This window comes from Bos javanicus, chromosome X (genome assembly GCF_032452875.1).
Source record: "Bos javanicus breed banteng chromosome X, ARS-OSU_banteng_1.0, whole genome shotgun sequence".
Classification (NCBI taxonomy): domain Eukaryota; kingdom Metazoa; phylum Chordata; class Mammalia; order Artiodactyla; family Bovidae; genus Bos; species Bos javanicus.
The window spans coordinates 136684536-136817115 of NC_083897.1; the positions used below are offsets into that span (position 1 = coordinate 136684536).

A 132580-nucleotide genomic window follows, 5' to 3' on the forward strand; every position below is an offset into this window, starting at 1 on the left:
CACTCAGGATTCATTACCACACAAAGAAGTTCTTGAATTTGGAAGAAAAGAGAAATAGACAAGAGAAAAAGACAAAATAGTCTTTTTTGCAACCTGGTTACTAGCATAATTTTTATTTTAGATAATTCTCCGAGACCGTCAATTCAATAACTTAAGCTAGTTAGCATCATAGTTATGAGGCCTCAGAAAGCAGTCGTGTGTTTCCATAATAGCAAGTAATTTTAAGAATTTTCAAGAATATAAGTTAAAAATAATATAAGTGTTTTCACAGAAAAAAGAATATAAAACACATTTTCTAGCAAAGCAAATAACCATACACATAATTAAACATACAATCAACAACATATTTTCTTACTTAGAAAAACTTAAACCATGACACAAGGTGATTATTTGGATATTATTATTACAAAGGACTTAAATATACAAACTTGGTTGTGAAAGATCTGGCTAAGCCAGTTACGTAAAAGTCTATCTGTGATGTTATAGTTTCCAAGAAGTGCCATAAAAGTCAAATAGTTAAACATTTCTCTGTGTTGCTTTTTTTTTTTTTTGTAATTCTAGAAATGTTACATAAAGTGGTTCACCAAATCATGTAGACACATCACATGTACTGGGGTGGGGAGGGCTGAACTGATACGTCCAAGTTTGATAGACTCAGAAATGAATGAGAAGACACAATGGTACTATATTTAAAGCAAATATCAGTATATCATATAAAGAAAGGCATCTTACAATAATGAGTCTGTTTGAACACCACAATTTTCAGTTTGTATTTCTAAAATGGGGGAGGGGATCTATGATATACTGTCAAAAAACAGAGAACTGACATAAAAGCCAAATATAAAGATATAAAAGATAACAGTAACATTCAACCATCCACGGGTAAAAGGCCATCTGGACATAAGTCTGAGACCAGCAAGACACTGTCCACTGCAATTTCTCCAGTCTTGCCCTCGCCACATTCAGCTTCAAAAATAATCTAATAAAGGAGAGGGAATAAAAAATTACTTGCAAATATTTAAATCAATGATAAAGTTCCACTATTTAGTTGCTATTAAACTGAACTCAATTCATATGTCCCTATTCCATAGAAACAGGCTTTGACACTGAATATATGGTAATGTATTTTCCAGATGCCTGGTATCTACACTGAGTGAATTACAATCAGAGAAAACAGGGCTCCTGCAACACTTAAAAGAATCTGGAAAGCCCTGGAAAGCTGAGAAGAGTAAAGTTTAAGAGGAAATTTTGGAATTCCTTCCTATTAAGAAAAAAAAAAAAAAAAGCAAAACTAAAGGAATAATACGATTTTCTTTTCAAAACCCAGGCTAGAAGAAATTTAATTATCGTCATGAACCCTCCTACTCCACTGGTGGGAATGCAAATTGGTACAGCCACTATGGAGATCTGTATGGTAGTTCCTTAAAAAACTAAACACACAGCTACTGTATGATAGGCCAATCCCACTCCTGGGTGCCGAGAAAACTGCAGTTCGAAAAGACAGATGCATCCCAATGTTCATTGCAGAGCTGTTTACAATAGCCAAGTTATGGAAGCAACCTAGATGTCCATCGACAGATGAAGGGAAAAGAAGGTGTGGTATAATGGAATATTCAGTTCAGTCCAGTTCAGTTCAGTCGCTCAGTCGTGTCCGACTCTTTGCGACCCCATGAATAGCAGCACGCCAGGCCTCCCTGCCCATCACCAAATCCCGGAGTTCACTCAAACTCACCTCCATCGACTCTGTGATGCCATCCAGCCATCTCATCCTCTGTCGTCCCCTTCTCCTCCTGCCCCCAATCCCTCCCAGAATCAGAGTCTTTTCCAATGAGTCAACTCTTCACATGAGGTGGCCAAAGTATTGGAGTTTCAGGTTGAGCATCATTCCTTCCAAAGAACACCCAGGACTGATCTCCTTTAGAATAGACTGATTGGATCTCCTTGCAGTCCAAGGGACTCTCAAGAGTCTTCTCCAACACCACAGTTCAAAAGCATCCATTCTTCAGCGCTCAGCTTTTTTCACAGTCCAACTCTCACATCCATACATGACTACTGGAAAAACCATAGCCTTGACTAGAAGGACCTTTGTAGGCAAAGTAATGTCTCTGCTTTTGAATATGCTATCTAGGTTGGACATAACTTTCCTTCCAAGGAGTAAGCGTCCTTTAATTTCATGGCTGCAGTCACCATCTGCAGTGATTTTGGAGCCCCAAAAAACAAAGTCTGACACTGATTCCACTGTTTCCCCATTTATTTCCCATGAAGTGATGGGACCAGATGCCATGATCGTAATTTTCTGAATGTTGAGCTTTAAGCTAACTTTTTCATTCTCCTTTTTCACTTTCATCAAGTGGCTTTTTAGTTCCTCTTCACTTCCTGCCATAAGAGTGGTGTCATCTGCATCTCTGAGGTTATTGATATTTCTCCTGGCAATCTTGATTCCAGCTTGTGCTTCTTCCAGCCCAGCGTTTCTCATGATGTACTCTGCATATAAGTTAAATAAGTAGGGTGACAATATACAGCCTTGATGTACTCCTTTTCCTATTTGGAACCAGTCTGTTGTTCCATGTCCAGTTCTATCTGTTGTTTCCTGACCTGCATATAGGTTCCTCAAGAGGCAGGTCAGGTGGTCTGGTATTCCCATCTCCTTCAGAATTTTCCACAGTTTATTGTGATCCACACAGTCAAAGGCTTTGGCATAGTCAATAAAGCAGAAATAGATGTTTTTCTGGAACTCTCTTGCTTTTTCCATGATCCAGCGGATGTTGGCAATTTGATCTCTGGTTCCTCTGCCTTTTCTAAAACCAGCTTGAACATCAGGAAGTTCACGGTTCACATATTGCTGAAGCCTGGCTTGGTGAATTTTGAGCATTACTTTACTAACCTGTGAGATGAGTGCAATTGTGCAGTAGTTTGAGCATTCTTTGGCATTGCCTTTCTTTGGGATTGGAATGAAAACTGACCTTTTCCAGTCCTGTGGCCACTGCTGAGTTCTCCAAATTTGCTGGCATATTGAGTGCAGCACTTTCACAGCATCATCTTTCAGGATTTGAAATAGCTCCACTGGAATTCCATCACCTCCACTAGCTTTGTTTGTAGTGATGCTTTCTAAGGCCCACTTGACTTCACATTCCAGGATATCTGCCTCTAGGTGAGTGATCACACCATCGTGATTATCTTGGTTGTGAAGATCTTTTTTGTACAGTTCTTCTGTGTATTCTTGCCATCTCTTCTTAATATCTTCTGCTTCTGTTAGGTCCATAACATTTCTGTCCCCTATTGAACCCATCTTTGCATGAAATATTCCCTTGGTATCTCTAATTTTCTTGAAGAGTCTTTCCCAATCTGTTGTTTTTCTGTATTTCTTTGCATTGATCACTGAGAAAGGCTTTCTTATCTCTTCTTGCTCTTCTTTGGAACTCTGCATTCAGATGCTTATATCTTTCCTTGTCTCCTTTGCTTTTCGCTTCTCTTCTTTTCATAGCTATTTGTAAGGCCTCCCCAGACATCCATTTTGCTTTTTTGCATTTCTTTTCTATGGGGATGGTCTTGATCCCTGTATCCAGTACAATGTCACGAACCTCTGTCCATAGTTCATCAGGCACTCTATCTATCAGATATAGTCCCTTAAATCTATTTCTCACTTCCACCGTATAATCATAAGGGATTTGATTTAGGTCATACCTGAATGGTCTAGTAGTTTTCCCTAGAGTCTTCTCTTGTGTTGTTGGAAGAGGGTGTTTGCTATGACCAGTGCGTTCTCTTGGCAAAACTCTATTAGCCTTTGCCCTGCTTCATTCTGTATTCCAAGGCCAAATTTACCTGTTACCCCAGGTGTTTCTTGACTTCCTAATTTTGCATTCCGGTCCCCTGTAATGAAAAGGATATCTTTTGTGGGTGTTAGTTCTAAAAGGTCTTGTAGGTCTTCAAAGAACCGTTCAACTTCAGCTTCTTCAGCGTTACTGGTTGGGGCATAGACTTGCATTACTGTGATATTGAATGGTTTGCCTTGGAAAGAACAGAGATCATTCTGTTGTTTTTTAGATTGCATCCAAGTACTGCATTTCGGACTCTTTTGTTGACCATGATGGCTACTCCATTTCTTCTAAGGGGTTCCTGCCCACAGTAGTAGATATAATGGTCATCTGAGTTAAATTCGCCGATTCCAGTCCATTTTAGTTCTCTGATTTGTAGAATGTCGATGCTCACTCTTGCCATCTCTTATTTGACCACTTCCAATTTGCCTTGATTCATAGAAGGCAATGGCACCCTACTCCAGTACTTTTGCCTGGAAAATCCCATGGATGGAGGAGCCTGGTAGGCTGCAGTCCATGGGGTCACTAAGAGTCGGACACAACTGAGCGACTTCACTTTCACTTTTCACTTTCATGCATTGGAGAAGGAAATGGCAACCCACTCCAGTGTTCTTGCCTGGAGAATCCCAGGGATGGGGGAGCCTGTTGGGCTGCCGTCTATGGGATCGCACAGAGTCGGACACGACTGAAGTGACTTAGTAGTAGTATGGATCTAACATTCCAAGTTCCTATGCAATATTGCTCTTTACAGCATCAGACCTTGCTTCTGTCACCAGTCCATCCACAACTGGGTATTGTTTTTGCCTTGACTCCATCCCTTCATTCTTTCTGGAGTTATTTCTCCACTGATCACCAGTAGCACCTACTGACTGGGAGTTCCTCTTTCAGTATCCAATCATTTTGCTTTTTCATACTGTTCATGAACTCCACGTTCAAGGTCAGGAGGGGCGGTGGTGAGGAGATACCCCTCATCCAAGATAAGGAGCAGTGGCTGCACTTTGCTGGAGCAGCCGTGAAGAGATACCACATGTTCAAGGTAAGAGAATCCCAAGTAAGACAGTAGGTGTTGCAAGAGGGCATCAGAGGGCAGACACACTAAAACCATAATCACAGAAAACTAGTCAATCTAATCACACAGACCACGGCCTTGTCTAACTCAATGAAACTAAGCCATGCTGTGTGGGGCCACCCAAGATGGGTGGGTCATGGTGGAGAGGTCTGACAGTATGTGGTCCATTGGAGAAGGGAATGGCAAACCACTTCAGTATTCTTGCCTTGAGAACCCCATGAACAGTATGAAAAGACAATGGAATATTACTCAGCCATAAAAAAGAATGAAATAATGCCATGTGCAACAATATGGATGGATCTAGTTGGTCCTACTGAATGAAGTAAGACATAGAAAGACAAATGTGATATGATTTATATATGGAATCCAAAAAAATAGTGGTAAAAATAGTACATATAAACTTATTTACAAAACACAGCCACAGACATAGAAAATAAACATGGTTACCAAAGGGGACAAGGGTAGGGAGGGATAAATTGGGAGATTGGGATTAATATATATACACTATAATATATAACCCTGATGGTCTTTTGGTTAGGACATGGAGCTTGCACTGTCAGGGCCCAGGTTCAATCCCTGGACCAGGAACTAACATGGATGGACCTAGAGAATATCACATTAAGTGAAGTAAGTCAGACAAAGAAAGACCAACACCGTATGATACCAGTCATATGTGGAATCTAAAATATGACACAAATGTGGACTTCCCTGGCAGTCTAGTGGTTAACACTCTGCACTCCCAATGCAGGGGGCATGGGTTTGATCCCTAGTCAGGGAACTAAGATCCTACATGTGGCACATTGGGGCCAAAACATAAATAAAATAAAATATGAGACAAGTGAACCTATCTACAAAACAGAAACAGACTCACAGACAGAGAGAACAGACTTGCGGTTACCAAGGTGGGGTGGGGGAGGGGTGGATTGGGAATTTGGGGTTAGGAGAAGGCAGCGGCAACCCACTCCAGTACTCTTGCCTGGAAAATCCCATGGACCGAGGAGCCTGGTAGGCTGCAATCCATGGGGTCTCGAAGAGTCAGACATGACTGAGCGACTTCACTTTCACTTTTCACTTTCACGCATTGGAGAAGGAAATGGCAACCCACTCCAGTGTTCTTGCCTGGAGAATCCCAAGACGAGGGAGCCTGGTGGGCTGCCGTCTGTGGGGTCGCACAGAGTCGGACACGACTGAAGCGATTTAGCAGCAGCAGCAGCAGCAGCAACTGCAGCAGATGCAAACTATTAGGGAATGGATAAACAGCAGGGTCCTACTGTAGGGCACGGGGAACTCTATTCAGTACCTTGTGATAAACCATAATGGAAAAGATTAGGAAGAAGAATTACAGTTAGATCCCCTACATATGAGCTTTCAAGTTTCTAGCTTTCAGAGATGCGAACCTACGTTCCATTCATGTCAGGCGTGAGTGACATTCCAGCTCGTCCTCTGTCTCCTATTGCTGATGATCCTTCAGCTCTACCATCTCCCACCTCCTCTCCCTCCTCCATCGGTAACTCTTCTTGCCTGTCCACTTGAAGCCAGCCCCTGTGTGCCAGCTGTTGTACTGCACTACTGTGCTTTTTGAGGTACTGTACTGTAAGATTTAAAATGTTTTCTTTATTTTCCGTGTTTTTTTTTTATGTATTATTTGTGTGAAAAGTATTATAAACCTATTACAGTACAGTACTATATAGCCAATTGATTTAGATGGGTACCTTGGCTAAATTTGTTGGACTTACAAATGTGTTCTAGGAACAGAACTCATTCATATGCAGGGGACTTACTGTATATAGAGGTAGAACTGAATCACCTGTACAGCAGAAATGAACACAACATTATAAATTAACTATACTTGAATAAAATAAATATTTTGGAAAATGACCTTTTAGTTTCCATTCATTGTGATAAGTGCTGGGCACAAAATCAATGAGCAGGATGTGCTTTTATGTAGTAAGGAATTTAGGGCCTGGTTTGGAAGGAAGTTGGTGGGAGGAGCCTGACACATGAGCAGTTCATTTCCACAGAATATGATATGCCTGCATCTGACAAGTATTATCATTAGTTGTGCTGTTAAATACCTTGCCTATTTCACTCCAGAATATAAGCTCTTAAGTGGAGGGGAAAGTCTTATTCATCTCTGTAGCCCCAAGGCCTAGGTACTTCAGTAAGTGTTTTGCTTTGTTAAATCACTGAAAAAGAATGTAAATAATCTCATTTTATACAGTTTTCCACTTACGCTTTTGGGAGTATCAATTCCGTGATACAGCTGAGTTTTCCCCATCCTCCACAGTTCATCGGTGCTCCAGGTTTTCTCCCAGGCCAGAGCATTGTTCCTATTTTTCACAAACACTCTAAGCTTCCCTACTTTGTTTCCAGCCAGCCGGTAATGAAAGAGCAAACAGAAGTTGCTGTGGGGTTGCAGGTTGGGGAGGAGAAGTTTCAAATGGCTTATGTCCTTCTTCTGACCCGTCAGGGCTGAAACAGCCATATAGTAGCCAACAGCTGGAAGAGAAGAAAAACCCCCAGTTAATGAGGCCATTGCAAAGGGTTGGCTACAGTGAATAAAATAGCTGTTAAAAAATGAACCCTAGGTGCCTACAGGGAAAGCTCAAGTCCTTTTCATTTCAAATATTTAGGAACAAAATTTTCATGCTAACATGAATTTTAGAATCCTAGGGCTGAAATTCTTTGTTCTGTAGAGAAGGAAACTGAGAGTTAGAGAAACTGAGGAATCTGCTCACATTCACAAAGCTTGGTAGTGGTAGGTATGGGGTAAGAATCTAATTTAATGGTCTTTGAGCACTGTAGATAATTTTCAGCTAACAGAAAACAATGGAGTATTACTCAGCCATTAAAAAGAATACATTTGAATCAGTTCTAATGAGGTGGATGAAACTGGAGCCTATTATACAGAGTGAAGTAAGCCAGAAAGAAAAACACCAATACAGTATACTAACACATATATATGGAATTTAGAAAGATGGTAACAATAACCCTGTTTACGAGACAGCAAAAGAGACACTGATGTATAGAACAGTCTTTTGGACTCTGTGGGAGAGGGAGAGGGTGGGATGATTTGGGAGAATGGCATTGAAACATGTATAATATCATATATGAAATGAGTCATCAGTCCAGGTTTGATGCACGATACTGGATGCTTGGGGCTGGTGCACTGGGACGACCCAGAGGGATGGTACAGGGAGGGAGGAGGGAGGAGGGTTCAGGATGGGGAACACGTGTATACCTGTGGAGGATTCATGTTGATGTAGGGCAAAACCAATACAATATTGTAAAGTTAAAAAATAAAATTAAATTAAAAAAAAAGAAACTAATTAAAAAAAAGAAGAAGAAAATTTGTGTTCCAGAACTTTCCACCTGCACTGAGTTGTATATAAGATGGCTAGCTGGTTAGGTGGGTCCACAGTGTGGTATTTAATTCACAACATACATGAATTTGTACTAACGGTATCATGGAGCTGAGCCACCATGTGCAATGTATCACTCCAAGTTCTGTTTGAAGATGGCAGGAACGCAGATCACCTTCTGTTTCTCAGGACCTTTTCCCAAGAATTTTGTAACCAGTGTAGTGGATGTTTGCTCATCTGCAGCCTTCTGGTCGTGGCTTTGATGGACTTGGACAAAAACTCTCTTAGGGTGGGGTTTGAAGAAGTTGACAGAAAGAAGATATTCCTCTAGAAGCCAGGAGAAAGACATGGTGGGTGGGTGGAGTTTTCTGGTAGTCCAACTCCTAGAGACATTCTCAGGGCCCAGATTGACATTGCTCTAGTTTTCATTGGACCCAGAGACTGCCTGGTCTTCTTTCCCAGTTAGTAAGTTTGCCAGATTCAGAGAATAAAAGTGCAGAATGCCCTGTGGAGTTTGCATTTCACATAAACAACATGTCTGAGATATACTAAAAAGCATGTGCTGATTATCTGAAATTGAGGCATCCTACATTTTATCTAGCAGCTCTACTAGCTACAGTCTTTTGTGACCCACTGTGGTAGGTTTCCCTTTTACTCCAGTTCAAGCCCACTTTGATCTGTCCTTGAGATTTCAGCCTTCTAAAAATGCTGATTCATCCCGTGTTGGGTGAACCTCAGGGTTATTTGCAAATCAGGTGTTTGTAAATAGGGAACTTCTATCCTCTCCCTTAATCCCATGTTCTAACAGGAATTTTTGTTAGGAGATACCCAGGTTTCCTGATTGCATGTAAGGGCTTGCAAGGAAGGCTCTCAGGGAGGAATCAGTGTCAAGGAAGGATCTAGAAGGATCTTTTACCTGAGGGCTGGGCATATACCTCTCCAAAGAAACACTTTGATGGGTAAAGAACCAGATTTCCTGAAAGTATAACAGTTATTTCTAATTACAGAGTCAGCTTTAAATGACCAAAATTCTATTTATGCTCCAAATGGGATCTGCCGTCCAAATGCTCTGCCTCAAAGGAAGTTAGAGCCCATCAATAGTAGACAGTGGAAAGTAGGCAACTCAGAGCTTCAGCAGAGAAAAATTCAAGGTTAATTGGAATGAAAGAAATCCTCCAGCGATAGGTGGGCAAGTCCAGTCCAGGAGTTCAGAGTGCTGATCTGCTGCTCATTATGATTTCAGTGCTCTGAGAGGTGACGCTCCTAAAACTCCAGGTTTAGGGAGAGGTCATATTAATATTTCCTTTCCAGATTCCTTTCCCCCTCCTCCTAAACTCAAAAGACAACCACAGAGCACCATAGCTGGTAAACTGGGGAAAAGAAACAACTTCCTTCTACCTTTTCCCAAATACTCTTTATCCTTATACAAAGTCCTACATCTGTGTTTCATGAGCAGGGGAGTGAATACAGAAGAGGTTTGCTGGAGAATCCTTTACGGGGTAGGCGGGTGAGAAATGGACTAAGTCAATCATTTATCAGGGGAGACTTGGGAAGGTCTAAAAGCTTCCAAACGTGACAAACAACCCTGACTTCACAAGCAATGAGAACAATTACCCTTGAATCATTGGATAGCTTTAATTCCAGGACCAGACCACGGGACATGGATCAGTAAAGACTACATACCACTATCTCCGTCCGCAGGATTCCAGTTGAAATCATCTCCTATATCCTGTTTCCAGCCACAGATGCCATGGTCAAAGGTGCAGTCAACTGAGATATTTAAATCTGCTAAGAAAGGGATCATTCAGCATCATTTAGCAGATTAGGAAATGTTTTAACATTGGGAGCTTTGGAAGGCGTGGCCATGTTTGCAGTTGCTGTCAAGAGTTTAGGGAATTTGGGACTAAAAGATGCAAACTATTATCTATAGGATGGGTAAACAACAAAGTCCTACTGCATAGCACAGGGAACTATACTCAATATCCTATGACAAGCCATAATGGGAAAGAATGCAAACATAAATATATACCTATAATGTATAACTGGATCACTCTGCTGTGCAGCAGAAACTAACACAACATTATCAATCAAATATATTTCAATTAAAAACAAGTTTAGCTAAGTATGGCCATCTTGGTATCCATTTTGTTTGGCCCTGCAGTCTGCGAGGGCCTTAAGCTGGCATTAGCCCTCACACAAGTGCAAGCCCTAGATAAGAGCCCACGGAGTCACTCGTAAAAGCGAGTTCCTTGTATGACTTTCCCAACGTCCCCTGTGACTGACACCCTCCCCTGCTTCCCAGGGCCTTGTGTCTGCCTTAGATAAGACCTCCCTGAAGCTTACTAACACCTCAATTGTTTTCATTGGAATCCATCAATGCAACCTTAGCCCAACAAGCCCAAAGCACTACACACACATGGACCCTCAGAGAGGCGTGTGCCCCACGTTCTGCCTGGACTTCCCTCTAGGGCCCCTGGAGGCCATGCCATGTCGTTTCCCATGACCTGGAGTAATAAACTTGTCTATTTAAATTTCTTTTGTGGTCTTTTGTTGAACCATCTGGCACCCAGGGGCTCCATCTAACAAATGTTCATTTAACAAATCCTAACAACTGCGTGGAGTACAGGGTCAGCTAGAACAACCTTTGACCCAGTGCCTCCAGTTACTTTTATGTAGATTGGGGTCAGCAAACTAACATCCTGGCCCACTGCTTGGTCTTGCAAATAAAGTTTTATTGAAACACAGCAAGCCTATTCATTTACATATTGACTGTGGCTGCTTTTGAGCTGCAGTGATAGAGCTGACAGATGCAACAGAGAGTGTATGGTTCACAAAGCCTGAAATATTCAGCCTCTGGCCCTTTACAGAAAAAAGTCCTGACCTCTGATGTAGGTGTCAGAAATTACCACTGGGAAAAAGAGGAAAGACTGAGAGGTTTCTGATTTGTAACGAATACCAGACTCTGGCTTGGAATGGGGGGCTTTTGCAGTTTATACTAAAGAATAAAGGAAGGGCAAAGAAAGGGGAAAAGCTAAAGAGATAAGGGGCAGCAACTGGTTGTTGACGCATTAATGATTTGCAAAGCATTTTCACGTACATTACATCATTTGATGTGGCTGCCACAAAAATTCTACAATCGTGCCCATTTTCAAGAAAGTAAAACTGAGAGTCATAAATGATTTGACCAAGTCCTCCAAACACTGAGGGCTGGAACTAGACCTGACTCCTAAACTAGATTGGAATCCAGGCTGTCCATCTACATATATCTTAAGCCAGTACAAACACACAGCCTCTTTTCTCACTTTCCTTTCTTCTTAACCTGTATTTTCCCCTATTCCAGAAAAGATGTTTCAGTCTAACTTCTAAAATTAAAAGATGCCAGGTAATGCTTGCTTCCATTCTTCAATATTCTTTATGAGTGCTATTACTCCTAAAATATACTCACTCCTAATATATGTTACTCACCTTTGTGTTTCAGATGGGATGATGTAGTTTTTCTTTGGACCAGAACCAGATCAACTTCACTTGCTTCATTCCCCTTAGGAGCTAATAATGAACACTTGATCAGTAAAAAGAAATCCCTAAAGCCCCACATACTAAGAAGGTATGAATCAATGAACAAAGATGGTTTATCATATATGGCTTATCATACATAGCTGGCTATTTATAACCATGGGCTCCACATTCACAGATTCAACCAATGACAGGTTGAAAATATTTTTTTAAAAAATCCAGAAAGTTCCAAAGAGGAAATCTTGAATTTGCCTTGCATACGAGGAAACCATTTACACAGCATTTACATTGTATTAGGTCTTTTAAGTAATCTAGAGACTACTTAAAGTATAGGGGAGGATGTGTTTAGATTATATATGAATACTGCACTGTTTTATATAAACCTTGAGCATCCATGGATTTTTGTGTCTGCGGGGGTTCCTGGGACCAATCCCCCAGGGATACCAAGGGACAGCTGTGTTCTACTTACAGAGTATGTTACAGCAGTGTTTCCCTAACATTTCCAAAGCATTCATATTGGTGCCAGTTTCTGCATCTAGAACATCTTTTTTGAAAGGTGCCCCCAGTGGACCTCATTAGGCATCACCTAACTAACCTAAACACAGCATATTAAAAAGCTGAAACATGACTTTGCTGACAAAGATCCATATGGTCAAAACTATGGTTTTTCCAGTAGTCATATATAGATGTAAGAGTTGGACCATAAAGAAGGCTGAGCACTGAAGAACGGATGCCTTCAAGCTGTGGTTTTGGAGAAGATTCTTGAGAGTCCCTTGGTCTGCAAGATCAAACAAGTCAATCCTAAAGGAAATCAATCCTGAATAGTCGGTGGAAGGATTGATGCTGAAGCTCCAATACTTGGGCCACCTGATGGGAAGAAGTGACTCCTTAGAAAAGACCTGGATGCTGGGAAAGATTGAAGGCAGGAGGAGAAGGGGACAACAGAGGATGAAACGGTTGGATGGTATCACTGAGTCAATGGACATGAGTTTGAGTAAGCTCCAGGAGATGGTGAAGGACAGGCAAGCCTGGCATGCTGCAGGCCATGGGGTCGCAAAGAGTTGGACACTACTGAGCGAGTGAACAACAATAACAACAACAATGGGGCGAGCACAGACAAGGCAAAATAGAGAGGGAGCAACAGATGCCTGGTGAGAATGGAAGGGAAAGTCCCAGGCTGGGTCAACATGGAAATCCCCCTTCAGGGGCCGAGGCTGACGATGGCTCTGCACAGTCACTGGTGACAATGGTGATTCTCTAGCTCATGTAGAAAACTGAAGCTTAAGCTCTATATAGAATGTTCCTCTATTTTACCTTTTAAAATTATAACCACACAACTCTGACATTCTCCTTTCACTGAGTGTGCCTGTAAAAAGTGCCTTCAAGAAGGAAAAAGGTAGAGCTTAGCAGATCTACCTGGGTGGGGGGTGGATCTCTCGGAGATTTAGGGGTGCGCTGCACCCAGAGCTGGGCAACCAGATGACCCAGCTGGCAGGACAAGCAGGCTTCCTTGGTCAGGAGCAGAAGGAGGGGCTGCATCAAATAGGACACCTCCTGGGTAAGTGGAAAGGGCTGACCTGTGCATCCCACAGCAGCAAATGTGATTTTGTATCTGCAGAAGATGTTAGTTTCCAGACCGTATAGAGAACCTTGCTTCTTAAGATTTAAAGCTGACCCCATCTTACATAGGCTTCCCTGGTGGCTCAGACAGTAAAGAATCTGCCTGCAATGTGGGAGACCAGGGTTCGATCCCTGGGTTGGGAAGATTCCCTGGAGTAGGGATTGGCTACTCATTCCATAGGCAGAGGAGCCTGGCGGACTGCAGTCCATGGGGTGGTAAAGAGCTGGACACGACTGAGCGACTAACTGTCACACTTCACTTCACCGTCTTAGTTATGGCATCTTCCTCTTTCCTGTCATTTGCCAGGGAAAACTACAATTCACTTTTCATAAGATGCATAAATTAACAAAAGTCATACTTGATACTCACAGAACACATCTCCATGAAGGCTTTGCTCCTGTTGCACATGGTTCTCATCTCTTTTCTCATCCTCCAGCCTCTCTTTCTTTCTGTTTTCATTCCTCTTCTTTTCTCCGTGAGGGTTCCCATCTCTGGAAATGCTCTCTTCAGAGCTGAAGGGCTCCGAGTCAACCTTTGTGGTGGGCGTCCCTCTGGGTTCTGCGATGTTTTTCATTTTTACCTTCTTTCTCATGCTATTCTTGTGAGCAAGCAACTTCTTAATTCTGTCCTTGATGGTACCAGGTGCTCTGAGGAGTTCTTTCACAGAATTTTCTGGGATAACTGAAACCAACAGTAAAAGAGAAGTTCCACATTGACCAATAATCAGATCTCTCACAAAAACGGAGCATTTAAAAAATGTCAAAGTGCAGTCAATGAATGCTTCCAGAATCAACACATATGAGGCTCAATCATCTGATATTTTAGAAAGAACTGCATTTGCATCTGTTTTAAGTGGTTCCAATGGTTACAGCAGGATCTTAACTACCTTAATCGTTCAAAGACAAACCTTCGTTTTGCTTCATAAACTATGATGATGAAATACCTGCTCCTACTAAGCTGGGTTACAGATCACAATGTGATGAATTTTCCAGAATCCTCTAATATTTCTGCTTTCACACTGGTATTTGTCAAAGCTACTCTTGCCCAGGGAGCCCTGTAATTTGTTTAAATGTGATGTTAAAAAATTATAGCTAGCATTATGTTGAACCATATGTACATTGCCAATAAGGAGCCATTTGTGACCTACAAAAATGGTGACTTTTGATTCAGTGTACACATATCTTTGAATTTCTTCACCTCAACCAACTAGTATCAAAAGCTAAATGATTTTCCTTATTGATTATTTATAGAGAGGCATCTATATTTAGTTTTACATTCATTTCGTATTTCTCACCACTAAATTAAATTCTTTTTTAAAATGCATCTTTGTAATAGACTGACAGACATAGAAAGCAAATATATGATTACTAAAGGGGAAAGGGAAGGAGAGATAAAATAGGAGTTTGGGATTAACAGATACACACTACTACTATATGTAAAATAATCAATAAGGACCCTAGTATATAGCACAAATCCCTGGTCGGGGAACTAAGATTCCCACATGCTATGGAGCAACTAAGCCCACGTGCCACAACTAGAGACTCCGTGTTCTGCAATGAAAGATTCTGTATGCTGCAACTAAGATCTGACACAGCCAAATAAATAAATAAATGACAAGTTGACTTTAAAAAAATGCTAGGATAAAAAGAGGGCATTTATAAGGTTAAAATGGGTGAATACATGTCAATTACTAAGATCAGTGGCCAACATATATTGGGCTTGTGTTTACTATTATTTTTAGAATTCGTCACCAGAATATCGAAAATCTTCTACTAAGTTAAATTCTTTTCCAGATCATACCTCTTCTGCTTGTGTTATTACTGAAGGAAAAAGTATGGGAATGGCCTCGTTGTACTCACACCTATATTCTTGAATATGCTCTGTAAAATGTGAACTTCTAATGATTAAAGCTTATGTTCAATGACTAAAGAAGCTGCTTTCCAATGGGAGCCATGATTGAATTTTGGTAAAGAAGCCACTGTCACTATTACTCCTCCTATGTGTGCATGGTTATAGAGCATTTAATACATTCTGGGTTGGAGTTATGCCCTACACATGGATGCTTATTTATTATGTATGGATTATTTCATGTAATAGCCAAAACAGTATTAAGGGTCAGATACTATTATGAGCTTCCCAGGAGACATAAAAGACACAAGTTCAATCCCTGGGCTGGGAAGATCCCCTGGAGAAGAGCATGACAACCCACTCCAGTTGCCTGGAGAATCCCATGGACAGAAGAGCCTGGCAGGCTATAGTCCATAGTGTTGCAAAGAGTCTGATATGACTGAAGCAACTTAGCATGCACGCACACACTATTTTGAAGAGAGAAACTGAGATCCTGAAAGGTTAGTTTGCTCTCAGACCATAGGCAGTAGGCTAGGGAGCCAGGAATCAAGCCAAGGCAATTTGATTCCAGAAGCCATGCTCTTGGTAACTAAATGACACAGTGTCCTTTCTTAAATTGACTGTTACTAACCAAGTTTGGTAGTACTAGAGTTTTGATTTCCTTAGAATGACGTATAGCTGCTGTCAAACTAAGACCACATTATCTAATGGTGCATTATTAATACCCACATATTCCCTGGTGGCTCAGATGGTAAAGAATCTGCCTGCAATGCAGGAGACCCGGGTTTGATCCCTGGGTTGGGAAGATCCCCTAGAGAAGAGAATGGCTACCCACTCCAGTATTCTTGTCTGGAGAATTCCATGGACACAGGAGCCTGGTGGGCTACCATCCATGGGGTTGCAAAGAGTCAGATATGACTGAGAGACTAATACAAACACACACGTATAAGAGCAGTAAAAGAATACACACATCCACATTTAGGTTGCATTGTTCTTTGGATACAGATGGTGCATAAGGATAATTGACTAACTCCTCTTCTGTACTGCCATCTAAGGTCTGGACTTTTTCAAAAACAATACACTCATAATAAAAGCTACTTTATTATTATATACAAGCAGTTCACACAGATACAAATGTATTTTACAACACAGCATTTTATAATGCTGAACACTAATTAGATGTGATTCTCTCATTTTTCTATGACTTTTCTTTGCACGTAAGGGTGGATTTTGGTCATCCTTTAAGCAATGTTTGTTAAGACGTTAAGATCAATTTTCAAAAGAGACATGGCTGTTTATTTTACAGAGAATCAATCAAAGCAGAATGGAAAGGACTGGGCAAATAACATAGTGAGTGACCCGAAGATAGTTTTCTTCTGTAAATAAACATTTTGGCAAAAGACTAGAGAAATGATTCTGCTGCAGAATGGACAGCAACAAAATTAATGATTTTTCAGATATCAAACAGAACATTGTGATAAGTTTGAGGTTTTGAAGAATCAAGAAAAATTTGTTTTAAACTGCTCCCCTAAATAAGCTTAGAGTTGGATGACCAAAGAAAAGAAAAGTTTTCTTAGCATAAGAAATGTTTAGGTTGACCAAAATAACAAACAGCTCATTAACAAACAGCTCATGCAACTCTATGTCAAAAAAAACAAAAACAAAAACAAGCCAATCAGAAAAATGGACATTTCTTAAAAGAAGACATGCAGATGGCCAAAAACCACATGAGAAGATGCTCAACATCACTAATTATCAGAGAAATGCAATCAAAACTACAACGAGGTATCACCTCATATCAGTCAGAATGTCCATCATCAAAAAGTCCACAAACAGTAAATGCTGGAGAGGGTGTGGAGGGAAGGGAAGCCTCCTATACTGTTGGTGGCAATGTAAATTGATACACCACTGTGGAGAACAGTATGGAGAGTACTTTAAGAACTACAAACAGAACTACCATATGATCCTGCAATCCCACTCCTGAGCATGTATCCAGAGAAAACTGTAATTCAAAAATATACATGCACTGCTAAGCTCATAGCACTATTTACAACAGCCAAGACATGAAAACAACCTAAATGCCCATCAACAGAGGGATGCATAAAGAAGAGGTGGCACATATATACAATGGAAAACTACTCAGCCACACAAAAGAACACAGCAATGCCATTGGCAGCAACATGGATGGACCAAGAGATGATCATACTAAGTGAAGTCAGTCAGGTAGGGGAAGACAAATTTCATATGATAGTACTTATATGTGGAATCTAATTTTAAAAAGTGATACAAATGACCTTATTTACAAAACAGAAACAGACTCACATATTTCAAAAACAAATCTATGGTTATCAAAGGGGAAAGGTGGAGGGGTGGATAAATTAGGAGGCTGAGATTAACATACACTCACTACTATATATATATATATATATATATATATATATATACACACACACACACACACACACACACATATATACCTGAGTCACTTTGCTGTACACCTGCAACTAACACAACATTGTACACAAACTATACTTCAGTAAAATTTAAAGACTGTTTGGGTTGATGGGGGATTTACAATCTCTAAACACTGGGCTACAATAACAAAAAACATGGGTTGCAAACAGCTACCCACTTGCTCGCTTAAAAACAGTGCCTTCATTTGGACGTTGGTGACACACTGTTGTTTCAAGAGGGAGCCAGTGATTAAGAAGGAAGCACTCCAGGTCTGTTTTGGCCAGTTCTTCCTAATCTCTGTGATTCTTTGGTCTGGGGACAGGGATGAGTACGTGGAGGTGAGTTGAGTTGCTCCCTTACTGACACAAGTGTTTTTCCAGTGAACCTTTTTTCTCTATGCACAGCATTTTTCTGCATTTACTTTTACAGGATTTCAGAGTCAGGAGGAGCTAGACCTTAATGAATATGATTGAAACTGTGCTAATAACAGTCTGAGCCAGAGCTAACTTTATTGAGCATCTACTATGTGCCTGGCCGAACTAAGCTCTCTGTCTATACTACCTCATTCAAGTCTCAATGAACCTATGAGAGAAGTATTGGGAGGAATGTGGGGGCCCCCAAACATAACCCAAGATAAGGATTTAGGTGCAGGTGGTTTACTTAACAGGTGATTCCAGGAGGCGGAAGAGGGGTAAGAGGGACAGTGAGACAGGAAGGGAGGAGAGTCAAAAATGGTGCCTCGATGGACAGGTAATCACTGTGGGTGTCGAGGGACATCTGGGAACCAGCACAGAACCCACCTCAGAGCTGTCCCGCTGCACAGGGGAGGCTGGGGGATTGACGTGTAGACCCCTGGTCCTCACGGCTTGAGGACTGACTATCCTTGGGGGTGAGAATTTGGGGCTTTAGCTCTGGGAGGAAGGCACAAGGCCACAATGCAGGCAGAGTCCACTGCACTGGGGCTTGGGACATGCACAGAACTGTCCCCCACCTCACTGGAGTCAGGGGTCTCTGAGGGACAGTGGCCTGGCCCCTTCTGAGGACTCGCTAAAGGGCCACCACGGGGCCCATTTCAGATAGAAAGACACTGAGTTTAGAGAGGTGGAGCACCTGGCCAAAGACCACAGGCAGTATGGGGTACAGCTTGGATTCAAATTCAGGCCTTCCTAGCCCTAAGCTGGGCTGTCGACCAGACGACCTGAGACCGGCGAGGCCAGAATGGACATGTGCAAAGTTGGTGGCGTGAGGGAGCCCTTGACCACTGATCCTGTGTGGAAGGTTTACTGATTCCATCCCTTCTCTGCAGGTCTTTCAAAATTATGGCATCTTTCCCGCCATCCCACCTACCCATGCACATCCCTGCACAGGAAGCCAGTCTCTCAGCCTTTCTTTGAATAAAGTTCCAGAAGGACACCATGGGCACGTCTACACAGAGGGATGGAAACCACAGAAACAAGCTACTGGAGACCGAGGAGTCGCTGAATCCCATCTCTAACCAAAGCGGGGGCCCTCCTGGAGGCCATGGTCCCCACTCCACAGGTTCTCTTCACTCTGAGATCCCTGATGGGGAAATTTGTCAGAGAGAATGCAGTCCCACCCTTGGCCTACTTCGGCTATGGGAAAGCACTTTTACTTTTGTTGTTGTTCAGTCGCTCAGTCATGTCCGACTCCTTGTGACCCCATGGACTGCAGCACACCAGGCCTCGCTTCCATCACCAACTCCTGGAGTTTGCTCAAACTCATGTCCATTGAGTCGGGGATGCCATCTATCCACCGCATTCTCTGTCGTCCCCTTCTCCTCCTGCCTCTAATCTTTCCCAGAATCAGAGTCTTTTCCAGTGAGTTGGCTTTTTTACTTTACATTCCTCAAAATATTTACAGGCACTGTGTCTGCTTTTCCACACCTTTTTTTTTTTCTTCCAGGTTAAATGCTGCCCAGTTCTTTTGGCAGTTCTTCACAGAATGTGATTTCTTCATTGCTTATACTTCATCTTCATTGCTTATACTCTTGTGTACATCATTTCATCCAGTGCTGCTGGGGTATGATGAATCTTTTATGAGTGTGGTGCTCAGAGTCCATCATGGTGTGTGGGCTGTTTATTTTTGCCATCACTGAGTTCAGCTCTGTCGTCATCAGGAGTATCAGCCAGGTGGGGGTACAGGATGCGATACAGCTCAAGGGATGACTTACAGCCATATTTATTGGAATATGTGGCTATGCTCCTAAGGCATCTATGAGAGAGTAGAGTCAGGGTGGCCAATAAGTCTTGGCACACAATGAGCCAATGCTAAAAGGGACATGATCAAAGGATAAGCCCAGGTGACTAAACAGAGTGGGACATGGTTGATCAGGCATGTGACTGACCTATGATCTTTGCTGGCTGGTCTTGGAAGATATTCCGGGTGCTCACCATGATTTCTAGTTTTCTTCTTTTTCAGGATGCGTGACAGGATTAGATATATTTTCTCCCCTGCTTCCAAGCTTAATCATGATCATCCACACTTCTTTAACTGCTGTGATGAACCCTCAGCCTCGGATTGACACCATGGTACCATAAGACAGTGGGACCTCTGTCAGCCTGCATTCCTAAGTGACAATGTGGACAAGAAACTCCCTGACAACTCTCTCTGGGTATAGCACAAGTGGCAAAAGAAACTGTGATTATTGGTGCAGCTTCTGACAGCAGTGATGTTTTCATTGACTGTTTCAGAGTTTACCAGCTGAGCATTAAAGAATTCATCAGCCAAAACCATGAGACTTGACTCTACTTTAAAAAAAAAAAAAGTGAATAGAGGCTTGAGGAGGATGACAAAGGGAGGTTCGCTTCATTGTACTTTTTTTTTTCAGTTATACATTCTGAAAAAAGTCCTGACTCACATGGTTAAAAACCTTCTCCGGTTCTAAGCCACTGACTCTTCAGGAATGTTTGGTATTGCCCCATAACCGAGCCTGTCCTGACTGATGCATTTGCTCAGTGTCATCGTCCTCAAATTTTATTTTCAGTATTTGAAAACATGTCGTGAGCAGAAGAACCTTCAGAATCCTTGAGGTCCTTTAAGTGCAGTGCCTACAACTTCTGTGAGAACTGGAGCTGTGGTCTGATTAGCTAAGAAGAACAGTCGGAGGCGGAGTTAAGTTCCCAAACACTGTATGCAGGCATCCTGCTCCCCTTCTGCTCCCAACACACCAGAGAGGAAGGAGCAGGGAGAAGGAAAGGGAGGAAGGAGACAAGGAGCAAATGCTTTATAGGGAAGAGCAAAGATGCGGTGACCAAGTGCACTTACGGGCACACTGCAGTCCGCTGCCTTTATACCCCTGCTTTCACTTGCACTTGAAGGATCCTTGGGTATTGAGGCAATTGGCATGGAGGCTGCACGTGTGGGTATTCTCAGCACATTCATTTATATCTGAAAATGTGAACAGTCGCAAGAATCATCTTGTGGTAACAGCACTTGCTGAAAGACTATCCCCTGAACTTGAGTAACTCCAGGGCCAACCACTCCACCCAGCCAGTGAACCCTGTGTGGCTGGGGAGCTCAGAAGAGCCGAGGATGCCTGGCACCTTGGCCCAAAGCCCTGGCTTTGCTTGCTGCCCGGTATGGAGGGAGGGTGTCTGCAGCTCACCTCCCCCACAGAAACCTCCTCTCCTGCTTATCAAGGCTCCTGACATCTCTTAGTTGTTCAGGCTTGATTGCATAACATTGTCATCGGCCAAACTTACCACTAAATAACAATATCAGAAAGTAAATTCTATACATAGAAGGGATTGGAACTCCTTGCCCACAAAGAACAAGACGGGCTTGGAAGCACTGACATCATTTGAAAAACGTGAACCTTTTGTTCACAGGCTGCCAGGAGCAGGGGTTAGGCCGGTCTGAGCTCATCTGTTGGGTTTAGACTCAGAAAGTTTACTGAATTCCACCCATGTGACAACTTCCTTGGCCTTCTTTTCCCTCCCGCTTTTTTGCTATACTTCTCGAGGGCTTCCCATGGGCACTTGTGGTGAACAACCCACCTGCCAATGCAGGAGACATGGGTTGGATTTTTGGGTCGGGAAGATCCCTGGAGAAGGAAGTGGCAACCTACTCCAGTATTCTTGCCTGGGGAATATGCGCACAAAACAGGCTATTGTTTGCTTGTTTAATTAATTAATTTCTTTATGGCCGTGCCATGTGGCATGTGGGATCCTAGCTACCTGACCAGGGATCAAATCTGTGCCACCCTGCACGTGAAGTGCAGAGTCTTAACCACAGGACCACCAGGACGTCCCCTAGGCTATTGTTTTTACCTCAGCCACAAGGGGGCTCAGGTGCTGATCTTAATCACTTGTTAAATCACAAAGATTTGCTTCCTTTGACAGCTCCCCGTGTGGACTCCCACCCTGTCCTGTAGCATCTCCCTCTAGGTCTCAGGAAATAGGCTCCAACTCTGTGACACAGTCTGGAGATGGACCCCAGAGATGGTGGGTTCTGGAGCATCTTGGAGGATCCCAGCTCACAAGAAGTGGGAATGTTACAAGCCAGATTAGGATGGCCTTTAGGCTTGAGGGAAGAGCTATGGAGGCTTCATACAATGTGTTCAAAACCCAGGAATGGATATTTCCCCAACACAATTACACAGGACACGTCCTGGTCAGCTCTGAGCTTAGGGTGGAAAGAAACCCTACTTTCCCCGCTGCTGTCAGCTTTCCGTGTTATGCACACATGTGTGTCATGGGCACGTTATGTAAACAGGAATCCCCAGGGGGCCGAGATGTCTGCAGGACCAGCCCCATTCATGCTCTATCAAGGGCAATGGGAAGCCGTGCAAGGGCTCCCCAAACACCCCACTTCACTTGCTCATTGAGACTTGGAATTCCTTCCCTAAGGGACAGGATTTCTGATTTCACCCGTATCGGGCCGAGAGCTGAGTGATACCTCAGTCTTATCATAGAGTCATCTTGATGACACCAGAAAGCGAACATCTTAGGGGACATAGAGCTGGAACCATGGAAGGGTTGAAGGAGGAGTGAGGAAAGAGAACACTGCACCTCCTTCATTCATTTTTCTAAAGCCATTCCTGAGGGAGACTTAGGCAAGGGCCACTGAGGTCAAGATTAAGCAGGACTTGTTATTCCTCCTTTTATCAAATATAAATATGCTTCACTGTCCTCATTTTCAGGGCTTCCCAGGTGGTGCTAGTGGTAAAGATGCCACCTGCCAATGCAGGAGATGTAAGAGATGCGGGTTCGATCCCTGGGTCTGGAAGATCCTCTGGAGGGGGAACTGGCGTCCCATGCCAGTATTTTTGCCTGGAGAATCCAATGGACAGAGGAGCCTGGAGGGCTACGGTCTATAGGGTCACAAAGAGTTGGACACAACTGAAGTAACAGCACTTTTAGCTATACCTGGAAATAGAACCAAAAATATAAACAAAACGAAACCAATCAATTTTTTTCAAAAAACCCACAAAAATCATCTCAAGCTATTTATCTCCATAATAGAGCTACAGAGACTGCGAATCTTTACATTAAACTTTGATGAACCTGGCTTCATGTAATTCATGTCATCAGAGTTCCCAAATGACAAAAATTTAGAAAAATATAGCTTTCTTTGTGTTGTTAAGCTGGTCAGTTCAGTAGATGGTTCAACTAATAGACTGAACTGATGTATAAATACCTGTAAAAAAGCCTATAGGTTTCTTACCTACACAGTCGTACCGGCCACTGATATATTTCAGTTTGAATCCAACATGACATTTGCAATAGTAGCTTCCAAATGTGTTCACACATCTTCGATTGTAGGGGCAGAAGGCTTTATCAGAGACACATTCATTGATGTCTAGGATGGAGAACCAGGACACGTCAGACACACCAAGAAAGCACCCTCCCTCCAGCACATTCTTGTGCCTGCACCCAGAGCACACAGCACGCACACACACGTGTGGTTTCTTCACTGGAAAACTGATTATTCTGCTACCAACGTCCTATCCTACGGGAAGAGTTCTAGATCCCCGAGGCACATTCACTGGATTTCTATCACTTTGTACAGCTTATTTTAGAGGTATTATCTTGCTGTAATGGCATTACTTCTATTCACATTTTCTCTTTCATTAAGCCCTGCCTTTTCTGGGGCAGGGAACATACGGCTGGCACTTGGTACACAGACACTCCATTTTGCTGAAGGAATTAATATTCTTCCAGCTATGGATATTGCATGGCAAACCTAATACACAAACATTCAAAGCTTGCATTTTACAAAAGAATTATTTCATTAGCAACAGCCTCCAAATCCTGTCATATTGTCCCAAATCAGAAACACGGTATCTAAAGAATGTACTGATACATAAATGGTGGGTCAAGTGGAATGAAGCCATGATGCAACTTAGGAGACAAGAGGCTTCCTTCCTTTGCTACCATGGAAAGTCACATCACAGAGGGGCTGACAGCTATGCTGACCAAACCATTAAGACTCAGACTTTGCCTTAACTTTCAGATGTCAAATCAAGTAAATTTGGAACCATCATTATTTTGAAACAGTGGTTAAACAAGAAATTTGGTGCTGGCTTATTGTTCTTTTTGCATTCTTGATATAATTAACGAGTAAGTATTGGATTGACCAAAATTATTTTTCAGGGATCACTTTCATGTACATCAAGTTTCTCCTCCAATGCAAATGGCACTCGACAAATCAAAGAGGTGGGTGAACACTTGGATTCATTTGGTCAAGAATTAGCCTTGACATAAATCTGATTTTACTGAAGAGCATTAAACCCTATGAACTGAAGTAAATATTTGCCTGCTCTCAAAGAGCAGAACCAAAATTTTAATTTATACAGACTTCTATTAAAGTGGTTAACTGATTTAGGATCTATTTGAGTGAGATTTCTAAATGTGGTTTATCAAGTTATGTATCAATACATTTACGGTAAATAAACACCAACAACTTCAACTGAAAAATATTTCTATTGTAGTCCAGAAGTTAGAATATCAAATCATAGTGCTATTTGCTTGCTTCCATCAAAAGAGATTAAGAACTCTTTCAACATTCTGTTTGGTTTGACATCCCATATTAATGCTATGTGTTAACTTGGTTATAATATTATCTATCTTTAGTGCAATATAGTTAAATACACTAAGAGTATATACAACTTGGTAGTTGAAGTAAAAAGTGCAGGGTAAATACACAAAAATAAAATTACTTGTATTTTTTTCCATTATGGCATCAGGCAACCCAACAAATTATAGAAAAGTGTTTCCTCTAGCACAGCAAAGTGCATCTAAAACATTCGTGCTATAAATGTCATGGAAATGGACATAAATCTGTCATTTCAGGAACTTTCGATGTCTAGTCAACAAGTAGGTTGTGACGGATGAAAAAGGAGGAATGGAGTAAAGGGAGAAGTCAGGGGAGCAGGTAACTCTGGATACTCTACCTAGACAAGCTCTTCCATTGGGGGCCAAGAGGAGGCCCGGAGATGGACACAGACAGCGTGGCCCCTCTTCCGTGTCTTTACAGCTGTACTGGCAGTTGGTCATGGCACACGTCCTAAAGTCTGTGAAAAGAGGCACGGGTTAGCCTTTTCCCCAGGAGATGATAAAAAAATGGTCACTAAGGAACGATCCCTGACCCCTGAGACATGAAATGTAACACGTGGAATGGTATCAGAGGATAAGCTTCATCATCTGAGTCCCAGATGGAGATCCAAATGGAATGTGCACAGGGGTGGTGTCTTGTTGGCCCCCCGGTTGATTCTGTTGGCCAGTGCATTGCACCTGACTGTCTTTAGGCAGAGCATGCACCCCTCAGTCACCAAAGACGGCATCTCTATCTCTTCCTATACAAGATCCTTTAAGTCACCTGGCTGGTCTCTACTATTGGCTGAAATGCAACCTCTGATAGAGATGATTCATTTGAATAAATAGGGTAAAAAAAATGCCAATTCTACCCATCTCTCCATTCATATCTAGCCTCCTTGAGAGTCACTCAAATCATTAAACCTTGTCTTTTAGGTGCATGTATTAAAACACGCAGCAGATAAGGCTGATCAGCTACCCAAAAGCCATTCCCATTACTGAGGCTGAAAAGCCAGTTACACATCTTTTTCCTAGCTTCCCATGCAGCAACAAGGGAGTGGCCATATGGTTCAGTTATAGCCAAAGAGATAATAAGATAAGTCTGCTGGAGTTTCTGGAAAAGATGCTGCTGCGTGACAAAAAGGATGGACACAAAAGAGGCATTTGTTTCCTGGCATCGCTCCTTTTCCCTTTGTCTTGCCTACCTTTGATGTGTGTGTGATATCTGGAGCTAGGGCAGCCATATTGTGACCACAAGGCCACAAGCATGAGGATGAAATCAATACCCTGAAGATGGCAGAGGCTGAGCCCTTGGTGACCTGTTCTGGAACTGCTTGCCTCCAGCTTTTAAAAGTAAAGAGAATTTAGTTCGATTTTTCTGTCACTCATTGCTAAATAGACCGTGTCTCACAAAAACACATATCCCGAGTAGGGTTCCAGTATATATGGATCAAAAGTGCCTATAACAGGGGAGCACAGTGAATATCCTCTCTTTATACACCCGCATCTATAACATGCCAGTCAACCAGCTGGACGAAAGAGACTGCAAAGGGCTGTGTAAGTAAAATCAGCATCCGAGAGAGACATTCAGGGCCACCTGGCCACTGGAAGCTATAAACAGGGAGGCAGAGGCAACCCTCACATGTATAGTAATAGACAAAGAGGGCACCAGGACAGACACCCAGGCCACAGTAATGTAGCAAACACTGACCAATGGTTATATTTCTAGTTTATTCCTTTTCTCTTTAGTTGTCTCCTTTCAAAATTAATCTTCAAAATTTACCTCATTTCATTCTTCCATTTGGAGAAAGATATCTTTTTTGGCACTAAAAAGGCTTTTGTGGAATGTTTCAGAAACATCCATTAGCATATATCTTTTTAAAAATGTTACGTGATGACTAGAAAACCCTGGACAGTTGTTCCCAAGGGGCTGGGGGGTGACGGGGGTAGTTCTGGCAAAGTTCTATTTGATAGGGGTTACATGGATGCTGGCTTTATAAGAATTCATTAAGCTACGTATTTGTTTCTTGGGGGTTTCTGTTTAATGTATAATAAATTTTTTTTTTTAAATACTCAAAAAAATTAAAAAAAAAAAAAAGACTCTCTGAATGCCTGCTTTATCTCTTAAACATGCTTGCTAATGGAGACTCTAGTGGTGTTGGGGCATTTTGCCAAGTGGAGCCAGCAGTTCAAGGGTGAGGCAGGGGTGGGGGAAGTGAGCTATGCAGGAGCCCGGATTTTACAACCAATGGAGGGAGAGTCCAGGATAGGCTGGGGAGTCAGAGGACCCTGCAACCATGGGAAGCTGGCAGAAGGCACAAGCTGCAGGCTTGTTGGGGGTGGGAGGGCAGATGGATTTGCTTTTCAGCTGTGACATAAAACCTGAAAAGCCTTCCTTCTCAATAAATGAACAGATATAGACATTTAGGCCCCACAGGACATGGGTTCTCTTTATCAGAGAAGGGCTTTTCTTTCCAGGAATGTGAACTGGAATGGACTTCCAACAAGAGTCACTAATCTTTGAGCATGGGGCAAGGGGCGTGAGAAAGATAGCTGGTGGGAAGAACTGATGTCCTGAGATGGAACTGAGATTTATCACCTTCCTCAAACAATATGCTTATATTTTCAGTATGCTTATTTTTTCATGAAGAATTCTAATTCATCTGTGCATATATAGAGAGACTCAATGTATCTTTCCCCTTAGTTAGTCTTTTTATTTAAAAACAACGAGGCCAGAACAGGCAAATCCAGAGAGATAGAATGCAGGGCTGGGGTGGAGGAGAAGATGAGTGGAAAGTGACTGCTAATGGGGACAGGGTTTCCTTTTGGGGTGATGGAGATATTCTGGAGAGCAGTGATGGTTTGCACAACACTGTGAATGTATAAAATGCCTGAAGTACACTTAAAATTATCAAAATGGTGAATTGCACAATATACGTATTTTACTACAATTAAAAATAAGTCCTAGAGGGAGGGCCTATATATATATGGCTGATTCATGTTGATGTTTGGCAGAAATCAATACAATTCTGTAAAGCAACTATCCTTCAATTAAAAAATAAATATATTGAAAAAAATAAGTGTGCAAAGATGTTTTAGTCTAGGGTGATGTGAGAGTCTTTGGGGTGGGTGTTTCCCCTCCAATAACTTAATTTAACTTTGTCCCAAGCATTAAATGCCAAAAGTCAAGCCTCTGGATTGACCAAGAGCAGGCCAGCTGCTGAAACTTACTGGAACATGAGGCGTTTGGCAGGAGCATGTGGCCGCTGAGGCAAAAGCACTTGTAGCTACCGTGTGTATTCACACATCTGTGTTGGCACGGCCGGGGTTTGAATCCACACTCAGTCACATCTGCAGGGGGCAGTCAGGAAATGGAGAAAGGTGAACTGAAGGAGGAAACACCCAGATGTGGAATGGGGTTGGCCTACCCTGGATGCCAGCTGTGGAGGTAGGTACAAAGGGTGGTGACTCACCTCTTCTCTGACCATCATTAAAGCGTTGGTGCAGGTGTGGAGCAAACTGAATCATCTTACACTGCTGAAGGGAATGCAAATATAGACACAACCACTCTGGAAAACTGTGTGGCAGCTAGATACAGACACTCGTGAGCCAGCCATTCCACTCCTGGGCAAATGTCCAACAGAAACATGGGTACATGCCCACCAGACTTCCACTGTGGCTCAGTCAGTAAAGAATCCGCCTGCAATGCAGGAGACCCGGTTTCAATCCCTGGGTCAGGAAGATCTCCTGGAGAAGGAATGGCAGCCCACTCCAGTATTCTTGCCTGGAGAATCCCATGGACAGGGGAGGCTGGAGGGCTATCGCAAAGAGTTGGACACGACTGAGCAACTAAACCACCAAAAATTCTCATGCTAAAATGATCACAGTAGCACTATTCTGAATTGCCTCAAACCAGGAAGAATCCAAATCTCTCCTCTGAAAAGCATGGATAAATGACTTGTACACTCACGCAATAGAATACTGTACAGCAGTGAGGCTGAGCAAACCACAAGTACAAACAACTGTGGATGAAACTCACAAACATGATCCTGACTGGGAGAAGCTGGACACAAATGCGCACACTGAAAACCAGGCATGAGTGAAAGAAACAAAACAATCCAGGCACAGTGACTCTGGTGTGAGAGACAAGGTACAGTCCCTTGTTGGGGGCTGGGGGCAAGTGATGGAGGGGAGCATGAGGGGTCTTCAGGGAGGCTAAGTTTCCATTTCTTGATCTGAATGCCAGCTACATGGGTGTTCTTGAGCATTCATGGAGTTGTACATTGTTGACAGGTGTACAATTTTGTGTTTCCTACTTGAATAAAAAGTTAAAACATAATCTAGATACTGCTGCCTTTAAAGCTCTTCCAGGTAGTCTGTGACAGATGCCAACAGCACTGTCTCCTTTCAATTATTATTTTGAGCGGCCTCATGATGGCCAAATGGCCTTGTCTCACACCTTTCCTGACGGAGCCCTGCTAGGCAGCTATTACTGGTGGTCAGGTCACAGGACAGTATTTAATCCCATATCAAGGTGCTCAGAGGACGCTGATACACAAAAAGGTTACAAAAATATGTATATAGATAACACATTTTTAAAATAAGCATAGGAAAAATTGCCTAGGGAAATTCCCTGGCATTCCAGTGGTTAAAACTCAGCATTTTCACAGCTGGGGTCTGCATTCTATCCCTGGTTGGGCAACTAAGATCCTGCAAGCAATGTGGCACAGGCAGGGGAAAAAAAAAAAACCTTGGGAGACCAGGCTCTACACGTTTATAATGGTTACCTCCTGGGAAGATTGAGAGGGGCTTTCTTCTCTGAGCTTTTCAGGGTTTAAAACATGAAACATTAAGAATGAATCATCTTACACTGCTGAAGGGAATGCAAATATAGACACAACCACTCTGGAAAACTGTGTGGCAGCTAGATACAGACACTCGTGAGCCAGCCACGAGATTTTATTAAAATAAAAAGTGATACATAAGGAAAAAACTTGTAAAGCCATCATGGGTTTTGTCTTTCGGCACGTGGTGATGTGGGTGCCACATGTCATAACTCTCCCAAGGCAGATATAGAAAGGAGAAAAGAACCAAATTCCATGTAAGACCAAAATTCAGCACAGTAACAGGCAAAGGCCATTCTGGAAACTAAGTAAGTGGCTGCTTTCACCTCTGAAAAGAACCTTACATGGAGATTTTTCCAGCACATTAGCTGGACACTTGAACCCCCTTCTCCACTGCCACTCCCCTGTACACTACCATCTCCTGTATGGATCCTAACTGCTTCAAATGCATGAATCAAATAATGCTGGTTGGACATAACAGGAAAGCCAGGGATAGTCCATCACTTGGCGCTTAGTCAGAGGCGTCTCTTGCAAGAAGCATTTTGGGGAAAGACATCAGTTGGGTTGAGGCCTGTGGCCATCAGTGGATATACATGGACTTTGATCAGGCGGCCCTGGGGCAGGGAGGCTGTGGGGAAAAGCCAGACAGCCCCACATCTGAGCCACTGGACACTCCTTCAAAGTGAATACTTTGCCGGGACTTGAAAAGCAGCATGAAAAAACACCTTTTCCATTCCAACTCTCTTGAGAAGGTATCTTGGTACAGAATCCAAGACATATGGAAAAGCAGGTGTTCTGGTGGGAAAAGCTCTGCTAAGGGACATGGTTGAATTATTACTTCTGAGAGCATGGCTCCTGCTGCACTTCCCTCAAGCCTTCTGGACACGGTTCTAAGGAGGCCCTTGGCGGTGCTGGCCCCCGTCCTGGGGTCGGGACAGGAGAGCTAGAGTCTCCTCCCTGAGCCTGCAGGTCTGCCAGCACAGAGAAAGGCTATGTGAGCATGTGGCCTTGGCAGTGAGCTGGGGGCTGGGGGACAGAGTGGGGCAGACCCCTGGCTTTCTCTGGAATTCTATTCACCCTTCTAGAACCCTGGCAGGGTTCTTTCCTAAGGGCAGCTGAACTGGATTTTCTGCTCTTTGCTTAACTGTGTTATAGAACTGGGGACCCTTTCTTAATTAGCACAGGTTTCTTGGTGCCTGGGCTCCTCCACACTGTGGACATCTGGGGCCAGATCACCCTTAGTGGGGGGCTGCCCTGTGCACTATAGATGTTCAGCTGGGCTCTACCCACCAGATGCCAGTAGTAACCCCTCCGAATGTCTCCAGGCACCGCCAGATAACCTCGGGGGTAAGACTTTCAGATTTATCAAATAAAAATACAGGATGCCCGGGTAAATGTTAATTTCGGAAAAATGACTAATATTTGTTCAGTGTACAAATGTCGCATACAATATTTGCCACATACATACACTATAAAATGTTTGTTGTTTATGTGAAATTGCATTTGAAAATAAGATTTAAATCTAACTAGGGATATGTATCGAAGAAGGCAATGGCATCCCACTCCAGTACTCTTGCCTGGAAAATCCCATCGACAGAGGAGCCTGGTAGGCTGCAGTCCATGGGGTCGCTAAGAGTTGGACATGACTGAGCAACTTCACTTTCACTTTTCACTTTCATGCACTGGAGAAGTAAATGGCAACGCACTCCAGTGTTCTTGCCTGGAGAATCCTAGGGACGGGGAGCCTGGTGGGCTGCCGTCTGTGGGGTCGCACAGAGTCAGACATGACTAAAGTGACTTAGCAGCAGTAACAGGGATATGTATTGTATCTGGCAAGTCTTCCTAGCGGACAAAACTGGCCACCTTAAGAACCACTTTTCTTAATATTATAACTGCTTTAATATATTTAGATAAACAGCTTATGACAAAAATCATAAATTGCCTTTTAAAATATATCAATTACAATAAAAATATGCATGCCGTTCAACCCAACAATTCCATTTTTAGATACTTACCCTATAAAAATACTCAAAGATGCAAGGATATGCATAGGATAATGACTGATATAGCGCTATTTGTAGTGGCAAAACATTGGGGACAACTTCTATAATAGTGGTTAAAGTATTTTTATGTAAATGACACAAGCATTTGATCTAGAGACTAGGATACAGCCTTAAAGAGTATGAGACAGCTCTCTACGTGCTGACATGCAAAAATGCCCATGAGAAATATCCATATTTGTAACTATAACAAAAAATAAACTGCAGAGATGGAGGTCAAACTCTTAGCTATGGGTGGAGGATGGACTGTGGGTGTTCACACTCACTTTTTAATTTATATCCTCTTGTTTTGTTGGATTTTCTTAAATAAAATATATGCATTGCTTCCTCAGCTTAAAAAAACAATAAACATTATTGTTCAGAGGGAAAATAATGTTTTTCATCTGACATCCTAACAAAAGCATCAGAATGACTTTGATGTTTTTCTAGAAGAGATTGATTGAAAAATCTCATTCTGAAACCACTTTCGTTTGAAGATCAGAATTACATACTACAGAATCCTGAGTGCTATACTGTGTCCCAAACACCACTGCACTGCCTGAGTTGATTCTGAAAGCCCTGGGGTAGGTCTGTATCACCACCGTGGTCTATAGTACTGACCTTGGCTGCAGGTTTCCCCCGTGAATCTTGGAAAGCATCTACATTTGTTTTGGTCCCACACACTCACCACACTTGCATCCAGGTTCACACATAGCTGTCGAAAGAAAAGGTATTTTGACAATTAAAGAATAGGAGCCAATAGGTATATGAGAAGATGTTCAACATGGCTAATGATCAGAGAAAGGCAAATCAAAACTACAATGAGATATCATCTCACACCAGGCAGAATGGCCACCATCAAAAAGTCTACAAATAATAAATGCTGGAAAGAGTATATACTAAAGGGAACCCTCCTACACTGTGGGTGGGAATGTAAATTGGTGCAGCCACTAGAGAGAACAGTATGGAAGTTCCTCAAAAAGCTAAAATAGAGTTGCAATCCCACTATTGGGCATTTATCTGAACAAAAGTTTAATTTGGAAGGATACATACAGGCACTATCAACAATGGCCAAGACATGGAAATAACCAAAATATCCACTGAAAGGTAAAAGGTGAAAAAGACATGATAGATATATACAATGGACTATTACTCAGCCATGAAAAAGAATACAATAATACCATTTGTAGCAACATGGATGGACCTAGAGAGATTATCATACTAATTAAAGTAAGTCAGGAAGAGAAAGACAAACACCTTATGATGCCACTTACATGTGGAATCTGAAATATGAGACATATAAACTTATCTGCAAAACAGAAATGGATTCACACACATAGACAACAGACTTGTGGTTGCCAGCGGTAAGGGAGGATGAGAGAGGGCAGGACTGGGTGTTTGGGAGTAGCAGCTGCAAGCTAGTATATATAGGATGAATAAACAATAAGGTCCTACAGTAGAGCACAGGGAACTATATTCAATATTCTGTGATAAACCATAATAGAAAAGAATATTAAAAAGGAATACAAATATATATATAACTGAATCACTTTGCTGTGGAGCAGAAATCAACACAACATTGTAAGTCAACTATATTTCAATAAACAAAAAGAACAGTCAGGCCAGTGAAATGCACACGTGTTGAACTTAGCCGCATTCTGTGTGGCAGAGAAATCCATGGTGATATACAATACAGAGGGTGATCTGCTTCCTCTCCAGTTTATGTTCACCTTGAAAATACTGAGTAGTGCTTCGCTTCTGAATTACATCAGTTCAGTTCAGTACAGTTCAGTCACTCAGTTGTGTCTGACTCTTTGCGACCCCATGAAGCGCAGCACGCCAGGCCTCCCTGTCCATCACCAACCCCCAGAGTTCACTCAGACTCACGTCCATCGAGTCAGTGATGCCATCCAGCCATCTCATCCTCTGTCATCCCCTTCTCCTCCTGCCCCGAATTCCTCCCAGGATCAGAGTCTTTTCCAATGAGTCAACTCTTCTCATGAGGTGGCCAAAGTACTGGAGTTTCAGCTTTAGCATCATTTCTTCCAAAGAAATCCCAGGGCTGATCTCCTTCAGAATGGACTGGTTGGATCTCCTTGCAGTCCAAGGGACTCTCAAGAGCCTTTTCCAAAACCACAGTTCAAAAGCATCAATTCTTTGGCACTCAGCCTTCCTCACAGTCCAACTCTCACATCCATACATGACCACAGGAAAAACCATAGCCTTGATTAGACGGACCTTCGTTGGCAAAGTAATGTCTCTGCTTTTGAATATGCTATCTAGCTTGCTCATAACTTTGCTTCCAAGGAGTAAGCGTCTTTTAATTTCATGGCTGCAGTCACCATCTGCAGTAATTTTGGAGCCCCCAAAAATAGTCTGACACTGTTTCCACTGTTTCCCCATCTATTTCCCTTGAAGTGATGGAACCGGATGCCATGATCTTCGTTTTCTGAATGTTGAGCTTTAAGGCAACATTTTCACTCTCCACTTTCACTTTTATCAAAGGCTTTTGAGTTCCTCTTTACTTTCTGCCATAAGGGTGGTGTCATCTGCATATCTGAGGTTATTGATATTTCTCCTGGCAATCTTGATTCCAGCTTGTGCCTCTTCCAGTCCAGCGTTTCTCATGATGTATTCTGCATATAAGTTAAATAAGCAGGGTGACAATATACAGCCTTGACGTACTCCTTTTCCTATTTGGAACCAGTCTGTTCCATGTCCAGTTCTAACTGTTGCTTCCTGACCTGCATACAGATTTCTTAAGAGGCAGATCAGGTGGTCTGGTATTCCCATCACTTTCAGTATTTTCCACAGTTTATTGTGATCCACATAGTCAAAGGTTTTGGCATAGTCAATAAAGCAGAAATAGATGTTTTTCTGGAACTCTATTGCTTTTTCCATGATCCAGCAGATGTTGGCAATTCGATCTCTGGTTCCTCTGCCTTTTCTAAAACCAGCTTGAACATCTGGAAGTTCACAGTTCACATATTGCTGAAGCCTGGCTTGGAGAATTTTGAGCATTACTTTACTAGTGTGTGAGATGAGTGCAATTGTGCAGTAGTTTGAGCATTCTTTGGCATTGCCTTTCTTTGGGATTGGAATGAAAACTGACCTTTTCCAGTCCTGTGGCCACAGCTGAGTTTTCCAAATTTGCTGGCATATTGAGTGCAGCACTTTCACAGCATCATCTTTCGGGATTTGAAATAGCTCAACTGGAATTCCATCACCTCCACTAGCTTTGTTCATAGTGCTTCTTTCTAAGGCCCACTTGACTTCACATAGCAGGATGTCTGGCTCTAGGTGAGTGATCACACCATCGTGATTATCTTGGTCGTGAAGATCTTTTTTGTACAGTTCTTCTGTGTATTCTTGCCACCTCTTAATATCTTCTGCTTCTGTTAGGTCCATACCATTTCTGTCCTTTATTGAGTCCATCTTTGCATGAAATGTTCCCTTGGTATCTCTAATTTTCTGGAAGAGATCTCTAGTCTTTCCCATTTTGTTGTTTTCCTCTATTTCTTTACATTGATCACCGAGGAAGGCTTTCTTATCTCTTCTTGATATTCTTTGGAACTCTGCATTCAGATGCTTATGTCTTTCCTTTTCTCCTTTGCTTTTCAATTCTCTTCTTTTCACAGCTATTTGTAAGGCCTCCCCAGACAGCCATTTTGTTTTTCTGCATTTCTTTTCCATGGGGATGGTCTTGATCCCTGTCTCCTGTACAATGTCATGAACCTCATTCCATAGTTCTTCAGGCACTCTATTTATCAGATCTAGTCCCTTAAAACTATTTCTCACTTCCACTGTATAATCATAAGGGATTTGATTTAGGTCATACCTGAATGGTCTAGTGGTTTTCCCTACTTTCTTCAATTTAAGTCTGAATTTGGTAATACGGAGTTCATGGTCTGAGCCACAGTCAGCTCCTGGTCTTGTTTTTGTTGACTGTATAGAGTTTCTCCATCTTTGGCTGCAAAGAATATAATCAATCTGATTTCAGTGTTGACCATCTGGTGATGTCCGTGTGTAAAGTCTTCTCTTGTGTTGTTGGAAAAGGGTGTTTGCTATGACCAGTGTGTTGTCTTGGCAAAACTCTACTAGTCTTTGCCCTGCTTCATTCCGTATTCCAAGGCCAAATTTGCCTGTTACTCCAGGTGTTTCTTGACTTCCTACTTTTGCATTCCAGTCCCCTATAATGAAAAGGACATCTTTTGTGGGTGTTAGTTCTAAAAGGTCTTGTAGGTCTTCAAAGAACCGTTCAACTTCAGCTTCTTCAGCATTACTGGTTGGGGCATAGACTTGCATTACTGTGATACTGAATGGTTTGCCTTGGAAACGAATAGAGATCATTCTGTCGTTTTTGAGATTGCATCCAAGTACTGCATTTCGGACTCTTTTGTTGACCATGATGGCCACTCCATTTCTTCTGAGGGATTCCTGCCCGCAGTAGTAGACATAATGGTCATCTGAGTTAAATTCACCCATTCCAGTCCATTTCAGTTCGCTGATTCCTAGAATGTCGACATTCACTCTTGCCATCTCTTGTTTGATCACTTCCAGTTTGCCTTGATTCATGGACCTGACATTCCAGGTTCCTATGCAATATTGCTCTTTACAGCATCGGACCTTGCTTCTATTACCAGTCACATCCACAGCTGGGTATTGTTTTTGCTTTGGCTCCATCCCTTCATTCTTGCTGGAGTTATTTCTCCACTGATCTCCAGTAGCATATTGGGCACCTACTGACCTGGGGAGTTTCTCTTTCAGTATCCCATCATTTTGCCTTTTCATACTGTTCATGGGGTTCTCAAGGCAAGAATACTGAAGTGGTTTGCCATTCCCTTCTCCAGTGGACCACATTCTGTCAGATCTCTCCACCATGACCTGCCCGTCTTAGGTTGCCCCACGGGCATGGCTTAGTTTAATTGAGTTAGACAAGGCTGTGGTCATAGTGTGATTAGATTGACTAGTTTTCTGTGAGTATGGTTTCAGTGTGTCTGCTCTCTGATGCCCTCTTGCAACACCTACCTTCTTACTTGGGTTTCTCTTACCTTGGATGTGGGGTATCTCTTCATGGCTGCTCACTGGCCCCCATCTCCTCACCCCCTTCACCCCACAAGTACAAGTTGACCATAACTTTGCCTAGCACTGCCACACCTCCAATGGCATTCAAAGGAAAAAAAGCCTCCTACATCACAATTAGCCACTTTTCTATGTAAATACAAAAGATTTAACAAATGGAATATGATTTGTGAGCTGGAAGAAACTCCATAGTTATACTGGGCCAAGGTCCTTATCCCCCTTTCTACTGTTTTTTTTTTTCTCTTCTGTATTATTTCCCCATTTCTCTCTTCAATGATCAAAATTTTTACATTCTGTGCATTATCAGCCAAAATGAACAAAGCACAGGTTGGAGGCAGGAAGGTCCTGAGGATGGGAACCACAAGTATGATGGTGATGGCGATAGTGGTGGTCATGGAGGCATGCCAAAGGCAGGATTTGGTTTTCTGTTTTATCCACTTCTGTATCCAGACACCTGACACAAACTAGGAACTCAATAAATATTTGTTGGATGACTGAAGTGGCAGGAGAAACAAGGATGGGATGGGTAACAGATTGGATTAGGCAAGAAAGCGTAGTCAAAGATGGTGGAAAGTTTGAGTCTGGCTCATAGGGAGGAGACAGGGAGAAAACGCTGTGGATAGGAAGAAAGGAAAATGGGAGAGCCCAAAGACATGAATGGGAATGAGAGAAAAAGCAATGAATGAGAGAGAAACTAGGCAGGTAGTGAATCATGGACTCTCACATTTTCTGGATCTACTAGGAGTCCCAGAAACAGCCAGCATATGAAAGGGTGACTCAGCAATTGCCAGAAATGCTTGCTTACTTCTCTGCACATTGATTCTCTGGCTCATAGAAGGTCCACCCCTAGGCAAGCCTGTTCCTAAAGACTCCACCATGTTCCCATTTGACACACCCCTACCTTTGCTAACGTCACCATTCATCTCCCAGCTACCTGGACTCAAAATCTCAGCTGTCTCTATTTTTTCTTGTTCCCCAAACAATCATCCAGAGTATCCTACCCCTCTATCCCTGTTTCTACCACCAATTTCCTCGATTTTGGTTTGGCCAAAAAAGTCTGTTTGGGTTTCTCTACAGTTGCTTACAGAAAAACCCAAACAAACATTTTTGCCCAAGCCAATATTTATCCAGCTGCTGGGAATCACTTTGCCCATAGATGTCTGGGAGATTTGTCACATGCCTCTCTCTCTTCACTTTCCTCACATCAGTCTGTGACCAGGGCTTGGCTGACGCACAGGTCTAACAGCCTAGCCCCTGGTTTCTGGGCAGGACAAATGCTGTGGTGCAATTAACACTCCAGAGCTCCCTGTGGGATCAGGATGAAGCCAAACTTCTCTTCTCTTGAAGTCACATCCTTGCCTAGCTTCTTCCCTAGCTCCCTAACTCCCTTACTGATTTCTCCTAAGTGCCTCTCAACAGGATATTTGTGCAAGAATCAACTTCTCAGTTACCGTTCCTAAAATACTGATGTCCGATGTGACATTAAAGGGATATTCCAGAAGTATAGCTCTGATTATGCCATGCATTGCCTCAGTTCAGTTCAGTTCAGTTCAGTTCAGTGGCTCAGTTGTGGTTGACTCTGCGACTCCATGGACTGCAGCACACCAGGTTTCCCTGTCCATAACCAACTCCCGGAGCTTACTCAAACTCATGTCCATCGAGTTGGTGATGTCATCCAACCATCTCATCCTCTGTCAGTTCTTTGTATCAGGTGGCCAAAGTACTGGAGTTTCAGCTTCATCGTCAGTCCTTCCAATGAATATTCAGGACCGATTTCATTGCCTAGAAGTCATCAAATAATCTCTGTTGGGTCCTGAATCCAGGACAGGGGTCATAACCATGATGTGGCCTCTGCCTTTTTTTAGTCTTACTCTGTTCCCTGAACCCAGGCAACGATGAGGTCAAACCAGACTGCCTGCTCTTCTCTGAGCTACTCTGCACTTTTTATTGCTTCTCTATTGTTACCCCACCCTGCGGCACCCCTCCCCGCCACTCCAATGGTTAATATCCTAACAATCCTTCAAGGAATACCTTGTAGGGCCCCTCCTTCCAGAGGCTTGTACAGATTTCTCCAGCCACATGTGAACTTCTGCTCATCTCTGAGAACTCCACAGAACTCTGGCAGGCTTCTCCCACAAAACTGATATCTGCATCTTATTCAAGAACTAGCCAGATATTTCACTTCTATGTTTGACTTCTATCTACTATCTGATGCTAAGTGCTTTCAGAACAGGGATATAAATGCTCATCTTTGTTTCTCCACCTGCATGTAATAGTGTGAACATGTTAGACCCTGAAATAGTTTTGAATGACAAACAGTAAGTGTAGAACTTTGAAAAGGGAAACATTTCAAGGCTCTAAGTAGATCGTAAGTGAGAGAAGGTATGGGAAAACACGCTTCCCACCAAAGTTCTTCTACTTTTGGAGGCAAACGAGATAGAATTGGATTTCCAGGGCCTATTTTGTTATGGTTATGTTCTTGGAGATGCAGCTTTAACTCTAAATGTTAGAAAAATAAACCTTTTTTTTAAGCCCCCAAGACTTCTGATTGCTCCCTGGAAAGTTATTTTCAATGTAGTCCAGACAGGAAAGCCCAGGATAAATGCCAAAGAGAAAAGAGGAGAAGTGGTGAATATTAATACCATTGCTGTTTGGAGGTCAGCACTCCAGAAAGACGTTTTTGATTTACGGTAACTTTGGATCTGTGATGGGAACAGCCAATTTATGGCATAGGGAAATTCCATTTATGTCTAAAATGGCCAGAGATTTAAGTGTGCTTTAGATAAAGGAAGCTCTCATTTAATTTCCCTGCAAACTCAAACTCCTCCATCTTTCTGGAGTGTTTATCCACTCTTTATCCACTCTTTCTGGCTCTTTCTCCCATATCTCACTAAGTGACCCATATCTGAAGGCTAAAGATATTGAGTGAAGCAGACCCTGCCCTGGGAACAGATTTAAGCAGGGCAGAGGCTGAGATCTAGAAAGCTCTGACATAGAGACAGGGCCTCTGAAGGACTGAGGGCTGATCAGTCAATGGAGGTGAAGGCTGGGGCAGACTGCACCCTCACAGGCTGGATCCTGGCTCTGCCTGTTCAGGCAAGTTGGCATGCATTCCTGTCTCATCACCATGCACCCCACGGCTTAAAAATCAGAGGCCTGGTGATCAGGGACTAAGCAGCCTGTTACCTGGTGCTTCGAGGAGCGTATGACTTTACCATCAAGAAGGACCATGCCGACTGGATGTAATATGATACAGATCATAGATACAAAAATCATTGCCATTTACTGTGCCAACATTTGACGGAGGCAGAGGGTGGGCTGACCATCTCTTCGGCTTGCCAAACACGCAGTGGGAGCAGTGTGTTGGAATGCCCTTTAGCATCTGGCATTCAATTCTTTTCAGGCCTCTGGTATGAATATTGGCCACAAAAGTGGTGAGAATGTGATTGGCTATGTGCACCATGGTCAGACTGCTCCGATCTAATTATAAAATAGCCCCTCCGGAAAAGCAAAGATCACCGTCATTTATACACCAGAGACATGCAAGTTTTATGGCCGGAGGTCCTGAGGTTCCTGTGACTGTAAGAGAGATTCCAAATAAGATATCCTGTGTGGTTTTTAACCCTTTCCACCTGACTGACTTCAAAGAAAAATGTATCATGTTGTGTTTAGAAGGAGAAAAAAGCAACATTGAACTCCCTCATCACCTGCTGCTTTGACGGACAGAAGTCTGCAAGGGAGGAAATGGAGCCTGAGCAAGCTTATCTACCTTGCCCAAGGTCACCCACGGCAGTCTGGTTCTCAAGACAATGCCCTTGATCATGACCCACCTGACCAGTGTGAGTACCACCCTTTTCAACCGACAAAGTCCCAGGGCAATATTCTAACTTTCTTTTGCTAGGCAGGCAGTGATGACCTTCAAATATTTCTTCTACTATCTTCCCACTCTTCTCCTCATAAGGAAACTGCGACAGTGCAAGGTTTTACATAATATCAAACATGTGGGGGGATTCCCTGGTGGCTCAGATGGTAAAGCGTCTGCCCGCAATGCGGGAGGCCGGGGTTTGATCCCTGGGTCAGGAAGATCCCCTGGAGAAGTAAATGGCAACCCACTCCAGCACCCTGGCCTAGAAAATTCCATGGATGGAGGAGCCTGGTGGGCTACAGCCCATGGGGTCACAGAGTCGGAAACGACTGAGTGACTTCACTAAACATGTGGGAGCGAGATCAACGTCCGCCAATGTTTCATGGATTTCAGACATGATCAAGTTCTCCCCGCAGCTACAGTCTGCCCAGATTATTTTTTGAACCAGCTAAATCAAGGAGGAGGAGGTTGGGGCAGGGAAAAAGCAGAAAAAAGAATGTAGACTTATTATTCTTAAAAATCGCTAACATTCTTGGTCTTTATAGTTTATAATCCAATGTGATCTGTACCAGTGCCCAAAGTACTGCATGCACATGTCTGTTCACCCCCTTAACAGATTAAGGATTCAGGTTCTATACCACCTACTAGATATACAAAGCCCTGAGACCAGATTCCTGCCCTGAAAATATGTACCCCTGGTTAGTCAGCTATGAAGAATACAGATTTGATTCTTTTACACTGCAACTGTCTATTAGTATAGAAATTTACATGAAAAACAATGCAACACAAAACTCCGTGCTCATCCCTAGCCTCCCCAACTCTTTTCAAACTGTCAGAGGCCTCTCTCGGAGTTCCTAACACTGGTCTGAGAAATGATGTCAAAAGCAATTTAGGGAAACCTAGTTTGAAATGTACACAGCAGAATCATGCATACATGTGCATGCATCCCTTGAAACCATCTAGAAATAGGCACGATGAACTTGGAAAATGTGAATAACCAAACTACAAAGTAAATGGCTAACCTTCTTATTTGTGACCAAAGCCTACTGATTGGGTGATTCATAATTAAAAAGTGGAATTCATTAGAAGTTGGTTGGAAAAATTATAATTAGAATGAGATATTTCTTGACCTGTTTTTGCCTAACTCAGTTTCCCTAGGTTAAAACAAAAACAGCCATACTGACTAAGAGAACGAAAGAATTGATGAAACAGGGCTCCTAAAACAAACACATCATATCCAGGGTGATGGTGTCAGCCATATTTTGAATGGGAAGAGATCTCACAAGCACTTAGACCTTGGGTGTCAGTTAGGACTATGTCCCTGCTCTGGGAAAGCCACTGGCAACCTGGTGACAGCTTATGGTGTCACAGAGAAAACCTGCAGGACCCAGGCCAACCACCTGAGCACTGGGTGGTCTGAGGTTTTACAAAAGTACCTTCACAGACTCCCTTGCTGCTCCTTCTCCAGCCATAGCAGCAGGCCAGTATGGTTCCATAGCGACAGACACCAGGCTGGAGCGACGATGCCGACAACTCGTGATCCCTTGGACTGTGGATAAAGAGCCACATGTTAGAACTGAGAAAACAGGAAGCACCACGGAGACTCTATGGACATGAGAGTTACCTGGTCAATTGCCACAAACCTGCTGGAAGTGCTAGATCGGACTTTGAAAACCTGAATTTCAGATTGCCAGCCTCTGCTATCATGCCTTGCAAGCCTTCACCAATAATTGTGCTAAGTCACTTCAGGCATGTTCCACTCTTTGCGACCCCATGGACTATAGCCCACCAGGCTCCTCTGTCCATGGGACTCTCCAGGGAATAATACTGGAGTGGGTTGCCATGCCTTTCTCCAGGTCCCCAATATTTAGCATCAGCCATTTCCTTCTTCCCCAGGGTTAAAAGAATTGGATTACAAGGGACTTCCCTGGGGGTTCAGTGGATAAGAATCCACCTGCCAGGGCAGGCGACAGAGGTTTAATCCCTGGTCTGAGAGGGTTCTACATGCTGTGGGGCAATTAAGCCCATGCGCCACAGCTAGTGAGCCCCTGCTCTGCAACAAGAGAAGCCAGTGCAATGAGAAGTCCATGCACCACCACTGGAGAGTAGCCCCCACTCTCTGCAACTAGGGAAAAGCCCGCACAGCAACGAAGACCCAGCGCAGCCATTAAATACAGAAATAAACAGAACTGGGTTACATATAATCTACGAAACTAGGACACATGAAAGTGGCCCAAATCCTCTGCTTCTGAACCCTGGAGGGGGCCAGTTTTCAGATCTGCTCTGTCCAGGCACACTGGCTCCCCAGGTCTGTGTCCAGCCCGGTGTCCTGTGTGCTCACGTGACTCCCTGGCCCCCGTGGCTTGTCCCAGACAAGATCGCTGCCGGTCTGCCCCACTGGCCACCTGGGGGCCACCAAACACACTGGAATCTTGATACACTGCTGCTGCTAAGTCGCTTCAGTTGTGTCCAACTCTGTGCGATCCCATAGACCGCAGCCCACCAAGCTCCCCCGTCCCTGGGATTCTCCAGGCAAGAACACTGGAGTGGGTTGCCATTTCCTTCTCCAATGGATGAGTGAAAAAATAAAGTCAAGTCGCTCAGTCGTGTCCGACTCCTAGCGACCCCATGGACTGCAGCCCATCAGGCCCCTCCATCCATGGGATTTTCCAGGCAAGAGTACTGGAGTGGGGTGCCATCGCCTAGAGACAGTCAAAGCTGGAAAGACGCTGTAGAGAGCCTTCATGCAAGCCGTCTCCTGTTACAGATGAGGCAGCTCCAGCCCAAAGGAGCAGTCACAACCCAGCAGAGCCCTGTCAGCGGTTCCAGCCCAGGGCGCCCTCCTCCCTCCTGGAAACACAATTCACTCAACTCTTCATCTGTAGAGCAGAACTTGGCAGATGTTTTTCATAAAGGGCCAGATGGTAAATAGTTTATGCTCTGTGGGCCACGGGGTCTTTGTCCCAGTGCAAAAGCAGCCGCAAGCAACAGTAGATAGATGGCCATGGCCGTGTTCAGTACATATTTATGGACACTGAAACATTTGAATTTCATAAGCTTTCCACATGTCATGCAATAATATTCTTTTTTTGGTTTAGTTTTAGCCGTTTTTAAAGTAAAAGCCATTCTTAGCTCAAGAGCCACATAGAAACAGAGGGCCGCCTAGCCTTGGCCTGAGGGCTGCAGTTTGCTGACCTTGACCTAGAGGCCGGAAAGAGTGGGCCCCGACCCCAAGTACCAAGGCGGTAGCTCGCCGTGCATTCCATGATTGGACAGGGTTACCAGCAGATTCTGGAAGAAAAGGCTTCAGTTGTATATTTGGTGGGTTGGCTGGGGTTGTTTCCTCTTGCATAGTAAATACATGATGAAATGCATGCATATTAAACCCCTGGGCACGTCAACAGACAAGGAATGTACATTTGACCATGCGCTTGCTGCAGCTGTCACCACCAATTCCAGGACACACCTAACAGCACTTAGTCCCAATTCTCCCCTCCCTCCATTCCCTGCCAACCACAAATTTACATTGTGTCTCTAGATTTGCCTATTCCAGACATTTCACAGAACTGTAATCATATCTTCTATGATCTGTTTGTGTCTCACCTTTTTCATTTAGCAGGTGTTCAAGGTTCATGCATCTTGTGGCACATAAGAGTAGTTCTTATTTACTGATGCATAATATTCTATTGTATGAATAGACCACATTTATCCGTTTGTCAGTTGATGGACATTTGGGATGTCTCTACCTTTTGGCTCAAAAAAAAGGGCAACGGTGAGGAGATACCACTTGTCCAAGGTAAGGAGCAATGGCTGCACTTTGCAGGGGCAGCCGTGAAGAGATACCCCACGCCCAAGGTAAGAGAAACCCAAATAAGATGGTAGGTGTTGCAAGAGGGCATCAGAGGGCAGACACACTGAAACCATACTCACAGAAAACTAGTCAATCTAATCACACTAGGACCACAGCCTTGTCTAACTCAATGAAACTAAGCCATGCCCATGGGGCAACCCAATACGGGTGGGTCGTGGTGGAGAGATCTGACAGAATGTGGTCCACTGGAGAAGGGAATGGCAAACCACTTCAGTATTTTTGCCTTGAGAACCCCATGAACAGTATGAAAAGGCAAAATGATAGGATACTGAAAGAGAAATTCCCCAGGTCAGTAGGTGCCCAATATGCTACTGGAGATCAGTGGAGAAATAACTCCAGCAAGAATGAAGGGATGGAGCCAAAGCAAAAACAATACCCAGCTGTGGATGTGACTGGTAATAGAAGCAAGGTCCGATGCTGTAAAGAGCAATATTGCATAGGAGCCTGGAATGTCAGGTCCATGAATCAAGGCAAATTGGAAGTGGCCAAACAAGAGATGACAAGAGTGAATGTCAACATTCTAGGAATCAGCAAACTGAAATGGACTGGAATGGGTGAATTTAACTCAGATGACCATTATGTCTACTACTGCGGGCAGGAATCCCTCAGAAGAAATGGAGTGGCCATCATGGTCAACAAAAGAGTCCGAAATGCAGTACTTGGATGCAATCTCAAAAACGACAGAATGATCTCTATTCGTTTCCAAGGCAAACCATTCAGTATCACAGTAATGCAAGTCTATGCCCCAACCAGTAATGCTGAAGAAGCTGAAGTTGAACGGTTCTTTGAAGACCTACAAGACCTTTTAGAACTAACACCCACAAAAGATGTCCTTTTCATTATAGGGGACTGGAATGCAAAAGTAGGAAGTCAAGAAACACCTGGAGTAACAGGCAAATTTGGCCTTGGAATACGGAATGAAGCAGGGCAAAGGCTAATAGAGTTTTGCCAAGAAAATACACTGGTCATAACAAACACCCTCTTCCAACAACACAAGAGAAGACTCTATACATGGACATCACCAGATGGTCAACACCGAAATCAGATTGATTATATTCTTTGCAGCCAAAGATGGAGAAGCTCTATACAGTCAGCAAAAACAAGACCAGGAGCTGACTGTGGCTCAGACCATGAACTCCTTATTGCCAAATTCAGACTTAAATTGAAGAAAGTAGGGAAAACCACTAGACCATTCAGGTATGACCTAAATCAAATCCCTTATGATTATACAGTGGAAGTGAGAAATAGATTTAAGGGACTATATCTGATAGATAGAGTGCCTGAAGAACTATGCAATGAGGTTCATGACATTGTACAGGAGACAGGGATCAAGACCATTCCCATAGAAAAGAAATGCAAAAAAGTAAAATGGCTGTCTGGGGAGGCCTTACAAGTATCTGTGAAAAGAAGAGAAGCGAAAAGCAAAGGAGAAAAGGACAGATATAAACATCTGAATGCAGAGTTCCAAAGAATAGCAAGAAGAGATAAGAAAGCCTTCTTCAGCGATCAATGCAAAGAAATAGAGGAAAACAACAGAATGGGAAAGACTAGGGATCTCTTCAAGAAAATCAGAGATACCAAGGGAACATTTCATGCAAAGACGGACTCAATAAAGGACAGAAATGGTATGGACCTAACAGAAGCAGAAGATATTAAGAAGAGATGGCAAGAATACACAGAAGAACTGTACAAAAAAGATCTTCATGACCCAGATAATCACGATGGTGTGATCACTCACCTAGAGCCAGACATCCTGGAATGTGAAGTCAAGTGGGCCTTAGAAAGCATCACTATGAACAAAGCTAGTGGAGGTGATGGAATTCCAGTGGAGCTATTCCAAATCCTGAAAGATGATGCTGTGAAAGTGCTGCACTCAATATGCCAGCAAATTTGGAAAACTCAGCAGTGGCCACAGGACTGGAAAAGGTCCGTTTTCATTCCAATCTCAAAGAAAGGCAATGCCAAAGAATGCTCAAACTACCTCACAATTGCATTCATCTCACATGCTAGTAAAGTAATGCTCTAAATTCTCCAAGCCAGGCTTCAGCAATATGTGAACTGTGAACTTCCAGATGTTCAAGCTGGTTTTAGAAAAGGCAGAGGAACCAGAGATCGAATTGCCAACATCCGCTGGATCATGGAAAAAGCAAGAGAGTTCCAGAAAAACATCTATTTCTGATTAATTGACTATGCCAAAGCCTTTGACTGTGTGGATCACAATAAACTGTGGAAAATTCTGAAAGTGATGGGAATACCAGACCACCTGATCTGCCTCTTGAGAAATCTGTATGCCGGTCAGGAAGCAACAGTTGGAATGGACATGGAACAACAGACTGGTTCCAAATAGGAAAAGGAGTTCGTCAAGGCTGTATATTGTCACCTTGCTTATTTAACTTCTATGCAGAGTACATCATGAGAAACGCTGGACTGGAAGAAACACAAGCTGGAATCAAGATTGCCGGGAGAAATATCAATAACCTCAGATATGCAGATGACACCACCCTTATGGCAGAAAGTGAAGAGGAACTCAAAAGCCTCTTGATGAAAGTGAAAGTGGAGAGTGAAAAAGTTGGCTTAAAGCTCAACATTCAGAAAACAAAGATCATGGCATCCGGTCCCATCACTTCATGGGAAATAGATGGGGAAACATTGGAAACAGTGTCAGACTTTATTTTTCTGGGCTCCAAAATCACTACAGATGGTGACTGCAGCCATGAAATTAAAAGATGCTTACTCCTTGGAAGCAAAGTTATGAGCAAGCTAGATAGCATATTCAAAAGCAGAGACATTACTTTGCCAACGAAGGTCCGTCTAGTCAAGGCTATGGTTTTTCCTGTGGTCATGTATGGATGTGAGAGTTGGACTGTGAAGAAGGCTGAGTGCCAAAGAATTGATGCCTTTGAACTGTGGTGTTGGAGAAGACTCTTGAGAGTGCCTTGGACTGCAAGGAGATCCAACCAGTGCATTCTGAAGGAGATCAGCCCTGGGATTTCTTTGGAAGAACTGATGCTAAAGCTGAAACTCCAGTACTTTGGTCACCTCATGTGAAGAGTTGACTCATTGGAAAAGACTCTGATGCTGGGAGGGATTGGGGGCAGGAGGAGAAGGGGACGACAGAGGATGAGATGGCTGGATGGCATCACTGACTCGATGGCCGTGAGTCTCAGTGAACTCTGGGAGTTGGTGATGGACAGGGAGGCCTGGCGTGCTGTGATTCATGTTGTCTCAAAGAGTCGGACACGACTGAGCAACTGATCTGATCTTATCTACCTTTTGGCTATTAAGAATAATGCTGCTATGAACACTGTGTGTTAGCTTTTGTATTAACACATGTTTTCGTTTTTCTTGGGTATATACCTAGGAGTGAAAGTGCTGGATCATAGGCACTCTATGTTTAACTTTTTGAAGAACTGACGCAGTGTTTTCCGCCCTTTTCTCCTTTGCCTTTTGCTTCTCTTCTTTTCTCAGCTATGTGTAAGTCCTCCTCTGTCAATCATTTTACCTTTTTGCATTTCAGGAAATGAATGGAAGCCTGGCTGCAGTCCATGCAGTAACAAACAGTCAGATACGACTGAGTGACTGAACAACAACAAAACACTGTTTTCCAAGATAGTTGTATCATTTCACACCTCCACCAACAGTGTATGAGGACTGCAACTCGTCCACGTTCTCACCAGCACTTGTTAGTGTCCATTTTTTAATTACAGCTGTTCTAGTGGTTGAGAAGTAGTACTGTGCTTTGATTTGTATTTCCCAGATGGCTAATGATGTCGAGCAATTTTTATGTGTTTATTGGCTCTTTGTGTATCTTCTTTGGAGAAAGGTCTTTTCAGGTCCTTTCCCCATTTTCCAATTGGGTTATTTGTCTTGCTATCTTTAGGAATGTAACACAAAGATCAAAACAAATTGATAAAAACAGCTGTCCCCATGCCCTGATGAATAAGGTAATGTAATTTTACCTCACCCTGAGAAGAAAATCTTCCATCTAGATCCTCAAACAGTCAGTTTTTTTGACAATGTTTGTACGAACTTTGACAAAGTGCCCACATCTTTTTTCTCTTCCTTTAACAACATGGAGCTGAGTCTGGGGAGCAGAGTGGAGGGAGAAACTGACTTTGCCTGGAAAAGAATATGTCCCATTTCAGGTGGATTTACAAAGAACACATGACAAAGAAGAGACCTATAGAGGGGGATATTCTGCCTGTGGGAATTTAATTCCATATTTTTATAAGGAATGTGTAATTCATTTAGTGAGATTTCAATCTATCAACAAATCATGGATCTGACCTGTAAATTTCTTTTTTTTAATATTTTTATTTTGTATTGGAGTATAGCTGATTTACAATGTTGTATAATTTCAGGTGTACAGCAAAGTGATTCAGTTATACATATACATATATCAATTCTTTTAAAATTCTTTTCCCATTTAGGTTATTACAGACCATTGAGTAGAATTCCCTGTGCTATAGAGTAGGTCCTTGCTTATTATCTACTTTAAATATAGCAGTGTGCACAGGTCAATCCCAAACTCATAAAGTATCCCTCTCTCCTACCTTTCCCCTTTTCCCACTTTTCCCCTTCTTGACCTCAGATTTGCAAGCATTAAGTGTCCCAGCTCCAATAGGAAGGGCCTTACCTATTCCCTGATGCCCAAAAACCCAGCTTCATCCTCAAAAGGAGCCATAAAGAACATGAGGAGTCAGTGGCCTGTAAGTTGGAGCAGAGAAAGTGTGTGGCTCAGGGGAGTGAGAAGGGAAGCAGACAGAACAGTGGGAGGGAGAAGGAGCAGGAGATAAACGAGGGCCAGAAAGGAAGGGCCTGTGTCCACATGAAACATTTGGCCCATCCTAAAGGCGCCAGAGAGTTATACAGAAGTTTCCTGCAGTTGGAAATAGCAAGGATTTTGCAAGACACAAAGCAGCTTCCATAGAAGTGAGGTGAACTCAACAGGCGCCAACAAGATTGTTGAAACATTACACCAAAAGCAAAGGCAAGAAAAGCAAAAGCAACAAGTAGGAACTAGATCAAACTAAAAAGCTCTGCACAGCAAAGGAAACCAACAGAATGAAAAGGCAACCTACCAAATGGAAGACAATATTTGCAAATCATGTATCTGAAAGGGACTAATACCCAAATATAACATATAATATAAATGCAACTCAAACAACTCATTTCAAAAAAAAAAACCACTCTGATTTTAAAATGGGTAGAAAATGTGAAGTGACATTTTTTCAAAGGAAGACATTCAGATGGCCAACACACATACGAAAATATGCTCAACATCAACTAGTCATCAGGAAAATGCAAATCAAAACCACAATGAGGCATCTCCTTACACCCGCCAAAATGGCTATCATCAAAAGACAACAAATAACTAGTGTCAGTGAGGATATGAAGAACAGGAACCATCCTACACTGTTGTTGGGAATAAATATTGGTACAGCCACTCTGGAAAACAGCATGGAGGGTCCTCAAAACTTTAAAAGAAAGCAAAACAACCATACAACCTAGCAGTTACATTTCTGGGTATTTATCCAAAGAAAATCTATATGCTCCATTATGTTCACTGCAGCATTATTTACAATAGCCAGTATATGGGAACAACCTAAGTGTCTATCAGTGAGTGAATGGATGGGAAAAAAAAAAGTGGTATGTATATACAATGGAATATTATTCAGCCATGATAAAGAATGAAATCTTGCCATTTCAGCAACATGGATGGACCTTGAGGGCATTATACCTTTCAGGTATACCTGAAAGAAGGATTCTGTATGACCTCACTTATGTATACTTAAATGTGGAATCTAAAAAACAGACCAAAACACCACCCCAAGCTCAAAGATACAGAGAAGAGACCTGCGATTGCTGACAGGGGTCACAAAACAGGAAAAGGGGATCAAAAGGTACAAACTTCCATTTATACAACAAATGAGTCCTGGGGATGTAACATATAGCAGGCCACTACAGTTAATTGTGCGCACTCATGCTCAATTGCTAAGTCGTGTCTGACCCTTTGTGACCTCAAGGACTGTAGCCTGCCAGGCTCCTCTGTCCATGGGATTCCCAGGCAAGAATAATGGAGTGGGTTGCCATGCCCTCCTCCAGGAGATCTTCCCCACCCGGGGACCAAACTCAAGCCTCCTGCAGGCAGATCTTTACTACTGAGCCACCAGGAAAGCCCCATTGTTAATAATACTGTAATGCATATTTTAAAGTTGCTAAGATAGTACATCTTAAAAGTTTCCATCACAAGGAAAAAAATGCTGTAACTATGTATGGTTTAGAGATGGTAACTAGACTTATTGTCATGATCATTTTGCAGTGTATACAAGTATTGAATTACTGCATTGTACATCTGAAATGAACATAATGTTTTATGACAATTATACCTAAAAAAGATTACTAAAACTATGAGATGTGAAATTACAAAGAACCAAATTGAAATGTTGAAATATGATTTTTTTTTTTTTAAAAAAAAGCTTACTTAGAAACTTTGGTGAAAAAGCCTAGGGTTCCTGGTACAGGTGGTCAAACCCATTTCATATGTTTTTGTCAAAGTCAATTAGTTTTGATTGTGGAGAATACTGCCTGGGGTTAACTAAGAGAAGAAAGTTACCAGAAGGTGAAATTCATATACTGTTTGTACATTAACAGAACTCTACAGAGAAATCTGCTTTCTCGAGTTTTATTGCTTTCACATGTTTGCCTTTAGGTTAAAAGGTGAAACTGAGAAATCTGAGGTGTATTAATTCCTTCCAAGACATCATGTTTGACACTGTACGAAGTATCACTTGTGAAGTTCTCCAAAATGTTAATGATGAATACTTACGCCATCAAAAACTTGTTAAGGAAGTCAGATTTCTTATCCACTATCAGGGATTCCTTCCCTGGTCACAAATGCATCTTAGTATCACAGCTCTGTTGGAAGACATCAGAAATTCGACATTACATCTAGCCTTCTCCTCACTTGTTGAAAATATGGATGGAACAACTAAGACTCAACTCATGACTGAGAAATATACAGTGGATTCTGGATGTTCAAGCAACTACACAAATCATAAAACATCGCTTCGGTCTCCAGCTGCTCTATGGATGCAGAGACATGTTCTGTGCATATTTCTTACAGGAGCACAAGCACCTTGAAAGAACTCTGTAGAAAAAGCCATCAAAAACCATGGGAGTCCATAAATGAGGGACGTGCCTTGTAATTAATGAGTGTGCAGTCTATGTAGTCACCCAGTTTTGAAAAACAGCTTCAAAGGGATAGCCTCAAATGGGATTTTACTGGTTTAATCATCAAATTCTACATCTGGTCAGGAAAGTGGGAAAACAGTTTAAAAGAGGGAAATCACTAGTGGATAGAATGGCTAATAATTACTTGCTGATTTGTAGATGCTGGAGGAAATTTATTTATTACACCAAGAATCCAGTTCTGCATTCTATGCTTGCTAGTTTTTTTAATTCACATATGGCAGCTATTTAAAATTATGGATAAAAAGAAAATTATTGAAAATATTTCTGATTAAGCTGAAACAATATTATTGAGGGGAAGAGAGAATCTACCACAGACAAGCGCAATATTGATGATAACAGTGGGACACACTATCTTATAAAATCTTTCCAAAAACTGCTTTAAAAAAAGCTTTAACTTTTTGTTTCTTTAACTTCTTGTTTCTTTAACTTCATAGTTCTCGAAGGACACTGCAAGTAAATGTTAGTAAGTAATTCAGATTACTTTCCCAGCATCATCTCCTACCTGCCTTTTGCCCTAATTCCAGGGCCAATCACTAACCTTCCCACCACTAATTTGACCACTCTTTTAATATCTAGTTGTGAGTAGTCTGGATAAGAAATACAAACTATTAGGTGAAACCATATGAAACTATGATTTTAGAGGTTAAAAATGTCCAAATATCTGTATATCACATGTTACAGTTTAACGATCATGGAAGAGAAGGCTAAGTGCTCAGTAAATCCATTTCTGTGTCTTCTGGGCATAAGGCTACACTATACTTCCCAGCCAGCCTGCTGGTTAGGTGGGGCCACATGACTGGTTTTGGCCAACAGCATGGGGGTAGACCGTCTCCAAGCCTGTGCACAAAGCCTCCTGTGGGATCCTCTACTCCGTTTCCTGATATAGAGGACACTGGGGCCCTGGCCAAAGATGGCACCTCAAGATGGGTGGAACCTGGTCCCATGTGAAAGCACGTTGCAGACTCTCTCAAATGTGTGTTGGACTTGAAGGCAGGCAAAGAAATGAACTTCTACTGTGTTCAGCCACTCTGATTTTGGGATGGTTTGACACATAAAGTTAGCCCACCTTGATGAAGAGAGTAATATTCCAAGACCATTTCTTTTCCTAAAGTCTAGTACACATGATATTTTCCTCCTGTGTGAATCCACTGAAACAAGAAACAAAAACTTAGAAAGCTATCAGTGTGATTTGCACTTAGTTTCATATTTAGCAAAGCATTTTTTTTTAATGTACAAACTTGGAGCAGTGCATGCTGGGAGATCAAGAATGCATGGTTAAGGCATAGTCCTCAATTTAAGAGACATTTCAGTATCATGAGCTCAGATGCATTTGGCTGGATTAACCCAACTCCATGGAACCTGGTAAACGTGGGGTGATCAATAAAAAAGGAGTTCCTGAAAGAGAAAGAGAAAGCTAGAAAGAGAATTCTTGGTCTTGGACTGAAAGGATCCCACCAACATTCGCTGCCACCCTGGGAAGTCTGACCAGGCTAGACAGCTGCTTGCGCATGTGTGCTTGTGCGCTCTGCCTTTGAGCTCTCTTCCTAAACAACAATGGACATACAGAAGGCTCAAGGCACCCAGTCCTGAGGGCAGCGAAGTGGCACTGTAGGTGAACAGTCTCTGTGGGGAGGAGGTCCTGAGCTGTGGCTGTCTGAGCTACATGCTGAGTTGCCCAGAGCTCCTTTCATGCATTACAGCTTGCTGTCTACATTGATCAGATTAATCACAAGTCGCCATCTCCACAGCTGAAGTTAATGTTTTTTTAAAACATTCCAGGGATTGTGTAAGTCGTATAGTATTTCTTCATTGGATTCCTTATTTTTTGCGCAAATACACTTTACCAGAATTGTTAGTATGCTTGTTTATGGTCAGGTTCCAGGAAACTTTATGATATTCTCCAAGACAAATCGGGAAGTTAAAACTTTTTTGCTGATGTTTTTACATTTAAATATTGCCAAACGAAAGAAATGAAGTGTTTTCTAAATACGGACAACAAGGTCCAGCCAGAAGAGATTTGTTTTTGCTTTCTCTTGTTTTTATCATACCTTCCAGCACGACAAGTCCATAGTACCCAACTAGTTAAAATAAATTCTGGGCTCCCATCCATTTTTGACATACAGAGTCCAAGTCCAGCAGGCCCAGGGATGCCCCCAAAACATCTCGCTTTCCTGGACGTGTAGGCATCTGAGAACCCAATCCAAAATGCTCAAGCTATCAAGTGTATCCCAGTATGTGTTGATGCATCTTCAAATTTCCCATGCCAGGAGCATACAAAACTTGGAACTCTTCACTGCTTCTTCTATTCCTCTCACTTATTCTTAATCCAATGGAGAGTTGCTGGGAGGTTTTAAGGAGAGGGTTGACCTGACCTAATTTATTCTCAAGGAGAAAACTCTAAGACATGGACTAGAGGGGACAAAAGAAGAAGCTAGGGGAAGCTCTTGGCGGGGGCGTGGTGGGGGTTCTGGTGAGAGAGGATGGTTATAGGGCTGGATGGTGGAAGGCAGGAGGGAGAGAAGGAGACGGACTTGACACATGGTCTGGAGTAGGACTTAGCACCTGACTGCACATAAGTGGGGAGGAAGAGCGAGTGGTCAGGAATGACATCCAGGTTTTCGACACTAATCATTCTGGACACTCCTGAAACAGGGGGAATGGATGAGAAGCAGGAAATGAGTTTTGGAGAGCTGACCAAGAGTTCAGTTTTGGATGTCGTAAGCTCAGTGAGACATCCCGATGGATAGGGCAAGAATTGACAAGGGATTAATATCCAAAATATATAAACAGCTCATGCAGCTCAGTATCAAGAATACAAACACCCCAATCAAAAAGTGGGTGGGAGATCTAAGTAGACACTTCTTCAAAGAAGACACTCAGATGGCTAAAAAGCACATGAAAAGATGGTCAGTATCACTAATTAGGAGAGAGATGCAAATCAAAACTTTACCTCACACCAGTCAGAATGGCCATCATCAAAAAGTCTACAAACAATAAGAGAGGGTATGGAGAAGAGCGAACCCTACTACACTGTCAGTGGGAACATAAATTGGTACAGCCACTATGGAGAACAGTATGGAGGTTCCTTAAAAAACTAAAAATAGAGCTACCATATGATCCAGCAATCCCACTCCTGGGCATATATCTGGAGAAAATTATAATTCAGAAAGATACATGCACCCCTGTGTTCATTGCAGCACTATTTACAATAGCCAAGACATGGAAACAACCTAAATGTCCATCAATAGAGGAATGGATAAAGCAGAAGTGGTACATATACACAATGGAATATTATTCAGCTATAAAAATGAATGAAATCAATATAGTGAAAATGAGTATACTACCCAAAGCAATTTATAGATTCAACGCAATCCCTATCAAGCTACCAACAGTATTCTTCACAGAGCTAGAACAAATAATTTCACAATTTGTATGGAAATACAAAAAACCTCGAATAGCCAAAGCGATCTTGAGAAAGAAGAATGGAACTGGAGGAATCAACCTACCTGACTTCAGGCTCTACTACAAAGCCACAGTTATCAAGACAGTATGGTACTGGCACAAAGACAGAAATATTGATCAATGGAATAAAATAGAAAGCCCAGAGATAAATCCACGCACATATGGACACCTTATCTTCGACAAAGGAGGCAAGAATATACAATGGATTGAAGACAATCTCTTTAACAAGTGGTGCTGGGAAATCTGGTCAACCACTTGTAAAAGAATGAAACTGGACCACTTTCTAACACCATACACAAAAATAAACTCAAAATGGATTAAAGATCTAAACGTAAGACCAGAAACTATAAAACTCCTAGAGGAGAACATAGGCAAAACACTCTCCGACATACATCACAGCTTGATCCTCTATGACCCACCTCCCAGAATATTGGAAATAAAAGCAAAAATAAACAAATGGGACCTAATTAACCTTAAAAGCTTCTGCACATCAAAGGAAACTATTAGCAAGGTGAAAAGACAGCCTTCAGAATGGGAGAAAATAATAGCAAATGAAGCAACCGACAAACAACTAATCTCAAAAATATACAAGCAACTCCTACAGCTCAACTCCAGAAAAATAAACGACCCAATCAAAAAATGGGCCAAAGAACTAAATAGACATTTCTCCAAAAAAGACATACAGATGGCTAACAAACACATGAAAAGATGCTCAACATCACTCATTATCAGAGAAATGCAAATCAAAACCACTATGAGGTACCATTTCACACCAGTCAGAATGGCTGCGATCCAAAAGTCTACAAATGATAAATGCTGGAGAGGGTGTGGAGAAAAGGGAACCCTCTTACACTGTTGGTGGGAATGCAAACTAGTACAGCCACTATGGAGAACAGTGTGGAGATTCCTTAAAAAACTGGAAATAGAACTGCCTTATGATCCAGCAACCCCATTGCTGGGCATACACACTGAGGAAACCAGAAGGGAAAGAGACACGTGTACCCCAATGTTCATCGCAGCACTGTTTATAATAGCCAAGACATGGAAGCAACCTAGATGTCCATCAGCAGATGAATGGATAAGAAAGCTGTGGTACATATACACAATGGAGTATTACTCAGCCATTAAAAAGAATACATTTGAATCAGTTCTAATGAGGTGGATGAAACTGGAGCCTATTATACAGAGTGAAGTAAGCCAGAAGGAAAAACATAAATACAGTATTCTAACGCATATATATGGAATTTAGAAAGATGGTAACAATAACCCGGTGTACGAGACAGCAAAAGAGACACTGATGTATAGAACAGTCTTATGGACTCTGTGGGAGAGGGAGAGGGTGGGAAGATTTGGGAGAATGGCAATGAAACATGTAAAATATCATGTAGGAAACGAGTTGCCAGTCCAGGTTCGATGCATGATGCTGGATGCTTGGGGCTGGTGCACTGGGACGGCCCAGAGGGATGGTATGGGGAGGGAGGAGGGAGGAGGGTTCGGGATGGGGAACACATGTATACCTGTGGCGGATTCATTTTGATATTTGGCAAAACTAATACAATTATGTAAAGTTTAAAAATAAAATAAAATTGGAAGAATAAAAAATAAAAATAAAAAAAAGAAAATCAAAAAAAAAAAAATGAATGAAATAATGCCATCTGCCACAACATGGATAGATGTGCAGATTGTTGTACTGAGTGAAGTGTCAGAGAAAGACAAATACCATATGGCATCACTTATATGTGGAGTCTAAAAAAAGGGGGGGGTACAAATAAACTTATATGCAAAATAGCAATAGAGTCACAGATGTAGAAAGTAAACTTGTGGCTACCAGGGGGTAAAGAGGGGATAAGGGATAAGGTCTATGCCCTTCCGCCAAGGCAGGTCATAAGACCCTCAGGTTACAGGTCCCCCTCACCCCCATACTCGAGGAGAGGAGCATTCCTTTCTCTGCAGGTGGCGTGATGCTGGAGGGAATCTGAAGGAACTGTCCTTGCTGAGTTACCCGCAGTTGAAACTTCCCATGACTTTCCACCCTTAATCAGACCTAGTAGAAACACTCAGGGGTAACCGTTTCTTTGAGTCTTCATTTCCTTATGAAGCCTCCCAGATTGGATAAAATTTATATTACAGAAATGTGTGTACTTTCTTCTTTTTTTTTCCTTTAATTTTTATTGGAGTATAGTCAATTTACAATGTTGTGTTAGTTCCAGGTGTACAGCAAAGTGGATCGATTATACATACGCATGTATCTACTCTTTTTTAGATTCTTTTCCCATATAGGTCGTTACAGACAATTGAGTAGAGTTCCCTGTGGTACACAGTAGGTCCTTGTTGGTTATCTATTTCATATACTGTGGTGTGCGTATGTCCATTCCAACGTCCCAATTTATCCTCCCCCACATCCCCTAACCACCCAGTAACCATAAGTTTGTTTTCTCCATCTGTAACTCAGTTTCTGTTTTGTAGATAAGTTAATTTGTATCTTTTTAAAAAATATATTCCACATAAAAGCAATATCACATATTTGTCTTTCCCTGTCTGACTAACTTCACTTAGTCTGACAATCTCCAGGTCCATCCATGATGCTGCAAATGGCATTATTGCATTCTTCTTATGACTAATACTCCTTTGTATATGTGTAGCACATCTTTATCCTTTCCTCTGCTGATGGCTATTTAGGTTGTTTCCATATCTTGGCTATTGTAAACAGTGCTATGAGTATAGTGGTTCATGTGTCTTTTCAAATTACGGTTTTCTCTGGATATATGCCCAGGATTGCTGGATCATATTCTAGCTCTGGTTTTTAGTTTTTTAAGGAACCTCCACGCTGTTTTCCATAGTGGCTGTCTGTACCCGTTTATATTCCCAGTCACAGTGTAGGAGGGTTCCCTTTTCTCCACATTCTCTCCAGCATTTATTGTTTGTACATTTTTTTAATGACGGCCATTGATACCTCTGGAGAAGGCAATGGCACCCCTCTCCAGTACTCTTGCCTGGAAAATCCCATGGATGGAGGACCCTGGTAGGCTGCAGTCCGTGGGGTCGCTACGAGTCGGACACCACTGAGCGACTTCACTTTCACTTTCACGCATTGGAGAAGGAAATGGCAACCCACTCCAGTGTTCTTGCCTGGAGAATCCCAGGGATGGGGGAGCCTGGTGGGCTGCCGTCCATGGGGTTGCACAGAGTTGGACACGACTGAAGTGACAGCAGCAGCAGCACTGTTACCTCATTGTAGCTCTGATTTGCATTTTTGTAATAATTAATGATATTGAGCATCTTTTCATGTGCCTCTTGGCCATCTGTATGTCTTCTTTCGAGAAATGTCTATGTAGATCTTCCGCCCATTTTTTGATTGAGTTGTTTTCCTTATTTTTGATATTGAGCTGCATGAACTGTTTGTATATTTTGGAGATTAAGCCTTTGTTGGTTGCTTCATTTGCAAATATTTTCTCCCATTCTGAGAGTTCTCTTTTCGTTTTATTCATGGTTTCCTTTACTGTGCAAAAGCTTTTAAGTTTAATTACATCCCATGTGTTTATTTTTCGTTTTTATTTTCGTTACTCTAGAAGATGTATCAAAAACAATCGTCCTGCTATTTATGGCAAAGTATATTCTGCTGTTGTTTTCCTCTAATAAGAGTTTTATAGTATCCAGGCTTACATTTAGGTCTTTAATCCATTTTGAGTTTATTTTTGTGTATGGTGTTAGGGGTGTTCTAATTTCATTCGTTTACATGTATCTGTCCAGTTTCCCCAACCATGTGTACTTTCTTTTTATTAATCTGTCTTTTGTTTCTTAAGTTATTTGTATTAGAAAAATGAACGTTTTCTGTTTTGAGGTGCAAAATACTGATCTAGTACATCCCCAAGCCCCCGAGGAAGCCAGCTGTGCCTAACACTCCCCCAGAGGAAACCCGGAAGACATGGCTGAGGAAGGCTTCTTATAGCACAAATTGTTTCCATGTCTTGGCTATTGTAAGTAGTGTTGCTATGAACTAGCATGCATCTTTTAGAATTATATTTTTGTCCAGATACATGCCCGGGAGTGGCATTGATGGATCATATGGCAGCTCTATTTTTAGTTTTTTTGAGGAATCATTTGAAATTTCATGTGTGCGTTCCCAAGGCCTTTTATGCTCCACCTCAGAGGTCTGATGGCTTAGGAGCACTTGCACACATGCTTGTTGGGGCCTGGAGCTTTCTCTGAAGATAAGCCCTAGACTCTGCCATTTCCCTTCTGTGTCCTTGCCACCAACAGGCTGAAATGGGATTTCTGCTTTAAACCATGACCTTGGATCCCAATCTTGGCAGGACCTTTAAGAATATAAGGTGACTGAGGAATCTGAGCACTTTGGGGGATACCCATTATTAATCAGAGTGTGTGAGGTAATTCTTTGGAGAAAAGTTAATAAGTACATACATGGGCTTCTCCAGTGGCTTAGTGGTAAAGAATTTGCTTGTAACACAGGAGAGGCAGGAGACCCAAATTTGATCCCTGGGTTGGGAAGATCCCCTGGAGGAGGGCATGGAAACCCACTCCAGTGTTCTTGCACAGAGAATCCCATGGGCAGAGAAGCCTGGTGGGCTACAGTCCATGGGGTCGCAGAGTCAGACACAACTGAGCGAGCATGCAGGAGTTGATGGCACTATACAAATGCACTGATGTGCTCAGGGCAACAGAACTTCCTGGAGCTTTTTACTCTTCCTGTAGCATCCTCAGCTGACACTGACTTTCTAGTTGCAAGCACCTCCATTTGTCACAGGTCACCCACTCCCCTTTCCACAGGCCCAAATTAAGAGGATCCAAGTTCCCAGGGGGACAATGAATAATCCTGCTGAATCAGATATTTCTCATAGCACATTTCAGAGTGTGCGCTCTACCAAGCACAGAGGCAAGGCTTTCTGAGAACCATGTTACATGTTCACGAGCTTTCTCTGAGGTTCTTGGGCAGCATCTAAGGGCTGATGTGCCCACCCTGAAGGTTGTGAAGGCTGGATGGATGATGATGTGTTTATGCACATAAACCTAAATAACAAAAATCATTTAAAAGGTAAGTAGAGCACCGAACCATACTAAGTCTTTAAAGCTTATTTTAGGTGCATGGAGTCAATATCACACAAAATTAACAATATCCATCTATTTTGTGATTACAGCAGTTGATGGCAAGTAAGTCAAATCCTCAGCTGACCTTGCCAATCTCAGGAGGTTGTGTGCTGCTACCATGCACTCGTCACAGTGGCAGAATCTCCTATACGCAGAAGTGCTAACTTACACAAAGTGACAAGTCTCAATGTGTCATATCTGAAAATTAAAAAAGCTTATCTTTTAGGAGATAAAGTAGGTATTTGTACTCATTGTGCTTTCAGATGCCCCATTATAACCAAGATGGTTTTGCACAATCACAGGATCTTCATATTGACTGCTGTCAGGGCCTGGAAATCCTCCCCTTTCTGGTATGAATCTACTCCTGTCCCCAACCATGCCCCACACCATCCCAGCAGAGTACGTGAAGGGGCTCCTTAGCCTGACGGTTCTCACTATGGGCTTAATTGACTGCAGGGGCATTGCTCAAAAGTTCTGAGGTGCATTTCTGTCCTTTGGTACAATTATGGGGGTACGAAGTTTTCTCTTTTAGTTCCTGTGTGATAGTCTTTACCACCTCCTATACCTTGTTCTGAACCCTCATCTTTAGTTTTTCAGGCAGTCTTCCACCAGATCATATCCCTTGAAACTACTCCTCACCTCCACTGTATAATCATAAGGAACTTGATTTAGGTCATATCAGAATGACCTAGTGATTTTCTCTACTTTCTTCAACTTAAGTCTGTATTTTGCAGTAAGGAGCTTATGATCTGAGCCAGAGTGAGCTCCGGGTCATGTTTATGCAGATTATGTAGAGCTTCTCCATTTTCAGCTGCAAGTTATTCCTTTACTTCCTACTTTTCCATTTTGGTCCCCTATTATGAAAAGGGCATTTTGGGGGGATGGTAGTTCTAGGCTGTGATGTACATCTTCATAGCACCACTGGACTCTAGTTTCTTTGGCATCAGTGGTTGGAGCATAGACTTGGATTACTGTGATGCTGAATGCTTTGCTTTGGAAATGAACCAAGATCATTCTGTCCTTGTGCACACTGCACCCAGTACCTGCAGTTCGCACTCTTTTTGACTATGAGACTCCTCCATTTCTTCTAATGGATTTTTGCCCACTGATACAATGATAATCTCAATTAAATTCACCCATTCCTGTCCATGTTAGCTGTCTGATTTCTAAAATGTGGACGGTCACTCTTGCCATCTCCTGCTTGACCAATTTCCATTGATTCATGGACCTAACATTCAAGGTCCCTATGTAGTACTGTTCTTTACAGCATTGGACTTTACTTTTACCACCAGACACATCCACAACTAAGCGTCGTTTTGACTTTGGCCCAGTCTCTTCATTCTTTCTGGAGCTATTTCTGGGTTCTTCCCCAATAGCATATTAGACACCTACTGACCTGGGGGGCTCAGGTATCTCCCCCTGGTATGATCTCCTGGTATCATATCTTTTTGACTTTTCATGATGTTCATGGGGTTCTCGAGGAAAGGATACTGAAGTGGTTTGCTATTCTCCTCTCCAGTGGACCGCATTTTGTTAGAATTCTCCACCATGACCCATCCACCTTGGGTGGCCCTGCAAAGCCTGGCCTGTAGCTTTTGAGTTACACAAAGGTGTGATCCACGTGATCATTTAGGTTAGCTTAGTGTGATTGTGGTTTTCATTCCAGAGGATAGGGCATTGTAGTTCTTCTGTCTGCCCTCTGAAGAATGAGTTTAAGAGGTTTGTGGAAGCTTGCTGATGGGAGGGACTGGCTATGAGGAAACCTGGCTCTTGCTCTATTGGGCGGGGTAATGCTCAGTAAATAAATAAATAAAAATTAGAAAAGCATAAAGAAATATGTAATTATATCAATATGAGTAAAATCATCAATGACATTCGTAGCCATTCATTTGTTATTGAATACCTCATTAAGGATTTTGAACACAGAGAGAAATATGTGAGATGTAGCTAATATAGAGGAGGATGAAACTTCCCTCTGCCCTTCTAGGTTTTTGTGGGTGGTCAAAGAATAAAACTGATGTGAGACAGATTAATAGGATAAAATAAAAGTATAATAACACATAGCCATGAGAGAGACCCAGGAACTGAATAACTGAAGAACTCATCAACATTGCCAAAGCCCAGAGCCAAAGAGAAAAGATAATTTTAATGGTAATTCTTTGGGACTTGAAAGGATAGGAAGGCAGTTCACATGGAAATGGGAAAGGGAATGTTGGTAAACGAATGTTTTCTGTGCCAGGCAGAGACCCCGGGACACAGAGTGGACTCTCATCTCTAGGCCCTGCCAAGATTTCACCACCACACCTTGCCCATAACCTTTGCAGCTATCTCTGGTCATAGTTCTCTTCAGGGAACAGGACCTTTGTCCTCGTTCTTTCAGGCAGTTAGGCCAAAGTTCAGGTTCCTTTCTGAATCTTTTGGCCTTGATTGTTTTCAGTTAGAATAATCTGTGTATCAAAAGAGACATTTTGATCTGGAGAGGGTGTGGAGAAAAGGGAACTCTCTTACACTGTTGGTGGGAATGCAAACTAGTACAACCACTATGGAGAACAGTGTGGAGATTCCTTAAAAAACTGGAAATAGAACTGCCTTATGATCCAGCAATCCCACTGCTGGGCATACACACTGAGGAAACCAGAAGGGAAAGAGACACGTGTACCCCAATGTTCATCACAGCACTGTTTATAATAGCCAGGACATGGAAGCAACCTAGATGCCCATCAGCAGATGAATGGATAAGAAAGCTGTGGTACATATACACAATGGAGTATTACTCAGCCATTAAAAAGAATACATTTGAATCAGTTCTAATGAGGTGGATGAAACTGGAGCCTATTATACAGAGTGAAGTAAGCCATAAAGAAATACACCAAGACAGTATACTAACGCATATATATGGAATTTAGAAATATGGTAACAATAACCCTGTGTATGAGACAGCAAAAGAGACACTGATGTATAGAACAGTCTTATGGACTCTGTGGGAGAAGGAGAGGGTGGGGAGATTTGGGAGAATGGCATTGAAACATGTATAATATCATGTATGAAACGAGTCGCCAGTCCAGGTTTGATGCATGATACTGGATGCTTGGGGCTGGTACACTGGGATGACCCAGAGGGAGGGTGTGGGGAGGGAGGAGGGAGGAGGGTTCAGTATGGGGAACACAGATATACCTGTGGCAGATTCATTTCGATATTTGGCAAAACTAATACAATATTGTAAAGTTTAAAAAAAAATATTGTAAAGTTTAAAAATAAATAAAAATTAAAAAAAAAATTTCGAGATGGCATGTTTTGTTCCCCCATACTAACTAGGAAAGTAAAAACAATTACAGTAAAGAAGAGAAATTTAAAAAGTTATCAATCCTAGTTTCCTTTGTATGACATTTACATTTTGAAAGATACATGTTAACATATAAAAACACTCTGTGAAATAATAGCCTATGAAGGAAAATCTGATTTACTTTGCATTGTTCTTTGGAAAATCAAGGAATGTTTAAATAAAAGTACATTTACAGTCACTGTTTAGAATCAATGGCAGCAAATATTTCTTGCAGTATGTTGCTTTACAATGTTGTGTTAGCTTCTATTCCACACTAAAAATAATCAGACATACATATGCATATATCCTCTCACTTTGGATTTCCCTCACATTGAGGACATCCCAGTGAATTAAGGAGAGTTCCCTGTGCTATACAGTATATTCCCAACAGTTGTCTATTTTATACATAGTATCAATAGTGTGTATGTGTCAATCCCAATATTCTAATTCCTCCCACCCTAACCCTTTCCCCCTTGGTACCATACATTTGGTCTCTATATCACTGTCTTCATTTCTGCTTTGCAAATAGGGTCACCTATGCCATTCTTCTCGATCCGACATATATACGTTAATATTCAATCTTTGTTTTTCTCTTTCTGACTTCCTTCTCTGTATGACACTCTCTAGGTCCATCCACCTCTCTAACAACGACACAGTTTTGTTCATTTTTATGGCTGAGTAATATTCCACTGGGCTACCCTGGTGGGTCAATGGTAAAAAATCTGCCTGCCAATGGAGGAGCCGTGGGTTCAATCTCTGGGTCAGGAAGATACCCTGAAGAAGTAAGTGGCAACACACCCAGTATTTTTACCTGGGAAATCCCAAGGACAGAGGATTCTGGTGAACTACAGTCCTTGGGGTCTAAGAAGAATCAGATACAACACAAAATAACAAGAGCAATATTCCATCACATATGCCTTTCACAGCTTCTTTATACTTGCATCTGTCAATGTACATCTACGTTTCTTCCACGTGCTGGTTGTTGTAAACAGTCCTGCAGAGAACATTAGAGTGCTTGTCTCTTTTTGAATGATGGGTCTGTGGTCTCTATGGCAGAGTTAATGCTGACCTGTAAGAAGACTTACGCCAAGGAGGACCTCTAGGACTGCTTCTGCCAGTGCCCTCATCCCTGTGGTGAGCCCCAGCTGACCCATGCCTCCACAGGAGACTGTCGAACACTTGGAGGTAGGTCTGATTCAGTCTCCTGTGGAGTAAATGCTCCTTTTCTCTGGGTCTTGGTGCATGCGAGACTTTGTTTGTGCCCTCCAAGAGTGGTGTGTCTGTTTCCCCTACTTGTCTGGGAGTCCTATAATCAAATCCCACTGCCCTTCAAGGTCAGATGACCAGGGAATTCCAAATCCCTTTGTCAGAACCGCAGGCTGGGTTCCTTGATGTGAGGTGCAGAACTTTCACAATCGTGGGAGAACTTCTTTGGTATTTTTGTTCTCTAATTACCTACTCAGGGGTATGGGATTTGAATTCATTGTGATTTTACCCCTCCTATTATCTTGTTGCGACTTCCACTTTTTCTTTGAACATGGGGTATCATTTTCTGTGTGTTCCAGCATCCTCCTGTTGATAGTTGTTCAACAGCCAGTTGCAATTATGGTGCAGGAGGAAATGAACAGACATCCTCCTACACCACCGTCTTGAAACAGAAGCCTCTGAAATACAGTTTGGAGTAGTGAGATGACAGGAGAACTGAAGGACACTACGTCTGCCTCAGGCTGGGAGGAGTGGAACAGTGTGGCCTCTCGACAGATGCAGACCAAATGTCTATTTCCAGCTCTGTCACAAGTCTTGTGAACTTGAGAATATTACCAAATTCATAATCTGCAAAGTGAGTCTTCTAAACCCTATTTTGTAGAACTATTGTAATATATGTGATATTTATAAAGCTCTTGCAACAATGGATTTCAAAGAACGACATTTATTCCTCTGATAATTATGACCACAGACCATAGTATCAACTGTTTGTGAATTTTTTTTTTTTTACTTGCATGAGATATCAGAAATATGTGGCACTTTTGGAATGAACCCAGTTCTGCTTAGTAAAACTAAATAAAATTTCCCCATTTGTAAATATGCCATTTGAATGTAGAGGAATGTCCCCTACCTGGATGCTACTCAAAACTTTTAGAATTTGTGTCAAGGACAAAGATCTTCCCTTCCAGTTGCCTTTTCATCCATACCACCACCCCTCATTTTCATTAATTTCACCAGCACCAAAAGTGTAGCCTTCATTTGAAGTTCCCCAAATTATGCTTAAAATAGGTAGTAGAACATTTCTGTAACATGGTGGCCTCTGACCCCAGTGTGGAGAGTATTGTTACAGTGGGTATTAGATATCTCAGTTCAAGGAAATACCATCCTTTTTTCTGGCAAACACCCTGGAGGCAGTGGGGTTAAATCCCCAGTTTGTGCACTGTGTTTCCCTATACTGGGGCAGGAGCACAGAACCCATTTTATTCCTGTCCCAGGTGGAGAGGCTCTCTGTTTTACCCACAGTCTCAAAGAATCAAGGGTAATCTTCCATTCCGTTCTGCAACTTCTTAACTTAAACCCCGCATTTCAGGGTCACCCACCGCCCTCAATTCACTCAGCCTCATTTAGCCCACCAACCCACCTAACTTCAAATTACATCCTCAAGGGAACTGCAGTGTTCCAAAACGCCCACATTTGTCGCCTCAAAGTATTTACTTTTGACTTGCTCTAATCTGAAACATCCTCTCGTTCTCATCCCTTGTTTCAACTTTTCACATGTTTAGGTCTCAAAAGGTATCTCCGCATCTGCTTGATATGGCGGCAACTTATAAACACTTACCTTCTATGGACAGTGGCTCAGGCTTCTTTTTATTACCATCCCCAGTTCTGCCATGGAGCATTCCAAGGAGTAGATATTCAATTAGTGGTTGGAAATATGAGTGACAATGATAAAATTGTCTACTTTATTACTATTTAATTTCTCCGACAATCTTGAACAAACTCAGGAAATACTTTTACTAAAAAGGAGTATTAAAAGAATTTAACAAAACCAAAAACTTACTAAAATTTACTTTTTCTTTTCTTTTTTACTTGACCTAAGTTATTTTACCACAGAGTCTCTTCAAATTTGCATGAAAATCCCTCTTCCATTGCTGTGTTTTCTTGTTCTAGATCAAAGAGCAATCAAAAGTTTCTAAATTTGCATTATAAAATATAAAAACTCTAACAGGAACCTGATAAACAGTAATAAATATGTGATCCATATTTTCACCAGTGGAACACTGATTTCCTGTTTTTGTCCTCCCAAAGAGAAAGAATTTATTGGAGAAACAGAGCAGTTTTAAGTAGCAGTTTTATGAAGCAGAGCAAAATTACACTCCTGAGAAGGATGAGCGCAGGCTGTCTGGAAACCAGAAGCGGTCCTGCCTTGTGGTAGGGTCATGTGTGTCCTGTGACATTTGACTGACAAGTTGATGGACAGCTTTAGGTTATATAACTTTTCTCCTAGTGTGCAGGCAGTTACCCATAAGGACCCAAGCAAAATCCATGGAGTGGGAGGGAAGACAGAAACCACAGTGCTATTTTTTATAAATATGGCATCATGAACCCTGGGTTACATTAGTCGCACCTGTGACACCCCGTGCTGGCAGTTTTGTCTTGCTTGGTCCTGGCATGGCTGGAAGCCTAGTGGTGGTCATTGGCCAGAACAGGGAGCCTCTCTGGGGGTGCTCTGATCACCAGTGTTCAGGTGGGGAAGAAGAAGACAAAGCATCCCTGGCTGCTAACCTGGCTCACGTATTATACTCCCAACTAGATTCTGAACAGGGAACAGCCATCGTTCCCATGGGAAATGGTTGGGAGTTTGTCATGTGATAGCTGTCTCCCAGCTGAGTGCTGAATCTGTATATAGTTGTCCTTTCTGCCTGAGAGAATGTCTGAGCAAGGATGATATAAATGTCCTTCTGGGTTAATTGAAAAGTCATAGATGTCTAAACTTGTCTAGATATTTTTTGGGGTCATCTGAGAATTTTCCCTAATCTTGTTTTATCCAACTGAGATCCTGCATGGAGAAGGGAACTCGGATTCTTATGGAAGTCTGGTGGGCCCTATGACTTCCTGAGGTGGATAGAGTTTAAGGAGTTCTGGAGCCCCAGGTTAGAGGGCAAAGCATTGGTGATGGGGGCCAGGAGTAGTAGTGTTCAATGCCTAGTACAAATGAAGAAGAGATCTGTGGTCCAAGAGGCTCCTTCTTTTGTCCAGAAAGAGTTCGTGTGAACAGGGCTCAGTGGCTGGCTGATGGTTAGTATCATCTGGAGAAGGGGAAGGGCTTTTGTAGGCAAATTTAGCATTGCCAAGCCAGCAGAGTCTACCTGGCAAGTCTTTCGAAGTTCAGAGTTTTTCCTAAAGGCAAGGAAGACTTGGACATAAGGGACCTCGCTGGAACCCTAAGGGCAAGTCTTCAGCGATGGACAATCAGTTACCCATCTGAAAAGGAAATGACGAATGCTCATAAGGGGCTTCGGGTGTCACTGAATTCCCTTATGGACTTTTCATGGCTGTGGCATCCCTCACCTGTGATCTTGCTGGGCAGAATGTGGTTCAGTTCTCACCCCAGGGGCCGTTGTGGCTTCCCTGAGTATTTTTTTAAAAGAAATTATCTATGTATTTAATTTTGGTTGTGCTGGCTCTTCCTTGCTGCATGTGTGTTCTCTAGTTTCGAGGAGCAGGGGCTACCCTTCATTGGAGCTCACTGGCTTCTCATTGTGGTGGCTTCTCTTACTGCAGAGCACAGGCTCTAGGATGCATGGGCTTCACTAGTTGCAGCAAGAAGTGGTAAAGTAGAAGAAGTGTTAGGAGATTGCTGTTGTTGTTCAGTCTCTAAGTCATGTCTGACTCATTGTGGCCCCATGGATTGTAGCCCTCCAGGATCCCTGTCCATGGGATTCTCTGGGCAAGAATACTGGAGTGGGTTGCCATTCCCCTCTCCAGGGGAACTTCCCAATCCAGGGATCGAACCCCAATATCCTGCCATTTCAGGTAGATTCTTTACCGTCTGAGGCACCAGGACAGCCATATTTCAGAAGGTAGCCAGAAAATTTTTAGCTCAATGTCTTTTCTTTTCTTTTTCTGTCCATTCTCACCCTATCCTGTAGACACTCTCAGCTTGAATTTTATAAACACAAAGTGGAGGCATTCATGGCATACAGTGTCTGGATTTGGACACCCAAAAGCAAAGATATTGTGAGTCTAGGTGCAGAGAAATGCAGAAGAAAGTGACTTTCATTCTAGCCCTATGAGCCAGTTTAACAAGCCATAGTTTCAAATTTTCTAAGGGGTGGCATGGAGACTTCCTCTAGCTGAAACCTATCACATCAGGTTTTGACTCAAATCCACATGGCCAGGACCCCAACCCCTACCCCCACCCCCCCCACCCCCCCCCACCAAATCCAGTTTGGGACTTGAACCATGGTCTTTTAACTAGAATCACTCACCTGGTAGCTAGTCTTAGGGCAGCTCAGGTTGTTTGTGTCTCAGCACAGAAGGAATTCAGCAAGAGGCAAAGTGTTAGCAAGAAATAGATTAATTTATATAGGATGCTTGTAAGAGATGCAAGCAGTCAGGTGACGGAACTCTGCCTGGAGGATTAAGTGGAATACATTCTATAGTCAATGGAAAGTGGAGGACTAGGAAAGACTGCCTTCTTTGAGTACAGGTCAGGCTTACATCACTGCCTCCCAATTCATTTGGAGCAGGAGAGTGTCTGACCTTATGAGGTCAAACTTGGATTATTGTAGAACTTCTTCAAATGGATAGAAGGGTCGTGACATTCCTCTTTTACCTAAAGGCCTGGGGAACATCTCATGTATTATTTATGGCTTTATATTTAAACAAACCTGCCTTCTTCCACTACATTCTGATACCGTTCTTGAACGATGTTAACTTACAACGGTCTACCAATTGTTCCTATGTTTCTCTACCTCTATTCGCCTCCTAGACTTCTAGATCTTCCAGTCTGTCTGTCTGTGGTCAAGGACTCATTCTTGTCTGACTCTTTGCAACCCCATGAACTGCAGCACTCCAGGCTCTCTGTCCATGGGATTCTCCAGGCAGGAATACTGGAATGGGTAGCCACTTCCTCCTCCAGGAGATATTCCAGAACAGAGATCAAACCTTCATCTCCTGTATTGCACGTGGATTCTTTTCCACAGAATCACCTGGGACAGCTCCCTGTATCCTATGCTATTCTATCCCTGTCATATGGAGGCAGGATCCCTGAGCCAAGAGCTGTCATTTCTCTTGGTGGGAGCCTTCTAATGAAGGTCTCCAGCTTGGACTATTGTCTGGAATTTAGTGAGCAATTTTATTCCCAACAAGTGGAAGGGCCAGCTATGCATGTGCAGAAACATCAAAGGTAAACTTGCCTAGCAAGGACTTGAGGGGAGGAGCATGCCACTTGGTTTGAAGTCTTCCTTCAATTCCCTTTATCATGGAGGACTGGAAGGACAAAGGCCCAGGGAAATCAGTCTGCACAGAGTAGCTGACCCACGTATGAAAGAACTGTCTTCCCTGCCACATCAAGGGTTACCTGAAGCTCCTCTGGAGAAATGACCAGGGGTCCTCTGGGAACTGTTGGGAGGTGTTGAAGTTCCTATTTACTTGAGGACATGTGCTCAGAGTAAGGCCCCCAACTCTCTGAGACCCAATAGAAGAAAGTAGAGGTTGCCTAACTTACCACATCTACCTGTGGTCTCTCAGGACAGAAAGCTGTGACTGGAAATTGAGGCCTTCTGAATGCTGGCTGCACCTGTCCTCAGTCAGGCTCCTAGGAAGACCTGTATTTCCTCCCTCTCTTCACTATTACTGTCCTCTCTCCAGGTCCCCACACTGACTTCCCATCTCCTAACGAGGCCTGTCCTCTCATGCTACAGCCTTAAATTCCCTGAGACCTCCTCGGAGGATGTGAGGGCTGCCAACCTGTGGTCACTCATGGTTGACCCGAGGGGAGGGATTCTATAAAAGTGGTATAGTGTGAGTGGTTCCTTAATCCTCATGGTCCTCTACTTGACTCTTGGCATGACCTGGAATTTGTCCTGAGGTTGACCCCTGAGCCCCAGCACCTCACCTCCTGAGATGCTCTAAAAAGAAATGTGTGGGGTGCATCATGCCCACATTCCCAAATTTGCCAGTGCGAGGGGTAGAGGGGCAGGGCTGTGTTCTAGGTGCAGTCCCTTTATTCTCACTTGGAGTCAGTAGCTTCCACTCTGTACTGAAGTGAGGCTTCTCCCAGTAGACCAAGGCTCTCATCTCCCTGAGGCCACTCCAGTGGAAAGAGAACACTTCAGCCAGAAAGCTTTCTCCTGGGTCTCATAGGGCTGATATCAGGGGTGGGCCTCCACACTTTCCCCTGTTCTGGGCTGAGTGGTCCTCTTGCCCCTCATTCAGGGACCTCATCCTCGCTCCTGACCAGACCCAGACTGCAGCCTCCACTCACCTGATGCTGGGCTCCTCAGAACAAAGGCATTACTTTCTTGGAAGTTCTGGATTGGAAGACAGGATGAACCAGATGTGTGCAAAGCTACTGGGGCCTTCTGAGGAGGAGAACATTCTAGGGCTCCCCTCTCTTCTGGAGTCAAGTGGTCCCCCTGTCTTAGATCAGGTTTCTTACCTTGACTTCCGGTAGCATATGGGAATCCACCCTCCCTACTGGCTGAATCAGCTGGCCTGTGGCCAAGGCTTTCGCCTTGTTGAGAAAACACAAGGGGGCTGAGAGAGCTACTCCCTGGCTACCCTTGCCTGTTCCTCCGTGCCATCCCCCTTGCTATCGGGGGTCCACTCATCAGCACCCAGTGTCCTCACTGTAAATCCTATGAAGGCCTGTTAGGATCTCCTACTTGGGCAGAATTGGAGCTGCTGCCACAAGACCAAGACACTCAACTCTCTGAGAACCCCACCACCTTTGCCCTGCAGGAAAGGAAGGCACACCTCAGACAGACTGCTCTCCCCATGGCCACACAAGGCAAGAAGCAGGATATAGTTTGTGGGACCCCTAGTGTCCTAAAATCTTCCCCTTGATAAATATCAGAGGCTGGGACTCTTCCATCCATTGACCTGAGGACACAGCGCTTAAGCTAAGGCTTCTATGTCCCTGAGAATCAAGAAGGATAAATGAGGGCATATTGATCTTTTCAGGGTATCTGACATTGCATGTGTTCATGACCACATTATCCCTGAGTAGTTTTGTCTTCTTTCATACCATTCATTTATCAGCATTTTTTAACCTTTATTCCAAAACAGTTCTTTGGAACAGGGCCCCATGTATCCAAAGAGACACATTTTTTGGAGTGTTTAGAGGAAAAATGAATGAAACGACATGATGTCTGGCTTAGGCTGGGAGAAGTGGCACATTGTGGGCTCTGCACTAATCCAGATCGGGGGACTAGTCCTAGGAAGGTCACTTCATCAGTTTGTGAACTTGAAAATTTGCAAGTTATCCATGCATAAATGGAGTCTGCTAAATCTGATCCTGCATGAATGCTGGAATGCATGTTCTACATATAAAGCAGTGGCATACTGATTAAGTATTGGTTTGTAATAAGTGGAAGTTATGATTACTGCAAACCCCTCAAATACCACCTTCCCATCTGAGTTTACTTTTAATCCAGGAGACAGCAGAGAATATGCAGTGAATTAGGACAAAACAAACAAATATTCTTAAATGAGCTAAATAAGTCAAAGTATTTTTTTTATTTTTACTAAAAGAAAGTTTAAAAGAAAGAAGGTAAACCACAACTTAAAGACTTTCTACTGTATTCTTCTCTCCATTTTCTTTTTGATTCTCAAAAGTTTCTGTGGTCTTCTTTCACATTAGCATGAAAATCACTCTTGCAGTGCTATGTGACCTACTTTCAGATCATAAAGACAATACAGATGGATCCTGAATTTCTTTTATATCTACCAAAACTGTACCTTTAAAACTTTTAAAACAGCAGTGACTATAACAGCAGTATCATTACCAAATTAATACTCTGAGGAAAAACAACCTCTTAGAAGTAAAAATATTGGGGGAAAAAAAACACAAAAAAACGAAACAAATAATATGTAGAAGTTACTCATGTGAAACAGAAAGAGAAATGTGATCGAAAGAAATGTGATCTAACCCCCACTACCATGCACACTTTAGAAGCTTCACTACTCTTCAAGAAAAGTTCTCTTCTAATGTCATGTTATCTTGTTTGCATTGTGAACAATATATTCAGTACTTTCAGTGTGTTTTACAAATACCCAAACTTTTAAAACATTAAAACAGCTGGAAACTATGATTTATATGATTCATACATTTGAATTCTGAAGCACAATAAACCTTATCAAAAGTAAGAACATTTGAAAATACTAAACACCTCCTTCACCTCTTTACATTTCTAATTTAAATCATCATTCATTAGGTATTTCTCATGTGAATACAAGAAAACATATATATTTTGTTAAAACAAACTAGACCTAAACTCGCTTACCATTTAAACTGTAAGATATGGGCTTTGTTCCCTCCACCCCTACTACTCTGCACTATTTAGGAGGTTGACTGCTCCCTTCCAACACAAAGGGAACAAAGTGCCCTGCCCCCCTCCCTAAATGTGGGAGGAGCTGCAGGACTTGGCCCTGGAAGGGGCACTGGCCTCAGCCATGGTGGGAGCCCTGGCCGCACGTCTCCGCCCTGCTCTCTCCGCCTGATCTCTCAGCGCCTCGTCATAAAGGTCTGGGAAGGAACTAGGGACCCTACCGTGGAACTTGGCTAGAACCTCCAGTACCTTCATCTTACTGATCTCAGCACAAGCTCTCGGGCCCCACAGGAACTCATAGCGTGGAAGATCACTATTGGGTACCTGGCGGTAGTTCAGGTACTCCTTCTGCACTAGATCTTTGGTGATGAGCCTTCTGGGCTCCCCAAAGATGCAGTGCCTCCTCCCAGCATAGATCCCCAACATACTGAGGAATTCCCAGATCTCCTCCTCAGTGGCGCGGTTACCATTCATGAAGATGACCCCCAGGAGCACCATGAGGAGACGCGACTTGGGCAGCGCCCCCTCATCACGTCGACAATCGTTTCCCCCGAGGTTGAGCTTCCTGATGAGGGTGTAGATGTTCCCTCTACGGTCGACTTCCTTCATCTCCAGGCCAAAGACCAGCTCCATGCGCTCACGGGCTGTACTGAGGACCTCAGGGAAGTGCTGCCTGTACTTCCTGCTGACGATTTTCATCAGGGCATTCTGCGTGATGGGCTCCTGCTTGGTGTACTTCTCCAGCAGGAACTCCACGAGTATCCTGGCCTTCCTGGCCAGAGGATCTTTGCGAGTGCTCTGAGTGGAAGGGGCTGCCTGGGAGGCACCTGCACTTTCCTCCTCAGGGCCCTGGGCACCTTCATCAGATCCTGCACATGAAGGCCCTGCATCAGGAGAGCTAGGGGCCATGGCTCCCTGAAGCTCCTGGCCATCGCCAGCAGCAGGGGAGCTCGCGGGAGAACCCTGAGGGGCAGAAGAGTGGGAGGAGGGGCACTCCTCCTTTGGGGCTGCAGCAGCACTGGCCTGGGCCTCCTGAGTGTCCCCCTGAACCTCGTGGCGTTTCCTGCGGGCATGGGACTTGCTCTTGTGCCTCCGAGGCATGGTGACAGCAGGTCAGGGACCGCAGGTGGGAGTGCGGGCAGGAAGGCACCTGGAGGAGGGACAAGGACATGCTGTGAGAACCTTCAGCGAGGAGAGTCCTCCCTGGCTTGAATGGAAGCTGCCTCTGAGGGGTCCTCGAGGCCAGTGCTCTAGGACCCACAGGGCTCCTGTTCTCCTGGTCAGCCTGTCCCCTGAGACCACTGAGTAAGTAGCAAGGGAGAGTGAGCCCTGGGGTGCAGCAGACAGTCCTGCCTGGGCGTTAAAAGGGGGACCAGTGGGGGCTGGCAGGGGAGGCAGGTCCTCTCAGCTGACATTCAGAGTCAGGATGAAAATTGGTGCGAGACACCCCCATATCAAACGCCACCTTTCCCGCACCCAGCCCATTCCCTCTCCTGTCTGAAACTGACGGTGCCACCTTCCCTGTCACCCCAGACAAGGAGAGGAGGGCATGCTCAGCCCCCCACTGAAGGGTCCCAGGACCTTCCCTTCTGCTGTCTCGTGGCTGCCCCTTCACAACCAGGCTCCAAGCTCCCCTCTCAGACCGCCGCCCCCCTTCCCGATATTTGGCCGGGGGGAAGCGCTGAGCACAGGGGAGGGTCCTGAGTCGCCCATTTGTCGGGGAGGATGGCCCTCATCCTGAATCTTCCCGAACCCTGACATCCTCCCTCTACTGACCAGCTGCCAGCCCCTCAGACCAAAGTCCCCTCTTCTTCGAGTGTCCCGTGTCTGAGGTCGCAGTGAGGGAGCCCCTCAAGCCTTTACAGCTGCTCAGCGGCTGCCCGGATAATCCGCAGCCAAATCGCAGTGAGTGGGGGTTACACATGGCTGCCGTTCTGGTGTATGGAGACCCTCAGTCCCCTCGAGGGTCCCTCCTTCACTCCACAGGGCTCGTGGCTCTTCCTCTACTGAGCGTAGCTGGGGTCCAGCAGAGCCTGACCGAGGCATTCTTTCCTGAGACCCGCTAGGGGTTAGTGGATGGTCTTGGGGCCTGAGAGCTAGGCTGGATCCTCTGGTCTGAGTGTAGGGGTAGGGCGGCCAGAGGCTGTGTGGCCCCCTCTTTTCAGAGGGAAAAGGGAATGGGGGTACAGAGACTTGTCCCTGCACTCGTAACTCACGTCACCTCCGATCTTGACACCCGATGACACTTGGGACTGCTCCCTCTGGCCACCGTCAACGGCAGCTCTCAGAGATAGCGGCACTGTCAAGGATGGCGTCGCTCCCCCAGCGTGCTTAGGAGGACGTCACTTCCTGTCATGCGCATCTGGGCTCCAGGAGGACAGCAGGGGCGGGACCTGGACAGGCGGGGTTCCGGGGGAGCTTCTCACAGGATTGGCACGTGGACTTTCCCTTGACTCTTAAGGGGTCCTGGGACGTCCCTGTCCTGAACTGTCAGCTGGCTCACTCCATGCCTCTCACTCGTGTCAGCACTCCCAACAGGAAGAATTGGGGAGCCCAAGCCTAACTTCCTGGAGCCCATGAGACCAACACCGAAGGCTCTCTTGGGCTCTCTCTTCTATAGTAAGCGATGCTCTGTCATTTTCCATGCCTTCCCTTAACCCCTTTAGATGCTAGGCTATTGTCCCATCTGCTGACCTGAGGCCAAGGCCTTATATCAAAGATGTGAACCCCTGAGTCTCCTGGTATGAAGTGCACATACGTCTCATCTCGCCATTTCTACCTGAGGGTTCCTGGAAATGGCTGCTACAGGTAAGATGAGCTGAGAGGAAGGGATGGGAGACTGTCTTCTGTGGTGTGGAACCCCTCACATCTCACTCGGAAACTTCATTCATATTGACTGCTGACAGGGCCTGGAAATCCTTCCCTTTCTGGTATAAGTCCACCCCTGTCCCCAACCATGCTCATACAATTCCAGAAGAGTAAGTGAAGGGGCTCCTTAGCCTGAGAGTTCTCACTGTGGGCTCTCAGTCGACTGCAGGGTCATTGCTCAAAAGTTCTGAGATGATGTTTGTCGTTTTGTACAATTACTGTGATACTAACTTTTCCGTTTTAGTCCCTGGGTGATAATCTATTAAGGTGATCATTTAAAAGGGCCAGTTCTCATCCACTAGCATTCCTTGGTGGCTCAGACCATAAAGAATCTGCCTGTGGTGCGGGAGACCTGGGTTCAATCCTTGGGTTGGGAAGACTCCCTGGAGGAGGGCACGGCAATCCACTCTGGTAGTCTTGCCTGGAGTTTCCCCTTGGACAGAGGAGCCTGGTGGGCTACAGTCCATGGGGTCGCAAAGAGTCAGACACAATTGTGTGACTAAGCACACACACAACAAACTTTGCGCTGGTTATTTCATGATCTGGGCAGTACTGCCACATCCAAGCCAAACTTTGGTGCCCCATGGTCCTGGCATGGGGCCTCGGAGATGCTGCCTCAGATTCCTTCAGTGAAGCAGTGGAGATTCATGATCCCAGGGCAGAGTGCAAGAATCCAGGGCTCAAATTTAAAGCCTTTTGCAGCTGATCCTGTTGTCTGCTTCCCTTGCAGCCTGCACATCTGTGCCAGTCTCTTAAGTACTCCCCACTGGGCACACATAGGGTCAAGTTCAGTGGAGACTTACTGTCCATCAGGGATTATTTAATTTTATGTTTTCACTTTTGTTAATAGTTTTCTTTATTCCTTCCATAAGATTTCTGTGGTTACTTCTGGGTACAAAAAGCAGCAGATAGTGTTTCATTGTGGTCTCAGCTACTCTGAATGTGGTACTAAATCTGTAGAGGAGTTACAGAAAATTGACAGTCTTACAATATCTGTTCTTCATGAGTATACATAACATACTATTCTGTTTGAGCCTTCTTTTTCCTAAGACTCTCAGGAAATACTTCTTGTTGCCTGCATGAAGACTGAATACATTTTTCTAAAGTTTCTTTGTAGGTAAATTTTTTCTATGGTTGCTTCTGTTTATGGTGTATTTTCTGTTACTTGGTGTAAGTAATTGTTGATTCTTCCAGACCAACTGGATGATTTTGCTGCCATGATCTTTTTTTTATTCCAGATTTTTGAAGTCTCTTACATGTTTGAATATTTCCTGTCCTGTTTTTTAAGATTTTTAATTCGAGAATCAAATTGTTACTGTGATCTTTTGCTTTGACTTTTATTCACTTGGCACAGTTGTATATGACTCTAGTGGTTATATGTACTTCAGTTTTTAAATTCACAGAATTTTAACAATTATTTTTAATTAGAAGATAATTAAATGGTATGTCAGGTTCTCTTGCATGAAGCAGCTATAAGTATACATATATCTCCTCCCTCATGAACCTCCCTCCCACCCCTGACCTCACCCCTCTAGGTCGTCACTGAGCTGACTCCTTGTGTCACCCAGCAACTTCCCCCTCATGCCTGTCGTCCACATGGTAGTGCATATTTGTCCATGCCACTCTCTCAATTCGTCTCACTGTCTGCTTCCCCCGATGTGTCCACATGCCCGTTCTCTACGTCTGTGTCTCCATTCTTGCCCTGCAAAAAGACTTATATCTACCCTTTTGTGGCCTTTCTTTCTCATTCTCTTATCAGTATATTTTGCAGATAGAAGTTTTTAATATTAACAAGGTTCAGCTTATTATTTTCTTTCATGGACTGTGCTTTTGGTGTTGTGCCTAAAATCTCATTACCAAACTCAAGTTTTGCCCCCGTGTTATCTTCTAGATTTTCTTGCCTATTGCATATGGCATGTAGAATCCTAGTCCCTGACCAGTGATCAAACCTCTTCCCCCAGCAGTGGAAGTGTTGATTCTTAAACACTGGACTGCCAGGGATGTCCCTGCAATTTTTTATAAATAGCGAGTTTTTCATTTAGGTCTGTGATTCCCTTTGAGTTAATTATTTTGAGAGGTTTAGAGTTTGTATGTGGATTCATTTTTCTTAGATATGGATGTCTAGTTATCCCAGGACTGTAAGTTTCAAAGACTGTCCTTTTCCATTGAATTGCCTTTGCGCCTTTGTTAAAGGTTGGTTGAGTGTTTGGGGTGTCTGTTTCTAGATTTTCTGTTCTGTGGCATTGATCTGTCTATTATTCTGTTAATAGCATACAGTCTTGAGTATTGTAGCTTTAAAGTAAGTTTTGAAATCCAGTAATATCAATTCTCTAACTTTGACTTTTAATATTGACTTCAGTGGGTATTATGGATCATTTCATTTTTGACATAAAATTTAAATTGTTGGCTGCTAACTACAAGCTATCTTGCTGGAATTTTAAACAGAATTGCATTAAGTATCTAGGTTAAGTTGGAAATAAGTGACATCTCAACAATATAGCATCTCCCTATCTATGAACATGGCGTGTCTATTTATATAGATCTTCTTTAATTTTTTTCAGAGCAGTTTATGAGTTTTACTCATGTAAATCTTATACATATTTTTTAAAGAATTATTCCTAATATATTTTGATGCTAATGTAAATGGTGTTAGGTTTTTAATTGCAAGTTCCATCTCTTTATTGGAAAAGAATTGACTATTATGTATTAACTTTATTAATCTATTAAGTATATAGTAGATTAACTTTATTAATATATTAATTATATAGTAGTTATATATTGATAATATGCTAACCTTATTAACATATACTCCTGGATTATTAATGCCTGGAGTTTTCTTATTGTTGATGATTATAATTCCATTTTTCCCTTTCAAATATCTGTATCTTTTGCTTCCTTCCCATATCTCATTGCATTGGCTAGAACTTTCAGTACAGTGTTGAATAGGCATGGTGAGAAGGGATATCCTCACCTTAGTGTGACAGCATCTGTCTTCTCACTATAAAGTATGATGTTTTACCTGTATTTCTTTTCAGATGTTGTATATGAAGCTGAGGAAATGCCTGTCTGTATCTAGTTTGCTGAGAATTTTTATGATGAATGGGTGTTGGATTTTATCAGATGATTTTTTTCCTTCATCTGTTGATCTCATCTTGTGATTATCTTCCTTAGACTATTGTTATTATGATTTATGATTACTGATTTTCAAATGTTGCACATCTGAAATGCATCCTACTTAGATATAGTATGTAATTCCTTCTATGGATTGTTAGGTTTCTTTTCTTATATTTTTTTGGGGATTTGGCTCCTATGTTTATGAGAGGTATTTGTGTTCAGTTTTTTTCTCTTAATTTCTTCATCTGATTTTGTTATTTGAGTGTAATACTCACCTCACAGAAAAGGAATTAGGAGGTGTTCCTTTTGCTTCTATTTTCTGGGAGAGATTGTAGAGAATTGTTATAATTTCTTCCTTAAATTTTTGTTAGAATTCATCAGTGGAAACATCTGGGTCTATTACTGTCTATTGGAAGCTTATTAGTTATAGATTAAATTTCTTTAATAGATACAGACCTATTCCTAGTATCTATTTTTCTTTGTGAAAGTGGTGCTAAGTTATACCTTCAAGCAGTTTCTCAGTGGAACCTTTCCTTTTTGTAGGCACAGAGTTATTTATAATATTCACTCATTATCCTTTTAATGTCCATGGAATCAGTAGTAATGGCCCCTCCTTCATTTCTACTATTAGTAATTTAATTTGTGTTTTCTTTCTTTGTTCTTGTTTAGCCTGGGGAGAATTTTATCTTCTTTTTATTTTGTATCTTTAAAGAAACTTCTTTGGGTTTTGTTTTTTTCTGCATTACCTTCCTTTTTCCAGTGTCATTGGTTTCTGCTTTGATTTGTTCTTCCTCTGCTTTTTCTTTTCTTTCACAAGTTTACTAGTATAGAAGCTTAAGTTATTAATTGTAGGCTTTTTTTTTGTTATAGGCACTCAATGCCGTGTATACCTCTTTACTGATTTGGCTGTATCACACACCTTCTGATAAGTTGTAATTTTGTTTTCATTTTGTAAAAATATTTTAAAATTTCTCATTAGATTTTCTCTTTGGCCCATGTGTTATTTAGATGTTTATTGTTTAGTCTGCAAATAATCTTTAATTTTCCTGCTGTCTTTTTGTTATCGATTTCTAGTTGATTTCTGTCACACTTTTCTTGTAATCATGAGGGTTTCTTGTTTTGTTTTGTTTTTGATCTTTGTTTTAAATAGACACTCTCTGTAAAGGAAGATGAGGGGCTTGTGTCAGATGTTGGCTGGAACAGATTCCTTTGGTAGCCTTGAAATTTTCTAAACAGGAACTCAGGGGTAGCCGAGTTGTCCTAGAACGTGGCCTTAGGTTGCTGCTAGAAGCCATGCTAGAGATCAGTCAAGGTTCTTAATGTAGATGTTTGGACAGAGTTGTTCATGCCAGTAGTTTTTGCAATTCTCTGTTCCTAACCTCAGCTTGCAGTTCCAGGACACATTGCCCTTTTTATAGGTAAAGTCTGCTTGAGATCCCCAGAAGGGAGGGGATCACCCACAGTGTAAGGTCAGGGTGCGGTGAGTTATGCCAAAAATCTAGAGAAGGATGCAGAGTCCCCCAGTTTTGGCTGCTGATGCAGTTCTGGTTCTGGAACCACACTGGGATTAAGCTCGAGGACTTACGGAGAAGAAACTCACCCAATCAAGTCCCTGATTATTTATTCGGTCTTAATTTGAACATCATGCAGTCTTCTCGGTTAAACTTCTCACCTCAAAATGGGTAGAGCCATAGAGGAAATGACAAAGACTGAGAGGAGAAAAGTCTTGGCCTCAGCAGGTGCCTTCACCATTGGAAATTCTGTGTCTACCAGGCCTAAGACAGTGTTAACTGCCACCCAAGTGTTCTTTGGGTATGCACAGCCTGGGTGTACTCCTCGCAGCTCTTAATTGAGAGGAGCCATGACACAGTGAGCTGACCCAGATCTTGCCCTGTGGGTCTTGGAAAGAGAACAAAGCAGAGAGTGACAGCAAGCAAATTTTCATGGGAGAGATAGAGCAAAAGTCAGGGGTCTCCAGCCAGCAGTTTGGGCAAGACCACTGGAGTTCACTGTGGCAGCAATCCTAGTCACGGTACCAAATATGTCACTGGTGAAAAGAGATTTCCTCAGTGCTTGCTCTTGCAAAGAAAGGGAAGGACTCTGGACTAGTGCACATCAGGGGACTTGTCTGATGAAGGTCACTTTATCAGTCTTTTGAACTTGAGACAATTGCAAGTTATCCATCTATAAATGGAGTCTGCTAAATCCTATCCTGCATGAATGCTGGAATGCATGTACTACATATAAAGCAGAGTCATACTGAATAAGAAACACTGGTCTTTAATTTAATGGAAGTTATGACTATTATGAACATCCAAAATACCACCTTCCTATCTGAGGTTATTTTTATCCAGTAGATAGCAGAGACTATGCAGTGCACTGGGACAAAAGAAATAAATACTCTTAAATGAGCCAAATTAAGGCAAAGTATATTTTATTTTTACCAAAAAAAAAAATGGTTAGAGGAAATAAGGCAAACTACAAGTTAACAGCTTTTTCCTTTATATTTGCTTAATTGCTTTTTGGTTTCTCAATATTTTCTGTGGTCGTGTTTCACATTACCATGAAAATCTCTCTTTCAGGGACATATTACCTACTTCCAGATCATAAAGACAATACAGATGGTTCATGAATTTCTTTTCAGTTCAGTTGAGTTCAGTCATTCAGTCGTGTCCAACTCTTTGCGACCCCATGAATCACAGCACACCAGACCTCCCTGTCCATCACCAACTCCCAGAGTTCACTCAGACTCACGTCCATTGAGTCAGTGATGTCATCCAGCCATCTCATCCTCTGTCGTCCCTTTCTCCTCCTGCCCCCAATCCCTCCCAGCATCAGAGTCTTTTCCAGTGAGTCAACTCTTCCCATCAGGTGGCCAAATTACTGGAGTTTCAGCTTTTGCATCATTCCTTCCAAAGAAATCCCAGGGCTGATCTCCTTTAGAATGGACTGGTTGGATCTCCATGCAGTCCAAGGGACTCTCAAGAGTCTTCTCCAGCACCACAGTTCAAAAGCATCACTTCTTCAGTGCTCTGCTTTCCTCACAGTCCAACTCTCACATCCATACATGACCACAGGAAAAACCATAGCCTTGACTAGATGGACCTTTTTTGGCATGGTAATGTCTCTGCTTTTCAATATGCTATCTAGGTTGGTCATAACTTTTCTTCTGAGGAGTAAGCGTCTTTTAATTCATGGCTGCAGTCACCATCTGCAGTGATTTTGGAGCCCAGAAAAATAAAGTCTGACTCTGTTTCCACTGTTTCCCCATCTATTTCCCATGAAGTGATGGGACCAGATGCCATGATCTTCATTTTCTGAGTGTTAAGTTTTAAGCCAACTTTTTCACTCTCCTCTTTTACCTTCAGCAAGAGGCTTTTCAGTTCCTCTTCACTTTCTGCCATAAGGGTGGTGTCATCTGCATATCTGAGGTTATTGATATTTCTCCCGGCAATCTTGATTCCAGCTTGTGTTTCTTCCAGCCCAGCGTTTCTCATGACGTACTCTGCATATAAGGTAATAAGTAAATAAGCAGGGTGACAATATACATCCTTGACGTACTCCTTTTCCTATTTGGAACCAGTCTGTTGTTCCATGTCCATTCTAACTGTTGCTTCCAGACCTGCATACAAATTTCTCAAGAAGCATGTCAGGTTTCTTTTACATCTACCAAAACTGTAACTTTAAAATCCTAAAACAGCAATAAATAAAACTGGAATATCATTACCAAATCAGTATTCTGAAGAAAAGGAATCTGGTAGAAGTAAAAATATTTGATAAAAATTAAACAAATAATTTGCAGAAGTTATCAGTTTAAATCAGGAAGAAAATAGAGATCTAAACTTGGTTTGCTTGACCCCTACAACCTGCACTATCTAGGAGCTTGGCTACTCTTTGAGAAAACTCTGTTCCAGTGTCATCTTACCTTGTTTGGATGGTGAACAACATATTCAATACGTTCATTGTGTTTTACATATACCCAACCTGTGGCTTTCAAAACTTTAAAACAGCAAACAATGTGATTTATATGATTAATACATTTGTATTCTGAAGCACGATAAAACTTATGAAAAGTAATTAACATTTGAAAATACTGAACACCTCCCTCATCTCCTTAATCTAATCAACTTTCACTAGATATTTCTCCTATGGATAAAGGAAAAATGATATATATTTTTAAAAAATGAGTTGTACTTAAACTCCCTTACTACATAAAACAGTAAAGAACATACAAGTTTTGTTCCCTCCACCCTACTACTCTCTACTGTTTAGGATCTTGACAGCTGTGTTCCAACACAAAAGGGAAGAAAGTGTCTGGGCCTCCCTCCCTAGATGTGGGAGGAGCTGTAGGACTTGGCCCTGGAAGGGGCACTGGCTTCAGCCATTGTTGGAGCCCTGGCCGCGCCTCTCAGCCCTGCTCTCTCCGCCTGATCTCTCAGAGCCTCGTCATAGAGGTCTGGGAAGGAAGTCTGGACGGTATCATGGATCTTGGCCAGCACCTCCAACACCTTCATCTTATTGGTTTCAAACAAGCTCTCGGGCCCCACAGGAACTCCTAGTGTGGAGGATCGCCATTGGGCACCTGTCGGTACTTCAGGTACTTCTGCACCAGATCTTTGGTGATGAGCCTTCTGGGCTCCCCAGAGATCCAGTGCCTCCTCCCAGTATAGACCCCCAACACACTGAGGAATTCCCTGACCTCCTCCCTGGTGGCGAGGTTACCCTTCATGAAGATAATGCCCAAGAGCACCATGAGGAAACCAGACTTGGGAAGACCCCCCCTCATCACTCAGACCTTCATCGCCCCCGAGGTTGAGCTTGTTGATGAGGGCATAGATGTTCCTGCTACGGTCGACTTCCGTCAGCTCAAGGCCAAATACCAGCTCCATGTGCTTAGAGGCTCTCCTGAGGATCTCAGGGATGTGCTGCCTATACATGCTGCCAACGACCTTCAGCAGGGCGTGCTGCAAGATGGGCTCCTTCTTGGTGTACTTCTCCAGCAGGAACTCCAGCAGCATGCTGGCCTTCCTGGTCAGAGGATCTATGCAAGGGCTCTGAGTGGCAGGGGCTGCCTGGGAGGCACCTGCACTTTCCTCTTCTGGGCCCTGGGCACCTTCATCAGATCCTGCACAGGAAGGCCATGCATCAGGAGAGCTAGGGGCCATGGCTCCCTGAAGCTCCTGGTGATCTCCAGTAGCAGGGGAGCTCGGGGGAGAACCCTGAGGGACAGACGAGGGGGAGGAGGGGCACTCCTCTTTGGGGGCTACAGCAGCACTGAACTGGGCCTCCTGGGGACAATGAGTGTCCCCCTGGAACTGGTGGCATTTCACATGGGCATGGTACTTGTTCCTATGCCTCTGAGGCATGGTGACACAGGTTATGGATCACAGACGCATGCGGGCAGGGTGGCAGGCAGGAAGGGCACCTAGAGGAAGGACAAGCAGATGTTGTGAGCAACTGCAGTGAGGAGATTCCTCCCTGGTTTGAACCAAAGCCGCCTCTGAGGGGTCCTTGAGGCCAGTGCTCTAGGACCCACAAGTCTTGTGTTCTCCTGGTGAGCTCCTCCCTTGAGACGACTGAGTAGGAAGTGAGAGTGATCGCTGGGGCACAGTCAGACAGACCTGCCTGGGCTTTAGAGGGAGGCCTGTGGGGGCTGGCAGGGGAGGCAGGTCCTTTCAGTTCACATTTCAGAGTCATGATGCAAATTGGGGAAAGACTCCCTCATATCCCCCTGCCCCAAAACCCACCCAACCTGTTCCCTCTCTTGCTTTGAAGTTGACGCTGCCACCTTCCCTGTCAACCCAGACGATGAGAGGAGGGAATGTTCAGGACTCCAATGAAGGGAGCCGGGACCCACCTTCTGCTGTCTCGAGGCTGCCCCTTCACAACCAAGCTGCAACCTCCCCTGACAGACCACCACCCCCATCCCCGTGTTTGGCTGGGAGGAAGTGCTGGCCACAGGGGAGGGTCCTGAGTCGGCCATGTGATGGGAAGGATGGTCATTACCCTGACTCCTCCCTCTGCTGACCTGCTGCCAGCCCTTTGGAACGAGGTCCCCTCTTCCCCGAGTGTCCCGTGTCAGTGATGGCAGTCAGGGAGCCCCTCAGCCTTTAGAACTTCCCAGATGCTGACCGGTTGCTTTCTGGCCAAGTCACGCTGGGTAAGGGGTTAGGCGTGGCCACCAATCTGGGGTGTGGAGACAGTCCCACCCGCGGGTCCCTCCTTCACTCCACAGAATCCCGGACTTCCCTCTACTGAACAGAGCCAGGGTCCAGCAACACCACACCCAGATCCACCACCCCTGCACCCAGGTTATGTCCCGAGAACCCACGTGTATAGCCGATGGACATTGGACCTAAGAATCAGGTCTGAGCCTCTGGGCGTAGAGCAGGTGCGGGGTTGCCGGGGGGCTGTGAAGTCCCCTCTTTTTGGATGGAAAAGGTGTTGGGAGTGCCAGGGCATATCTTTGTACCTATCCAGTGCACTTGTAACTCATGTCACCGCCGACTTGGACCCCTGATGAGACCTCGGACTCCTCCCTCTGGTCACAGCTACAGCAGCTCTCAAAGACAGCAGCCCTCTCAAAGATGGCATGGCACCCCAGCATGGGTAGGGGGCTGTCACTTCCTATCATGCGCATCTGGGCTCCAGGAGGACAGCAGGGGCGGGGCCTGGGTGGGCAGGATTCTGGGGGAGTTTCCGGCAAGAGGGGGGATGTGGTCCCTTCTTCGACTCATAGTGGGTCCTGGGATGTCCCTGCTGATCTCAGTCAACTGGCCTCACTCCTTGCCTCTCACTTCTCTCAGTAAACCAAGCAGGAAGAATTTGGGAGCCCGAGCCTGACAGCCTTCCTGGAGCTGCTGAGGCAGACAGTGAGGGCACTCTGGGGCTCCTTGTGTGCTGAGTGATTCTCTGTGTTCTCTGTCCCTGCCTTCCTCCGACTGTAATGCTGTATTACTTCCCGTTTGCTGACCTGAGGGCAAGACCTCACCTGGAAGATGTCAGATCCACAGACGCTGGGTGAGAAGTGCACCGGCATCTCATCTGGACGATTCTGCCTAAGGCTTCCTGGAAATGGCTGCTGCAGGTAAGATAAGCGAGAGGGAAGGATGGGTGAATGCTTTCTGTGGTGTGGAACCCCTCACATCTCACTCAGGATCTTCATATTGACTGCAGGCAGAGCCTAGAAACCCTTCCCTTTCTGGTATAAAACGACCCCTGTCCCCAACCATGCCCCACACAATCCCAGCAGAGAACGTGAAGGGGCTCCTTAGCCTGACTATTCTCACTGCGGGCTCTTAGTCGACTGCAGGGACATTGCTTGAAAGTTCTGAGATGAATTTCGGTCCTTTTGTATAATTACTGTGATACAGGCTTTTCTCTTTTAGTGCACGTGTGACAGTCTCTTAAGCTCATCATTTACAAGGGCCAGTTGTCGTCCACTAACAAAGTTTGTGCTGGTTATTGCATGACCTCTGGGCCATACTGCCATGTCCATCCCAAACGTTGGTGCCCCATGATCCTGGCATGGGGCTCTGAGATGCTGCCTCAGGTTCCTTCAGTGAAGCAGTGGAGGTTCATGGTCCCACGGCCCAGTGGAAGAATCAACCGCTCCAGTTTAAAGCCTTTTCCAGCTGATCCTGTTGTCTGTTTCCTTTGTGGCCTGCACACCTGTGTCAGCCTCAGAGTACTCCCCGACCTGGGCACTCGTTGGGTCAAGTTCAAAGGAGACTTATTGTTCCTCAGGGATTATTTAGTTTTGTGTTCTTGCTTTTGTTAGTAGTTGTCTTTATTCCTTGTATAATTTTCCATGGTTTGTTCTGGGTACAGGAAACAGCTGCCCACGTGTGACTCAGCTACTCTGGATGTGGTACTAAATCTGTAAAGGATTTAAGGAAATCAACAGTCTTACAATATGTCCTCAGGAATACACAAAAGATACTCTTCTGTTTGAGACTTCTTTTTCCTGAGGCACTCAGGAAATTCTTCTTGTTGCCTTCATGTAGACTGCATGCGTTTTTCTAAGGTTTCTTTGTAACTACATTTTTCATATTGTTGCTTTCGTTTATGGTGTGTTTTCTATTACATGGTTTGAGTATCGATTCTTCCAGACCAGTCTCTTGATTTTGCTGTGTTGATCATTTTATGCCAGATTTCTGACGTTAGTTATATGTGTCAATGTTTTCTGTGCCCGCTTCCTAAGAATTTTAATTCGAGGATCACATTCTTACTGTGATACTTTGTTTTTCATTATTGCTGACTTTTATTCATTTTGCATTGGTGCATGTAACTCCGTACTGGCTATGTGTTCTTATCCATATTTTTTCTAGTTTTTAAATTAGTAGACTTTTAAAAGTTGTTTTAATCGACAGATCCTTGTTTTATAATGTTGTGTTGTTTCTGCTATACAACAGGATGAATCAGCTCTCCTATACATATTCCTCCTGCCTGATGAGACTTTCTCCCACCCCCTCATCTCACTCCTCTAGGCTGTCACACAGCACCAGGCTGAGCTCCCTGTACTATATAGCAATTTCCTGCCAGCTATCTTTTGTACACATGGGACTCTATATTTGTCAGTGGCAGGCTCTCAATTCGTCCTACACACGCCTTCCCTTGCTGTGTCCACAGGTCCATTCTCCACATCTGTGTCACTACTCCTGCCCTTCAAATAGGTTCGTGAGTACCATTCCTACTTTCCATGTATATGCGTTAATGTACGTTACTTTTCTGTTTCTAAATTACTTCGCTCTGTAAACAGGGTCTAGGTGCATCCACCTCACTACAAGTGACGTAAATTAGTTCCTTTTTATGGCTAATATTCCATTGTATGTGGCTACCACAACTTCGTTATCCAGTCATCGGTCAGTTGAAGTCTACTTTGCTTCCACGTCCTGTCTATTGTAAGCAGTGCTGCAGTGAACACTGGATACAGGTGTCTTTTCAACTATTCTTTTCTCAGTGTATATGCCCAGCATTTCTATTGCTGGGTCATATGGTAGTTTTAATTCTAGTTTTAAAGGAATCTCCCCAGTGTTCCCCACAGTGGCTATATCAATTTCCATTCCCACCTTTTCTCTAAACTCTCCCCAGCATTTACTGCTTGTACAATTTTTGATGATGGCTATTCTGACCTGTATGAGGTGACACCTCATTGTAATTTTGATGTGCATTTCTCTCATGATGAGTGATGTAGCTCCTCTTTTCATGTGTTTATGAGTTTGTTGCCCCTCTGTATTTCTTTTTTAAAATAACAGATTTAGGATTGGAGAAAATTCAGCAGATAGAACAGAGAGGTCCCATACAGCCACTCTCTTCCTCCACTTGGTATCTTCTATTATTAACATCTTGTATTGGTTCAATGGATACAAGTTCGTTTTTTACAGTTGATCAACTAATGTCAACATGTTATTATTAACTATTGTCCATTGTTTACAATACATTTTACTTTTTTTGTTTTACAGTTCTTTAGTGTTTGACAGATGCATGATAGTATCAACTCAGCCAACACCGTGTCATGCTGAGGAGTGTGAATGCCCTGTGGATCTCCCATGCTCCATCTGTTCATCCCTCAAAACCTCACTTGGAACCCCTGATAACTACTGAACGTTTTACTCTTTCTAAAGATTTGCATTTTCCAGACTGTAACACTGATGGACTCATACAGTATGTAGGCTTTTTGTACTGGCTCCTTCTGCTAATCAATATACTTTGAATTGTCTCTATAACTTGTTACGGTTTGAAATGTTTTCTTCCAGGACTGAATAGCATTCCATGTACCTTACCATAGTTTGTTTATCCACTCGTGTACTGAAGGTCATCTTTGGTGATTTCAGGTTTTGGCAGCTATGACTTATTCTGCTATTAAAATTTGGTTGAAGGTTTTTGGATGGGCTTAAGGTTTTGGCTCTTTTGAGTAAATACCTTAACGCTCATTTGCTAGATCATATGATAAGACTATATTTAGCTTAAAAGAATTTGCCAGACAGTTTCGAAAGTATCAGTGTCACTGCATTCCCTTTAGCAGTGAATTCATTTTCAGGTAGTTTGCCTGTTTCCTCTTCATTTATTTGGACTTCTGTGTTTCTGGCTTGTTCCTTCATTTGTGTAGTATTTCTTTTCCTTTGTCATTATTATTATTATTATTGTTTTAATTATCATGATTGAGGTCTCCTTTTCCAGGCTTCAAGGTTGAATTCTTTCTTCCTTTTTGTTTCTGCCCTCTAAGGTTGTTCCAGTGGTTTGTGTAAGCTTCTTATAGAATGAGATTTGCGCTGAGCTTTTGTTTGTTTGTTTGTTTGCTTTTTCCTCTGATGGGCATGGCTGAGTAAGGTGGTATTTCTGTCTGCCGATGATCGGGTTTGTATTTTTGTTGTCTTTGTGGTTTAGATGAGGCGTCCTGCACAGGGTGCTATCAGTGGTTTGGTGATGCCGGGTCTTGTATTCCAGTGGTTTCCTTTGTGTCAGTTCTCACTATTTGATATCCTAGGGCTAGTTCTCTGCTAGTCTAGGATCTTGGAGCCAGTGGATCCACTCTAAAGGCTCAGGGCTTGACCTTATGTTTTGCGTGGGTCTGTACATTCTTTTCTGCTGGTCATGTACTCCTGTCCACTCTCAGCTGGTACTCTGCATGCACTTCTGTGTCTGAAGGTGTATTCCTGATGTATCCGTGGAGAGAGATGTATTCCATGTCCACCAACTCCTCTTGCCATCTTGTTCCTCCTGGGGAAGATTCGTGAGAGTCCCTTGGACTTCAAGGAGATCTAACCAGTCATTTCTAAAGCATATCACTCCTGAAAATTCATTGGAAGGACTGATGCTGAAGCTGAAACGCCAGTATTTTGGCGACCTGAGGTGAAGAACTGACTCATTGGAAAAGACACCTATGCTGGGAAAGATTGAAGGCAGGAAGAGAAGGGGGCGACAGAGGATGAAATGGTTGGCATCACCTACTCAATGGACATGAGTTTGAGCAAGCTCTGGGAATAGGTGATGCACAGGGAAGCCTGGCGTGCTGCAGACCATGGAGTTGCAAAGAGTCACACAGGACCGAGAGACTGAACAGAACAGATGAGTCATCAAAATATTCTTGTCATTCCTATATTTTCTGGATGAGTTGAAGCTTCCCTTGCTGCAAGGCTGATTCCCTTACGGTGGCAAAGAAAGTGTGAGAAAATGTGTTCTCTGCTTGGTTTATCAAGTGTGATCCAGGCATACATTTCCCTGGGCAAATTATATGAACTTTAACCAAAACCTTGCAGGCTTCTTGAAATTATCATTATCCTTATGAGCCACCAACTTCAGGGAGGATTGACAGAAACAATACAAAAACTGGACTCTGGCAATATAAGAATTAGGAACATGGGGCTTAATGAATTACAAATATGATAATTTTCCTGATTTTTTGAGAGAGTACTGTCTTTTAAAAATCTTTCATTTTCTAGATATAAGGAAATTTTTTAACACAGCAATTTGATAAATTGTACCTTTGTCATTAAAATTGAAACATTAATTTTTCTCTTCCTACCGTATCACTCCAGAAATTAGAAACTCTCAGTGTTCTTTTTTTCTTAGGAAAATTGTTATTTTTCAAAAGTTCAGTGAGAATCTGTTCTTGTAGCAGGACACAAGTGGAAACATTGATTACACTGCCGAGACTTTGACTGGAATGTCATATTTGACAGACACAGGTAGACTTGGATATGACCAGATAACTTGAGGAAACTAAGGTTAACCATAGGGAGCCATAAAAACCCGTTGGAAAAACAGCCTGGGACCTTGCTGACAGAATTCCCATCAGCCTTACCAGGTGAGTAAGGAAGATCACTTCTGACAGGCACGGGAACTTTAGGATGTTTTAGGGACTTCAGGAAGAGAGGAATTCATCTAGATCTCTAGGTTTGACAACAAGTGTTTGCTGTGGCTTCCTAGCCTCAAGAGGCTATTAAAATTTCCTTCTGAAGACTCCTTATGAACCATTCCAGCAAAGCAGATTTAAAAGCACCTATTGGCAAATTGTTATTCTTACTGTACTTAGATAAATAATCAGGCCGAATTTATTGAATTTAGACTTCTTTGGAAACAAATTAGGTCTTAGTTTTCCTGTCTTCAGTAGAAATGAGGGAGATGATAGACAGAAAAAATTGGTTCGATAGAAAGTGTACTACACATGTGTGGGTATTAGGTTCTAGTGGTATTACGTTTCCTTGAAGTTTTATTATTTGCCTGCAAACTGGGTTGGATCCTGAATTTTTCTAGTGTCCACCTGTATCTAGCTGCAACTTTCTTACTGAAATTACCAATTTCTCCCATCCTTTTGATGTGTCTGTGGGAAGACGGTAAGCTCCAAGAGATACACCTCTGCCATCTTGATCTGCTCACTCTCCCATTCTTTTGACTTGAATCACTGAGAACTAACATTGCCATTTTCCTGAAGTCCTGCAACGTGAAGCTAGATGACTTGATGCAAAGATCAGAGAAATTGTCACAACACCTTATGTTCAAATAGACTTCATGCCTGTTGCTGTACGAGCCACTCAGAAAGTTAACCTGATCACCCAGAGATATTGCTAACTGTGATAGAGACATTTCAAACTGCAATAGTTGCTTCAATCCTGACACCTAGAAAACTTCTTGACGGGCTACCCCCTGGGCTCAGAAACTGGTTTATAACCAGCTCCAATCGTTAACATCTGCTTTTCTTTTGTTTCCTTAGAAATGCCTCTTATTAATAACTACCTGATACCGCTTGCACCCTAGCCCTAGCTTTGGGAGCCCACCTGCATCACCACCTATTGAAATGAGATACCACTCTTTAAATGAACTGACCTGTTCTCAGAATTATGCAACTGCTGCCATGAAATGGAGGACTCCACTAATCCATTCTCTCTCTCCACAGTGACCAGATCAGCTTTTACCATGTGAGACTTGCAGGCAAGTTTCAGAGGAGGGACCTGTCAAGGTTTAGGGCACTCTGCCCCCAAATATAACAGTGGCATATTGATTATTTTGAATTCAAGTTACTTAAGAAACAGCCAACAGAGGAGGGACATTCCGCTGCCCCCTGATATCTGCCTCCCTGAGAGCAGGAAATACATCTCATATGAAGGATGTACTGCCTACATCTGGAGACAGAGGGAAACCCTTCTAACCAGAAATAGGCAGTTCAAGCAGAGAAGCCTGTATACACAAACCTTGTTAAGTCTTTCATTTACTACCCTGGGTACAGATTCAGTTTAGATTCCTTACTAGTTGAGTACCTAAAACCTAAGTTGATTTGTCCTGTCGATTCCTCACAAATTGTTTTGTTGTCTACAAAATAAAGAAGCTGCCTGCTTTGCCCACTTCTTAGGTCCCATTTCTATGATACTTCTTGTGTGCGTGAATTGCAGTTTGTCTCTTTTTCTCCTGTTACCCTGTCTTGTGTCAAGTTTACTAGTAGTCTAACCACAAGAATTCAAAAGGGGTAAAGGGAGGAATGTCCTTCCCTAAACACCTCAAGGGAGTTCACCCTTACATCTCAGAAACTCCCTGGAGACGATGTGTGTAGAATACCAGTCTGTGCACTGGAATCTCCTACATTGAGATTTCTGTCTGTTAGGGGCCAAATTGTGTCCCCTCCACAAATGCATATTGAAGGCATAACTCGGAGTACTTCGGAATGCAACTGTAGTTAGAAATAAGGTCTGTAAAGCGACAGTTGAGTTGAAATGAAGTCATTAGGATGGGCCATAACTCAGTGTGACTATAAGAAATTGAGACACAAAAGGAGGCACCAGGGATATATGCACTGAAAAGGAATGCCAAGTGAAGAGGGTGGCCACCTGGCAGCCAAGGGGAGAGGCCTCAGGGTAAACCAGCCCTCATCTTGGACTTGCAGCCTCTAGAATGCTGAGAAAATAAATTTCTGTTATTTCAGCCACCCATTCTGTGGGGTTTTGCTGTGGAAAGCCTAACAAATCAGTACGTTACTCCAGGTAGAGATTTCTTCCTGGATAGTCTTTTTACTTTCCTGCCATTCCTAAAGGCTATCTCAAGATCTTGCTTATGTGATTGCAGCTCCTTGTTTCTAAAGTTGATGGGCATAGGGGAGGTCTTGATCTTAGCCTCACCAGAACTAGCATATAGCCTTTCAAAGAGCAGATGCTCAAAAAATAAATGACGACAGTAAGAGGTCTAACTTGTTAAGATTTAATACCTCCTGCATCTTTCAAGAAGAATATCGAGGCATAAATTATTTAATTTACAAAACAGAAGACAGAAAAGATGGAAAACAATCAAGGTTGATCATGTTTTGAAATTTTTTCATTTTATTTTTTCATTCCATTGTCCCAGCAGTATTATTGTGGGATTGCTTCCCATTTCGGCAAAAGTCCCTATTTTGATGTCAAATTTTCTTATCTGGATGATTTTTTAAAAGTCTTGGTCTTCAGTAGGGGTGGGAGAAGCTGCTGGACGTGGCCGTGGAACATGCCTGGTGGTGCCAGGCCTGGCTGGAACTGTGGCTCGAGCTCTCTCCTCATCTCGCAAAGCTTCTTCATATTGTGATGAGAAGGCACTGGGGACCATATCACTGACTTTTGCCAAAAATTCCAAGACTTTCATTTTGCCGGTTTCAGCATGGGCTCGTGGGCCCCACAGGAACTCGTAACGTGGAGGATCGCTGTTGGCAACCTGGCGGTACTCCAGGTACTTCATCGTCACAAAGTCTTTGGTGATGAGCTTCCTGGGCTCTCCGTAGATGAAGTGTTTTCTCCCAGCATATACTCGCATCATATTCAAGAATTTCCAGATATCTTCCTCAGCGGCACAGTTGCCCTTCACGAAGATCACACCCGGAACTGTCATCAGGAGACCGGTCTTAGGTAAGCCCCTACCATCCCACACTCTCCCATTGTTGGGCAGGTTCAGTTTGCTGACAAGATCATAGGAGTGGATGGTTGAATCAACTTCCTTCCAGTCAACTGCAAAGACAGCCTCGATGTGTTCAGAGGCTCTCTTGAGAATCTCGGCAATCGGTTATGGTATCTTGGGTGGATAATCTTCAGCATGTTTTCCTTCATGATGGGCTGCTTCATTTTATATTTATGCAGAAGGAACTGTTCCAACAAACTTGTCATGCTGTTCAGAGTATCACTGTAGGTGTTCTCGGTAGAAGATGAGACATCGGAGGAACCTGAATCTTCCTCATCTTGACTGGTATCTTCTTCATCAGATTTTGTGTCAGAAGTAGTTGAAAGAAAAAGTGCTGGTAGTAGATGGGGCTTCCGAAGACCCCTGGGAAGTGCTATTTGACCCAGTAGCTGATGAGCTCTGTGAATTATCTTCTAAAAGAGAAGAGGTAGAGGGAAGCTCTTCCATTACTGCAGCGGGCTGAACTCCCTTTTGACTCTGGGGCTCATATCGGGCCTGGTGGCATTTCTCATGGATGTAGAGCTTATGATTCTGACCCCGAGGCATGATGACTGCGCTGGGGGACAATGATTAGAAGTGTGAGTAGGAGGGCAAGTGATAAGGGCACACAGGAAGACGAAGGTTGAGTGTGCAGCCACAGCAGGGAAATACCACCTTGATTATCAGGAAGGCTATATTTGTGGTTTTCTTGAGGGCACTGTTCTGAAAACCCTCAGGGTTCCTATTCTCCTAATCAGCTGTCCTTTGGGAAACATATTGAAGGAAATTAGAGTGATCTTTAGGCTTCATCCTGCTACCCCTGCCTCAGGCACGCTGGGGTGACAGAAGGGGCTGGTAGCCTCCTACACAGAGGCATCTGTTATTTCACATTCAAGACCACCACCCAACTAGTGGCCAGTCATAGGACCCATTCCCTCTGCTGTTCTCTAGTTGGCATCACAAAGCTCCCTGGGATTTCTGAGAAATGAAGAGGTCCTCAGCTTATCACCCCAGTCAGTAGTTATCACCCAGTACTGAGTGCTCAGGGGAAAGTGTTCTGTCCTGGCCTCTGGAGTCCTCAACATGAATTAAGAGTACTTCCTTTGGTTCCCCATAGGGCCTGGTGTCCCCACCCCTTTCTTGAAATAGTATCTGCACCTTCATACTAAGGGTTTCATTTCCTACACACCTGATATAAATAAATGTTGGTGGAACTTCAGCTTGATAGCTCTGCCCTGGTTCTTCAAGGGCTACAAGGAACAGGGCTGGATTCATGATCACTTCTTTTATTGGTAGATGATCCCTCAGTCCTTGCTTTGACCTCTGTTGTGGCCTGAAAGTCTACCCTCCCTTCCCCTTGGGTCCACCCCGTCTACTACTATACTTTCTTATAGTAGGGCAAGCATCTCCATGAGACCCCTAGGAAAAAGTAAGCTTCTCCTCATCCGTCCATACCTGTCCTTGGTCTTCTGAGGCACAGAGGATGAGATGAATCATATGGTTATGGGGTGTGTGGTTCCCTTCGTCTTCAGGGTATTCAGTTGGTTTCTGGAAAACCTGGAAATAATCTCACTTCTGGCCCTAGGCTATACCCCTTGGACCATGTCCCAACCCCACTTGTGACTTCATAGAAGGAAATGGGCATGTCATGTCAACAGTGAGCAGGTATCCCAGGGATGCCAGGAAGGGCAGGGTTCTGTGCAGTTTCCTCAGAGTTCTGAGGTCAGAGGGTTTCATAAGTCTAAAGCTTGACTCCTGGCAGGGTGTGGGGCTCCTTTCTCTGTTTACGTAAGGGAGCTCTCTCAGACTAAGGTCCTCACTCCCTGTGGTGCCAGAGAGGGAAAGTCTGGGAATGCCACACGAGGCTACTCCTACCTGTGCCTTCAGGGACGACATCAGGATTCAGGCTTCTTGGGGCCCTCTGTGTTCAGTGTATGGGTATGCCCTCACTCAGATGCCTCACCTTGACTCCTGGGGGACTCTGGATTTCCTCTTTCTTTGAACCTAAGGTGACCCATGTAGACCAAAGACCATGTCCTTGCAAGCCCTGAAAAGAAGTGAGGGAATGCGCAGCCTGGCAGCCCTGTCTTGGCCTTCTGAGAGCAGACACAGGCCAGTCTCTCTGTGACTTCAGTTCCTCATTCATCTGTCTTTACCTTGACTCCTGTGTCTTCTATGAAAGACTTCTTGGGAAATGCCACGTCTTTGAAAAGTCTTAGTCTGCCTGCAACACATCTCACAGAGAATGGGTAGAGTCCCAGGAGTGATGGGGAAGCTGCAGTCCGGGAGGGGCCCCAGCATAGGTGGTGTGCTATCAGAGAAAACACGCTGATCTCTTCTTTCTCTTCACTGGCCAGACACAGCCTCTTGTAGAACCTTCACTCTTAACAGGTTTACTCTCTGAAAGGAAGGGGCTGAATTAAATGATTTTCTGCATCCCTGATCTATTGCGGTTTACTGATATTTCCTTTGTAGATAAATTGTCACTGAATGCTGTCTCCTTCCTTATACATACTTCACTTTTATTTTCATTTTTTGTTACTTATTTCTGGGGCCTTTCATTCCAAACCCGTGTTTGGGGTATGAAATTCTGCTATTTAACATGTGAAATACCTTTTGGACTAATGTTCAGAAAGAGGAAGTGACCCAAGATTGGCCTCATCCTGGACAAGTGGCACAGTATGGGCTCTGGAGGAATTCAGTTCTGGGGTTCAGTCCAGCTCCTATCATTTATGAGCTTTGAATTTGAGCTTCTTTATTCCAGCTTCTTTATCTGCAAATTGTGTTTGAAAGCATCTATAGTGTAGGACCACAGACATGTGTGATGTATGTAAATCACCTGGCACAGTATGAGACAGGCTTTGGTACTTTGAATGAATGGTAGTTATTACAAAGGTGATTTTGACCCCGAATGATAACAAACTTCCATCACATAATTTTATTTCCAGGCTAGATAATATGCAACTCCAAACAATAATCAAATCCACATCAGCACTAATGCTCCCAAGCAAGTAAAACTAAGCAGTATTTCCCTATTTGAGCACCTGTTTTAATACGTGTTTGGGGTTATCTTCTCCACATGGATGTAAGGACAAGTTCATTGTCTCAAGGACGAGCAACTTCCCTCTCAGGTGCTTGTTTTTGTCCAAACCACCCCTAATTTAATCCCACTGACAGTAAAAATTGAGCCCTCCCTTAAAGTTTGCCAAATTACACTAAACATAACCTAATTAAACTGCCCGTTTAACAGAGCAAGTTCTGGTGCTCCCATCCCAGAAAAAGAGGGACGGTCCAGTGACGTCTTGGCATCTCGCTTCAATGGGTATCACCCTTATTTCTCCCAAACTCTCTTGCCGGGGTCCAGCCCTGGCTGATCCAGGGAGTTCGAAGCGGGGACAGCATTGATGAGGATCAGGATACAATAGCTTCAATTAGATATTACTTAGAGATGTAAAGAGTAATAGAATGAGGATAGCTCAGTAGGAAAATTCAGTGGAGAAAAGAGGCTGAGTAGCTTGGTTTACGTGGGAGACCAATAAAACTTCAAGACAAGAAGTTTGCACCACTTACGTAGGCCACAGGTGTCCTTCCGTTCTCCTGAAGAAGAGGAGACACTGAGGCCTCCCCAGTCAGATCTTAGAAGCCCAGGCATAATTAGGAAGCGTGGCGGGTTCCGCGCTCCAGATGGAGACTCAGCCAGAGCGAGAGAGAGAGCGACATGGGGAGACCAGTCTTTCGAGGAACTGATCCTAATTCTTTATTTTCCATGGTCTACTTTTATACACTGAGATGTTATGCAAAAGTCATGCAGGGTCAGCAGTCCTGACTTTTATCAAAGTCAGGTGCTTCATACAAATGTATACAGAGGTCTTAGGGGTGTTACATCATCTTCTGGTCAGAGGGCCTGCTGACAATTTATGACCCTCTCCTTCTGACAGTGGTCAGTCAACCAGGACACTTATTTCTCCAGGGGTGATTATTCTTAAAACAGACGCCACCCAAATAAAGTTACATTCCTATAGGGTGAGGGTGTAGTGGGTTTTAGTTAAGGAAAGAATTTACTTAGCCTAAGGTCTAACGTGATTAATATCAAAGGTTAATACTTATTTCTTCTATATATTCATTAATGTGTGTAAGAGCAGGGGATATGGAGACTTAGCAACAAACATTGGCTCAACAAATGAAAAACCCTTCACCAACACAATTTCTAATTAGCCCATTATACTTATACTAATAGTTTTCTAACTTTTCAAAGGAACCTGTTTTTAGAAGGTTTAAAGCATCTCGTGCCTCTCACGGTTGGGAGGCTGTGAGCAATCACATGTGGCCGGACAAGCCTGTCAGGCAGGCCAGAGAACCTTCAGAGGAGTTTGTAGGTTAAAACACTCTTGTCATGCCCAGGAGTTTTTATTAACTGGAGCTCTAGGTTAACTCCTTCTCTGAAGGAGGTGGTGGGGGACAGCCCCCCGTAAAGTCAGAGGTGTAGGTGGGAGCACAAAGTAGTAAAGCAGGCCTGCCTGCTCTGGTTATGGGGATAGATGCTCGAGGATTTCCAGGGGGACTCCTGAGGCCCAATCCCGCCTTTGCGTATGTCGAGCCTCCTTCCTCATGACCTTTGCCATGGGTGGAGTGCCTCACTCTGGCCCCCAACACTCTCTGGACAGCTTTTGATGAAAATGTGTATTTTGAGTGTTCACTTGCCCTGGCTCAAGTGCACAGGGTCCCTTCCATTCCCTATGGTTTTCGGATATCCCCAAATAATGGTGAACATGTGGTTTAGATATATTCCAGGTTTACAGACTCACCTCTGAGAACCATCATATGAGTGTCTGGCATCACTCTCACAGCTTCATCTAGCCCATCATGCATCTGGACTGAAAATGACCTCCCACCGAGGAACTAGACGTTTCCCAGGACCCAATGCCGCCTTAATCAGGTAAATTCGACTTGCTTGCTCTCATTTGGAACCTCCTCTTCCACACCTCCCCCATTTAAATTTATGATTTGTTTATTCCTTAGAGTTAGCTCACCACCTTTGTTATATGGTACCTGCTGCCACACTCAAAATTCCATGGGCAGTGGCTTGGGCTTCATTTTCTTACCAACCCAGTACTATAAGACAGCCTTCTAAACAGAAGATGGTCAATTAATTTGGGAGAACAGGAAATAATGAGCAAAGATTCTCTTTTATTATGGTTTAAGTGTCATACAGTTTGAATAAGCTAAACACATCTAAGTTCATGTTATTAACTTTTACAAGGAAAGAAGACAGATAAGAAGACAAGCAGAATAAACCAGCGTTTACTCTGAAAGCTCTGTGATCCCAAATACTTATCTCTAGGATTCTTACACATTTCCAAGTAAAATTCTATTCCAATGTTATGTTACCTTGTTCTGGACCATAAGGAAAATATTGAAGTCTTTTCAACTTGTTTACAAATAATGAACTCCTAGTCTTAAACCTAACAGCAATAAACATGACATCCATGACATTAATAAACCTAGATTCTGAAGCAAAATAAACCTTATGAAGGTTTATTTAAACACTTAAAAATACAAAACACCTCTACCTCCCTAACTAAATCATCTAATTTTGAGAGATATTATTCATATGGATAAAAGGAAAACATGCATATTTTGTTAAAACTGTACCTAAACTCCCATACTACTTAAAACTGTGAAGAACATATGGGTTTTGTTCCCCCCACCCCTACTACCCCGCGCTATTTAAGAGCTGGACTGTTCTCTTCCAACACAAAGGGAACAAAGTGTGCTGACCCCTCCCTAGATGTGGGAGGAGCTGTAGGACTTGGCCCTGGAAGGGGCACTGGCCTCAGCCATAGCTGGAGAAATGGGAATGCCTCTCAGCCCTGCTCTCTCCACCTGATGTCTCAGAGTGCGGGGAGCTGCCCGTGAGAATGGGGTCCTTTGTCCGAAGGACACAGATCTGGGAGCTGCCTCAGTCCTTGAGGGTTTGCTTGCAAACATAGCTCTCTGTCCCACCACCCCAGAGATTAGGTGCTTATTTGCTGCAGACACCTGGAGTTCTGTGCAAACTTCTCACACACAGGGAAATGTTATCTGGTGTAAGAAATAATAACACGGTGCCATTCCCATGCTCTCAAGATTTCTTGTGACTTTTTGTAAGATGTATAGGTCAACCAAGAAAAAATGTCAACTGTCTTGTCTTTCTCACGCTCTTCTGTATAAATATAAGATGCTGAATAAAGTTGGTGTCAGACTGCGTCCCTTCATGGAGACGTGTCTGAACCTCTCGACCCCATCTTTGTTGTAGTCTCTTGCTGTAGTTTCTTTTCTCAGCCCCGCCGTGCACGTTCTCGGGACCTGATCGACTTTGCCGGCTGGCACCGGCATCAGAGCCTCATCATAGAGGTCTGGGAAAGAACTCGGGACCGTATCCTGGATCTTGGCCAGAACTTCTAACACCTTCACCTTATTGGTCTCAGCATAAGCTCTCGGGCCCCACAGGAACTTGTAGCCCAGAGGATCACTCTTGGGCACCTGGCGGTAGTTGAGGTACCCCTTCTGCACCAGATCTTTGGTGATGAGCTTTCTGGATTCCCCAAAGATGGAGTCCTCCAACACACTCTCGTACCCGCACCCAGAGCACACAGCACACACACACACGTGTGGTTTCTTCACTGGAAACTCTGATTATTCTGCTACCAATGTCCTATCCTCCGGGAAGAGTTCTGGATCCCTGAGGCACATTCACTGGATTTCTATCACTTTGTACAGCTTATTTTAGAGGTGTTACCTTGCTGTAATGGCATTACTTCTATTCACATTTTCTCTCTCATTAGGCCCTGCCTTTTCTGGGGCAGGGAACATACGGCTGGCACTTGGTACACAGACACTCCATTTTGCTGAAGGAATTAATATCCTTCCAGCTGTGGATATTGCATGGCAAACCTAATACACAAACATTCAAAGCTTGCATTTTATGAAATAATTATTAGCAACCGCCTCCAAATCCTGTCATATTGTCCAAAATCATAGAAACACGGTTTTTAAAGAATGTACTGATACATGCGTCGTGGGTCAAATGGAATGAAGCCATGATGTAACTTAGGAGACAAGAGGCTTCCTTCCTTTGCTACCATGGAAAGTCACATCACAGAGGGGCTGACAGCTATGCTGACCAAACCATTAAGACTCAGACTTTGCCTTAACTCTCAGATGTCAAATCAAGTAAATTTGGAACCATCATTATTTTGAAACAGTGGTTAAACAAGAAATTTGGTGCTGGCTTATTGTTCTTTTTGCATTCTTGATATAATTATGGAATAAGTATTGGATTGACCAAAATTATTTTTCTGGGATGACTTTCATGTACATAAAGTTCCTCCTCCAATACAAAGGGCACTCGACAAATCAAAGAGGTGGGTGAACACTTGGATTCATTTGGTCAAGAATTAGCCTTGACATAAATCTGATTTTACTGAAGAGCACTAAACCCTATGAATTGAATTAAATATTTGCATGCTCTCAAAGAGCAGAACCAAAATTTTAATTTATACAGACTTCTATTAAAGTGGTTAACTGATTTAGGATCTATTTGAGTGAGATTTCTAAATGTGGTTTATCAAGTTATGTATCAATACATTTACGGTAAATAAACACCAACGACTTCAACTGAAAAATATTTCTATTGTAGTCCAGAAGTTAGAATATTAAATCATAGTGCTATTTGCTTGCTTCCATCAAAAGAGATTAAGAACTCTTTCAACATTCTGTTTGGTTTGACATCCCATATTAATGCTATGTGTTAACTTGGTCGTAATATTATCTATCTTTAGTGCAATATAGTTAAATACACTAAGAGTATATACAACTTGGTGGTTGAAGTAAAAAGTGCAGGGTAAATATACAAAAATAAAATTACTTGTATCTTTTTCCATCATGGCATGAGGCAACCCAACAAATTATAGAAAAGTGTTTCCTCTAGCACAGCAAAGTGCATCTAGAACACTCATGCTATAAATGTTGTCATGGACATAAATCTGTCATTTCAGGAACTTTTGATGTCTAGTCAACAAGTAGGTTGTGACGGATGAAAAAGCAGGAATGGAGTAAAGGGAGAATTCCGGGGAAGAGGTAGCTCCAGATACTCTACTTAGACAAGCTCTTCCATTGGGGGCCAAGTGGAGGCCCGGAGATGGACACAGACAGCGTGGCCCCTCTTCCGTGTCTTTACAGCTGTACTGGCAGTTGGTCATGGCACACGTCCTAGAGTCTGTGAAAAGAGGCACAGGCGAGCCTTTTCCCCAGGAGATGATAAACAATGCTCACTAAAGAACGATCCCTGAGACATGAAATGTAACACGTGGAATGGTATCAGAGGATAAGCTTCATCATCTGAGTCCCAGACGGAGATCCAAATGGAATCTGTGCAGGGGTGGTGTCTTGTTGGCCCCCTGGTTGATTCTGTTGGCCAATGCATTGCACTTGACGGTCTAGGCAGAGCATGCACCCCTCAGTCACCAAAGACGGCATCTCTCTGTCTTCCTATACAAGATCCTTTACATAACCTGGCTGGTCTCTACTATTGGCTGAAATGCAACCTCTGATAGAGATGATTCATTTGAATAAATAAGGTAAAAAAATGCCAATTCTACCCATCTCTCCATTCATATCTAGCCTCCTTGAGAGTCACTCAAATCACTAAACCTTGTCTTTTAGGTGCATGTATTAAAACACGCAGCAGATAAGGCTGATCAGCTACCCAAAAGCCATTCCCATTACTGAGGCTGAAAAGCCAGTTACACATCTTTTTCCTAGCTTCCTGTGCAGCAACAAGGGAGTGGCCATATGATTCGGTTATAGCCAAAGAGATATTAAGATAAGTCTGCTGGAGTTTCTGGAAAAGATCCTGCTGCATGACAAAACAGATGGACACAAAAGAGGCGTTTGTTTCCTGGCATCGCTCCTTTTCCCTTTGTCTTGCCTACCTTTGATGTGTGTGTGATATCTGGAGCTAGGGCAGCCATATTGTGACCACAAGGCCACAAGCATGAGGATGAAATCAATACCCTGAAGATGGCAGAGGCTGAGCCCTTGGTGACCTGTTCTGGAACTGCTTGCCTCCAGCTTTTAAAAGTAAAGAGAATTTAGTTCGATTTTTCTGTCACTCATTGCTAAATAGACCGTGTCTCACAGAAACACATATCCCGAGTAGGGTTCCAGTATATATGGATCAAAAGTGCCTATAACAGGGGAGCACTGTGAATGTCCTCTCTTTATACACCCGCATCTATAACATGCCAGTCAACCAGCTGGACGAAAGAGATTGCAAAGGGCTGGGTAAGTAAAATCAGCATCCGTGAGAGACATTCAGGGCCACCTGGCCACTGGAAGCTATAAACAGGGAGGCAGAGGCAACCCTCACATGTATAGTAATAGGCAAAGAGGGCACCAGGACAGACACCCAGGCCACAGTAATGTAGCAAACACTGACCAATGGTTATATTTCTAGTTTATTCCTTTTCTCTTTAGTTGTCTCCTTTCAAAATTAATCTTCAAAATTTACCTCATTTCATTCTTCCATTTGGAGAAAGATATCTTTTTGGGCACTAAAAAGGCTTTTGTGGAATGTTTCAGAAACATCCATTAGCATATATCTTTTTAAAAATGTTACGTGATGACTAGAAAACCCTGGACAGTTGTTCCCAAGGGGCTGGGAAGTGACCGGGGTAGTTCTGGCAAAGTTCTATTTGGTAGGGGTTACATGGATGCTGGCTTTATAAGAATTCATTAAGCTATGTATTTGTTTCTTGGGGGTTTCTGTTTAATGTATAATAAATATTTTTTAAAAATACTCAAAAAAATTTTTAAAAAAGACTCTCTGAATGCCTGCTTTATTTCTTAAACATGCTTGCTAATGGAGACTCTAGTGGTGTTGGGGCATTTTGCCAAGTGGAGCCAGCAGCTCAAGGGTGAGGCAGGGGTGGGGGAAGTGAGCTATGCAGGAGCCCGGATTTTACAACCAATGGAGGGAGAGCCCAGGATAGGCTGTGGAGTCAGAGGACCCTGCAACCATGGGAAGCTGGCAGAAGGCACAAGCTGCAGGCTTGTTGGGAGTGGCAGGGCAGATGGATTTGCTTTTCAGCTGCAACATAAAACCTGAAAAGCCTTCCTTCTCAATAAATGAACGGATATAGACATTTAGGCCCCACAGGACATGGGTTCTCTTTATCAGAGAAGGGCTTTTCTTTCCAGGAATGTAAACTGGAATGGACTTCCAACAAGAGTCACTAATCTTTGAGCGTGGGGCAAGGGGCGTGAGAAAGATAGCTGGTGGGAAGAACTGATGTCCTGAGATGGAACTGAGATTTATCACCTTCCTTAAACAATATGCTTATATTTTCAGTATGCTTATTTTTTCATGAAGAATTCTAATTCATCTGTGAATATATAAGAGATTCAATGTATCTTACCCCTCAGTTAGTCTTTTTATTTAAAAACAACGAGGCCAGAACAGGCAAATCCAGAGAGACAGAATGCAGGGCTGGGGTGGAGGAGAAGATGAGTGGAGAGTGACTGCTAATGTGGTCAGGGTTTCCTATTGGGGTGATGAAGATATTCTGGAGAGCAGTGACAGTTTGCACAACATTGTGAATGTATAAATGAAATTAAAAGATGTTTACTCCTTGGAAGGAAAGTTATGACCAACCTAGATAGCATATTCAAAAGCAGAGAGATTACTTTGCCAGCAAAGGTTCATCTAGTCAAGGGTATGGTTTTTCTCTTGGTCATGTATGGATGTGAGAGTTGGACTGTGAAGAAGGCTGAGCACCGAAGAATTGATGCTTTTGAACTGTGGTGTTGGAGAAGACTCTTGAGAGTCCCTTGGACTGCAAGGAGATCCAACCAGTCCATTCTGAAGGAGATCAGCCCTGGGATTTCTTTGGAAGGAATGCTGCTAAAGCTGAAACTCCAGTACTTTGGCCACCTGATGGGAAGAGTTGACTCATTGGAGAAGACTCTGATGCTGGGAGGAATTGGCAGCAAGGGGAGAAAGGGACGACAGAGGATGAGATGGCTGGATGGCATCACTGACTCGATGGACGTGAGTCTGAGTGAACTTCGGAAGTTGGTGAGGGACAGGGAGGCCTGGCATGCTGCGATTCATGGGGTCGCAAAGAGTTGGACACGACTGAGCGACTGATAGGATCTGATCTGTGAATGTATAAAATGCCTGAAGTACACTTAAAATTGTCAAAATGGTGAATTGCACAATATACGTATTTTACTACAATTAAAAATAAGTCCTAGAGGGAGGGAACATATATATATATATATATATATATATATATATATATATATATATATACACACATATGGCTGATTCATGTTGATGTTTGGCAGAAATCAATACAATTCTGTAAAGCAATTATCCTTCAATTAAAAAATAAATAAATTGAAAAAAATAAGTGTGCAAAGATGTTTTAGTCTAGGGTGATATGAGAGTCTTTGGGGTGGGTGTTTCCCCTCCAATCACTTAATTTAACTTTGCTCCAAGCATTAAATGGCAAAGGTCAAGCCTCTGGATTGACTGAGAGCAGGCCAGCTGCTGAAACTTACTGGAACATGAGGCGTTCGGCAGGAGCATGTGGCTGCTGAGGCAAAAGCACTTGTAGCTACCGTGTGTATTCACACATCTGTGTTGGCACGGCCGGGGTTTGAATCCACACTCAGTCACATCTGCAGGGGGCAGTCAGGAAATGGAGAAAGGTGAACTGAAGGAGGAAACACCCAGATGTGGAATGGGGTTGGCCTACCCTGGATGCCAGCTGTGGAGGTAGGTACAAAGGGTGTGACTCACCTCTTCTCTGACCATCATTAAAGTGCTGGTGCAGGTGTGGAGCAAACTGAATCATCTTACACTGCTGAAGGGAATGCAAATATAGGCACAACCACTCTGGAAAACTGTGTGGCAGCTAGATACAGACACTCGTGAGCCAGCCATTCTACTCCTGGGCAAATGTCCAACAGAAACATGGGTACATGCCCACCAGACTTCCCTGGTGGCTCAGTCAGTAAAGAATCCACCTGCAATGCAGGAGACCCAGGTTCGATCCCTGGGTCAGGAAGATCTCCTGGAAAAGGAATGGCAGCCCACTCCAGTATTCTTGCCTGGAGAATCCCATGTACAGGGGAGGCTGGAGGGCTATCGCAAAGAGTTGGACATGACTGAGCAACTAAACCACCAAAAAGTCTCATGCTAAAATGATCACAGTAGCACTATTCTGAATTGCCTCAAACCAGGAAGAATTCAAATCTCTCCTCTGAAAAACATGGATAAATGACTTGTACACTCATGCAATAGAACACTGTACAGCAGTGAGGCTGAGCAAACCACAAGTACAAACAACTGTGGATGAAACTCACAAACATGATCCTGACTGGGAGAAGCTGGACACAAATGCGCACACTGAAAACCAGGCATGAGTGAAAGAAACAAAACAATCCAGGCACAGTGACTCTGGTGTGAGAGACAAGGTACAGTCCCTTGTTGGGGGCTGGGGGCAAGTGATGGAGGGGAGCATGAGGGGTCTTCAGGGAGGCTAAGTTTCCATTTCTTGATCTGAATGCCAGCTACATGGGTGTTCTTGAGCATTCATGGAGTTGTACATTGTTGACAGGTGTACAATTTTGTGTTTCCTACTTGAATAAAAAGTTAAAACATAATCTAGATACTGCTGCCTTTAAAGCTCTTCCAGGTAGTCTGTGACAGATGCCAACAGCACTGTCTCCTTTCAATTATTATTTTGAGCGGCCTCATGATGGACAAATGGCCTTGTCTCACACCTTTCCTGATGGAGCCCTGCTAGGCAGCTATTACTGGTGGTCAGGTCACAGGACAGTATTTAATCCCGTATCAAGGTGCTCAGAGGACGCTGATACACAAAAAGGTTACAAAAATATGTATATAGATAACACATTTTTAAAATAAGCATAGGAAAAATTGCCTAGGGAAATTCCCTGGCATTCCAGTGGTTAAAACTCATTCTATCCCTGGTTGGGCAACTAAGATCCTGCAAGCAATGTGGCACAGGCAGGGGAAAAAAACCTTGGGAGACCAGGCTCTACACGTTTATAATGGTTACCTCCTGGGAAGATTGAGAGGGGCTTTCTTCTCTGAGCTTTTCAGGGTTTAAAACATGAAACATTAAGAATGAAGTAGCTTTTATTAAAATAAAAAGTGATACATAAGGAAAAAACTTGTAAAGCCATCATGGGTTTTGTCTTTCGGCACGTGGTGATGTGGGTGCCACATGTCATAACTCTCCCAAGGCAGATATAGAAAGGAGAAAAGAACCAAATTCCATGTAAGACCAAAATTCAGCACAGTAACAGGCAAAGGCCATTCTGGAAAACAAGTAAGTGGCTGCTTTCACCTCTGAAAAGAACCTTACATGGAGATTTTTCCAGCACATTAGCTGGACACTTGAACCCCCTTCTCCACTGCCACTCCCCTGTACACTACCATCTCCTGTATGGATCCTAACTGCTTCAAATGCATGAATCAAATAATGCTGGTTGGACATAACAGGAAAGCCAGGGATAGTCCATCACTTGGCGCTTAGTCAGAGGCGTCTCTTGCAAGAAGCATTTTGGGGAAAGACATCAGTTGGGTTGAGGCCTGTGGCCATCAGTGGATATACATGGACTTTGATCAGGCAGCCCTGGGGCAGGGAGGCTGTGGGGAAAAGCCAGACAGCCCCACATCTGAGCCACTGGACACTCCTTCAAAGTGAATACTTTGCCGGGACTTGAAAAGCAGCATGAAAAAACACCTTTTCCATTCCAACTCTCTTGAGAAGGTATCTTGGTACAGAATCCAAGACATATGGAAAAGCAGGTGTTCTGGTGGGAAAAGCTCTGCTAAGGGACATGGTTGAATTATTACTTCTGAGAGCATGGCTCCTGCTGCACTTCCCTCAAGCCTTCTGGACACGGTTCTAAGGAGGCCCTTGGCGGTGCTGGCCCCCGTCCTGGGGTCGGGACAGGAGAGCTAGAGTCTCCTCCCTGAGCCTGCAGGTCTGCCAGCACAGAGAAAGGCTATGTGAGCATGTGGCCTTGGCAGTGAGCTGGGGGTGGGGTCACAGAGTGGGGCAGATCCCTGGTTTTCTCTGGAATTCCATTCTCCCTTCTAGAACCCTGGAAGGGCTCTTTCCCAAGGGCAGCTGAACTGGATTTTCTGCTCTTTGCTTAACTGTGTTATAGAACTGGGGACCCTTTCTTAATTAGCGCAGGTTTCTTGGTGCCTGGGCTCCTCCACACTGTGGACATCTGGGGCCACATCACCCTTAGCAGGGGGCTGCCCTGTACACTATAGATGTTCAGCTGGACTCTACCCACCAGATGCCAGTAGTAACCCCTCCGAATATCTCCAGGCACCGCCAGATGACCTCGGGGGTAAGACTTCCAGATTTATCAAATAAAAATACAAGATGCTCAGGTAAATGTGATTTTTGGAAAAATGACTAATATTTGTTCAGTGTACATATGTCCCATACAATATTTGCAACCTACATACACTATAAAATTATTTGTTTTTTTATGTGAAATTGCATTTTAAAATAAAATTTAAATCTAACTAGGGATATGTATTGTATCTGGCAAGTCTTCCTAGGGGACAAACATGGCCACCTTAAGAACCACTGTTCTTAATATTATAACTGGTTTAATATCTTCAGATAAACAGCCTATGACAAAAGTCATAAATTGCCTTTTAAAATATATAAATTACAATAAAAATATGAATGTCATTCAACCCAACAATTCCATTTTTAGATATTTACCCTATGTGAAGTGAGTGAAAGTCGCTCAGTTGTGTCTGACTCTGCAACTCCATGGACTGTAGCCTACCAGGCCCCTCCCTCCATGGGATTCTCCAGGCAAGAGTACTGGAGTGGGTTGCCGTTTCCTTCTCCAGGGGATCTTCCCGACCCAGGGATCGAACCTGGGTCTCCTGCATTACAGGCAGACACTAACCTCTGAGCCACCAGGGAAGCCCATTTACCCTATAAAAATACTCAAAGATGCAAGGATATGCATAGGATAATGACTGATATAGCACTATTTGTAGTGGCAAAACGTTGGGGACAACTTCTATAATAGTGGTTAAAGTATTTTTACGTAAATGACACAAGCATTTGATCTAGAGACTAGGATACAGCCTTAAAAATTATGAGACAGCTCTCTGTGTGCTGACACGCAAAAATGCCAATGAGAAATATCCATATTTGTAAGTATAACAGAAAAAAAACTGCAGAGATAGAGATCAAACTCTTAGCTATGAGTGGAGGATGGACTGTGGGTGTTCACATTCACTTTTTAATTTCTATCCTTTTGTTTTGTTGGATTTTCTTAAATAAAATATATGCATTGCTTCCTCAGCTTAAAAAGACAATAAACATTATTGTTCAGAGGGAAAATAATGTTTTTCATCTGGCATCCTAACAAAAGCATCAGAATGACTTTGACGTTTTTCTAGAAGAGATTGATTGAAAAATCTCATTCTGAAACCACTTTCATTTGAAGATCGGTGTTACACACTACAGAATCCTGAGTGCTATACTATACTGTGTCCCAAACACCACTGCACTGCCTGAGTTGATTCTGAAAGCCCTGGGGTAGGTCTCTATTACCACCGTGGTCTATAGTACTGACCTTGACTGTAGGGTTTCCTGGTGTATCTTGGAAAGCATCTACATTTGTTTAGTCCCACACACTCACCAAACTTGCATCCAGGTTCACACATAGCTGTTGAAAGAAAAGGTATTTTGACAATTAAAGAATAGGAGCCAATAGGTATATGAGAAGATGTTCAACATGGCTAATGATCAGAGAAAGGCAAATCAAAACTACAATGAGGTATCATCTCACACCAGGCGGAATGGCCGTCATCAAAAAGTCTACAAATAATAAATGCTGGAAAGAGTATATAGGAAGGGGAACCCTCCTACACTGTGGGTGGGAATGTAAATTGGTGCAGCCACTAGAGAGAACAGTATGGAAGTTCCTCAAAAAGCTAAAATAGAGTTGAAATCCCACTATTGGGCATTTATCTGAACAAAAGTTTAATTTGGAAGGATACATACAGGCACTATCAACAGTGGCCAAGACATGGAAATAACCAAAATATCCACTGAAAGGTAAAAGGTGAAAAAGACATGATAGATATATACAATGGACTATTACTCAGCCATGAAAAAGAATACAATAATACCATTTGTAGCAACATGGAAGGACCTAGAGAGATTATCATACTAATTAAAGTAAGTCAGGAAGAGAAAGACAAACACCTTATGATACCACTTACATGTGGAATCTGAAATATGAGACATATAAACTTATCTGCAAAACAGAAATGGATTCACACACATAGACAACAGACTTGTGGTTGCCAGCGGTAAGGGAGGATGAGAGAGCGCAGGACTGGGTGTTTGGGAGTAGCAGCTGCAAGCTAGTATATATAGGATGAATAAACAATAAGGTCCTACAGTAGAGCACAGGGAACTATATTCAATATTCTGTGATAAACCATAATAGAAAAGAATATTAAAAAGGAATACAAATATATATATGTAACTGAATCACTTTGCTGTGGAGCAGAAATCAACACAACATTGTAAGTCAACTATATTTCAATAAACAAATTAAAAAGAACAGTCAGCCCAGTGAAATGCACACGTGTTGAACTTAGCCGCCTTCTGTGTGGCAGAGAAATCCCTGGTGACATACAATACAGAGGGTGATCTGCTTCCTCTCCAGTTTGTTTTCACCTTGAAAATACTGAGTAGTGCTTCACTTCTGAACGACATCACCGGCCGCCATCTCCTCACCCCCTTCGCCCCATAAGTACAAGTTGACCATAACTTTGCCTAGCACTGCCACACCTCCAGTGGCATTCAAAGAAAAAAAAAAAAAAACCTCCTACATTGCAATTAGCCAATTTTGTATGTAAACACAAAAGATTTAACAAAAGGACTATGATTTGTGAGCTGGAAGAAACTCCATAGTTATACTGGGCCAAGGTCCTTTGCCCTCTTTCTACTTTTTTTTTCCTCTTCTGTATTATTTCCCCGTTTCTCTTTTGAATGATCAAAATTTTTACATTCTGTGTGTTATCAGCCAAAATGAACAAAGCACAGGTTGGAGACAGGGAGACACTGCCTCCGGTCCTGAGGATGGGAACCACAAGCATGAGGGTGATGGCGATACTGGTGGTCATGGAGGCATGCCAAAGGCAGGATTTGGTTTTCTGTTTTATCCGCTTCTGTATCCAGATATCTGACACATACTAGGAACTCAATAAATATTTGTTGGATGACTGAAGTGGCAGGAGAAACAAGGATGGGATGGGTAACAGATTGGATTAGGCAAGAAAGCATAGTCAAAGATGGTGGAAAGTTTGAGTCTGGCTCATAAGGAGGAGACAGGGAGAAAACGCTGTGGATAGGAAGAAAGGAAAATGGGAGAGCCCAAAGACATGAATGGGAATGAGAGAAAAAGCAATGAATGAGAGAGAAACTAGGCAGGTAGGGAATCATGGACTCTCACATTTTCTGAATCTACTAGGAGTCCCAGAAACAGCCAGCATATGAAAGGATGACTCAGCAATTGCCAGAAATGCTTGCTTACTTCTCTGCACATTGATTCTCTGGCTCATAGAAGGTCCACCCCTAGGCAAGCCTGTTCCTAAAGACTCTGGCATGTTCCCATTTGACACACCCCTACCTTTGCTAACATCACCATTCATCTCCCAGCTACCTGGACTCAAAATCTCAGCTGTCTCTATTTATTCTTTTTCCCCAATCACCCAGAGTATCCTACCCCTCTATCCCTGTTTCTACCACCAATTTCCTTGAGTAAGTATTGGGTTGGCCCAAAAAGTCTGTTTGGGTTCTCTACAGTCACTTATAGAAAAACCCAAACGAACTTTTTGGCCAAGTCAATATTTATCCAGCTGCTGGGAACCACTTTGCCCATAAATGTCTGGGAGATTTGTAGCATGCCTCTCTCTCTTCGCTTTCCTCACCTCAGTCTGTGACCAGGGCTTGGCTGACGCACGGGTCTAACAGCCTAGCCCCTGGCTTCTGGGCAGGACAAATGCTGCAGTGCAGTTAACACTCCAGAGCTCACTGTGGGATCAGGATGAAGCCAAACTTCTCTTGAAGCCACATCTTTGCCTTGCTTCTTCCCCAGCTCCCTCACTCCCTTACAGATTTCTCCCAAGTGCCTCTCAACAGGATATTTGTGTAAGAATCACATTCACAGGTACTGCTCCTAGGATATCAATGTCCAGTGTGACATTAAAGGGATATTCCGGAAGTATAGCTCTGATCATGCCATGCGTTGCCTCAGTTCAGTTCAGTTCAGTTCAGTTCAGTGGCTCAGTCACAGCCATATCTGCGACCCCATGGCCTGCAGCACACCAGGCTTCCCTGTCCATAACCAACTCCCGGAGCTTACTCAAACTCATGTCCATCGAGTTGGTGATGCCATCCAACCATCTCATCCTCTGTTGTCCCCTTCTCCTCCCGCCTTCAATCTTTCCCAGCATCAGGGTCTTTTCCAATGAGTCAGTTCTTTGCATCAGGTGGCCAAAGTATTGGAGTTTCAGCTTCAGCGTCAGTGCTTCCAATGAATATTCAGGACCGATTTCCTTGCCTGGTGCTGCTAAGTCGCTTCAGTCATGTCCAACTCTGTGCAACCCCATAGAACGCAGCCCACCAGGCTTCCCCGTCCCTGGGATTCTCCAGGCAAGAACACTGGAGTGGGTTGCCATTTCCTTCTCCAATGCAGATTTCATTGCCTAGAAGTCATCAAATAATCTCTGTTGGATCCTGAATCCAGGACAGGGGTCATAACCGTGATCTGGCCTCTGCCTTTTTTTAGTCTTACTCTGTTCCCTGAACCCAGGCAACGATGAGGTCAAACCAGACTGCCTGCTCTTCTCTGACCTACTCTGTACTTTTTACCCCTTCTCTATTGTTACCCAACCCTGTCGCACCCCTCCCCACCACTCCAATGGTTAATATCCTAACAATCCTTCAAGGACTACCTTGTAGGACCCCTCTTTCCAGAAGCTTGTACAGATTTCTCCAGCCACATGTGAACTTCTGCTCATCTCTGAGAACTCCACAGAACTCTGGCAGGCTTCTCCCACGAAACTGATATCTGCATCTTATTCAGTAACTAGCCAGATATTTCGCTTCTATGTTTGACTTCTATCTACTATCTGATGTTAAGTGCTTTCAGAACAGGGATATAAATGCTCACCATTGTTTCTCCTCCTGCGTTTAATAGTGTGAACTGAAATAGTTTTGAATGACAAAGCAGTAAATGTAGAACTTTGAACAGGGAAACATTTCAAGGGTTGAAGTAGATCGTAAGTGAGAGAAGGTAGGGGAAAACATGCTTCCCACCAAAGTTCTTCTACTTTTGGAGGCAAATGAGATAGAATTGGATTTCCAGGGTCTATTTTGTTATGGTTATGTTCTTGGAGATGCAGCTTTAACTGTAAATGTTAGAAAAATAAACCTTTTTTTAAGCCCCCAAGACCTCTGATTGCTCCCTGGAAAGTTATTTTCAATGTAGTCCAGACAGGAAAGCCCAGGATAAATGCCAAAGAGTAGAGAGGAGAAGTGGTGAATGTTAATACCCTTGCTGTTTGGAGGACAGCACTCCAGAAAGACGTTTTTGATTTAGGGTAATATTGGATCTGTGATGGGAACAGCCAATCTATGGCATAGGGAAATTCCGTTTGTCTAAAATGGCCAGAGATTTAAGTGTGCTTTAGATAAAGGAAGCTCTCTTGTTTAATTTCCCTGCAAACTCCTCCATCTTTCTGGAGTGTTTATCCACTCTTTCTGGCTCTTTCTCCCATATCTCACTAAGTGACCCATATCTGAAGGCTAACGGTAATGAGTGAAGCAGACCCTGCCCTGGGAACAGATTTAAGCAGGGCAGAGGCTGAGATCTAGAAAGCTCTGGCATAGAGACAGGGCCTCTGAAGGACTGAGGGCTGATCAGTCAATGGAGGTGAAGGCTGGGGCAGACTGCACCCTCACAGGCTGGAGCCTGGCTCTGCCTGTTCAGGCAAGTTGGCATGCATTCCTGTCTCATCACCATGCACCCCACAGCTTAGAACTCAGAGGCCTGGTGATCAGGGACTAAGCAGCCTGTTACATGGTGCTTCGAGGAGCATATGACTTTACCATCAAGAAGGACCATGCCGATTGGATGTAATATGATACAGATCATAGATACAAAAATCATTGCCATTTACTGGGTCAACATTTGACAGGGGCAGAGTGTGGGGTGACCATCTCTTCGGATTGCCAAACACGCAGTGGGAGCGGTGTGTTGAAATGCCCTTCAGCATCTGGCTTTCAATTCTTTTCAGGCCTCTGGTTTGAATATTGGCCACAAAAGTGGTGAGAATGTGATTGGCTGTGTGCACTATGGTCAGACTGCTCCAATCTAGTTATAGAATAGCCCCTCCAGGAAAGCAAAGCTCACCCTCATTTATACACCAGAGACACGCAAGTTTTATGGCCGGAGGTCCTGAGGTTCGTGTGACTGTAAGAGACATTCCAAATCAGATATCCCGTGTGGTTTTTGACCCTTTCCACCTGATGACTTCAAAGAAAATTGTATCATGTTTGTTTAGAAGGAGAAAAAAGCAACACTGAACCCCCTTATCACCTGCTGCTTTGACAGACAGAAGTCTGCAAGGGAGGAAATGGAGCCTGAACAAGCTTATCTACCTTGCCCAAGGTCACCCACGGCAGTCTGGTTCTCAAGACAATGCCCTTGATCATGACCCACTTGACCAGTGTGAGTACCACCCTTTTCAACCGACAAAGCCCCAGGGGAATGTTCTAACTTTCTTTTGCTAGGCAGGCAGTGATGACCTTCAAACATTTCTTCTACTATCTTCCCACTCTTGTCATCTCCTCATAAGGAAACTGCGACAGTGCAGGATTTTACATAATACCCAACATGTGGGGGGATTCCCTGGTGGCTCAGACGGTAAAGCATCTGCCCGCAATGTGGGAGACCCGGGTTCGATTCCTGGGTCGGGAAGATCTGCTGGAGAAGGAAATGGCAACCCACTCCAGCACTCTTGCCTAGAAAATTCCATGGATGGAGGAACTTGGTGGGCTACAGTCCATGGGGTCGCAAAGAGTCAGAAACGACTGAGCAACTTCACTAAACATGTGAGAGCAAGATCAACGTCCTCCAATGTTTCATGGATTTTGGACATGATCAAGTTCTGCCCGCAGCTACAGTATGCCCACATTATTTTTTAAACTAGCTAAATCAAAGAAGAGGAGGTTGGGGCAGGGAAAAGGAAGAAAAAGAATGTAGACTTATTACTCTTTAAAATTGCTAACACTCTTGGGCTTTACAGTTTATAATCCAATATGATCCGCACCAGTGCCCAAAGTACTGCATGCACATGTCTGTTCATCCCACTTAACAGATTAAGGATTCAGGTTCTATGCCACCTACTAGATACACAAGGCACTGAGACCAGATTCCTGCCCTGAAAGTATGTACCCCTGGTTAGCCAGCTATGAAGAATACAGATTTGATTCTTTTACACTGCGACTGTTGATTATTATAGAAATTTACATGAAAAACAATGCAACACGAAACTCTGTGCTCATCCCTAGCCTCCCCAACTCTTTTCAAACTGTTAGAGGCCTCTCTCGGAGTTCCTAACACTGGTCTGAGAAATGATGTCAAAAGCAATTTATGGAAACTTAGTTTGAAATGTACACAGCAGAACCATGCATATCTTGCATATATATGCATGTATCCCTTGAAATCATCTAGAAATAGGCACGATGAACTTGGAAAATGTGAGTAACCAAACTACAAAGTAAATGGGTAACCTTCTTATTTGTGACCAAAGCCTACTGGTTGGGTGATTCGTAATTAAAAAGTGGAATTCATTAGAAGTCGGTTGGAAAAATTATAATTAGAATGAGATATTTCTTGACCTGTTTTTGCCTAACTCAGTTTCTCTAGGTTAACACAAAAACAGCCATACTGACTAAGAGAACAGCAGAGAGAATTGATGAAACAGGGCTCCTAAAACAAACACATCATATCCAGGGTGATGGTGTCAGCCATATTTTGAATGGGAAGAGATCTCACAAGCACTTAGACCTTGGGTATCAGTTAGGACAGTGTGCCTACTCTGGGAAAGCCACTGGCAACCTGGTGACAGGTTATGGTGTCACAGAGAAAAACTGCAGGACCCAGGCCAACCACCTGAGCACTGGGTGGTCTGAGATTTTACAAAAGTACCTTCACAGACTCCCTTGCTGCTCCTTCTCCAGCCATAGCAGCAGGCCAGTATGGTTCCATAGTGACAGACACCAGGCTGGAGCGACGATGCCGACAACTCGTGATCCCTTGGACTGTGGATAAAGAGCCACATGTTAGAACTGAGAAAACAGGAAGCACCACAGAGACTCTATGGACATGAGAGTTACCTGGTCAATTGCCACAAACCTGCTGGAAGTGCTAGATCGGACTTTGAAAACCTGAATTTCAGATTACCAGCCTCTGCTATCATGCCTTGCAAGCCTTCACCAATAATTGTGCTAAGTCACCTCAGGCATGTCCGACTCTTTGCGACCCCATGGACTATAGCCCACCAGGCTCCTCTGTCCATGGGATTCTCCAGGGAAGAATACTGGAGTGGGTTGCCATGCCCTTCTCCAGGTCCCCAATATTTAGCATCAGCAATTTCCTTCTTCCCCAGGGTTAAAAGAATTGGATTATGTGGGACTTCCCTGGGGGTTCAGTGGATAAGAATCCACCTGCCAGGGCAGGCGACAGAGGTTTGATCCCTGGTCTGAGAGGGTCCTACATGCCGTGGGGCAATTAAGCCCATGCACCATAGTTAGTGAGCCCCTGCTCTGCAACAAGAGAAGCCAGTGCAATGAGAAGCCCGTGTACCGCCACTGGAGAGTAGCCCCCACTCTCTGCAACTAGGGAAAAGCCCGCACAGCAACGAAGACCCAGCGCAGCCATTAAATACAGAAATAAACAGAACTGCGTTACATATAATCTATGAAACTAGGACACATGAAAGTGGCCGAAATCATCTGCTTCTGAACCCTGGAGGGGGCCAGTTTTCAGATCTGCTCTGTCCAGACACACTGGCTCCCCAGTTCTGTGTCCAGCTAGGTGCCCTGTGTGCTCACGTAACTCCCTGGTCCCCATGGCTTTGTTTCAGACAAGAGCGCTGCCCCTCTGCCCCACTGGCCGCCTGGGGGCCACCGAACACACTGGAATCTTGATACACTAGAGACAGTCAAAGCTGGAAAGACGCTATAGAGAGACTTCATGCAAGCCATCTCCTGTTACAGATGAGGCAGCTCCAGCCCGAAGGAGCAGTCACAACCCAGCAGAGCCCTGTCAGTGGTTCCAGCCCAGGGCGCCCTCCTCACTCCTGGAAACACAATTCACTCAACTCTTCATCTGTAGAGCAGAGGTTGGCAGATGTTTTCCATAAAGGGGCAGATGGTAAATAGTTTAGGCTCTGTGGGCCACGGGGTCTTTGTCCCAGTGCAAAAGCAGCCGCAAGCAACAGTAGATAGATGGCCATGGCCGTGTTCAGTACATATTTATGGACACTGAAACATTTGAATTTCATAAGCTTTCCACATGTCATGCAATAATATTCTTTTTTTGGTTTAGTTTTAGCCGTTTTTAAAGTAAAAGCCATTCTTAGCTCAAGAGCCACATAGAAACAGAGGGCTGCCTAGCCTTGGCCTGAGGGCTGCAGTTTGCTGACCTTGACCTAGAGGCCGGAAAGAGTGGGCCCCGACCCCAAGTGCCAAGGCGGTAGCTCGCCGTGCATTCCATGATTGGACAGGGTTACCAGCAGATTCTGGAAGAAAAGGCTTCAGTTGTATATTTGGTGGGTTGGCTGGGGTTGTTTCCTCTTGCATAGTAAATACCTGATAAAATGCATGCATATTAAACCCCTGGGCACGTCAACAGACAAGGAATGTACATTTGACCATGCGCTTGCTGCAGCTGTCACCACCAATTCCAGGACACACCTAACAGCACTTGGTCCCAATTCTCCCCTCCCTCCATTCCCTGCCAACCACAAATTTACATTCTATCTCTAGATTTGCCTATTCCGGACATTTCACAGAAGTGTAATCATATCTTCTATGGTCTGTTTGTGTCTGATCTGTTTCATTTAGCAGGTTTTCAAGGTTCATTTATCTCGTGGCACATAAGAGTAGTTCTTATTTATTGATGAATAATATCCTATTGTATGAATAGACCACATTTATCCGTTTGTCAGTTGATGGACATTTGGGGTGTCTCTACCTTTTGGCTATTAAGAATAATGCTGCTATGAACACTGTGTGTTAGCTTTTGTATGAACACATGTTTTCGTTTTTCTTGGGTATATACCTAGGAGTGAAAGTGCTGGATCATAGGCACTCTATGTTTAACTTTTTGAAGAACTGACGCACTGTTTTCCTTCCTTTCCTCCTTTGCCTTTTGCTTCTCTTCTTTTCTCAGCTATGTGTAAGTCCTCCTCTGTCAATCATTTTGCCTTTTTGCATTTCAGGAAATGAATGGAAGCCTGGCTGCAGTCCATGCAGTAACAAAGAGTCGGATATAACTGAGTGACTGAACAACAACAAAACACTGTTTTCAAGATAGCTGTATCATTTCACACCTCCACCAACAGTGTATGAGGACTGCAACTCATCCACGTTCTCACCAGCACTTGTTAGTGTCCATTTTTTAATTACAGCTGTTCTAGTGGTTGAGAAGTAGTACTGTGCTTTGATTTGTATTTCCCAGATGGCTAATGATGTCGAGCAATTTTTATGTGTTTATTGGCTCTTTGTGTATCTTCTTTGGAGAAAGGTCTATTCAGGTTCTTTCCCCATTTTCCAATTGGGTTATTTGTCTTGATATCCCTAGGAATGAAACACAAAGATGAAAACTAATTGGTAAAAACAGCTGTCCCCATGCCCCAATGAATAAGGTAATGTAATTTTACCTCACCCTGAGAAAAAAATCTTCTATCTAGATCCTCAAAGAGTCAGTTTTTTTTACCATGTTTGTACTGAACTTTGACAAAGTGCCCACATCTGTTTTCTCCTCCTTTAACAACATGGAGCTGAGTCTGGGGAGCAGAGTGAAGGGAGAAACTGACTCTGCCCAGAAAAGAAGATGTCCCATTTCAGGTGGAGTTACAAAGAACACATGACAAAGGAGAAACCTATAGAGGGGGATATTCTGCCTGTGGGAATTTAATTCCATAGTTTTATAAGGAATGTGTAATTCATTTAGTGAGATTTCATTCTATCAACAAATCATGGAGCTGACCTGTAAATTTATGTTTTTAATATTTTTATTTTGTATTGGAGTATAGCTGATTTACAATGTTGTATATTTTCAGGTGTACAGCAAAGTGATTCATACATATACATATATCAATTCTTTTAAAATTCTTTTCCCATTTAGGTTATTACAGACCATTGAGTAGAATTCCCTGTGCTATAGAGTAGGTCCTTGCTTATTATCTATTTTAAATATAGCAGTGTGCACAGGTCAGTCCCAAACTCATAAAATATCCCTCTCTCCTACCTTTCCCCTTTTTCCACTTTTCCCCTTCTTGACCTCAGATTTGCAAGCATTAAGTGTCCCAGCTCCAATAGGAAGGGCCTTACCTATTCCCTGATGCCCAAAAACCCAGCTTCATCCTCAAAAGGAGCCATAAAGAACATGAGGAGTCAGTGGCCTGTAAGTTGGAGCAGAGAAAGTGTGTGGCTCAGGGGAGTGAGAAGGGAAGCAGACAGAACAGTGGGAGGGAGAAGGAGCAAGAGATAAACGAGGGCCAGAAAGGAAGGGCCTGTGTCCACATGAAACATTTGGCCCATCCTAAAGGCGCCAGAGAGTTATACAGAAGTTTCCTGCAGTTGGAAATAGCAAGGATTTTGCAAGACACAAAGCAGCTTCCATAGAAGTGAGGTGAACTCAACAGGCGCCAACAAGATTGTTGAAACATTACACCAAAAGCAAAGGCAAGAAAAGCAAAAGCAAACAAGTAGGAACTAGATCAAACTAAAAAGCTCTGCACAGCAAAGGAAACCAACAGAATGAAAAGGCAACCTACCAAATGGAAGACAATATTTGCAAATCATGTATCTGAAAGGGACTAATACCCAAATATAACATATAATATAAATGCAACTCAAACAACTCATTTCAAAAAAAAAAAAAAAAACCACTCTGATTTTAAAATGGGTAGAAAATGTGAAGTGACATTTTTTCAAAGGAAGACATTCAGATGGCCAACGCACATATGAAAAGGTGCTCAACATCAACTAGTCATCAGGAAAATGCAAATCAAAACCACAATGAGGCATCACCTTACACCTGCCAAAATGGCTATCATCAAAAGACAACAAATAACTAGTGTCAGTGAGGATATGAAGAACAGGAACCATCCTACATTGTTGTTGGGAATAAATATTGGTACAGCCACTCTGGAAAATAGCGTGGAGGGTCCTCAAAACTTTAAAACAAAACAAAACAACCATACAACCTAGCAGTTACATTTCTGGGTATTTATCCAAAGAAAATCTATATGCTCCCCTATGTTCACTGCAGCATTATTTACAATAGCCAATATATGGAAACAACCTAAGTGTCTATCAGTGAGTGAATGGATGGAAAAAAAAGTGGTATGTATATACAATGGAATATTATCCAGTCATGATAAAGAATGAAATCTTGCCATTTCCAACAACATGGATGGACCTTGAGGGCATTATGCTACCTGAAAGACAGATTCTGTATGACCTCACTTATATATACTTAAATGTGGAATCTAAAAAAAAGACCAAAAAGCCACCCCAAGCTCAAAGATACAGAGAAGAGACCTGCGATTGCTGGCAGGGGCCACAAAACAGGTAAAGCGGATCAAAAGGTACAAACTTCCAGTTATACAACAAATGAGTCCTGGGGATGTAACATATAGCATGGCCATTATAGTTAATTGTGCGTGCTCATGCTCAATTGCTAAGTCATGTCTGACCCTTTGTGACCCCACGGACTATAGCCCACCAGGCTCCTCTGTCCATGGGATTCCCAGGCAAGAATACTGGAGTGGGTTGCCATGCCCTCCTCCAGAAGATCTTCCCCACCCAGGGATCGAACTCGAGTCTCCTGCAGTGGCAGGCAGATCTTTACTACTGAGCCACCAGGAAAGCCCCATTGTTAATAATACTGTAATGCATATTTTAAAGTTGCTAAGATAGTAAATCTTAAAAGTTGCCATCACAAGGAAAAAAATGCTGTAACTATGTATGGTTTAGAGATGGTAACTAGACTTACTGTTTTGCAGTGTATACAAGTATTGAATCACTGTGTTGTACATCTGAAATTAACATGTTTTATGACAATTATACAAAAAAAATTACTGAAACTGTGAGATGTGAAATTAAAAAGAACCAAATTGAAATGTTGGAATATGATTTAAGAAAAAAAAAAAAGCTTACTTAGAAACTTTGGTGAAAAAGCCCAGGGTTCCTGGTACAGGTAGTCAAACCCATTTCATATGTATTTGTCAAAGTCAATTAGTTTTGATTGTGCAGAATACTGCCTGGGGTTAACTAAGAGAAGAAAGTTACCAGAAGGTAAAATTCATATACTGTTTGTACATTAACAGCACTCTACAGAGAAATCTGCTTTCTCGAGTTTTATTGCTTTCACATGTTTGCCTTTAGGTGAAAAGGTGAAACTGAGAAATCTGAGGTGTATTAATTCTTTCTAAGACATCATTTTTGACGCTGTACCAAAAGTATCACTTGTAAAACTCTCCAAAATGTTAATGATGAATACTTAAGCCATCAAAAACTTGTTAATGAAGTCAGATTTCTTATCCACTATCAAGGATTCCTTCCCTGGTCACAAATACATTTTAGTATTACAGCTATGTTGGAAGACATCATAAATTCGACATTACATCTAGCCTTCTTACTTTTTTAAAACATGAAAAGAACAACTAAGACTCAACTCATGACTGAGAAATAAACAATGGATTCTGGATGTTCAGGCAACTACACAAATCATAAAACATCGCTTTGGTCTCCAGCTGCTCTATGGATGCAGAGACACGTTCTGTGTATATTTCCTACAGGAGAGCAAGCACCTTGAAAGAACTCTGTAGAAAAAGCCATCAGAGAACCATGGGAGTCCATAAATGAGCAACGTGCCTTGTAATTAATGAGTGTGCAGTCCATGTAGTCACCCAGTTTTGAGAAACAGCTTCAAAGGGATAGCCACAAATGGGATTTTACTGGTTTAATCATCAAATTCTACATCTGGTCAGGAAAGTGGGAAAACAGTTTAAAAGAGGGAAATCACTAGTGGATAGAATGGCTAATAATTACTTTCTGATTTGTAGATGCTGGAGGAAATTTATTTATTACACCAAGAATCCAGTTCTGCATTCTATGCTTGCTACTTTTTTTAATTCACATATGGCAGCTATTTAAAATTATGGATAAAAAGAAAATTATTTAAAGTGTTTCTGATTAAGCTGAAACAATATTATTGAGGGGAAGAGAGAATCTACCACAGGCAAGCACAGTATTAATGATAACAGTGGGACACACTATCTTATAATATCTTTCTAAAAACTGCTTAAAAATAAAAAAGCTTTAACTTTTTGTTTCTTTAACTTCATAGTTCTCAAAGGACACCGCAAGTAAATGTTAGTAAGTAATTCAGATTACTTTCCCAGCATCGTCTCCTACCTGCCTTTTGCACTAATTCCAGGCCCAATCACTAACTTTCCCACCACTAATTTGACCACTCTTTAAATATCTAGTTGTGAGTACTCTGGATAAGAAATACAAACTATTAGGTGAAACCATATAAACTATTATTTTAGAAGTTAAAAATGTCCAAATATCTGTATATCATATGTTACAGTTTAACGATCATGGAAGAGAAGGCTAGTTCAGTTCAGTTCAGTCGCTCAGTCGTGTCCGACTCTTCGCGACCCCATGAATCGCAGCACGCCAGGCCTCCCTGTCCATCACCAACTCCTGGAGTTCACTCAGACTCACATCCATCGAATCAGCAATACCATCCAGCCATCTCATTCTCTGTCGTCCCCTTCTCCTCCTGCCCCCAATCCCTCCCAGCATCAGAGTCTTTTCCAATGAGTTAACTCTTTGCATGAGGTGGCCAAAGTACTGGAGTTTCAGCTTCAGCATCATTCCCTCCAAAGAAATCCCAAGGCTGATCTCCTTCCGAATGGACTGGCTGGATCTCCTTGCAGTCCAAGGGACTCTCAAGAGTCTTCTCCAACACCACAGTTCAAAAGCATCAATTCTTCAGTGCTCAGCCTTCTTCACAGTCCAACTCTCACATCCATACATGACCACAGGAAAAACCATAGCCTTGACTAGACGGACCTTTGTTGGCAAAGTAATGTCTCTGCTTTTGAATATGCTATCTAGGTTGGACATAACTTTCCTTCCAAGGAGTAAGTGTCTTTTAATTTCATGGCTACAGTCACCATCTGCAGTGATTTTGGAGCCCCCCAAAAATAAAGTCTGACACTCTTTCCACTGTTTCCCCATCCATTTCCCATGAAGTGACGGGACCGGATGCCATGATCTTCGTTTTCTGAATGTTGAGCTTTAAGCCAACATTTTCACTCTTCACTTTCACTTTCATCAAGAGGCTTTTTAGTTCCTCTTCACCTTCTGCCATAAGGGTGGTGTCATCTGCATATCTGAGGTTATTGATATTTCTCCCGGCAATCTTGATTCCAGCTTGTGTTTCTTCCAGTCCAGCGTTTCTCATGATGTACTCTGCATATAAGTTAAATAAGCAGGGTGATAATATACATCCTTGACGTACTCCTTTTCCTATTTGGAACCAGTCTGTTGTTCCATGTCCAGTTCTAACTGTTGCTTCTTGACCTACATACAGATTTCTCAAGAGGCAGGTCAGGTGCTCTGGTATTCCCATCTCTTTCAGAATTTTCCACAGTTTCTTGTGATCCACACAGTCAAAGGCTTTGGCATAGTCAATAAAGCAGAAATAGATGTTTTTCTGGAATTCTCTTGTTTTTTCCACGATCTAGCAGATGTTGGCAATTGCATCTCTGGTTCCTCTGCCTTTTCTAAAACCAGCTTGAACAGCAGGAAGTTCATGGTTCACGTATTGCTGAAGCCTGGCTTGGAGAATTTTGAGCATTACTTTACTAGCGTGTGAGATGAATGCAATTGTGTGGTAGTTTGAGCATTCTTTGGCATTGCCTTTCTTTAGGATTGGAATGAAAACTGACCTTTTCCAGTCCTGTGGCCACTGCTGAGTTTTCCAAATTTGCTGGCACATTGAGTGCAGCACTTGCACAACATCATCTTTCAGGATTTGAAATAGCTCCACTGGAATTCCATCACCTCCACTAGCTTTGTTCGTAGTGATGCTTTCTAAGGCCCACTTGACTTCACATTCCAGGATGTCTGACTCTAGGTGAGTGATCATACCATTGTGATTGTCTGGGTCGTGAAGATCTTTTTTGTACAGTTCTTCTGTGTATTCTTGCCACTTCTTCTTAATATCTTCTGCTTCTGTTAGGTCCATACCATTTTTGTCCTTTATCGAGCCCATCTTTGCATGAAATGTCCCCTTGCTATCTCTAATTTTCTTGAAGAGATCTCTAGTCTTTCCCATTCTGTTGCTTTCCTCTATTTCTTTGCATTGATCGCTGAGGAAGGCTTTCTTATCTCTTCTTGCTCTTCTTTGGAACTCTGCATTTAGATGCTTAGAGAAGGCTAAGTGCTCAGTAAATCCATTTCTGTGTCTTCTGGGCACAAAGCTACACTATACTTCCCAGCCAGCCTGCTGGTTAGGTGGGGCGACATGACTGGTTTTGGCCAACAGAATGGGGGTAGACCGTCTCCAAGCCTGTGCACAAAGCCTCCTGTGGGATCCTGGACTCTGTTTCCATCAGCCCATATAGAGGACACTGGGGCCCTGGCCAAAGATGGCACCTCAAGATGGATGGAACCTGGTCCCATGTGAAAGCACGTAGCAGACTCTCTCAAATGTGTGTTGGAAATGAAGGCAGGCAAAGAAATGAACTTCTACTGTGTTCAGCCACTCTGATTTTGGGATGGTTTGACACATAAAGTTAGCCCACCTTGATGAAGAGAGTAATATTCCAAGACCATTTCTTTTCCTAAAGTCTAGTACACATGATATTTTCCTCCTGTGTGAATCCACTGAAACAAGAAACAAAAACTTAGAAAGCTATCAGTGTGATTTGCATTTAGTTTCATGTTTAGCAAAGCATTTTTTTTAATGTAGAAAATTGGAGCAGTGCATGCTGGGAGATCAAGAATGCATGGTTAAGGCATTCTTAGTCCTGAATTTAAGAGACATCTGAGTATCATGAGCTCAGATGCATTTGGCTGGATTAACCCAACTCTATGGAACCTGGTAAACCTGGGGTGATCAATAAAAAAGGAGTTCCTGAAAGAGAAAGACAAAGCTAGAAAGAGAATTCTTGGTCTTGGACTGCAAGGATCCCACCAACATTCGCTGCCACCTTGGGAAGTCTGACCAGGCTAGACAGCTGCTTGTGCATGTGTGCTGTGCGCTCTGCCTTTGATCTCTCTTCCTAAACAACACTGGACATATAGAAGGCTCAAGGCACCCAGTCCTGAGGGCAGGGAAGTGGCTCTGTAGGTGAACAGTCTCTGTGGGGAGGAGGCCCTGAGCTGTGGCTGTCTGAGCTACATGCTGAATTGCCCAGAGCTCCTTTCATGCATTACAGCTTGCTGTCTACATTGATCAGATTAATCACAAATCGCCATCTCCACAGCTGAAGTTAATGTTTTTTAAAACATTCCAGGGACTGTGTAAGTCATATAGTATTTCTTCATGGGATTCCTCATTTTCTGTGCAAATACACTTTGCCAGAATTGTTAGTATGTCTGTTTATGGTCAGGTTCCAGGAAACTTTATGATATTCTCCAAGACAAATTGAGAAGTTAAAACTTTTTTGCTGATGTTTTTACATTTAAATATTGCCAAACGAAAGAAAAGAAGTGTTTTCTAAATACGGACAACAAGGTCTAGCCAGAAGAGATTTGTTTTTGCTTTCTCCTGTTTTTATCATACCTTCCAGCACGACAAGTCCATAGTACCCAACTAATTAAAATAAATTTTGGGCTCCCATCCATTTTTGACATACAGAGTCCAAGTCCTGCAGGCCCAGGGATGCCCCCCAAACATCTCACTTTCCTGGACGTGTAGGCATCTGAGAACCCAATCCAAAATGCTCAAGCTATCAAGTGTATCCCAGTGTGTGTTGATGCATCTTCAAATTTCCCATGCCAGGAGTATACAAAACTTGGAACTCTTCACTGCTTCTTCTATTTCTCTCACTTATTCTTAATCCAATGGAGAGTTGCTGGGAGGTTTTAAGGAGAGAGCTGACCTGACCTAATTTATTCTCAAGGAGAAAACTCTAAGACATGAACTAGAGGGGACAAAAGAAGAAGCTAGGGGAAGCTCTTGGCGGGGGGGTGGTGGGGGTTCTGGTGAGAGAGGATGGTTATAGGGCTGGATGGTGGCAGGCAGGAGGGAGAGAAGGAGACGGACTTGACACATGGTCTGGAGTAGGACTTAGCACCTGACTGCACATAAGTGGGGAGGAAGAGCGAGTGGTCAGGAATGACGTCCAGGTTTTCGACACTAATCATTCTGGACACTCCTGAAACAGGGGGAATGGATGAGAAGCAGGAAATGAGTTTTGGAGAGCTGACCAAGAGTTCAGTTTTGGATGTCCTAAGCTCAGTGAGACATCCTGATGGATAGGGCAGGAATTGACAAGGGATTAATCTCTAAAATACATAAACAGCTCATGTAGCTCAATATCAAGAATACAAACACCCCAATCAAAAAGTGGGTGGAAGATCTAAGTAGACACTTCTTCAAAGAAGACATTCAGATGGCTACAAAGCACATGAAAAGATCGTCAGTATTACTAATTATGAGAGAAATGCAAATCAAAACTACAATGAAGTATCACCTCACACCAGTCAGAATGGCCATCATCAAAAAGTCTACAAACAATAAGAGAGGGTATGGAGAAAAGCGAACCCTACTACACTGTCAGTGGGAACATAAACTGGTACAGCCACTATGGAGAACAGTATCAGTTCAGTTCAGTTGCTCAGTCGTGTCCGACTCTTTGTGACCCCATGAATCACAGCACGCCAGGCCTCCCTATCCGTCACCAACTCTCAGAGTTCACTCAGACTCACGTCCATCGAGTCAGTGATGCCATCCAGGCATCTCATCCTCTGTCGACCCCTTCTCCTCCTGCCCCCAATCCCTCCCAGCATCAGAGTCTTTTCCAATGAGTCAACTCTTCACATGAGGTATGGAGGTTCCTTAAAAAACTAAAAATAGAGTTACCATATGATCCAGCAATCCCACTCCTGGGCATGTATCTGGAGAAAATTATAATTCAGAAAGATACATGCACCCCTGTGTTCATTGCAGCACTATTTACAATAGCCAAGACATGGAAACAACCTAAATGGCCACCAATGGAGAAATGGATAAAGCAGAAGTGGTACATATACACAATGGAATATTATTCAGCTATAAAAATGAATGAAATAATGCCATCTGCCACAACATGGAGAGATGTGCAGATTGTTATACTGAGTGAAGTGTCAGAGACAGACAAACACCATATGGCATCACTTATATGTGGAGTCTAAAAAAGGGGGTGTGGTAAAAATAAACTTATATACAAAATAGCAATAGAGTCACAGATGTAGAAAATAAACTTGTGGCTACCAGGGGGTAAAGAGGGGGTAAGAGTTTTATAGTATCCAGCCTTACATTTAAGTCTTTAATCCATTTTGAGTTTATTTTTGTGTATGGTGTTAGGGGGTGTTCTTATTTCATTCATTTACATGTATCTGTCCAGTTTTCCCAACCGTGTGTACTTTCTTTTTATTAATCTGTCTTTTGTTTCTTAAGTTATTTTTATTAGAAAAATTAACATTGTCTGTTTCCAGGTGCACAATACTGATCTAGTACATCCCCAAGCCCCCAAGGAAGCCAGCTGTGCTTAACAACTCCCCCAGAGGAAACCCAGAAGACATGGCTGAGGAAGGCTTCTTATAGCACAAATTGTTTCCATGTCTTGGCTATTGTAAGTAGTGTTGCTATGAACTAGCATATGTCTTTTAGAATTATATTTTTGTCCAGATACATGCCCAGGAGTGGGACTGCTGGATCATATGGCAACTTTATTTTTAGTTTTTTTGAGAAATCATTTGAAATTTCATGTGTGCATTCCCAAGGCCTTTTGTGCCCTGTCTCAGAGGTCTGATGGCTTAGGAGAACTTGTGCACATGCTTGTTGGGGCCTGGAGCTTTCTCTGAAGATAAGCCCTAGACTCTGCCCATTTCCCTTCTGTGTCATGTCCTTGCCACCAACAGGCTGAAATGGGATTTCTGCTTTAAACCATGACCTTGGATCCCAATCTTGGCAGGACCTTTAAGAATATAAGGTGACTGAGGAATCTGAGCACATTGGGGGCTCCCCATTATTAATCAGAGTGTGTGGGGTAATTCTTTGGAGAAAAGTTAATAAGTACATACACGGGCTTCTCCAGTGGCTTAGTGGTAAAGAATTTGCTTGTAACACAGGAGAGGTAGGAAACCCAGATTTGATCCCTGGGTTGGGAAGATCCCCTAGAGGAGGGCATGGAAACCCACTCCAGGATTCTTGCCTGGAGCATCCCATGGGCAGAGGAGCCTCGTGGGCTACAGTCCATGGGGTCACAGAGTCAGACACAACTGAGCGAGCATGCAGGAGTTGATGGCGCTACACAAATGCACTGATGTGCTCAGGGCAACAGAACTTTCTGGTGCTTTTTACTCTTCCTGTAGCATCCTCAGCTGACACTGACTTTCTAGTTGCAAGTGCCTCCATTTGTCACCCGTTGCCCACTCCCCTTTCCACAGGCCCAAATTAAGAGGATCCAAGTTCCCAGGGGGACAATGAATAATCCTGCTGAATCCGATATTTCTCATAGCACATTTCAGAGTGTGTGCTCTTCCAAGCACAGAGGCGAGGCTTTGTGAGAACCACGTTACATGTTCACGAGCTTTCTCTGAGGCTCTCAGCCAGCATCTAAGGGCTGATGTGCCCACCCTGAAAGCTGTGAAGGCTGGATGGATGATGATGTGTTTATGCACATAAACCTAAATAACAAAACTCATTTAAAAGGTAAATAGAGCATCGAACCATACTAAGTCTTTAAAGCCTATTTTACATGCATGGAGTCAATATCACACAAGAATGAACAATATCCATCTATTTTGTGATTACAGCAGTTGATGGCAAGTAAGTCAAATCCTCAGCTGACCTTGCCAATCTCAGGAGGTTGTGTGCTGCTACCATGCCCTCATCACAGTGGCAGAATCTCCTATACGCAAAAGTGCTAACTTACACAAAGTGACAAGTCTCGATGTGTCATATCTGAAAATTAAAAAAGCTTATCTTTTAGGACATAAAGTAGGTATTTGTACTCATTGTGCTTTCAGATGCCCCATTATAACCAAGATGGTTTTGCACAATCAAAATAATGTTACAGTGCTAGAAGCTTCAATAGCACATATACTAATACTCGAATAATACAGAGATTAGCATGGCCCCTGCACAAGGATGACACACAAATTCGGAGAAGTGTTCCATATTTCTTATAGTTTTGAGCATCAAAAAATAATATTATGAATAGGATTCACAGAATATTTTTAAAGTTTACCAAAAAAAAAAAACCTTAAGATTACCTTCAACTTGCAATTTTTTATTTGCATTCTTGACTGCTTTAGGTATTAAAAACAGGACTCTGCATGTGCTTGTATAGTGTGAGTTATTTGGTATGTTGCTCTTTCTGGTAGAATTTCCCACCATTTTAAAGTAAAGGTACACATATTTCAACCCTGAAATTAGGTGCATTCAATTTTAACAAATTATTTTTGAGTTTTAAAAAATATGTGGTAGAAATTTTGATATAGTTAATGCAATCAATTAGTTTCATTAGGAGAAGACAGACTATTTTCATGAATGATTAGTTCATGAAAGTATCCATCTATGTTGATAAGAAGAAAATAAAATGACAAAATGCATGTTACAGTGCCCCCAAAGATGCTTGGAAAACTAGTAAGTTATAGCAGATGATGTATATATTCATGAAGCTTTAATTTCATGCAGTTATGCATTTCTCACAAATCACTTTGGTTATGTGATCTTCACACTGAGGGATGTGTTTAGATAAACCCACTGATGATTTCAGTTGTTAAACTACAATATTTTATAGCATTTACTCAGTGCATCCTGATTTCTTTAAGGTTTAAATGTTACCGTTTTTCCTGAAAACTAAAATGTCTCTCCTGGTATAAAGGACCTGTCAGCTCCTATTGTTAGAACTGAAACTGCCCTGAGATAGTCTTGAGTTTTAAGAACACATTTTACTTTCACTGTCAGTTCAGTTTAGTTCAGTTCAGTCACTCAGTCGTGTCCTACTCTTTGCAACCTCATGAATCACAGCATGCCAGGCCTCCCTGTCCATCACCAACTCCCAGAGTTCACTCAGACTCATGTCCAGCGAGTCAGTGATGCCATCCAGCCATCTCATCCTCTGTTGTCCCCTTCTCCTCCTGCCCCCAATCCCTCCCAGCATCAGGGTCTTTTCCAGTGAGTCAACACTTCGCATGAGGTGGCCAAAGTACTGGAGTTTCACCTTCAGCATCAGTCCTTTCAATGAACACCCAGGACTTATCTCCTTTAGGATGGACTGGTTGGATCTCCTTGCAGTCCAAGGGACTCTCAAGAGTCTTCTCCAACATCACAGTTCAAAAGCATCCATTCTTCAGCGCTCAGCTTTCTTTATAGTCCAACTCTCACATCCATACATGACCACAGGAAAAACCACAGCCTTGACTAGACAGACCACTGTAGACTTCTCAAATTTAGTAACCTGTCCTTCATTATAAAAGATCACCATAACCAAGTCACCATCATTTTTTTGGTTGGGTTGGCTTCACTCAGCTTGTAGGATCTTAATTCCCCCAGAAGGGATTGAACCCGCTCTCTCAACACTGAAAGCACGGAATCCTAACCACCAGAGAATTCGCTCCATACAGTCCTTTACTTTAAATGTGTTGTAGGGTTTTCACCTCCTCCAGTCGTGATGATAAATATTGATCCATCTTGTTCTTTTCTGATAACCATGATGAGCAATGACTATATTTTTGCAGGCTAAAGCAAGACTAACCAGCCCCTCTAAGAATTAAGCCTGTTCTCAATAACGCTTTTCAGGGCAGGGCGGGGCGGGGTGGGGTGGGTAGCTGATATAGTGTGTCCGGATGTGCTCAGCCGTGTCCACTCTTTGCAACCCCATATAGACATTGATTCAATTCACAATAATGGAGGATTTTCGTGACTACGACTCAAGTATCCAAGTTATAATCACGATAATAATCATTCAGACCATAATATTCTCCACTATTACTGTACTCCAGCAATACAAAAATCCAGATACAGCAAAATGGCCACATCACTGGACAGTTTTCACTCTGTCATGGCGACTTACTGCAGAGTGTAAATGTGATGTGGACTGGGCTAAATCCTATGCCTCTGCCAAATGAGTGTGGCACGAAAATACTATGTTAATGCTGCTGTGTGCTTCATTACTCAGATTAACAGAAGACATACTTGTGAAATTAAAGCATGAAAATAGACACTATTCAGAATCTAGACAACACACAAAAGTAACTGCATAACAAGAACACGGGATGGATTACGGTCCAAATATTGCCATGCTGTTACAAACGAGCTAAACCAGTGAGCTGCTTAGCAGAAAACAGTGACTCTGCACTCCAGAACCACTTAAGAGCTTTAAAAATGCTGATGCCCAATCCCCACACACAGAGAGAAAAATTTAATTGGCCCAGGGTGGAGTCCTGGGCATAGGATTTTTAGAAACTCCCTGACGCCTTTGGTGGACTGCCAGGATTGTGAAGCGCTGGGCCCTGAACAAAGAGGCCCCGGGGGAAATGAGAGGCCTCAGACTGCTTTGGGCAAGATATTCCAGTAGGGGGCGCTCAGCTGATTCCATGTTTCTTAACAACCATCCGTGTCCCAAATGTTAACCTATTTTCGGAGAGGCCTTTCCAACATAGATGCTACTCTAATTATTTTCAAAGTTTTCAAAAAGTAACGGGAATTCCCTGATGGTCCAGTGGTTGTGACTCCACTGCAGGGGCAGAGGCTCAACCCCTGATTGGGGAACTAAGGTCTCCCAAACCCTATGCTGCTGCTGCTAAGTCGCTTCAGTCGTGTCCGACTCTGTGGGACCCCATAGACGGCAGCCCACCAGGCTTCCCCATCCCTGGGATTCTAGCGCAGCCAAATAATAATAACTA

General features: G+C 43.1%; 2 protein-coding genes, 1 non-coding gene and 1 pseudogene across 4 annotated transcripts; 1 reads left to right on the forward strand and 3 right to left on the reverse strand.

The window, feature by feature from the left end:
* Positions 1 to 351: 351 nt before the first annotated feature.
* On the reverse strand, positions 352 to 42136 carry EGFL6 (EGF like domain multiple 6). Its single transcript, XM_061408847.1, is given in 12 exon segments — positions 352 to 979; positions 7118 to 7383; positions 9930 to 10034; positions 11712 to 11792; positions 13750 to 14061; positions 20968 to 21090; positions 23368 to 23502; positions 25097 to 25216; positions 27969 to 28088; positions 32242 to 32290; positions 32292 to 32335; positions 42004 to 42136. Coding segments are annotated over 12 exon segments (1599 nt in total). The 3' UTR covers positions 352 to 868.
* Positions 42137 to 72352: 30216 nt separating this feature from the next.
* On the reverse strand, positions 72353 to 76091 carry LOC133242119 (melanoma-associated antigen B4-like). 2 transcript variants are annotated; one of them, XM_061408165.1, is made up of 2 exons: positions 75346 to 76091; positions 72353 to 74274 (listed from the first exon to the last, which is right to left on the reverse strand). In XM_061408165.1, exon 2 carries the CDS (start codon positions 74223 to 74225, stop codon positions 73194 to 73196), a length of 1032 nt encoding a protein of 343 aa, XP_061264149.1. In that variant the 5' UTR covers positions 74226 to 74274; positions 75346 to 76091; the 3' UTR covers positions 72353 to 73193. The 2 variants fall into 2 exon arrangements, with proteins under 2 accessions (XP_061264149.1, XP_061264148.1); XM_061408164.1 differs by having other exon boundaries at positions 72359 to 74274; positions 75341 to 76091.
* Positions 76092 to 93431: 17340 nt separating this feature from the next.
* On the reverse strand, positions 93432 to 94312 carry LOC133242120 (melanoma-associated antigen B5-like; annotated as a pseudogene).
* A 35434-nt stretch (positions 94313 to 129746) lies between these two features.
* LOC133243563 (U6 spliceosomal RNA) lies at positions 129747 to 129854 on the forward strand. The gene has a single exon (XR_009735119.1). It is a non-coding gene; the product is annotated as a U6 spliceosomal RNA (small nuclear RNA).
* Positions 129855 to 132580: the final 2726 nt, after the last annotated feature.

Bases quoted from the DNA above. Each gene is read 5' to 3' on its own strand.
- LOC133242119 (XM_061408165.1), bottom strand. From the start codon at position 74,225: ATGCCTCGGAGGCACAAGAGCAAGTCCCATGCCCGCAGGAAACGCCAC.